This window comes from Rattus norvegicus, chromosome 20, assembly GCF_021556685.1.
Source record: "Rattus norvegicus strain SHRSP/BbbUtx chromosome 20, alternate assembly SHRSP_T2T, whole genome shotgun sequence".
NCBI lineage: Eukaryota > Metazoa > Chordata > Mammalia > Rodentia > Muridae > Rattus > Rattus norvegicus.
Genome location: NC_141553.1, coordinates 12,852,205 through 12,993,597, shown reverse-complemented (window position 1 = coordinate 12,993,597; position 141,393 = coordinate 12,852,205). Strand labels below are relative to the sequence as shown.

The following is a 141,393-nucleotide window of genomic DNA, read 5'->3' as shown; positions in this document are numbered from 1 at the left end:
GGCGGTGCTGAGGCTCTGGTAGACTTTCCGAATCGGCTGCTCACACTCCTGGGTGTTTTCGGGGCTCATAAAGAAGCTCTCACACACGTGACTGCTGATTTCGCACACTGACGATGTCTCTGCCCCTTCTGGCAAGGTTCTGTCTATGTCTAGTAGACCCTCGTCGGGCCACATTTCGCCAAGGGCTGCAGCTACAAGGCAAACACACACAGACACCCACACCTTCATTCAGTGAGCTCACTACCTGGGCCGACCTGGGACCAGCGTGTGGGGTGGGGGTGGGGTGGGAAAGACACACATGATTCACCTCCTTAGCACACTAGGAACCAACCTCACACTCAGGTCGTTCTACCTAGGCCTGATCCTTGCTCTCCGGAGTATGGGAACCAATGGGGAACAAAGATCCCGAGGGCATTTGGGGTCCCCTTCCTGGGATACAGAGGTAACAGGCAACACCCATCCTGGTGGGTGTCTGTACCTGCTAACTGGGCACCGCTTGTATCTACAGCATCTTCATGGTCCAGGAGGAGCCCCGCACGCTCACTGATCCGGCTCTTTAGGGTCACAGCTGCCTTCAGCGTTTCCCCAAACAGATCAAGAAGTCTCCTCAGGGCATCTCGGAGGGCTTTCCTAAGATAGGGAAAAAAAAAATCTATCATCAGAGCTGTTCTTGCTCCTTCACAAAATGCTAACCACATGTCTGCAAATGCTTTCATTTGGGGGGCGGTCGGGAGAGGGTAGCCATGATTACAGGACTTAATACAATAGATTTGGCTGCTCTTTGGTAAACTGTGAGGGGCTGTGATCGCGTCCGGGTATGCAGGTAGTTAACGTTGAATCGTTAGGACTGGAGAACAGCATGGCTGGTGTCTCTAAGCCCCGGTGACAATATGTTCAGAAGCCCAACAACAAGCACAGCGGGCCGGGAGCGGCCATGCAGGATGGAGGCACTGACCCTTCGCTCTGAGCCAGGTCCACGTCAGCCCTGAGCATGCAGATCAGAGTGGCGCCCTCCTGGTTCTCCCGCTCGCGCCTCTGCTGCAGCTGCTCCAGCTCCCCTCGGCACTCCTCTAACTCCCGGCTCAGCAAGAAGACCTGGTCCCTCACCTGTTGAGAAAAAGGGGCAGACCGCTGTCAAAACAGCTTGGGCTAACACAAGTGACTGCTGGGAAATCCTGTCACGATTTTTAAATTATATTAAATAAAAACATGGCTGGCGATGAGCGCGAGAGTGAGTAAAGGTCAAAGCACTGTTCTTCATCGTTTATTACTTCCTGAAGTATATATATTCCCTGATACATGAGAAATGAAAGGGCAGATTCATATTGCAAATAATCATTCAAAATAAAAATCCCCGGGCCTCGTCGCTCACCATGAAATTAGTCAACATGCAGACACGGGTCCTTCATACATGTTTCTCTTCAAAAACAGAGGCAAGCCTGGAGCGGTGGCTCATACCTTCTCTCCCAATACTCAGGAGGCAAAGGCAGGAGGATCTGAGTCTGAGGCTAGCCTGGTCTACATACTGAGTTTCAGGACAGCCAGGGTTATGTAAGAGGCACTGACTCCAAAACAAAACAGGCAGACAAAACAAGGGCTCAGAGTCTCAGCCTCCGGTCAGGACAGGTAGCAGGTAGACCTGTTCTGTTGCTGGCCACTCGGGCTTCCCTTGATGTCCTAAGCAGAAGCTTGGCATACAAGGGAAAAATACCACAGCAGCATTAATCCAAGTCTCTTTGGCCTGGGCCAGCTGTGAGTGACAGAGAATTTTGGCATTTTCCAAATGAAAGAGAAAAGTACAATTACCACACAGGCCCGTGGAGGCACCAGGCAGAACAAAGCAGCCATCTTCCTCTGGTCAAACAGAGGCACACTTCCACCACCCCCCCGCCCCAACACACATCCACATCTGTACCAGAGCCCGGATCAGCTGAAGTACCGACACGCTCCAGGTCAGAGGAGAAAAAGACAAGGAGCCTAAGACCAGTGGCCTCCAAGCAGAGGCGCTGTACGCTGCACAGCACTAAGTGGTGAGCGCACCTACCCATGACTATGACAAGAAAGAACTATACAGTGGGACACAGATGGGCCAGCGGCCCATGAGAAGTCAGTGGCCTAGAAAGCACAAAAATTAAACAGGATATGCTAGAGAGACGGCTCCGTAGTTAAGAGAAGTGGGAAGCCATGAGGACTGCAGCTCAGAAATCAGCATCCACATAGCAACCCAGGCATCCTGAACAACACGTCCTAAACCCAGCTCCGAGAGGGTTAGAGGCAGGAGGATCACAGGGACTGGTTGGCTTCCAGTCAAAAAACACAAACTGACTATAAACACATGAGCTGACAGACGAAAATCTTCTTAGTAATAAGGAAATGCAGATTGTGACACGTGACGTCATATCGTAGCCACAAAACCAGCAGGGTGAGAAGGGTGGAAGAGAGGAGGAGGTGCCAATTGCAGGCGCTTTCAGTAGAGAGAGTCCAGAGATCAAAGCATCCTGGATGTGTGCAGAATGCTCTGAGCTCTGGTGTGAGAAGATTCACAAAACAAAGCTCACAGGAGCAAACCTGACGAAGGTGGGAAAATGGAAAAAGCCAACAGCCAGCACTACTTTGGTTCACATCTCAGAAGGAAGCCCAGCAATGAAAAGGGACCAATTATCTTTCACAGACCATGCCGATCCTCTGTTACCATGGAGGCAATTAAGTCAGCAAAATGGCTCAGCAAATAAAGACTCTTGCCGCCAAGCCTGAGGACCTGAGTTCAAAGCCTGACTCCCACATGGCAGAGAGACCTGACTTCAGCAAGTTGTTCTCTGACCTCCGCATGCATGATGACACACACACATATGCACATGCACACACTCGCACACACACACACACACCCACACAGCAGTAAATAAGTAGAGTAGGGATAGTCAAAATTTCAAAAACAAAGTTACGCAGTGTATTGTTCAGAGGTGCATTAAGAAAAAAAGAAATGTATTAGTGGGGTTGGGGATTTAGCTCAGTGGTAGAGTGCTTGCCTAGCAAGCGCAAGGTCCTGGGTTCGGTCCTCAGCTCCAGGGGGTTAAAAATAAGAAAAAGAAAAGCATTAGTAAGTGTACAAGGAACCTAAAAGCAGAGGATGGAAGGGAAGGGGTATGAGCTCACGGAGGAAAGCTGCTAAGGCATGAGCTACTTTGGTAGCATGGACATAATCACACGATGTTATTTTCTCAATGTTACTTCAACTGAACACATAGAGTTCTAAAGATGCTAGTAAGACTATGTCACGATGAAGACAGAATTTTTTGGAGTGTGGTCTGCCTAAAGGAACGTTTGCCCTTCTCTTAGCTGGAGTTACCACTGAGCTTCACAGGCAACTCCCGTGCAAGTGGTAATGTGGTAGCTTACACTTAAGTTTCCCTTGCTGTGCACAGGCACGGCCATACGCACCACCAGAACAACAGATGCACCTGCCTGGGGCCACTGACTGCACTGGCTCTCAGGCAACTGCAGGTCCCTCTGTGCCTTTCTCACACACACCCAACGAAGTATGAGCCTCAATTCCCCCGGGTGGCCACTGCATCACCTTTATGATTTCCTTATCAGTGTGATTTCTAACTCTGCTAACTGCCTCCCCTCTGCTTTTTTGAGAGAGGACGTCAACATGCAGCCTAGGCTGGCCCTGAACTTGGGATCCTCCTGTCTCAACGTCTTACATGTATGCAGTTTCTTTTTACTGAGTTTGCATGAGCATACGCGCAGATCTTAAGTGGCCTTCGCTATTTTTGAGAATTTCTGACATGTAAATCATGCCTTTGCAGAATACTTTGAAGGCTACGCCCCCTCATGTAACCTCACCCCACACATTTGGATCCAACTGTCCCCAAAGCCTCACCTCACCTAGGCTTTGCTTGCCCTGTTAGCCACTCACCTTCCTGTGCAGTCACCACCATGTCAGTCCACCTCTCAGCACAGGCAAGGTCTCTGTAGTTGGGACTAAGCCCCGCTGAGCTGTACTGCCATCAGACAACTGCCCTGATCCCATCAAACACGAACAGAACGCTTACTGCAGATGGTGGTGCTAGCATTTAATAGCCACCTGATTTTGAAAATCACAGAATTCCCACTGACTTCTTTGTCAGAGTTTTACTGCTTTGAACAGACACCATACCAAGGCAACTCTTCTAAGGACATTTCATTGGGGCTGGCTTACAGGTTCAGAGGTTCAGTCCATTATCACCAAGGTGGGAGCATGGCAGCATCCAGGTAGGCATGGTGCGGGAGGAGCTGAGAGTTCTACACCTTCATCTGAAGGCTGCTAGAGGAAGACTGGCTTCCAGATAGCTAAGATTAGAGTATCAAAGCCCACACCCACAGTGACACACCCACTCCAACAAAGCCACATCTCCAAACAGTGCCCCTCCCTGGGCTGAGCATATGCAAGCCATCACCTTTCACTCCCAGGCCCCAACAGTCTTGTTCAATGGGGGCCACACCTAAAAGTAGCATTTCAAAAAAAGTACATTTTAGTTCAATTTCCAAAGTCCGCAGAGACTATAGCAGTCCCAACAAAGTTAAAAGTCCAAATTTCAAAGTTTCTTCCGAGATTCACCCAATCACTTAACTGTAACCCCAAAAGCAAGACGGGAAAGCAGCCAGGCAAACTCCAAACATCTCCATGTCTGATGTCAAAGTGTTCTCCAGATCTCTGCTCCCTTTTTAACTTTGTAGAATGCAACGAACTTTTCCCCTGGGCTGGGTTCACTCCCTGTTAGCAGATTGCCTTGGCGGACATCCCACAGCTCTGGCCTCTCTAACATCTCGGGGTCTCCAAGGCAACTTCCACCTTCACGGCTTCTTGTTCCAACGTCTGGGATCCACACATGCTCTTCTGGGCTCCTCCAGAGGGCTTGGGTCCCTTCTCCAGCTCTGCCCTCTGTAGCGCTCTAGGCTCTGGCTGACCCCACTCCACTGCTGTGCTGTTCTTGGTGATCATCTATGGTACTGGCAACTCCAGTACTCTGGACTCTTCTGCTGTAACTAGGCTTCACTAATGGCCTCTCCTAGGCCCTCTTCATGGTGCCAAGCCTCAACTCCTTTGCCTGACCCCATCAGTCCTGGGCCATCTACTAGAACCGAGGCTGCACCTTCACCAATGGCCTCTCACAGTGCCAAACCTCAGCTGCTCTTCATGACCTGTCATGGCTTCCTGTGTGACTCTTACACATTACCAAGTACAGGTGCAGCACGAGGCACAACCTTGGCTCTCTCTGGAACACAGCTTCTTTGTGCTCTCAGAAAACACTTCCCAGATTTCACCTCACTGACGCTGGTCTCATTACCACTAAAATTTCTTAGCTCCAGTTAACCATCATCATTTGTCCCAGCAGTCCCTTCTATTCTGGACTCTGAAGCCAGAGCCACATGGCCAAAGCTGCCCAGCTCTGCTCCTTGCAGGAGCTTGAACATGGCCTCCTCGTTCTATTATGTTATCACCAGCTCTCTGTTTTCCAGCTCCTTCACTGCCTAAGCTTGGCTGTCCTGGATCTTGCTCTGTAGATTGGCCTTGAACTCAGAGATCTACACACACATCTCCTGGGATTAAAGGTGTACACTACCACACCAGGACTCAAGCCTTTCTTCACCTAGAACTTGCTCCTCTGTCTCAGTTGGCCTTGAACTCAGTGACCTGTTTGGCCTTATCTCTTGGTTTCCATGTATGGGATCTTGCCCCAAGTCCTATTCTCTTCATCTGCTGCCTCCTAGAACACAGGACTCAGCTCCAGTTCACCTCTTGGTGCCCCCTTAGTACTCAAACCATAGACTTTATAGTTTTCCTTTCTAAACTTACCATGCTTGTTCAGAATGCTCTTCATTAGGCCTAACCAGAGAACAAAGTCTCTGCTGGGCGTATCTGAGACTTTGTCAGTGCAATTGACATAAATCTCTTCACCTTAGCCTCAGGTAGACACTTCAGACCAGGGCAAAAAGCAACCACATTCACCAAAATTCCACAAAATTCCACATACTGAAATGCTTCTCCCTTGAAACCTCTTGGGCCAGGTCTGCACAGTTCAAATTGCTCTCAATAACAAAGTCTTCATATTCCTAGTAGGATGGGTCATTAAGGCCCACTGATAGCATTCCACTGCTTTCCAAATCTAAAGCCCCAAAATCCACATTCTTCTGAACCAAAGCATGGTCAGGCCTATCATAGCAATACCTCAGTCCCTGGTATCAACTTCGGTCTTAGGGTTTTACTCCTTTGAACAGACACCATGACCAAGGCAACTCTTCTAAGGACAACATTTAATTGGGGCTGGCTTACAGGTTCAGAGGTTTGTCCATCATCATCAAGGTGGGAGCATGGCAGCATCCAGGTAGACATGGTTCAAGAGGAGCTGAGAGTTCTACATCTTCATCTGAAGACTGCTGGAATACGGACTCCCAGGCAGCTAGGATGAAGGTCTTAAAGCCCACACCCACAGTGATACACCTACTCCAACAAGGCCACGCCCACTACAACAAGGCCACACCTCCAAATAGTGCCACTCCCTGGCCCAAGCATATACAAACCATCACAGTCCCAGTGCCCAGTGTTTAGCACACAAGCAAGAGACACAAAATTGAGAATGGGCTGTTAAGGTCCTGTTACCCTGTCGTATCAGCAGCCAGAAGACAGTAGTGATGCACTGAAGCACTAAAGACCAACTGTATGGAAAGGCATTCATATACATTAGGATGCCATCAATTACAATGTTGAGATGGCTTAGCAGATAAAGGTAAGTGTGTGTGTGTGTGTGTGTGTGTGTGTAACATTATACAGACTAAACAGGTTGTATTTACATACATATATATATGTATAGATATAGTGTGAATAAAAATAAATCTTCAAAAGGGAAAACAAATGATACTTTTTCAGTTATTTTTTGATTTCTTCTGCAGTAGAACAGGAGAGACTACCAGACTGGTCACCTGTACTGGGCGGTGGCTCTCTGTGACCTCAGTGACCATGAGCAGAGAAAACAGTGGTCTCCTGTAGGATCCCACTAGGAAAGGCTAGCAAAGAAGCAGGGAGTCCCCTGAACTCAGCTAAACAGGCTGACACTGGGCCCTCTGCCTTAAAGCAGAGCTGCAGGACCCGTGGCTGGAGGCACAGCTCTGCAGTCTTCACTCTCCCTCTGTTGGAGGAAGGACTTGAAGGCAGTTGACAGAAACATATAATAAAGTATGTATCTATAAGGACGTATGTATTCCATGGGAAGCAAGCAGAAAGCAGGCAGCCCGACCTCCCACCAGACGGCCGAACCATCAGGCAGAACACCCTGGTCTGTCCTAGGGAAGCCTGCAGCAGGATAGACCCAGAGCATACATGTTCAGGAGTGGGTGAGGCACTTCCGCAGGTCTGTGACCGGAATCTTACAAGGTTTCACGACAGTCACAAAGCTAATGTGATTAGGTATGGCCAATATAAAAAATGGCATTCTAGGGGCAGGAGAGATGGCTCAGCAGTTAAGAGATACTTGCTGAATTTCCAGAGGTCCTAAGTTTGGTTCCCAGCATCCATCAAGCACCCATCGCCCAGTTCCTGAGGATCCAACACCCTCTTCTGGTATCACACACACCATACACACACACACACACACACACACACACACACACACACACACACACACACACACACATACACACAAACTTTTTTTTTTCTTTTTTTCGGAGCTGGGGACTGAACCCAGGGCCTTGCGCTTGCCTAACGCTCTACCGCTGAGCTAAATCCCCAACCCCTTTCAAGAACTTTTTTAAAAGAACATACTTTTAGATTTCTCCAAACATTCATGTATTTTCATACATGAAAGCATTACATGTGGTTAAGTGGTTAGCGAACAAACAGACCAAACATGCCCGGGAAAGTGTCAGGGAGAGCCGGTGCACAGAGAACACTACTTAGAGCGAAGGTAAACACTGTAGTAAGGCACAGACATTCAAACGACATAAAACTGACTGACTCAGTTCTCTTACCACGTCCAAGGGTTATTAGCCTGCGAACAGGTCTGGGTTTTATACAAGAACATATGGAACAGCCCTGGACAGTGAGCACTGGCCCCTCTGTAGCTACTTCTGGACCACGCTTCTTGCTTAGGGTCAATGGCCAGGGAGACTTCTTCACGGGACACGCCCTTCTATCTGAAGAAGACCCAGCTTACGTTTTCAGAGCATGATTTTCCCAAACTGCAAATGGCGGTAATCCGGAAAATACCTCGCCCAACCGTGAGTGTTCTGCTGAGAAGAGGCTTGGCTCTGCAGACAGGTGCAAGATATTTGTGGCTCGCCAGAGCCTGCGAGGCAGTAAGGACAGCGCGTCCCTGCTATTTTGGGATGCCAGCCCTGGCATCCTGGGGAGCACTCTGAGAAGACACTGGAGGAAATGTCTCAAAGCCAAGCAAGTCTGATCATGCGACAAGACTGACTGTGCTTACTGACCTGCCCGCACGAATCCAGGGCAAAGGGTAAAAGGCTGACTGTCGCAAGAACGAAAATTAAAACACTCAGTACCCACCCAGCCCTGTCCAGACCCCAACTCACACAAGCACGGTCAGAAAGAGGCAGAAGTATAAGCCAGAAATGGGATGACATGAAGGTGACCCGCTGCTACCACGGCGGTGGGGGTCAACCAGACACGGCTCTTTCCAGCCCCAGAAGACTGTGAAACAAGTCTTTCTGATCTAAGAAAACCCAGGCGGGCGAGCCTGAGCGGTCCTCAGGTGACTCTAGGGAGTTGGGGTGGGGTGTGGTTCTAGCCTACAGGTACAGAATGGAGTTCTATGTATATGTGTATATGTGCTGTGTAGACACGTCTATGTACATGGATCTATAGGAGGATTGGACTTGCCAGGGTCAGGGCCTCTTAGCATATTACATACTGGGAGATCAAGGCAACGAACAATATTTTGCCCAGATGTAGAAAGGGGTCTCATCCAGGTCCCTCCGAAAGCTTCACAAGCTGAAGGGTTCCCATTGCTTTGTTAGACTCATCTCAAAATCGCCCTGTGATACGACAGGTCATAAAGATGCATTCTGAAGAAGCAGCCATACTGTGTGTACAGACTTCTAAGTGTGTCCAGTTGTACTGTGTCCATCGCCGCCTCCACTCTTCCCATGTGGAACCAGCAGGTTCACCTGATGCCCACTGTTGTCATTGTGAGCAGGCACTTAGTAAACCCTGCTTTGAGACAGGGGAGATGGCTCCATGGGTGCTGAGCTCCCTTGCGAGATGTGTAAGGACACAAGAGTTCAAAACCCCAGGATCACATTTTTTTTTTTTTTTGGTTCTTTTTTTCGGAGCTGGGGTCCGAACCCAGGGCCTTACGCTTCCTAGGCAAGCGCTCTACCACTGAGCTAAATCCCCAGCCCCTCCAGGATCACATTCTTATACAAGAGGGTTTACCCATAATCCCTGCATGCAGGAGGCAGAAATGAAACCTCAGGGCACCAGAGCCATCTAGACTGGCTGAAACAGTGAGCTTTAGATTCAAGTGAGAGAACCAAGTTCAATAGTAAGACGGGGTAATCTGGCCCACAGAACCAACCAAGCAGGGCTCACAGGGGCTTGCAGAGAACAAAGCGGCCAACACAGACCTTGTATGGGGCTGAGCTGGGTCCTCTGCATATACCTTATGGCTGCATAGCTTGGTGTTCTTGTGGGACTCCCCACAAGAACCTGCTGCTCGGGACCCTTTACCTCCTGCCAGGTTGCTTTGCCCAGCCTTGCTGTGAGAGTTTGTGCCCAGGCTTAAGGTAACTTGTTAGGCCATGGATCTCCCGGGGAGACCTGCTCTTTTTTTTTTTTTTTTTTAAGGGGGAAACAGAGGAAAAGTGAGAGGAGGAACTGGGAGGAGTGGAGAGAGGGAAAACTGTGGTCCGGATGTAAGTTATGAGAGAAGAGTAAAAGAAAAGATGGTGTGAGCTCAAGCGGAGACCTCAGTACCCTCCACCAGCGGCTTTGCTGTGCTCCTCGACTGCTTGCCCTAGGGAGCGCGGCGTCACCCAAAGTGCTGCCCTGAGGGACTGACTGACTGTTCAGGGCAATGCTTACCTGCGCACCCTGGTCCTGCGATGCCTGCAACTCCTGAGGTTTGGCCAACTCTGTTTGTGACGTCTGCATTTCAACTGTGTGTGGGCCTTCCCGCTCCCGAGGCTCAGCGTGGTGCTGCAGGTCCTCGGTGTCCGCACCACCCAAGGCTGCATCCCCATCCTCCTCCAGCTGGTGCCCTTCATTGTGCAGAGCCATGGCCGGGGCCTTCTGCTGAGAGAGTTTCCACAGGGCTCAAGGAAGGGCAAACCCCAGATTTCCCCACCCCAAGGAGTATAACACATGCAAGAAGTGGCCAAGATTCCAAACGCTTCCTGTAATTAAACTCTGCCGCCAATGAAACTCAGCCATGGTTTAAAACAAGTATTTGCATGTGATCTGCATGCTTCTGCTTTTAGAATATTATCTTAACATTTTATTTTATTTTAAGATATATTTCTTGTTCTTGTTCTTGTTGTTGCTGCTTTGCTTTGTTTGGAGGGATTTCTGTGTAGCTCTTGCTGTTCTGAACTCGCTATGTAGACCAGGCTGGCCTAGAACTCACAGATCAGCCTGCCTCTGCTTCCTGAGTGCTGGGATTAAAGGTGTGAGCCACCAAGCCTGGTTATTTTTATTTTTATTAGTTTTAATTATGTATGGTATGTGTTGTCGGCATGTGGGTACGGGTACATGACGACAGCTGTCCCCAGGAGCCAGAGGTGGACAGAGATGTCCACAGGCCCCTAGACCTGGGGTTACGGGCTGAGCTTCGAGTCATGAATGCTGGGAACCGAACTTGGATCCTCTGGAAGAGCAGAAAGTGTGGAGACATCCATCACTGCAGCCCAGAACTTGGTTTTCTTTCGAACAAATGAATCAAGATGGCCTACAGGTCTGGGGACTGGGAACAGGGTCCAGTTCCTTAACTGTACTGGTTTGTGGTAAGTGCGAACAGAAGTCTACTAAGACCAAGGTTGCAGCTCCAGGACCGGACTGAGGGAAAACCTCTCAGCAGCATCAAACTGTTCTCCCGGCTCCAAGCTCTGGGCCTAGACACGAGGAGGACGGATGCACCCGCTTGCACTAAGTGTCCCCAGCTGCTCTGGGTATTGTTATGTGCATCCGCCATCTAAGGTCACAGCAGGTACACAGCACACTAGATGGTTTTAAGTTAGCTATGGCTTAGTCGTGACCGCACTTAGTCGTGACCACAGGCTCCTGAGTCCTGTGAGCAGACACAGGGCACCTGCGAGTTTGCCAGAAATTCCCTCTTCATATATAAAAGTTAATTTCAAAAAGTAACAATAGGAAGAGAACCGAGGCTTTGCACATAACAACAGGAAACATCAGATCCTTCTACTGAGGTCTCAGAACTAAGACTGACGAGAGGGCTTAGGTCAGCTTCGTGGAGCTCCTGAAGCTTCTCAATGCCATCAGTGCAAATGTGACCTGAACCCCGACTGTGACCAACCCTGACTGTTACCGTATCATCTACCACCACCACTATCAACCAACCATCTGTGAGGCTCAGACACACACACACACACGGACAGAGACACACTAGCACACACACAGACACACAAATACACACACATATGTGCCAACACAGAGATGTACACGTATACACAGAGGCACACACAGACACACAAATACACACACATATGTGCCAACACAGTGATGTACACGTAACACAGAGGCACACACAGGCACAAGAGACACGGGTACATGAGCACACATTCCGATGTGGAGCCAAGACATGCAGATGCATATCCACAAATGCCCAGACACACAGAACACATGGCCAATGCAGCAGGCGCAGCGCGTGGCCCTGGCATCTCACCTGGTGTGCTCCTTGCAAGTCAGCGGCCGGGCCTTTCCCGCTCTCTGTGTGCTGGGCACTCATTTTGACTCTCAGACTATTCCTTACGGACTGAAGCTCCTCCGCGTGTTTGAGTTTCAGCTTTTCCAACTCCTGCGTCAAAATCTCTCTGTGACAAGAATCCTTTTTCTGTAGCTGTTCCTCCAGCTCCGCTCGCAAGAGCTCCAACGCCTTTTTGTGCTCATCCCGAATGGTCTGAATGTCGGCCACGTAACAGGATTCTAACTCATCCAGGTTTGACAGGTGTCTCTTCTCCAAAGCGCTAATCTCGGCATCGTGTTTTACCTGCATTTCGGCCACGTGAGTCTCCAGGAGCGCCTGCTGCTTGCTCTCCAAGGAGGCGAGCTGCTCAGTGAGCTCAGAGTGGTGCTTGGTTTCAAGCTCCATCCGCAGAGCCAGAAGCTGCTGCTGGTGTCCCTGCTGGAGGAGCTGCAGCTCGTGGCTGTGCTTCTCCTGGGTGTCTAGGAGGAAGGCATCTTGCTCCTTGGCAAACTTCTCCATGATCTCTTTCCGCTCTTCCAAAAACCTGAGACAACACTCAAGGAGAACACAGGCAGTAAGGCACGGGCCCTCAACCAAACTTAGCCCCTCTGAGCCATGAGATACACTGCCCACAGGGAGCTGCCTCAACCCTGGATTTGAACCTGCCCTAGGAAAAACTTGGGGGCCACAGGAAGCCTGAGGAACTCCAGGACAAGTAACTCTAAGAGCCACAGAGCCACCAGTGGGGAAGCTGTACACACACCCCTACAGGAAGGACCTCAAATGGCAGCCTCACCAGCTAAGTTGTGACACCATTTTATCCCAATGAAGGACATGTCCACATAAGACCTTGTAGGGGACATTCAAGATTGCTACTGAATGCCGGGCATGGTGGCACATGCCTTTAATCCAAGGTCTTGGAAGGCAGAGGTGGGAGGATTTCTATGGGATCAAGGCCAGCCTGTTTTAGATAGTGAGTTCCAAGACATCTAGGACTACAGAGACACCTTGTCTAAAAAAAAAAAAAAAAAAAAAAAAAAAAAAAAAAAAAAAACCCTGCCACTGAGTGTGAGGAGATGTTGAGAGGTTAGACAGACATGGGCTGCTCTTCCAGGTCAGGGGCTCCCTGAACAAGGAAGGCTCACAATGCTCTGTAACTCCAGTTCCTGGGGAGCCGATGCCCTCTTCTGGCCCTCAGAGGTAACAGGCAGGCATGCAGGGCATAGAGGTACATACAAACACCCCCACACCTAAAGTAATTTAAATTTGAAGAACTTAAATACATCAAAACAATAAGATAAAGAATAAAAAAATTAAATTAAATTAATCATTAAAAGACAGGAGTTAAGAGACTAGCCTGGGCTATACACAGAGAGGCCATCAAAACCTATAGAGAAGGTTCTGTGTCAGAACAAAAGTTAGATGTACCTACGGTTAGTTACAGCACTGAGGAGGCTGAGGAGGGGACTGTAGTGTACCTTAAGTCAGCTTAGTGACAGAAGGGACCTCTTCTCAAAATCAAGCAAGCACGAATGGAGGTGCACAGGCCGAATGTACACTTAGCTTTATACAAGGGACTCAAGCTCCCCCGGGGATGGGGCTATGCTTCTCCCAGCAAGCCCATCACAGAGCACAGGGCTGTACAAATATCACAGCTTCTTCTACCCGCTTTGAGAATTTCTCCACAGCCAAGCTCTAGCCTCTGCCGGCACTTTGGACAGGGGGCTCCACTCCAAACCCACCGTCCCACAGCTTCACCCACCTATTCTGGGCCGTTAGCAGCTGGAGGGCACAGTCTTCCTTCTCTCGGAGGAGGATGGCACTCTTCTCATCCTGGGCCACAGAGGGCTCCTTGCCGCACTGGCCACACAGCAGAACTTCGTCTCTGGTGAGTTCCTGCTCCAGCTGCCTCAGGTGACCCTGCTGCTCCCTCAGAGATCTCTCCAGGTCCGAGATCTGAGCAGCCTGCTGATCCTGCAGGTGTCTCATGCTGGACTCCCGCAGCTCAAACCTGTTTATTATGGACAGCTTCTCAGACTCGGCCTTTTCCCTCAGCTCGAGAAACATGGAGGCTAGTTTCTCTTCAGCATCTCTCTTTAGGTCCTCACGCGAAAGTTCCCACTCTGCTTCCTTCTTTTGGAACTCTTGCTTCATCAGCTCAATCTTCTCCTCAGCGTTGCTGAGTTTCTCCTGATAGTCTTCAATCAGACTGCCCTGAGCCTGTAGGGTGGCATGGTTTCATTTAAGAGGAAGAGGCATTCTCTTGATCTGGATGAAATGACGCTAGCACACCCCTACCACGAAGGCTTCTACAACTTACTTCAAAATACAGCAGTGGGAATACAGCTTGGGTTGATGGGAATGGGAAGACTCTAAAATTAAAAATAAAACTACACTTTGCTCTACAAAAGCAACACCGGGAACCGTGCACACAGCAGGCAGGCACACGCTCACGTGCCCCTGGAGCAAAGACGGACCCATGGGTCTGTTTCAGGGGAGACCTCACCCAACAGCAGCAAGAGAAGAAACCCAACAGACAGTTCCAGTCACCTGATCTATTTAATAAACCAAGGGATTCTAAAGGTCCCTTGAACAGGGAGACAGATGAAAAGGGTAAGAATGGACAGATACCTAAAGTTTTAAGACAGAAAAAAGGACAGAATAAACTCTCGTCAGTAAGAGGCAAATCAGCACTGAAAACAGTAGTGGGGGAGCGAGTGCCATCCTCTGGTAAACAAATCTAAGCCGACCGACTCTCCCTGGCATGAAACCTCTAGGCTGAGTAAACATCAGACATGGCCCAAATTCCGACTGACCCCGAATTAACGCAGATGTAGGACGGGCCCCAAAAAGCAGGCTGGCTAAAGCTAAAAGAACTGAACGAAACACTCGCCGCCCCAAAGGTGCAGAGATGGACCAAGCGGTCTGAATTCATCAAGGTTTCTGCCCAGTAGAGCCAAATTTCAATGCGCTGCGGAAGTCGCTCTCAAAAGATATCCCTACAATATCCAGATTAACATAGAGCTAGAGAATAGAAAACAAACAAAGCAAAACAAAAACAAACAAACGGAACTGTGACCCACGCTAACATTACACGGATAGAACAATCCATTTAACAATCCCAAGGCGGCACAGATGAGGAAGTCATCAAACCAGGGTCTGAATGATGGCCATAAATGGCACATTGCTGCAGCAAGGGCACTAAGAAGATGGGATGAGGCCTACGCAATCATGGTGGATGACGGTTTAGTGTGTTCCTCAAGTCGGTTTGTGAGCATTCTATTGAGTGCTTTGTTTTTGTTTTTGTTTTGTTTTTTTAAGATCTATTTATTATATATGAGTACACTGTAGCTGTCTTCAGACACACCAGAAGAGGCCATCAGATCCCATTACAGATGGTTGTAAGCCACCATGTAGTTGGTGGGATTTGAACTCAGGACCTCTGGAAGAGCAGTTAGTGCTCTAACTACTGAGCACTCTGCTCCAGCCCTCTATTGAGTGTTTTTACATCAGGGAAATCGGTCTGGAGCTCTCTCTTTGTTGAGTCTTTGGTTTAGGTGTCAGGACGACTGTGGCCTCAGAATAACTTGGGCAGTGTTCCTTCTCTTTCTATATTGTGAACTAGTTTGAGGAGTATTGGTGTTAGTGCTTCTTTGAAAGTCTAGTAGAATTCTGCACTAAAACCCTCTGGCCCTGAGCTTTTCTGGGGGGATGGAGTTAGCAGGGGGGTGAGAGACTTTCAATGACCACTTCTACTTCCTTAGGGGTTGGTTATAGGGTAAATGGTATCTTTTTTATAATAAATTGAATTTTATTTTTCCATTCTTCATTTAATTGTCTTCATGTATTTAAATTCTTAAATTACTGTATGTGTGTGGGTGTTTGCCTGTATGTACATCTATGCCCTACATGCCTGCCTGTTACCTCTGAGGGCCAGAGGAGGGCATCAGCTCCCCAGGCACTGGAGTTACAGAGCACAGTGAGTCACCTTGTGGGCGTCGGGGACCCCTTGACCTCAGCGCCTCTCCATGATCTCAACCACAGGATCTCTGTTTGGACCCAGACCCCCCACATATTCATCACGGATCTGCTTGGTCGTCATGTAAGTCCCCTGACAATGGGGTGGAGGCTGTCTTGGTCTCTGCTCCTGCCACTGGCTTCCCTTCCCCTCACTTGGACTGCCTGGTTGGGTCTCAGTGGGAGAGAGATGTGCCTAGACCTATTGGAACCAGATATTCCAGGTTGGGATAGTACCCAAGTTGGGGGAGGGGGGTCCCCTTCTCTGAGGAAAAGGGGAGAGGGACCTGTAAGGGTGGAACTGGGAAAAGGAAAGAGGAGGGGGCCTCTGATCAGGATATAAAGTGAATAAAAAATTTTAATTAAAAGAAAAACACGGGGGCTGGAGAGATGGCTCAGCGGTTAAGAGCACCCGACTGCTCTTCCAGAGGTCATGAGTTCAATTCCCAGCAACCACATGGTGGCTCACAACCATCTGTAAAGAGATCTGATGCCCTCTTCTGGTGTATCTGAAGACAGCTACAGTGTACTTATATATAATAAATAAATAAATCTTAAAAAAAAAGAAAAAAAAGAAAAAAAAAGAAAAACACAAAAGAATAAAGATGGAAAATACTTTAAATAAAGAAAACTTGTGTGAAAGAGTCACACAATAATAAAATGATAAAACGCTGAAGAAAATTCTGAAAATACGGAGAAACCATGCACGCGTGAACTTGTACCCTCGGGAGGGATGAAGGTCAAGACTATCATTCCCCTTCATTTCTTTCACTTCTTTTTGAATTTTTTGAGGGGATTTTGTTGCTGTTCTCTTTTTATTTTTTTATTTGGGATAGGGTCTCATAATACAAGCCAGGCCAGCCTTGAACTTACTACATGGTCGATAATGGCTTTGAACTCCTGATGGAGGGCGGCCCTCAGCCTCTGGAGCACTTGGAATACTGAGTTAGGGGTTCACGCCACATACTCAGCTCCCTTCTCGCCTCTCACAAATGGGACTTGAGAGCAAACCTTACAACACTGCTGTTGCCATGACAACGACACACATGGGCGGGACACGAGGAAAGTGCAGCAGGAAAGGCAGAGAAATAGAACAGAGGAACATGCCGAAAATTATTAAAAAGATGGCAGACCTCAAATCTAACCGCATCAATAAAGGCTTGAAACAGTCACAGGCTTCGCACTGTAACTAAAGGGCAAACCGTATCGAAATAAGTTAATAAATTTAACAAGGCCATTTACCTGACACACTTCACCTCCTCCACTAGCTTGAAGACTTCAGGATTTAAGATTTTAAGGCAAAGAGTAGCAGGAGATGTTTTATTAATAATAAAAAGATAAATTCTCCAGGAGGATATAATCACAAACTTGTTAAGTGTAAAACCCAACTTCAAAATGCTTAAAGCAACTGAACAAAATTTAACAAAATTACTATAAGAGAATTACATAGTCTTCGTTATTCTGTTGTTGTTGTTGTTGTTTGGTTTGGGCTTTTTTGGAGACAGGGTTAATCTGTGTAGCTCTGGCTGTCCCGGAATCTTCTATGTAGGCCAGACTGGTCTTGAACTCAAAGATTTGCCTGCCTCTGACTTCCAAGAACTAGGATTAAAGGCGTGTGCACCATGCCTGGCCACATTCCTTTCTTGAACTGGATCTCCAGATAGACATGTGGCCTGGGAAACAAGCATCTACTATTTAGGAAACTGCTTTGTCCACAGTGTGTGGACAGATCGCAGGTCACAGACTGCAGACTGCCCACATACATGCCCGCACACACAGCTGCTGGTTTGGGGAAGCTGGCTCAATAGGTTTCCCACAGGCTCTGTTCTATCTTACGCCCAGACATTATCGGTTCCTTAATTCTAAAGACAACTTGGTGATCAAACCTGCGGGCAAAAAAGAAATCCTTCTAAAGCTCTCTTCTGATGAAGGAGGATGAAAATCCCAAAGCCACTCACGAAGAACAAAGCATAGATGCAGAAGGCATGAAAATCATGGTACCAGACATGGTCGTACGCATGACGAGGAGACCATGGTTTAGTTAACATAAAAGCAGCAAAAGACAGGAACCAGTTCACAGCCCTCGAACTGCACTGGCTGCATCATGAAGCCCTTTTGTAACTTTGAAGAACCTGACATTTTTCCAGCTGTCCACGCCCATGATGGAGAGGCCACAACTTTCAAGCTCACAAAATGTCTGAATTTTCTACCATAGTTGAACAGTCACCATGAATGAAGATTGTGAAGAATCAGGACATAGTTGAAGACAGAGGCATGAAGATCAGAAAGTTGTCAGAGACTCTCCTGGGAGCCCCTGAAGATGTCTGAGATTTCCAAAACCCAATTATGAGGCGCACAGGAGTGACAGGTGACAGAAAACCCACAGGCCAACGAACAGTACAACCAGAAGGAAAACACATGAAGGGAGAGCCTGGGAAGCAAGGGCCTCACCTTGCAGGTAGGGTGAAAAAGGGTGTGGGGTCCTCATACCCCAGAGCATCAAGAATGCAGCCATACCAAGGGGTATAAGATAGGACACAGGGAAACTCTGTCCCACTGACCACAGCAGGGAAACAGGTATTCAGAGACATGGGCAAAAAAAGATTTCAAGGGCTGGAAAAAAATCTCATCATGTATTGAGCTGTGATCTGCTCACAAGTTCAAACACTATGGCCCTAATCGCTAGGACTCAGGACAGGCCTGTTTAAGACAGGGCGTACAAAGTGCAAATGAGGACATCAAGCAGGCCACAATCCATGCTGACGACATCTTTATATGGAGATGACATCAACGGCCTGGGACAGAACAACGCAGTTGACAGGATCCTGAGTGCTTATCTAACATACACAAGTCCTGGGTTTGGTCCCTGGCACTGCAGAAAACCAAATGTGATGGTGCACACCTATAGTCCCAGCCCTTGGGACATGACGGCCAGAAGTCAAAAGGCCAAAGTCACCCTCAACTACACAGCAGGTTCAAGGCCAGCCTTGGCTACCTGAGACCTTATCTTTTAAAAAAAGGATGGAAAGGATAGAATCCATACGCATACACGCAACACACACACACACACACACACACACACACACACAACACCCACAGAAAAAGAACTTCGCTTGCAAGTCAAGAAGAAGCATCCCACAAAAGACTGAGCTGACCTTGGATATTATCTGTTCTCTTAATTCCTCGGTCCATGATTCCTCATGGCAGCCTCGAGCCAACACACACAATGTCATGAGGAGCAACCACTCAGCCACTCACAGCAGAAGCTGGTGCTCAGACAGGGCAGGGGACTCCTGCCGCCAGGACACACGCACACTCACACTCACACTCACACATGCACACTGAATAGACAGAAGTTTTAAATAAAGCCTGGCTTCACACCCGCCAGAGCGCCAAAGTCGAGGCTGACGGGTGTGCAGGGCGGCAGAGGATGCCCCAGTGACACCTGGGTAACGAGCAGGACAGCAAGCAAGCGGGACTAGGGGAAGGGAGGACGCAACAGCCTCTGACTCGGTCCTGACTCCTTAGACAAGCCCAGAGGCACACGTGAGGTCAGAGAGGCGCCTGAGCGACGAGGCAAACAAGGACAGAACGGACTCTAGGACATGAAAGACGGACAGCCAAGTGCTAACTTAAAGACGAGTGACTCTCAACCTTCTCAGAGTAAAACCACACAGCCTGTCACCTTCGGCTGCTCAAGCTGAAGATCAAGTGGGTCGGGTGGCTCCTTCCTTTCTCTGCCAGATGTCTCCTCTGGAAACATACAGGATGAACTAGAGAGAGAAGACATGTATAAAAGCTTTAGTGTGCTGGCCGTGGGGGTGCACACCTTCAATTCCAGCACTCAAGAGGCACAGGCAGAAGAATCTGTGAGTTCAAGGCCAGCCTGGTCTACACAGTGAGCTCCAAGACAGCCAGAGCCACAGGGTGACACCCTTTCTCAAAAACAAAAACAAAAATAAATACAATAAAAACAAAACCTGCGGCTGAAGAGATGGTTCAGGGGCTAAAAGCACTGGTTGCTCTTGCAAAGGACCTGAGTTCAATTCCCAGTATACAAATGGTGGCTCACGACCATGATACCTTCTTCTGACTTCAAGGGCATGTGATACACAAACATATATGCAGGCAAAACATTGATTCACAAATAAATAAATAAATAAATAAATAAATAAATAAATAAATAAATAAGCCTTAGATGTTTTTCAATAAAGTAAAAGCTTTAGTGCACACACTCTTTCCCTGGCCCAACCACACAGAGGGAAAGTAGCCATGTTAAGGACCAGATGATGCTAGGTCTCCGTGCTGTTTAGCCGTAACACAGGAAAAGGAGATTTGACCACAGGGCCACATGCTGGTAAGGCTGCATCACACAAGGTTCTAGGGCCAGCCAGGAAGTACTGATATAGTGATTCACACCTTTATTTCCAGGATTAGGAAGGTAGAGAGGCAGTTGGACCTCTGTAAGTTCCAGGCGAGCCAAGACAACAACATCAGAAAAGAAAAAAAGAAAAAAAAAAAAAAAAAAAAAAAACCAGCTCTATCTTACGCCATTAGTGTGAGGTCACAAACAAAAGTGCACACTTAGCTCAGAAATTCACTGAACCGGAAGAACGTTTCTACTACCTGATTTCTGCAGACTCCAGGGACTCCTCCCTTGCCTCCTGCAGCCGTTGTTGGAACACAGTCAGGTCTTCTTGGTATGTCTTCTCAGCATCGTTCAACTTCTTCTCAAAATAGACCCGCAGGTGCTCCAGCTCGGACTCGTGCTGGGCTCTCTCCTGCTGCTGCTGCTGAGCGAAGTCTGACCTGAGGTGCTGCAGCTCTTCCAGATGAGATGCCTGGGCCAGCAGTGGCTCCCATGACCCTTTAGCAGGAAGAAGCACGTCGTCACCCCAGAGGGGAGCACACAAAGCAAGAGAGCAAGGTCACCAGGAGGACTCTGACAAGGGCCTGCCCTTAGTAAAGACAGAGTAGGTGAGGGCCTCCTGCCTCGTGGCTCGATCGACATCTCAGGAGTCTCTTAAAAAGCTACAGCAGGGCTTGAAAGGTGGCTCTGCGGTTAAGAGCACTGGCCGTTCTTCCAGAGGCTCTGAGTTCAATTCCCTGGCTCACAATCATCTGTAAAGGGAACTGATGCCCTCTTCTGGTGTTTCTGAAGATAGCAACAGTGTACTCATATAATAATTAAATCTTAAAACCGAAAAGAAAAAGCTACAGCAATTTGGAGTCAGAGCGACTGGCTGCAGCAAGGAAATGGTCCTTAGCAGCAAAGAACTCTACACTATCACAGTCTCAGTTACTCTAAAAATGTGTTTGGACCAAAGCACAGCCTCTGACACCCAGATGTGAGCTGTGGGAGTTATTGGGCAGAGGGATACGACATCCCAAACGTTCTTTGAGCTCCAATTTCGAGGCTATCAAAGTGATAATGTTCTACACAGCACCGCAGACCACATGTAAGCTCGAGACCCAGCAAATGCTGCCAACTGGTCTATCGCAACCACTAACAATGTGGACCGAGCAGGTACATCCCCAAAGGTTTACGTCAAACTTCCCTGCAGGGTGAGTGAAATCCAATAGAAGAGCGTGCAATCTTATCAAGTCACCTCTTCTCCAGTCTCCAGTGACAGAAGGGCCCTAAGGGAGCAACAAACTGACAAGCTGGCCGCCATATCTGGTCATGAACAGAGCTCCAGGCTAGAAGGTAGAGGCCAGGCCCCACTCCCCACCCACCATGTAACAAGGTAATTTGCCAAATGTCCCTGATTCTGGTTCTTTGAAATAACTAACTGTCCCTTGCTCCAAAGCACATTTACCCTCCAGGGCAATCAGCAGGCTTAAAGGCTCTGCTTACAGATGAACCTAGGAAGAGGATGCTAATTGGGATGAGGCTGATATGACCCTGGATGCTGGGGGCCTGAATAGGACCTAGCTGGACACTAGTGACTCTGTCTGCTCTCTGAGTGGCCATGTCCACCTGGCTATATGGCCACTTTGCTGCCACAGAAGGAGAGAGTGGAGTCGGAGGGTCGGCTCGATTCAAGGCAGGATAAGACTGGAGTTGCCTCCAACCAGAGCAGCCACAGTTGCTGGGCCCTGGCGACTCAATGGTTAATTGCCTCACGAATCTAGAGCTATAGTTACAGGCATCTGACAGCAGCTTCCCTGGGGAAGCTCACAGGATCTACCTTAGTGAGCAGAAAGACCTCATTTTAGAGCCCCGGTCCTGGCTAAGGCTCACCCGGCTTTGGCACCGAAAAGCATTGCCAGGTGAAGCCTACACATGAAGGACACTTTACACCAGAAGAGCCTGTACCAGCAGGGACGCAGCCATGTGACTACACTCAGCTGATATGCTGAGGGACAAAGAAGAAAAAGGAGGAGGAAACCTTTCTCTATATACAAATTTCCCTTCCTTGTTTAAGGATTCATTTGAGTATGAATGTTTGCCTGCATACGTGTATGTGCATGCAGTACCCACAAAGGCCAGAAGAGGGCATCTGATTGCCAGAACTGGAGTTACACGTGGTTGTGAACTGCCATGAAGGTGCTAGGAACCAGGCATGGGTCCTCCATAAGAGAAGCAACCACACTCTCATATCAAAATCTCCATCTGTATATCAAAGTCAATATCCTCCCTCCCTTCCACCCTTCCCCTCCCTCCCCCAACTAGTAAACTCTACGGTTCAAGTATCAAAAGTCAGAGTTTCAGGCTGGGCCTTGATCAATGGTACAGCCCTTGCTAAGAATGTATAAAGTCAGGCTGGAGAGATGGCTCAGCGGTTAAGAGCACTCACTGCTCTTCCAGAGGTCCTGAGTTCAATTCCCAGCAACCACATGGTGGCTCACAACCATCTGTAATGGGATCAGATGCCCTCTTCTGGTGTGTCTGAAGACAGCTACAGTGAACTCATATAAAAATAAATAAATCTTTAAAAAAAAAGAAAGAATGTACAAGGACACCTTATTAGTGGTGTTGTTCTTCTACCAGTCAGGGGCGAGGAGAGGGCAGTTCTTTGATGCCTGGCTCGGTGGCCAAAGCTGTCTTATACCTGAGACTCATAAAAATCAAGTCACATCAAATCCAGAAGAGGGCACCAGATCCCCATTACAGATGGTTGTGAGCTACCATGTGGGTGCTGGGAGTTGAACTCAGGACCTCTGGAAGAACGTGTGTGTGTGTGTGTGTGTGTGTGTGTGTGTGTGTGTGTGTGTGCGTGTGCGTGTGCACGCGCTCACATGTGTTTTATTTTGTGGGGGAGGTTGCAAGGGCGAACGGTAGATACGAGAGGAGGTTGGGGAGGTGAGCGGAACTGAGGTACATGATATAAAACTCACGACTAAACAATTTAAAAGTTAAAAGAAAAAAAAAAACGTACAAAGCCCTAAGTTCCAGCATGCCACCTCAAAAACAACAAACAAATAAAAATCTGCACAGCTTAGCTCTGAAGGATCTAAACGTCCCACAAAAGTCCTCACCATTCTGTTCCTCTCTGTTGGTTTTCATAGACTCGAGCTGGGACCACAGGTGTCTGATTTCTTCCTGGGACTGAGCCTTGAGGTCTTCATAGGATGCCTGAAGTGTCTCTAACTGCAAAGAAAAAAAAAAAATGTTCACGTTAGAACCAAAGGAGATGTGCGGACGGCCCGTGTGTGGCTCTATACTGAGTGCCACCCGAGGGATCCACGTCTCAAAAGGAATCATGAAACACAGAGAGAAAAAGCTCAGATCCTGAGCTTGCAGCTCAAAGAGCAGCAACACTACAACCAAAACCAAGCAGTTTGATCAGCCTCAACCAGACAGGACCAAGGCGACTTCAAAAACAACAGTGCTTTACACGTTGTTGTCCAGCTGTTAAGAGTGTACGGCAGAAAAATCTCCTGAGCGCAGCCCTCTGGGGCCAGCCTGGCCAACATACCAGTACTCTTTCAAAAATAAGCATTAAAAAAATAAAAAATAAAGTAACTTTGTTCACAGTGCAGCTTCAACCGTGGCCATGGCTGGGAGCAGTGTGCCTCCGGCCTGTCTACTGACCTGAACTATAGATGTCTATTTCTATACCCTCTGCACCATGTATGCTCACTGTGAAACCATGGGTGCCCACATAGAACAGGACATGGTCACTTTGAAACTACTTATGGAGTTCCAGGTCAAACACTACAGGGGGTTCCACTCCATGTTTGTCTGGAGGACTCTCAGAAAACAGCATGAACCACAATAACTGTCATTCACAAAATAAGGAATCTCCCGCATTTCACATCAAGGAAGTAGGTTCCCTCTAACCTTTTGATACAGTGGAACACCCCATTGCAAAGCGTTCACACAACTACAGGCAACAACATAGGGAAGAAATCTTCAGGTGTTGGGAACAAAGAAGTCGTCGCCAGGACCAAGGCTGAGGTAAAGCCCTGGCTGATAGGCACCTCTAGTTTCCACACAACGGCCTCCGGGACCAGCTGACCACATCCAGTAGGAGCCTAAGTGGCCACTTCAGGCATCCTCAGCACTGAGGCCCTGACAACACACCAATGAAAGAGAGTCATGATTTAGACTGCTGTCTGGCACCGTGGGCCTCAGACCCAGCACCTAGAAGATGCTGGGTCTGACCTGAAGGTCCCTTCCTGAGACCAGCTCTCCTAGTTCCAGAGGATTCCACACAAGCTGCCCAAGAGGGGAGGCCATCAACAGTCCACGCAGCTGTGACACCTGGGGACCACAACGATAAACAGTTCAGCAAGGCACCCCTAGGTACATTAGCAGCCCTCATACCTTGGCGGGAACCAGCAGCTCCCTAAGTGAACAGAGGGCCGTCTCGGCAGCAGGGGAACATGCCTGCTACTAAAGGCCTAGTCAGCTACCTGGGGCTGGGGAGGCCATGGATGTTAGAGGACAATCTACTACTCCGTAATTAGACCAGCATAATCCCCGATTTAGACTGCATCTAAATGCTCATCCTTATATGCACAGCTAAGTGTAGCTCTCATCCCCACAATCAAAACAGCTTCTCCTTGTAGCAAGTATCATCACAGAAAACCACGAGCAGTGAAGATACGGATGACCAACGTTTGCGGTGCCCAGCACTAATCCATCCATCTACAGCACATCTCTTCCACCTAAGGCTCAGAGAACACGGCAGAAGGGGCAGAAAGATCATCAGAGCCAGCAAAACCAGGACGTCGGCTGTGAAACTCTGTCTTAGAAACGACAGGGAAGCTTCGCTTACAATGGCTCAGTAACAAGGGTTGCCAGTCTGTGAGACCCCAACAGCAACTCTGACAGGCAGGGATGGGGAAACCTCCAAGGGCCACACTACTAGACAAAGAACCACAGACAACTAAGGATGACTGAGAGCCTTAGAATTAGCCCTCCCCAACCATGAGCCCTAATTAGTTACTCAACATCAAACACACATGATACACACATAAGCAACACTAAACAGATCCAGTAGGGGGCAGTTTTATATTTGTGCATATATAACACATAGACGTGGGCTGGAGAGATGGCGCAGAGCACTGGCCGCTCTTCCTGACGTCCTGAGTTCAATTCCCAGCACCCACATAGTAGCTCACGACCATCTATAAAGGGATGTGATGCTCTCTTCTGGCATGCAGGTGTACATGCAGCAGAGCGCTCGCATACTTTAAACAAATAAATAAATGAACAAAATCAATATGCATTTGCACAACAATAGTAATCAGAGGAACGGAGACCATAAATTTGAGGAGTGTGGGCTTTGAGGACATGGGAGGGCTTAGAGGGAGAAAAGGGAAGGGCAAAAATGATGATATACTTCAATTAAAACTTTCAAAATAAACTTTCATTTATTTTTTAAATGAGTATTGCCTGCATGCAGTCTAGTTTTTGGCCTTCTTTTCAGGAACCTGGGCTCCAGCTCCTTCTCAGGCCAATTTCTTTTCTCTTTCTCTCTCTCTCTCTCTCTCTCTCTCTCTCTCTCTCTCTCTCTCTCTCTCTCTCTGAGCAAGGATACACACTGCCAATGACCAGTGGGGAGGTCCCAGCCCTGGGCTATACACCTGGTCAGGAATGCTGGGCTGAAGGACCGCCCTCATGGGCATCTCCTTGTGGGCCCCGGCCTGGGATCAAACATGGAGAGACAAGGCCTCTGTGGGCTCCGGTTTACAGCATGAGTAGAGGTGACTGCGAACTGAGCCTGCCCTGCTCACAGGCACAGGAACAGAAGGTACACAAAGCCGTTTTTTTGTGGAGAACCTAAAACGACGTGAGGTCAGGACGGGTTCGACACAAGACCGACCTCTGCGTGAGGAGGGTACAAGCCCTTGAGTTCCAAAAGGCCAGGTAGGCCTCCGGTAGATCTTAGGACTCAACACTTCCTCTGCTCAGGTCTGCAGCTCTGCACACAGCCATAATAACTCCTGCTTCTGACTTATTTTTCCCTAATTATTTTTTTAAGATTTATTTAAAAGAAAAGAAATCTTTAAAAAAAAAAATTGAACATTACTTCGTGGGGTTGGCCTGGAAGCTCTATGCCTATTGTATCAAGAACTCAGTCTCTTTGAATTCAGCACTTAAGTTTCAGCAGACATTGAAATATGAAGTGGCCCACCTCCAAACTGCTCCAGAACTTCTCTAATAAACCATGTAACTGGCTGTTGGGAAGTGGCTTGGGATATAAACGGCCTGCTACCAAGCACGCGAGAACCTGAGCTCAGATCGACAGCATTGTGTAACAGGCAGGGTGTAATGGGAGGACCGTGACGGCCACCAGCACTGGGGTAACAGGCTCCGAGGGGTGCCAGTCAGCCTAGACGACCTGTGAGCTCACGGGTCAGTAAGAGAGCCTGTCTCAAGAAATAAGATGGCGTGCAACAGAGGAAGACACGGACACCAACCATGAACCGACACGTGAATCCACACGTATCCTGCCCACATCAGAAACGCAGACACGCATACCCCATCCCCACACACAATCAAATGACTCGAAACGCTCGGGCTTACCTCCAACTCTTTTGCTTTTTCCTTCTCTCTGAATCTCAGCTCTAAATCCTGCAAATACTGGCAATGCTCTGACCGCAGGTCTTCTTGCAACTTCCTGATGGCTGCCTGGTGCTGAGCCTCCAGGTTCTTCAGGGAAACTAGAAAGCAGCACAGAGGTCACCGATGACCTAGTGACAAGAGGACGCTTCCGTCTTCGGTAGCAGTGACTGATGGCATTTCACGACGAACCCACAGTTTACACGCACACTACTATGTCTACCATGTTTCGATCCTGAACGCCCAGGATTGCCTGACACGGGGATGTACCGAGGGCACAAACAAGGGGGCTCCATTCGAGCACCACCTCAGGAGCCAGCTTGTTCTTCCCACGGAGGGAAAGAGCCGCACGGACACAGACAAGAGCACATGTCTCTCACGAGAACCTCCATATTACAGAACATCCGGAGTATCGAAAGTGACCAGCCACCATACTCCTGCTTCGGGAGGAACAGTAACTGAAGATGTTAGAGGGCCCTATGAAACACCCGTGCCCTTGTATGTGTGTCCCCAGCAGCTCGCACTGGAAACAAAGACGGGAAAAGGCAAGTCCACTGCAGACAGTGCTCTCCCTAGCAGGCACTCAGCCCCTCACCGACACCCCCCATTACGCTCACTCTGAAGCAGGGCCTCACCTTCAGCCTCATGTTTGGCTTGAAAAATCTTCTCCAATTCAGCCTTCTGTTCCGAGAGCTCTTTCTGAAACTGGTTTTGCAAACCCTCCATTTCCGACTGATGCTTTGCAGACAACTCTTTGCGGAGAGTTTCCAAACATAACTCTCTTTCAGATTCCCAATCCTGCTTCAGGGTCTAATTTAATAGAAAAAGCAGGTTGTGGCACAACCCAATCTCTGAGGAACGAGGTCAACAAAGAATTGACCTCCTACCAGCACATTCCAGCTCCCTTGACTGACTTTTCTGCCTTATGATGGGGGAGGTCAGTGGAATGTGAAGGTAAAACGGAATACGCACAGAACTATAGTCCCAACCAATCACACACCTCCATCATCTGAACGGTCTTCTCCATTTCTGAACGGAACTTTTCCTTAAGCTCAGCTGCAAGACAAAATGTTCACAAGTTGTTCAGACCACAGGATCTCAACTTTCTCCACAATCTCCTTACCCAGGAGATAATGGGGCTCAAGCTCCCACTGTCCACTCCATTGCACACAGGATGACAAGACATCCAGGTGATGGTTCGTTTAAGTATAAGACTTACTCACATCAAAAGAAAGAACGCTGAGGTTCCCAGGCTCTCAGGTTCTCCTAAGAGTACAGCTGAAGATCAGCTGCTGGGGTCCCATCCCCAGCCCCTCCAAACCCGTGTGAACCTTCAGACAAGAGAACTGCGGGGCACTGTAGTTCATGTGCCCACTCCAGGGCCAAGGTAAGCTACTGGAGAGTAAGACATGAGGAACTGTCCTACCACCCAAGAGCTCCCAACTCAAGCAGAGAGAAGCGCAAGAAGATAGAGTCCAGGAAGACGTCCCCGGATGGAAAGGTGCACAGAGGGTAGGCCTGAAGAAGACAAACAGGGCAGGGGGCAGGGGGCAGGGGGCAGGGGGCAGGGGGCAGGGGCAGGGGGCAGGGGGCAGGGGGCAGGGGGGTAGGGGGTAGGAGGCAGGGGGCAGGGGGTAGGAGGCAGGGGGCAGGGAGTAGGAGGCAGGGGGCAGGGGGCAGTACAAGGCAGCAGCAGACAAGTCTAAAGCTGACTGAAGTCTGGAGTCCATCATTGCTGGGTAAAGTACTACTTCCCAGGGTACCAGGGAGCCCTTTGCCTTCCTTCCCTAGGGCTGCAGGCCTAACCAAGGGACCCCAAGGACGACGGCCTCGGCAACTGGGATGGAAAGTGGAAAAGGCTAAAAAGAGAGAGCTTCTATTGGAAAAGAGAATGAAACAAAAACACGTATGTATTTTGTTTCAAAGTGCCAAAAGACACGTGGAAAGCTTGGGAAAAGAAAACTGGTCTTTCCCACTGAGGAGAGCCAGGCAAGGGAGAAGGTTCTCCCCGGCACAGCCACGCTACTCAGCTAGAAAGAAAAATGTTTGTCGCAGGGATGCTGGAAAGGCAAGTAGAAAAGTAAGCCCTCTCTCCAGGTAATGGACTTCCTCACCCTTAGCTATGGAGACACCTACGGAACCTACGTAGATACAGCAATGGCTACCGAAGTGTGCTCCTTTACACAGAGTCTGTGTGACAAGGGAGTTATTTCTCAATAAAGCTGATACTTAGTTATATTTAAAAAAGACGTGGGGCTAAAGAGATAGCTCACAACAGTTAAATGGCTCAAGAACTTCTATATGACCTGGGTACATATCCCAGGACCACACAGTAGCTCGGAACCATCTGTAACTGCAATGCTAGAGGAACAATGTCCTCTTCTGACCGCCACAGGCACTAGACATACATGTGGACCACAGACATAGGTGCAGGCCAAACATCTATACACACAAACTACCACTAACTAAATAACCAACTAAAGAGAAGGGCACCCCGGGCTGCTCTATGGGCAGATGGCAGCAGACAGAGTGTATCTGACCCAGCACACAGACCTGCAATACGACCATATCTAAGATGAATAGCCAACCCAAGCACGCCCAGTCGAGTTTGCCTGTGTTTGCAGGGGGCCTAGCTGGAACGCAATCAAGGACTGGCCGACAGAGAGAACCCACTGGATGGCTTCCCTCCCTCACAGAAGACCCACTGAATGGCTTATCTCCCTCGGAGGAACAGAAAAACAAAAAACAAAACAAAAACCAGGAACATGGGCTGGAGAGATGGCTCAGCAGTTAACAGCAGTGACTGCTCTTCAGAGGTCCTGAGTTCAATTCCCAGCAACCACATGGTGGCTCACACCCATCTGTAATGGGATCTGATGCCCTCTTCTGGTGTGTCTGAGGACTGTGGAAGTGTAGTCATATGTATAAAATAAACAATTCTTTTAAGAAAAAAAGAAACAGGGGTTGGGGATTTAGCTCAGTGGTAGAGCGCTTACCTAGGAAGCGCAAGGCCCTGGGTTCGGTCCCCAGCTCCGAAAAAAAGAACCAAAAAAAAAAAAAAAAAAGAAACAGGAACGTGTAACGTGTACTTAAGTAAAAGTGATTTGGAAAATCAGCAGGCTGCTTCAAGCGTGTGTGTGTGTGTGTGTGTGTGTGTGTGTGTGTGTGTGAGAGAGAGAGAGAGAGAGAGAGAGAGAGAGAGAGAGAGAGAGAATGAGAATATGGATGTGTGAGAAGGGGTGAGAGGTCTGGAAAGAGGACTCCGCTATAACCAGAAAAAGACAAGCGGTACACATGCGCAGTACCTGTCTCCTGCTCGTTGCGGAGCGCCATCTCTTCCTTCTCTCGGGCGTGCTGCTCTCGCATCAGCTCCAGCTCACACTGCTGCCTGCTCTGCAGCAGCGCCAGCTCCTGTGCCCGCCGGCCATTGAGCATTTCCCGCAGCTCCGTCAGCGCGGTCTCTTTCTCCTTCTGCAGGTTGGCCTGAGTCAGCTCCAGCTGTGCTGTATGCATGTTGTTCAGGCTCAAGCGTAGAGCTTCTAGTTCAAGGCTATGGGCTGTCTGCGGGCAGAGGAGCCAGGCCTCATGAGACCCAGGTCAGAAACCCAGATGGCCAGGGGAACGCCAAGCAGAGATTGCAAAAGAACATGGGAGGGAAAGGAGCAACTAACTTGAGGGCGCTGCCCTGTCTCTATGCTGGCATGTGATTGAGAGCAAGAGGGTGCCGCCCCACTCTATGCTGCTGTGTGATGGACAGCCAGAGGGTGCCGCCCCAGCTCTACGCTGCTGTGTGATTGACAGCAAGAGGGTGCCGCCCCAGTCTATGCTGCTGTGTGATGGACAGCAAGAGGGTGCCGCCCCAGCTCTATGCTAGCATGTGACCAACAGCAAACACACATCATAGCCATGGCAGACTCCAAACCGCAGGTGTCCACACGGGACCCTCCATTTGTCTGGGGGAATGGACTTACAGAGAGAAGGCGGAAATAACAAGACAAAAGAGGAGATGGCAAGCCACCGCCCCCACCTGTCTACTTTAGACTAAGTCTCTCCCACCTGCCCACCAGCAACCGGGACTCACTGTGCCCTGGTAACACTGGCAGAGCACAGGTTAAGACCCTGTGAAGCTGAGCGCTGTGCCCATCACCTGGGGTGGCTGTGGCTGCTGCTGTGGCTGCTGCTGTCCCTGCAGGTCAGTCACACCCAGTTCACAGTCTTGTTGTTCCTAGAAGGAAAGCAAAGGATGTAGCCTAGAGAATTCCCAAATACTTCATTCAACATTTGGTCCAATGTGTTGACATGAAAATACTAACACTTAATACAATACAGGCAAACGGTGAAAACATGCTACACGAAAGACAGAAATCCAGGGAAAGACAGCATGATCCTGAGTTCAAGGCCACCCTGGGCTACACAGTTTGGACTGGGATAGGCTAGATAGCTAGACTCCATCTTTAAATTAAAAAGGAGGCTGAACACAGGGGGCACACCTATAATCCTACCACTCTAGAGGCTGAGGCAGGAAACTTGTAAACTCAAGGTCACAGGTTCAAAGCTAGCTTGGGTAAAAGCAACACCTGGACTCAGTATTAAAGTAAAAGTGGATGGAGGAGAGCCAGCACCACTGACAGCTTGGTACTTGCCCCAGGAACCTCTGTGAAAAGCCAGAGGTAGCAGCTCACGTCTGCAATCCCAACACCTACCCGCAAGGCAGGAGGCAGAGACTAGGGAATCTGCTGGAAGCTCAGGCCTGCAGCATCGCCGCAGAAATAAGAGACCATCTCACAAGGACGGTGGAAGGACAGAAGTGACACCTGAAAAGTTGACCTCTGACCTTCACACTCTGGGCCATGGCACAAACGCGCCCCCCCCATGCTACCCCCTTTTGCTTGTTTTTGTTGTTGGTAGTGGTGGCTTTTTGTTTGGTTTGTTTTGTTTGTGAGGCAGGGTTTTGCAGTGTAGCCCCGGCTGTCCTTGGCACTCATTCTGTAGATCACCAGTTCCCAACATGTGGGCGGTGCCCCCTTTGGGGATCAAACAATGCTTTCACAGGAGTCACACATCAGATATCCTACATATCAGATATTTACAGTACAATTCGTAACAGTAGCAAAATTACAGTTATGAAGTAGCATTGAAAATAATTTTATGGTGGGCGTCACCACAACACGAGGAATTGTATTAAAGGATCCCAGCTTTAGGAAGGTTGAGGACCCCTGTTGTTTACCAAGCTGACCTTGAACTTAAAGAGATCCTCCTGCCTACGCCTTTGGAGTAGTGGCATTAATGATGAGTGCCACCACCGCCTGGCATAGAAAAAACTTAACTAGTACTGAGAAAGAATTACCTCAAACAAGATGTTTTTAAAAAGCCAACTAGGAAGGAACCAGAAATTTCACAACCCAAATGAGAAATTCAGCAGAGACAAGAGATTGTGGCTTAGGAAGAGAGAGACATGGGGTAGGAATTGAGGACAGAGAGCCACAATGAAAAGCACAATAAATCAAGTTACAAATAGTGACCAGAGGGGGCTGGAGAGATGGCTCAGTGGTTAAGAGCACCGACTGTTCTTCCCGAGGTCCTGAGTTCAAATCCCAGCAACCACATGGTGGCTCACAACCATCTGTAATGAGATCTGATGCCCTCTTCTGGTGTGTCTGAAGACAGCTACAATGTACTCATATATAATAAATAAATAAAATATTAAAAAAAAAATAGTGACCAGATAGCAGCCCAGCAGTTAAGAGCACTGGTTTGTTTGTTTGTTTTCATATTTTTGCTTTTCCAGGACAAGATTTCTCCGTGTAGCTCTGGCTGTCCTGGAACTCACTGTGTAGACCAGCCTGCCTCTGCCTCCCAAGCACTGGGATTAAAGGCGTGTGTCACCACCGCCCAACCAACAGCACCATTGTTTTGCTCCTCACATTTAATCCCCAGGACCCACACAGTGGCTCACAGCCACATTCCAGGGAATGAAACCGCCCATGACACACAAAATGATACAACAAAATTTCTTTTTACATGGTGGCAGATGGGTGTAGAGGCAGGTTCCCAGTCCTGGGAACACTCTCGCCGGGAACTGAACTGAGCCATGAGGACAGATGCAAACAGACATTTCATATCAGGCTAGCCTGGAACTCACAGAGATCCACCTGTCTCTACCTCCTGAGTGCTGGGATTAAATGCATATGCCATTACCTCTGGCTCTAATTTTCTTTAATTTCTCTGTTTAAAGGTTGTTACTTTTTTTAATTTTTAGATTTCTTTATGTTTATGTATGTAAGCATTTCCCCTGCGTGTATGTATGCACACCATGTATGTGTCGGGTGCCCTCGGAGATTAGAAGAGGATACTGTATTTCCTAGAACTGTAGTTAAAAATGGTTGAGTCACCACGTGCTGGGATCTGGTGTCCTACAAGAGTAGCAAGTATTCCAAACCGCTGAGCCATCTCTCCAGTCCTAATTTACACATTTTGGTCTTTTATTATTTTGTCCAGCCCTCTTTCCTTCTATCCGTCTCCATCCCCTCACTCCTTCCCTTTCGATCCACCAACACTAGGTAGGAGAGAAGGAAGGCTGATTGGGGGTGTCATGTTGCTTGGGGCAAGTCTGAGCCTAGCTGTCACAACTACTTAACAAATCATAACCAAGGGCAACCAACCTACAACCAGTCACCCCCTATTGGGGTCCAAGCATTTATATACCCTCTGAAAAGTCCCCAGAACTCCAAATGCTACACACTCACAAAAATTACCTGCAGCTGGCCAAGTCACGCCCCTGCTAGAGCACGAGGCAAATCACAGTCAGCTGCTGAGCACAGTCTGAAGCAGCCACACATCCCCTACCTGGGATTAAGATGAAAACATTCTTTTTTCTTTTTCTTTTTTCTATTTTTCGGAGCTGGGGACTGAACCCAGGGCCCTGCGTTTGCTAGGCAAGCTCTCTACCACTGAGCTAAATCCCCAACCCGAAAACATTCTTATCATATGTCTGTCTTTATAAAGAAACCAAAATTCTCATTCCACATTATGAGCTTCTCCTGAGAGGACCTGAAGGGAGCCACACAAAGCAGCAGCACAGCTAGCTAAGCAGAGGCCAGTTGGCATGGCTTCTAGCTTCTCCACCGCCGAGAGAAGCTAAGGGAAACTACAGTGAATGGCAGCTAATGGCCAACCCTGGCGCACAGTACACAGAGTGCAGAGAAGGTAAGCCCAGCACAAGCATGCATTCCTAGAGAGCTCCAGCTCGCCAGAGCACAAGGGGACACCAAAGTAAGGAGTCTCAAAAGAAACAAAATCTCGACTCTGCAGGTAGATCTCACATCTGATATACTGACAACGATTTTTCCTCAGATAGGGCAGTCAAGACATGTCACTGCTTTCAGTGAAATTTTACCCCTTGAAATTCTATTCTGGTTAAGAAAAAAACCTGAGTTTCCCAGCCAGCCAGAGCCTCACGTTATCAAGGGCCCTCAAGACTTCAAGGCCTCATTTACAATCTGCACTCACAAGAGTTCCAAGGAAAGAGTAGTCTGCAGGGGGGTTGGGGATTTAGCTCAGTGGTAGAGCGCTTGCCTAGCAAGCACAAGGCCCTGGGTTCAGTCCCCAGCTCCAAAAAATAAATAAATAAATAAATAAATAAATAAAGAAAGAAAGAAAGAAAGAAAGAAAGAAAGAAGGAAAGAGTAGTCTGCAGAGCCAGGGAGGTGAGAAAGTCTTGAAGGGGAGGGGTGTGCCCCCCACTATCGATAGAACCAGACAGCCAGAAGCCAGCTCTTTTGGCCACATACCATTTCTGCCGCCCCTCCTCCCTTCCCCTATCCTAAGGTCAGAAAGTGGATAAAGAGACAAAGACGCTGGTGCATTCAAAAGCAGACGAAGGAATGTCACACAGAACCGCACCCACAACCACACCCACAGCGCCCTCACCTGTAAAGTTCCCTTACCATAGCACCAAACTGACATTCCTCCCGAAACTCCTCAAAACTCATATTAAAGACAATTCGCTGGGTTCGGTCCCCAGCTCCGAAAAAAAGAACCAAAAAAAAAAAAAAAAAAAAAAAAAAGACAATTCGCCTGGCTTGTGGGTAAAGCCGTTGCCACACAAACCAAGCAACCGAGGTTCAATTAACAACCAGAAGTCGCATAACAGTGGAAGGAGAGGACTTAATCCAGAGTCATCCTTGGCGGGAGTGACCGAACACACGCAGCAAGAAACGAGTCATTTATTATGACGAGTAACCCTACCTGAGCTGCAAATGCCCCTCCGGTCCCCTCCAGGGTATTGCCGCAGGACTCCCTTTCAGAGACAGCCGCTCCTTGGGGGAGCTCACTGTTTGGCGGGGCTACCGAACCCTCCTCCTGGACAGACGCATGGACAGCCGAACCCTTCCTCTTCGCCGTCTTTTTCTTCGAATTCGGACCGTCACCTTTTGTTTTTCTCTGTCGGAAGTTAGCAAGCTGCGGAAGAATTTGGAGATGTAGTAGAAGCAGAGGTAAACGAGGAAAAAGTAACAAATCCACAAAGTCACCACACTTGTGGGGAGCATGAGGTGCCAGCCAGCTCTGACCACTCAGCCACACCCGGCCGAGCGACCACGTTCCCAGAAAACACCGCCTTCACTGACATCTATGACCTAGGCAGTAAGCTCAAGATTACACCGAGTCTTCAAATGGCTATTATGCCTACAAGCAGGCAAAAGAAAACAGTATGGCTGGTTGGTAGATTAGCTGTTCTAAGCCTTGATGGTTTAGAGCAAATTAAAAAACGCATCTATTTAACACACTGAGAGCTTAATTAAGGCACATTCAAGTCTGAAAACTATTATATGAAGCTAGATCATCCCCTTCTTGCCCCCATTCTTCCCTAATCGAAGACATATATCGCCCAGCCAAAACTTCTTAGCCATAGACTCTGAGACAAGGTACAGAAATAGCAAAAACTTAATTAAGCCAGGTCAATCTAGCTAGCATCTGCCTTTACGGAATCTGATGTTCTACTTCTCCTGACACAGTGCAGCAAAGCACTGGGGACCGTCGCAGAATGCTGCCTGCCAGTCGGAGGCACAGCCTAGCTCCTTTCTGTCCCTCAGATACAAGATTTTTCGACTGCACCCGTGCACCGTCTCCCTTCTCATAACCCATTCAAAAAGACAGGCGCTGAAGCACCAGAACTTCACGGGGGAACATCTATTCCCACGAATCACAGCCAAGGCCATGCGAGCAAATGGGCCCCTGTCGATGAAAACAGAAAGGCACAGTTTCATTGGTGGAGGAAATTAGCAAGGCCACTTATCTGTGTGAAGAGAAATTGGAAGGGCACTGCCTACAGTACCAACTCTGTTCTAATCTCTTGCCTTCCTCCACTGAATGCAAATGTCTTCTACAGAACTCCCCTTCTGCAACATGGACTTGGTCTCCAGCCATGGACTCTTGGTTCTTCTCATTAGCCCCAATCTCCCTTAAGGACATCTACTGGGGGTTCACAGATCACCCAAGTGCAGACACCAGTTTCCCTGGTGAAGCACAAGACTTCACACTCCCTCGCTCCTCAGTGTCTATCTACATGCGTCCTGCTTCTGCCCTATCAGAGGGTTAAAGACCACAATGGCTTCTGGCTGGCACCTGCATAGTTTGTATGTTTTTATGGGGCGGGGGCAGGGTGGTGGTGGTGGGGTTGTTGTCTCAAATGAAGAATTGCTGCTACTAGGCGAACCATGAAATCAACACAGTTCTTTCCTGGGGGCTATTCCTAGCTAGTCCTGACAGTACAGGGTGGGGAACCATCCTCTTGTTCCACAGCCATGATTGGTGGCCAGGGATCCACTTCCAAAATGTCCGTACCTCCTCTGGGTCCCCATCACCTTTCAAACAACTATCGTAACAGACACAAGTGCTCCCAGCGTAGAGTATCAAACAAATTCGAAATCGGAGGCAGAGGGAAGTGAGAAGAGGACCCTCGGAAGTATCGCAGTTGCGGGCCCCGCCAGAGAGCAAACAACAAAACATAACACGATGACACCATTCGGGAGCAGAAGCTCATAGTTCCCTGGAAAATGAAAGTCTGAAGACGGTCTTTTAAAAGCCTTGAACAGTTGGGTCCCAGGGAAGTGCCTGAGCACCGGAAGCACAACAACTAAGAATGCTAGGTGACCAAAACCCGCCCACGGCGCTCGGCCCCGCCTACGAGGAGGCGTGGGTCTCAGACGCTGATTGGCTGAGGCTGCGATAGGGCGGGGCGAGACCCAGGGCGCTGGATTCAAGATGGCGGCGCCTAGGAAGTGAATTCCGCAGAAGCGGCGGGAAGGACAAGCGCCCGGCAACTTCCATTGCTCCACCGCCACCGCTTTTGTCAAGCGGCAGTATGAGCACCGGAACCTCCTTAAGATTTCTCCCCACAGCGAAGCGGAGAGAAGGATGCTACGGTCTAACCTTGGCTCTCCCAGCCTCCACCTTCCTGCGCCGCTGCTCCTGCTCGTCTTCCATCTCCGTCTGGGCTCCTCGAGAATTGCTCAGAGGCGACAGGACGGCCTTGAAACCAACTTCGCTCTATTTACACTCCCTCCCTTCACCCACTCGCCTCCCCACCCCCATACACACAACTGTCAGCGCCGCCCCGCCAATCCGGAGCCCCGTGTGGCCCTGCGCACGCGCGCTCCAGTGACGCTCCAAGGGCGGAGAGCCATCTCTCTTGCCCCCAATTGGTACGCTGACGCTCCCCACCCTCTTCAGCAACACCAATGAGCGAGACGCGGCGTTCCCGGGGCTCGCGGTCGTTCGTCGACTGTGCGGCGGGAAGGTTTGTGCAAACCGTTTCCCCGCGGCGGTGCTGCCGAGCGCCCTCTCCCGACAGGAGGAGGGCTTACACGCGAGCCGCTGTCCGCGCCTCCGGGGCGCTCCGTCCACTCTTCTCCTGCGGGACTTGGCAGAAGTCGGTTTTCTGTCGCGATGTGTTTCTGCGAACCCTGGGAGATCCTCTTGTCGCCTTAGGCCCCATAGTCCCTCATCCTTGGTAGGATGCTGGCCTCCTCTTTAGTCCTTCTAGACAGGATGCTGTGATTCTTGTTTGGTTCACAGGTGCACTCAACCTGTAGAATCACTTGGATTCCTCTTGCCTCCCCGCTTTGAATACTTCTTCCCTCCTAAACACTGACCCCTGTCTTCAGCCCGGATCCAAAGTACAGAGTATAGCCGGAGTTATTCATTGAATGGCACCTAAAACTTAGACCGCTGTCCCCTAAATGGACCCCGGAGTTGGCACCGAAGCCTATTCTGCCTTCATGCACAGCTTCCATGTACAGTCACTGTGTTTTCAGGCTCCTGACTCTCACTCCAGCACCTCTACCAGAAAACAGTCTTTTCTGCTGTAAGGAAATAAACTATAGTCCATTTTAGTAGTAAGAGGCGCGTTTAGAGCTCATCAGGGAAATTACAGATAATTAGGAAGTATCTGGCCCCTGTCTACCCCAGCTGGTTCTTGCTAGCCTAGGCACTTATTAATTTATGAAAAGTTATAGACTATTACGTGACTAACATAAAAGGAGCGGATCTTGAGCTCCAGGATATATGTCAGACAGAGCTTTGCATCCTGCACTGATAGTGTAGGGAATCTGGAGAGAGGGTAACTCCTGTAAGATTGGATCTTCCTGAAAAACTCGGTAGTGAGGAATTTGGGAACGGGAAAATGCGGTAAGGGCTATCTATCAAAACTACTGTTTTATACCAAATCTGCAGCCGTTTTTCCCTTCTCCCCAGGCTGACACCTGACTTTACAAGATCAGAAAAATAAATCGTTTCACTTTCTTTAGTCAAGAGGCTCCAGGACTCTTAGGATGTGTTCCTGGCACTGATGAAAACACCGTTGGGGAGGGGGGGCATGGGGGGTGGGCGGCTCTGAGCTGACCTATCCTCCACGATATGTTGGCCTCAATCTTTTAGCAATGCAATATCTAAGAAATGTCTTGGGGGGAGGGTCATATTTTACATATCAAAAATTAGAGGACTAGAGAGAAGAGCAGTTAAAAGCACTAGCTGCTCTTAGAGAGGACCCCGGTTTGATTCTCAGCACCCAGTGGTGGCTCACAACTGTAACTCGTTCAGAAGATCTGATGCACTCTTCTGACTTCTGAAGGCACTAAGCACTCAATGCGGTGCATATACTTACACATAGGCAAAACATTCATACCCATAAAATAATTTTTTAAATATAAATAAATACCTAATAATATTTATTTTCTTAAACTATGAGTATGTGTCTTTGTGTGGAACTGGCTGATACCTTTAGAAGCAGGAAGAGAGTGTTAGATGCCCTAAAGCTGGAGTTATAGGCAGTTGTGTGTCACCAGATGTGGGTTCTAGGATCTAAAGTATCCCATCACTAAGGAAATCCCCGTTGTGTATAGTGTCACATGTCTTTAATCCCAGCACTGGGGAGGTGAAGGTAAGTGGGTCCAGGCAGGGCTATAAAGAGAGAGCCTGTCTAAAAAAAAGATAAAAAGACTTGCCTGCTTAAAGCCCAATCTTATGAAGACATTTTCTCCAGTGAGGTTCCCTTCCCTTAGAACCAGATGTGGGTTCTGGAATCTAAATCCTCTTAGATGACTGTAGCTTGTCCCAAGCTGACATAAAACTAGCAGCCAGCACCGAGTGCATACTGCTCTCGAAAAGGACCAGAGTATGGTTCCCAGAAACCGTGCCAGCCAGACAGCTCACAGCTGCCAGCTCCAGAGGCAATTAGATGCCTCTGACCTTGTCAGGACCAACAATCACATGCATACACATAATTAAAATAATTGTTAAATTTTTAAAATATAATTAAAAATCGGGAGTTGGGGATTTAGCTCAGTGGTAGAGCGCTTGCCTAGCAAGCGCAAGGCCCTGGGTTCGGTCCCCAGCTCCAGAAAAAAAAGAAAAAGAAAAAAATAAAATAAAATCGGGGGTACTAGAGCAATGCCTTGGGGTTTAAGGGCTCTTGAGGAATGTTATAAGGGTCTGGAGTAAGGGGTGGACATCAAGGAGTACCACCCAATTCAATCCACAGGCTGGACAAGGAGCGGATGTCCTGGGAAGAAGACCAATGTGGAGACAAGGAAAGCATCAGGCTTGAGAAATGGGATGCCCTCAGAAGCTGGGAAAGTGAGAGTAACAGAGAAAAGGAAGGCTGGGGACTTGGGGGACAGGAAGTGGCTAGCTTCTTCCAACCGGCCTTGGGGAGGTGGGGAGTAACCCTAGCAGCAAGAAACAGCTGCTCTTTGTCTTGTCTGGCATTCTTTTATTCTGTATACAAAGCTTTTAAGCACACAGTAACTAACTATCCTATCAGAACAAGGCATTCTGTCTCCCCCTCCCTGCACCCCGCCCCACCCCCGCAGCCCCTCAAACAGGTTTTGGGAAAGCTTTGTGTAGCACTCCCTGGGCTATTCAAAACTGAAGGCTTCAGTGTTGTTCTGAAGAAGGATACGTACAAACAATTCAAAACAGGCGTTGCATTAAAGTGACAATGAGAGCAGAAAGGCTGGTGGAGTAATTGGATGTGTCTTACTTGTGTTCTTGTGTTATTGTTCTTAGCAATAATAAGAGTGCTATGGTCTTTTTTTTTTTAAGATTTTATTTTATGTATGTGACTACACTGTCGCTGTCCTCAGACACACCAGAAGAGGGCATCAGATCCCATCACAGATGGTTGTGAGGCACCATGAGGTTGCTGGGAGTTGAACTCAGATCCTCTGGAAGAGCAGTCAGTGCTCCTAACCGCTGAGCCATCTCTCCAGCCCAGTGACAGTAATCTTTACAAGTAACCTTTGCTACACATCATAGGAGACCCCCACCTCCACATTGTTCTTACTATCAGTACCCTTTCTCAGCATGGAAGGAGGATCCTTGTGGTGTTGGAAAACCCTTAATCAAGGGAAATGAGAAGCCATTTTGTTTATTGGCAAAGAGGGAAGGGGATATGGGGCCAGGACATTCTTAAGCTATTCTGGTGCCTCTGATGGTTTCCCCATGTGGAGAAGAGTAAACACAAAACTCAACCGTGCTTGCAGCTCTGTCTGGTGACGCCAGTGGGGATAGCACAACCCTCTCCCTATTTGTCTGTAGCTAGGAGATGATTTGGGAAGAAAGACAGAGGCAAAAGAGGACAGGCCCGGGCATTTTCTTCTAATCTTTCTTCAGATAAACCCCATTATCTGAATGTGCTGCATGCCTTCTTGACACTACTGTCAAGTGAGCTCTGGCAGCCCTTTGTTCCTTACGCCTACCCCCACACCTCCAGTTGAACATGGCTTGTTGCTGGGAGCTAGGGGTGGGTGGGGCATATGCTGGGCTTAGCTCCCTCTCAGAGCAAAAAACAATAACAACTCCTTCCCTTAACTCACAGGAGTAACACTTTAGCAAAGGACTTTTCAGGCAGCCTCAGGATAAGCCATGCCGCTAAGTGACTACAACACAAACAAAGACTTCAGGAGGTTTTGGATGCCCCAAACAAGCATCCCACCATGGGCCAGATCAGGAGACTTCTTGATTCCTGGACACAGAATTGGGTGTTTTGTGCAAATGAGAGAGGGGGCTGGGCTCGTTAGATTGAGGGGCCAGAAAGATAGCAAGGTCAGACTTCCCAAGAACAACCAGAGCCGGGAGTCATACCTGAGCCTCGAGTTTTATGTATTTCAATTTTTTTACAACTGGCATGTGCCCAGCTCGCCTGGGCCAACATCCTCAGAAAGTCCTTGGCATAGAAACTCCAGAGAAACTCTGCAAGTGTAGTTCTTGGATCTTATTTCAATTTATTTTTAGTACTAAAAGCCATCGAAGTCAGGAAGACGGATGTTCTCGCAGTGGGCATGGCTCCCTACCCTGTAAACATTTACTGTGCCTAGCAACGGCCTACCAAAGAGGAGAGTATGGAGAGAGGATGATCGGAATTTCGCAGCCGGTTAGCTGCGTCTAGGCCAGGGAGCCAGGGCCAGCATGGCAGCGGTAAGTTGTGTCGATCCATACTACCCCCACGTGATACCACGTGATACCACGTGATACCACGTGATAAGAAAAGCACTAATTCCCAGGAAGCCATCGATGTCCCAGTTGGGCACAGTGTCCCCTTTGCCTTATTGGCCCTGTTTAGATGCCCACTACCATGCTTTGCTTGCTCTCATAGCAATGCCTTCTGGGAACAAGTAGCCACCATCTCAGGGAGGCCTCATTTGCTTTCCTTGTCTACATGTGTCCCTCTTGTTAGCATTCTGTCTAGGCTCCACCCCCACAGTTACCTGGCAATAGTCAGGTAAGCTCCGCCCCACAGTTATCTAGCAACAGCCAGGTATGCTCTGCCCCACAGTTACCTGGCAACAGCCAGGTATACTTGACAGTCTAAAAGGGGCTGTTTGCCCCCTCCTCACTCTCTTGTTCTCTCTTGCTCTTGCTCTCTTACCTCCTTGTCCCTTCTCTCTCCATTCCCTTCCCGGCTCTGCTCTCTACATGCTCATGGCCCACCTCTACTCCTCTACTCCTCTCCTCTTCTACTCCTACTTCTCTACTTCTCTCTCTGCCCCTACTAACCTCTTAACTCCCTCCCCATGCCCTGAATAAACTCTGGGCTGGGGAGGTGACTCAGTGGTTAAGAGCACTGACTGCCCTTCCAGAGGTCCTGAGTTCAAATCCCAGCATATACATTAAATAAATAAATATTAAAAAAAATAAACTCTATTCTATACCATACCGTCGTGTGACTGGTCCCTCAGAGGGAAGGGGTGTCTCAGCATGGACATCTATGGGTCTTTCCCTAGACCTCCATAGAATATAACCCCCCCTTCTCTTTATCCTTTTATAACATAATACCTCTCACTCTCATTCAATCTTACACAGTCTCCAGGGTTACCTAGGTTCCTGGGGGCATTGTCACTACCCTGGTTGTTTCTTAGGTTCATAAGGTGATTGACTTACATCCCAACTGGTTTAGAACCTCAACCCCCATGTATGACCCCCCTTTTCTTTATGCCTGTGTGTGTTTTCTATGACAGCACACCCTCTGGCCCAGGGTCCCCTCAGGGGCTGCCCTTGACCCCTCTCTGGCCAAAATCTCTACCACGAAAAGTCTCCAGAAATCCTCAAGACGCTCCTGTCAGATGGCCCTCCTGGGTATCCAGCCACGCTGCCTTTTTATTTCGAGGGTTCCAAGGAAGGACAAGAGTATCCCAGAGGCAGCAACAATTGACCAGAGTGGTGTGGGGTGAGTCTAGGGGCAATGGGGAGTCTTCCACAATTCCTCTATGCTCATTCCCTGGGCAAGCAGCATCTGGAGGAATGTGAAATATGTCTCTCTGACCTTTTACCTCCCCACTCAGCTGTGCCTGGCAACACCCGTGAGTCAGTGTTTATAGGTAACCCATTTGGAGACACAGAGCTGAGGAAGGACTCTCAGAGGTGTCATGGCAACCCAGGACCTCCCTTCCTCACAGGCTAGCACATCACAGACTCCAGGGAAGGCTCTGGCATTGTGGTCTAGAGAGGGATCTGACAATCTCCCATTTACATGTCTTGAGGCACCATGACCCCTAAGAGGGCTCTTTGCTGCACATAACTAAGGACCAGGGCAGAGTGAGGACTCTAGTCTCCTACTTCTCTGCAGGCTCCTTTTCAGTCAGTAGTCATGACGTTGGACTCCTCAATGGCGGATCAGATGACCCGGCTGAGGTTAAGACTCCTGGAACAGGTAAGACACAGTCTTTCCACTGCTGTGCTTAATCTGTCGCTCCACTCAAATCTCCCACCTCTGCGAACTGCCAGGAGAAGTCCCAGCTCCCAGAGCAAACCTTTTCCCTGTGTCTGACTTCCTAACGAACAGCTATGGTTTCTTGTTTTGCTGTGCTGTACAGAAACCCATTAGGTTCTGGCAGTTTCCAAAGTCAGGCGGCAGGCTGTGCCTACCAGCAAGTGTACTTCTAGGGCACTCTCCTCCAGAGCTCCTGCACCTTCAGACTCCAGTGTTTGAAGGGATACTCCTTACTATGGAGACTGAGCCTAACTTCCCCAGGGAAAAGCCTGGTCACGTCCAGTCTTCCCCTTTGCAACCACGTATGAAATTTGGAGTGACCCATGACCAGCATACCTGCCTATGCACACCACTAAAGCATAGCTCCCATGGGCAACGTCTCTGTATGCTCTGCTTGTATCGCTCCTCTTCCAGTTGCTGTCTATTACCAACACTGGAATCCCTAGTTCAGGGCCAAGGTGACCCTGGGTAGACCCTGAGGGTAGTCTCTCAATCTGCCTGGAGCATCTCTCTCAGAACCTTCAGGGTAACCCTTGGGACCCGTGAAGGAGCCCTCTTGGGAACCATCAAATCATCTATCTTGATTCCCATCAACGTGTCCCCAATGGGCTCCAGTAGGCAACACTTTGAGACCCATCAGGATACTCCCCGTGTTGTGCATCAGGATGCCCTACCTGTTCCTCAGCAGAGCATCGCCTTGGGTCTCCTCAGGGTATCATCATCCCCTCTGGGCTTAGGATGGAGAGCTTGCATTATGTTTGAGAACATTACCAAAACGTAATGGGGGACCGTTGCCCCCCACCCACTCACTTTTCCAAGTGCTTCTTGCCTTTCATACTTCCTTTTGGGTGCTGACCACTCCCAGAGCTCTTGGCCTATCAGCAACATAGGAGGTGGGCAGCACAGATTCCATTCACCAACCTGGAGCCAAGTCACTGTCATAGCTTCTTCCTCTTAGATGCTGGAGCAGGAACGAGAGAGCATGGACAGAGCAGGTAAGAGCTGAAAGCTGATTGGGCACATCCAGGGAGGAAGGGGAACAGACAAGAAGAGGAGCAGGCAAAGCAGGCCCTGGATTTGTTTTCACCTGTAAAACAACACATGCACATACATGCACATATGCATGCATGCATGCACGCACGCACACACACACTGGCACTGCACCACTAGCCCGAATCCTAGAGGGAAAGCATCTTGTAGATGAGGTCAGGTGACCTAGCTCAGGTTGTTCAGTGCAGAAACTTGTGCCTGTTAATTCAGACTCACATTGCTCCGATTGCAAGGGTAGTCAGGGGCTCACTCTTATCCTTCTCAGTACCTGGGACCAGAATCTAGGTCCGTGGACAGCTGAGTGAGGATCTGAGGCCAGAAGAGTATGTCTAGTTCTTTTTTTTCTTAAAACGATGTATTCATTTATTATATATAAGTACACTGTAGCTGTCTTCAGATACACCAGAAGAGGGCATCAGATCTCTTTACAGATGGTTGTGAGCCACCATGTGGTTGCTGGGAATTGAACTCATGACCTCTGGAAGAGTAGTCGGGTGCTCTTAACCGCTGAGCCATCTCTTCAGCCTGTATGTCTAGTTCTTTAGAACATGGAGTATCCACAGCTATGGGTAACTCTGGGAACCCTGAGGGCAGCTGGACAAACCTGCGTGCCTCAAATCTAGATCGAAAATGGCTCACTAGGCCACATGACCCAGGGGACCTACACCGCATCCAGTGGCCACATATGTGCCAGAGGTTATCCCAGGGAACGCTTCCAAAGAAGCCTAGGCAGGCATCATCAAAATCTCAGCTCCAATAGGATGTCAGGACAAGCAGACCCCTTCCTGAGCTTTCTCTCGAGTAAGACCTTCTCCTTCCAGTTGGCGAACATGCCTGTCCTTCCCTTGGCATTGGAGCCAGGGCTATGGAGGTATGACTGGGCCTGTGGAGGATCCTTCAGTACAGGAGTGCTAGGAGTCAAGAGAGATCTGTTCTACTGACTTCCAGTGCCTTACAGGACCAAGAAAAGCCACTAGCCCGACTCTAACCAAGTCCTTCCCTCTCTACCGTAGCCCCTGTTCTCCCTGCCCCAACCTTGGACCCTATTTCTTTAGGGTGGATGTCCATGAGACACCTGAGCTCAGGAGCTCAAAAGCTCCAGGCTACTCTGAACCCTAGAGTGCAGGGAAATTGGGGCACTCTGTGTGAGCCACCAGCCAGGTTTGTAGACCCCATTGATGTGTGCCTTCTTTATGCAGGACAACAGGAAAAGCCAGACCCTGCCCTCCAGAGTGCTTTGATGAGAAGGAAGGACCTTCTACAGAGGCTCTGGGTAGGCCTGCACCTTCTGCCAAACTCGTGCCTAACTACGGACGCTGTATTCATGGGGGGGGGGGTCATTTAGCTAATGTTTGCAAATTGAGGATGGCTAACTGAACTGCGAGGGTTTAAGAGAAGAATACTCCCACCCCATCACTTCCCTGAGGAAACTAGACAAATTAAAGCATCAGGTGTAGGCAGTACTTAAGCTTAGAGAATGCTTAGGTAGCTGGCAACAGGGAAGGCAATAAGTCAAGGCCCATTCCCACAGGAAGAGCTCACCTAAGCTAAACTGGCCACCAGCAATAAGTAGCCATGCCTAGAAGCATTGACTTGGGTGTTATCCCAACACGGCTGTGGGACAGGAGGTTTGCTCTTTCTACAGTGAGGCGGATGCTGAAACGCACGAAAAACCACAATAGTTGGCCGAGAAGCAATAAGGACAAACCAAAAACTCAACAAGTAACTGGAATGCGTTTAGAGAAGAGGATTTCCCAGTGTTTACCAAGGAGCACTATTGAACTTGGGGTCACAACCTGTGCCCCAAGTCCTGCCTGGCCACCCATTCGCAATAAGCCAATTAAAAGTCAACAGTTGAAAGCAGAAAAGGGTGTTTATTGAATACAGTCAAGTCAGGAAGAGAGACAGAGATCCCTAGTTCCAGGGACTCCACACTGAACATTTGGGTGCTATATTCCCTGGCGGGGTGAGGCATGGTAAAACCATGCTGGTGAGGGTCCGTTCACCCAGTGAGGTTCACAGGTTGAGTCAGAACCCTCTGCCGATGGCTCTCCCGCCAACTAGCTCTCCCTTTTCAGGAGCAGCAGCTGATGGACGAACACTCCCCGACCTGGAGGACACATGGAAAAGCCATAGCGCCAACCCTGAACCCAGAGGTCCCTCCCATGGATGTCTTCCCTGCTGCCTCCCCATCTTTGCCCCAACCCCCAGAGCCACTAAGGATCATCCAGCAACCGGTAGGGAGGACTCTTGGGTGACCGCAACTTGTGGTGGGGTAGGAGAGGTCTCAACAATGCAGAACGGCACAGTGTGGCCAGCAGGCCATCCAATCAGAGAGACTAGAGACATCTCTCTCCCCTCCTACCTTCCAGGGAGGCCAAAGGCTCTCTCTTTCCCAGGAGTCGGCAGCAGGATGCCAGTGCTCTGGAGAGGTTCATTCTGCTAACAGACAACAGATACTCCATTTGCTGTCCATGACCCCTTGGGTCCTCTGTGGGAATTACATAAAGGACTGGGTTGGAGGTGGTCAACTCTCAGGACAGACTCACCTCCCAGTAGACCAACCTAACAGCTACAATGAAAGAATTAGGGGAGTTTAGCACCAGTGGGCCTTGAATTCGGAGAAGCACCGCCCTTTAATACTTCACAGTGAGCAGGGATGATTAAGGCTCCGACTTAACTACAGAGCTACAACAGCAGAGTATACCATTCTGAGAACGTTCCCTGGTGTAGCCTACACATAGCACCCTGAATCACGAGCAGCAGAAAGCAATGGATTTCTCGAGCAAACAATATACATGCTTTAAATTGTATGTACTAGTAGTGTGCGCATGTCTTAGGGCTTCCATTGTCGTGAACAAACACTATGACCAAGGCAACTCTTCTAAGGACAGCATTTAACTGGGGCTGCCTTACAGTTCATTATCATCCTGCCACGGCAGGCTCCAGGCAGACGTGGGGCTGGAGGATCCAGAAGGTCTACATCTTGATCCAAAGACAGAAAGAAGGCTGGCTTCCAGGCAGATAGTAGGGTCTCTCCCCACCCCCCCCAACAGGGCGGAGCTTGAGCACCAGAAGACCTCAAAGCCTGTCTACATAGTGACATACTTCCTCCAAGGCCACACCCCCTCACAGTGCCATTTCCCATGAGTCACACTTAGTAAAACCACCACAGTGCGTGAGATACACATATGTGGGATGCACGCCACAGTGCAAACGTGGAAGTCAGAGACCCGTACTGTGGAGTGACTGTCATCTCTCCACTCTTATGTGTGTTCTGGGTATCAGGTTGCCAGCCCTCCTGGAAAACACTTATTTGCTAAGTCATTTCATTGGTTCAAAAAAAAAAAGTTCTAAAGCAGGGGAGGTAGGAGGCCCAGGTGAGGTCTCTATTTGGTACTCAGTGTGAGGGAAGACAGGAAGTTGAAGGGAATAGGCACAGGGGGATCTGTCCTTTGGGCAGAGGGAATGGATCTTCCCTCTGCTGGTGAGCTAGCTGAACCCAGTTTCAGGTACTCCAGCTGCTGTTCCTTCCTGTTTTAAGGACCATTGTATTTATTATTATTATTATTATTATTATTATTATTATTATTATTATTATTATTATTATATGTACCTTGGTGCTTTGCCTAAAGCGGGTATGTCTGTGTGATGGCTTCAGATCTCTTGGAAATGGAGTCACAGACCATCGTGCGCTGCCTTCTGGAGGCTGGGACTAGAACCCGGGTCCTCTGGAAGAACAGCCAGTGTTCTTAACCACTGAGCCATCTCGTCAGCCCCCCCACTATGTTTGCTTTTAGGATCTGGTTGGTCTCACTATGTAGCCCTGGCTGGCCTGGAACCCACTAATACAGACCAGGCTGACCTCAAACAAAACTTCCCATGTACTGAGATCGGACCCACGCTCCACAATACCTGGAGGCTGGTTTCTTGTTCTTAAATGCTTGCTGAAAAAGTAGAGGAACCACACCTGGAAATACAGGAAGACGCGCATCTTGATTGTCATGAACTAGTTACTTATAGGGACGCTGTTCCCATCTGTTGGTAGCTGTTCTTATTTTCAACAGCAGAGCAGACACTCAGCCGAGCCCGTGTGCCCTGTGAGTCCAAACAACTCACTACTTGTACTCTATAGAGAAAGCTCACAGGTCCCGTCTAGGCCACCAACTCCATGAATAGAAAGAAAGAATGAGGACCATATGTGCCCCCTCATATATGGTAGAGTTGCAGTAATTAATAAAGCTGGTAATGGCGCTACAGCAGCCAAGTCACTGTAAAGAACTGTGAACGCCTGACCTTCGAAAGCAAGTGTCTACCCCTAGACTTCCTACACCATGAAATCCCACTCTACTTCTGTTAAAATGCATTACAGCTAAATATTAAAGCAAAATCAAAAAAAAAAGCAAAATCAAACAGGTATTAACTACCCTCCCGAAGGAAGGAATTACGAGGAACCTTAAAAAATATCATGCAGTTGCCAGACGTGTTGGCATGTACCTAAGTCCCGTACTCTGGAGTCAGAGGCAGAAGGACTGCCACCAGCTCAAGGCCAGGTAGAGCTACCCAGGGAGAGCTTGCCTCACAAACATAACAAAACCATGTCCCAAGGATAGCCGGATGTAAATAGTTTTCTCTCCCGTTATCTATGCTAACTTACAGGGTTAACTGTTAACCTTCTCTTCAGCTGGATGCTGGATGGAGAGATGGGTAGATGGGTAGACAGATAGATGGACAGGATGTGTGGATGGATAAATGACTGTGTAGATGGACAGATGGATGGATGGTTGGTCAAGTGTGCAGGCAGATGGGTGGGGGCTAGCTGCAAAGACGGTGCGTTTAGACAGCTAACCAACCGGTCTTTCTCAGGTCCCACAGTCTCCTGCAACCATAATACAGCAGTTACCCCAGCAGCCACTGATCGCACAGATTCCTCCTCCTCAGGCCTTTCCCGCTCAAAGATCAGGAAGTATTAAGGAAGGTAGGTGTGCGTTCTATATTGATATTGCTTTCATTTTGTGAAATGAGTACCGAAAGGGAAAGTATTTTCTAAGTAGATGTCTTGGAGTTTTACTGCTTTGAACAGATGCCATGACCAAGGCAAGTCTTATAAAGGAGAACATTTAATTGGGGCTGGCTCACAGGTTCAGAGGTTCAGTCCGTTATCATCAAGGCGGGAGCATGGCAGCATCCAGGCAGGCCTGGTGCAGGAGGGGCTGAGAGTTCTACATCTTCACTTGAAGGTTCCTAGGAGAAGACTGACTTCCAGGCAGCTGGGAGGAGGTCTCAAAGCCCACCCCAATTTCCACCAACAAGACCACGCCCACTCCGACAAGGCCACACCTCCAAATAGTGCCACTCCTTGGGCTACGCAAATTCAAACAATGACTGTAGGTGTTTTCCCAGTGAGATGCAACGTAAACATCTCTCCACCCTAGACAATCAGTAACAGACAAAAGTAACAGTACCACCAAAGGCCAAGCCTGGTGAACTAACGAGTTTATTGAGGTTACTTTGAGAAAGGCTCCTGGATCAAGTCCCACCCCAGGGTGGGTACCGAGCCACGAAGCCGGAACCACAGAGCTCTCTGCAAATCATGAGGTCAAAGTCTCTTCCATGCATCTTGGCTGCTCTGAACCCTTCAGCAGCCATTACTGCTTATTTAACTCTAGAGAAGGAGGAACTTTGGTTATCTGGTTAGTAGGTTTCAGAGACTTCCTGAGACTTGTGAGTTGGTTGCTTTCTGCTACCTTGGGGCTTTGATCTGTTGGAGGTTTTTTTGAAGTTAACAGAACTTAATGCCCTTTCCAGAGACTGGGGGTTGAAGGAAGAGATAACAGGTTATCCTGGCAAACACAAACCTACTTCTCAAGGTTTCTGAGGAGTGCTGTTTAGTATCCTGGATCAAAGTCCAGCCTAAGCTGAGCCCAGATTGTCCTTTTCTTGGGGAGGGGGAATCTGACATTTCTTGAGCAATTTTAAAAAAGGATTTTTGTGGGGTTGGGGATTTAGCTCAGTGGTAGAGCGCTTGCCTAGCAAGCACAAGGCCCTGGGTTCGGTCCCCAGCTCTGAAAAAAAGAAAAAAAAAAGGATTTTTGTTTTGTGTCTGAGTGTGTATTGCTCTCAGAGGCCAGCTGAGGACACCAGATCCACTTGAACTGGAGTTATAGAGGGCTGTGAGCTGCCGCAGGTGCTGAATCTAAACAAATCATCAGCCAGTGCTCCTAACCACAGAACCATCTCTCCAGCCCCATATTTTATTTTTAATTACATTTAATTAGCCATGGGACAGGGTGTGTGTGTGTGTGTACACAGCACAATGTAATCCAAAGGACAAGCCAGGTAGCCCCTGGTGATAACAGACTCAAAAATAATCTGCCAAACAATGTCCTTTACACTCTGGAAATAGAGGGTATATGAACAAGCAAACTGGAGAGATGGCTCAGTGGTTAAGAGCACTGACTGCTCTACCAGAGGTCCTGAGTTCAAATCCCAGCAACCACATGGTGGCTCACAGCCATCTGTAATGGGATCCTATGCCCTCTTCTGGTGTGTGAAGACAATTACAGTGTACTCATATAAATAAATAAATAAATAAATAAATAAATAAATAAATAAATGTTTTTTTAAAAGTTGAGTTTAAAAAGAGAAAAGGGAAAAGCAAATAAAACATATGGTCTCCAAAAGACCGTAATTCCTTCATAATCAAATCCAAAGATAAACAGTTAAAGTTCTAGAAGAGAATTCAGAAGTCTAGTTTGAGCCATTAGTTTCTCCCCAGCATCATATAACCCAGCTGTGGTGACACACCTGCAATCCCAATACTTGGGAATCCAGAGGCAAGAGATCCAAAAGTTCAGGGACACCCTTGGCTATGTGAGACCTCGTCTCAGAAAACAGAAAAAGCAAAACATCGAAACCGACAAAACAACTCGGCTAAGCAGCACACACCTTTGATTCCAGGGCTGGGGAGGCAGAGGTAGGCTGAGCTCTAGGAGTTCCAGGGCAGCCAGGGCGATGTGGAAAGACCCTGTCCAAAACAAAATACAGGACACCCGAAATATATATTAATGCTCATTGCGATGGTGTGGTAAATGACACTGTTGTATTATGAAGTCCTTTTTAAAAACATTAGTTTTTTTTATTCTTATGTGCAGGCGTGTTTTGCATGTATATATGTATGTTCACTATGTTCACGCTTGGGGCCTGGGGGGATAGAAGAGGGCATCAGATCCTCTGGAACTGGAGTTGTGAGGTCCTATTTGAACCTCTTCCAGGATCTTTTCAATGAGACTCACAGAGGCGGTGATCGATGCAAAAGCAAGAGGAATTTAATTCCCACATGTCGGGGTCCTCCCACTTCAAGGGGAGACGACCCTGAACAGACTCTAACAGGGAGTTATATCCCTTGCAAACAACTGGGGCCGAATCCAAACAATGGTAACGAGGCAGGGTGCTACTGATGGGCGAAGTGACTTCCAAGCTGACTCATGGTCAGTGCACTGACCATTCTGGACTTTCCGGAGGGACAGTTGGGAGTCATAGGCAGCTTTGTTTGACAGTTTGGCTTGTAGCTGTTCCAGGAACGGTTCTAAACTAACTCTGCTCCTACTGGAAGGGAGGGGTCTTTCTGTGCTGGGAGGTTTGTGGTGGAATTCTCCCACTGGCCTCAGACTGACCCCAACTCTGGCTCTTTCAGAGTTACAAATGTTCGTGAGCGACCATGCGTGTGCTGGAACCAAAGCAGGTCTCTTTTTTTTTTTTGGTTCTTTTTTTTGGAGCTGGGGACCGAACCCAGGGCCTTGCACTTCCTAGGCAAGCGCTCTACCACTGAGCTAAATCCCCAACCCCAAAGCAGGTCTCCTCTGCATGATAACCACTGAGCCATCTTTCCAGCCCTACAAAGTATTTCCAATACCTGATCATACGGCTTTTAAAATATTCCGTACCTTGAAAGTGTCCACCCACAGTCCCTGTAACCATGATTTTTTTCTTCTTTCTGATTTTGACATTGAGTATGTAACTGGAGTCATGTGATTTCTGTCTGTCTGTGACTGTCTTGGTTTGGTTAATATATTGTACCTAGGGCCCATCCACACTGTAGCCAGGGACAGATCGAATGAGACTGCAGAGTATGGGTGACCACATTTGGCTTCATACCTAGTTGTCCAATATTGGAAGAAAGTCCAAAAGCTTGACTTAGGAGAACCTCCCTTTTGGAGCACCTGCCACTCCAGCTGCTGGCTGGAGCCTCCTCCAAAGCTCCTTGAGTCTTTGTTCCGACTGGTACTGTCACTTGGCCTCTTGACTCTGTTTCGCAAGGGAGTTACCGCAAAGGTCTGACTTCCTACCTTGCTCCTACGGCCTGGCCTGTGCCCACCAGTTCCTGGTGCTTCTGTGTGAGCCTCTCTGCTATGCTGGGCTTAGTTGTTTGACTGAGAACTGAGGTGGCCCTGGGGGATGTTCCTTTAAGGGAAGCTGACAAGAATCCCGGCACTGGTTTGCAGAGTTTAGCTGCTGTGGGGGGAAAACTGACGTTTGTCCATTCCATTGTCAAGAATTGGAATGTTGACAGGTACCTGTGTGGGTGAGTGATAAAACACACTGGACCTATGGCAACACAGCCCCAACGCTGGGTGGCTAAAGCCATCTGGAAATCCAGGGTTGGGCAGGGCTCCCCTCCCTGGGATAGTTAAAGTCTCTTCTGTTTCGTCCTATTCCCTCTGGTCTTCCTCGTCTTCCCTCATCGCTGATCTTCTCTTTGCTCTTTAATAAAAGCAAACACATTTGCCGAGATGCTCTCTCTGCTCTCAGACTCCACTCCTGTTTTGTTTTTTTTTTTTGTTTTTGTTTTAGTGGCCTGAGTACACTGTCACTGTCTTCAGACACACCAGAATAGGGCACCAGATCCCATCACAGATGGTTGTGAGCCACCATGTGGTTGCTGGGAATTGAACTCAGGACCTCTGGAAGAGCAGTCGGTGCTCTAACCACTGAGCCATCTCTCCAGCCCTCCGTTAGTGTTTTTTTTAAGGACTATAACGAGCGGCTAACGCATAAGTCTCCTACTCTCCTTTTAGACATGGTGGAGATGATGTTGATGCAGAACGCACAGATGCACCAGATCCTCATGCAGAACATGATGCTTAAAGCCCTGCCCCCTGGGCCCACGGGGCCACGTGCTACTACCCTGCAGGTAGGTTTGGGTGCTGAAATGTAGCCAGTGGCTGGGGGAGGGCGTTGCTCCAGAGGACCCGTGCGAGGATTTCTCTGGTTTCCGGTGAAGGCAATGTTTGCCAGTCTTCTGCCCGAGGAACTCGGGTAATGGGGCTGGGACCCAGAGAGCTCTAAGCCCAGGTAGGGCCTCCAACACATTCTGCTGCCTTTCCTACCACTTTGGGCCCGGACCCAGGGAAAGGATGGTGAAGTCCTGATCCGGCTGTGTACTCTGCCAGGACCAACGATGGGTGCACCACGGGGTCCCGAGAGCTGAAAAGCAGAAGCCATCTCCGGTTCACCACCACCACCACTATGCGCCCACCACCCAGCTGCAGGCCGCCTCCGCAGCTGGCGCCCCTTCCGGTTATGCCGGGTGGCCTCCAGTGGTTGCAGCCACTGCGCTCCCACATGCAGCCAGCTTCTTGCCCACTGTGAGCCACCTGACCGAGCCATCGACCTCCCATCCTAGCTACCCTTAGCACGCCCAGTGTGGAGGGAGAAAGCTAGTGTCTTGCTGCAGGTAAGCCCCAGTCGCCAGGCCACGTGTCTCTGTCCCCCTCTGGAACAGTTATGTGTTAGGTTTTCTGAGAGCCCAGCAGGGTTGGTCTCATAGGCTGTCCGTCTCCAAGAGCTGAGCTGCACTGAAAAATACGTGCTGCTTTTCCGGGTGTGTCAGACCATTCCCGGATCTCAGCAAGCATCCTAGCATTGCTTGTCAACCTCCACTACTCTCCTGGGCCCTCTGGGAACCCTAGGGGAATGAATGCCTCACCCAGGCGGAATACAAACATTTTATTATGAAAGACTAAAGACGGGCTGTAGAGATGGCTCAGCGGTTGAGAGCGCTGACTGCTCTTCCAGAGGCCCTGAGTTCAAGTCCCGGCAACTACATGGTGGCTCACAGCCATCTGTGGTGGGATCCAATGTCCTCTTCTGGTGTGTCTGAAGATAGCTACAGTGTACTCATATAATAGATAAATAAATCTTTAAGACTAAAGACAAAACGACTGGAGATTAGAATAGGTCGTTACAGCTACATACACGTTTTGACACTCTTCTGGAAGGCTGGAATAAGAGTCGGATTGAGACTGGAGATAGGGCTCAGACAGTCTGTTGAACACGGGTGAGGCTCTGCGTTATACCCTCGATGGGCCACGCACGCCCACACATGAAGCAAGGGGCAGCCCAATTCCGTAGCTGAGGAAGACATGTTTGTTGGCCGTATCCGGAGTGACCACTTCATTTTAATGTGAAAGAAGCAAGCTGAAGAATTCGTGAGGTGACTTCAGTTAAAATAGACAGGGCCAACGGATGGTTCGGCAGATAAAGGTGCTTGCTGTGAAGTCTGGTAACTGAGTTTTATCCTCATGACACGGGGTCACTGGTGGGGATGGGGTGGCCAACTTCTGTAGGTTGCCCTCTGACCTCCAGTTTTGCATGGCGGGCACCTGGAACCCAGCCCCCGTGACCAGTTAAATGTAATTAAGGCTAAAATAAAGAGCTGGACGTAGTTGCGTGTATCTTTAGTCCCAGCGCTCAGGAGGCAGAGGCTGGCAGGCCTCTAGTTCAAGGCCAGCCTGGTCTACATGGTTAGTTCCAGGCCAGCTAGAGTTGCACAGAGAAACCCTGTCTGTAAAAACAAACAAGCAAACAAGAAAGGGCTGGAGAGGTGGCTGGGTGGCTACGAGTTAGGGGCACTTGTTCTTACAAGCCAGGTTCGAGTCCCAGCACCACCTGGCAATTCGCAACTATCTGGAAGTCAAGCTCCAGCCTATTCAGTGTCCTCTTCTGACCTCCAAGGACATCATGCACGCACAGGACACACATAAACACATATAGGCAAGACACTCATACATATAACATTTTATAATCTTAACAATAACAAGACCCAGGCTGGAGAGATGGTTCAGCGGTTAAGGGCACTGACTGCTCTTCCAGAGGTCCTGAGTTCAAATCCCAGCCACCACATGGTGGCTCACAGCCATCTGTAATGGGATCTGGTGCCCTCTTCTGGTGTGTCTGAAGACAACTACAGTGTACTTATATATAATAAATAAATCTTAAAATAAATAATAACAAGACCCAGGTGTGAGGTATGCACGCACGCACACACATGTGCCCTGCAGGCTGTGTAAGTATGGGTGAATGCACATGCCATGTAGAAAGCATTGTTTGCTCCGGGAGGGTTGGATGATCGCTTTCTCAGTTCCATCCCCACCGTGGCCCATCAGGTAGAGAGGAAGTCATATCCATGTGCGTGCTTCCTGTACTTTTTGGTGCCTCTTTTTGTTGCATTGGAAAAGCTAATTTCCTTTTTGGTTTTATTGCTTTTGAGCCCAGGCTGACAACAGACTACAGTCCTAGCTTGCCTGCTGCTAGGATTAGACTTGTGCAATCATGTCTGACTCCTTTTTTGTTTGTTTGAGATGGGGGTCTTACTCTGTAGCCCTGATTGGTCATGTACTATGCAGACCTGGCTGACCTTGAACTCATCCTCTGAGCTCCACCTGCCTCTGATCACTTCCAACTTCGGATAGCTGGCCTAGGGCTTGCCTAACCAAGCCTAGTTTCTTTGTTATTTTAATGGTTTTGTTTGTTATTGTTTTTTGAGGCAGGTCTCTCTTCCGTGTTGTCCCTTGTCCGGAAAGTCTCTGTGTAGACCAGGCAGGCCTCGTAGACCAGGCAGGCCTCACACTAAGAGATCCATCTGCCTCTGCCTCCTGAGCGCTGGAAGTGCACAGCTACGTCTGGCTTAATCTTTTATTTGGAAAGATTTATGATTTTTGTGGTATGGGGTTGAACCCAGGCTTTCAAGCACATTAGCCAAGTGCTTTTCCATTAAGTTAACAGCCACGGACCTCTTACCACTTTGAGACAGCACCTCACTGAGTTGCTAAGGCTGGCCTCAAACTGGTAATTCTCCTGCCTCAGTCTCCCTACTAGATGGGATCACTGGAGTGATACATGGTAAGTTATTTTTCCGCTGGTGAAATGAGACAACAGGTGTATTGTGCAGGCGAGATCACTGGCCCCAAGGAAGGAGGCCAAGGAAGCTGCTATGGGAACGGAGAGAGGGGAGAAAGAAGAGAAAGAGCATGCGCGGAGAGGAGGAGGAAGAGGAGGAAGAAGAGGAGGAGTAGGAGGAAGAAGAGGAGGAAGAAGAAGAAGAGGAGGAGGAGGAGGAGGAGAAGAAGAAGAGGAGCAAGGAGATCACAATGTCTGGGTTAGAGAGGAGCCTCTGGGGGAAGGGCAGCCCAGACCATGGGCTAGAAAAGTCCAGGTTTGGGGACGAGGTATACAAGGTAGGGACTGAGGGATGCTGGGAGAACCTGGAGACCAGGTCTTTTTTGCTATGCAAATATGCACCTCAGCCCCTTGTCCCGGGCCTGAAACCAAATACTACAATCCACCTGCTTTTATAGATTGTTTTTTTCTTCTGAGAATTATAGTAAGTTTTCATTTGCCTAAGGTGAAGTTTTTCATTTGCTAAGCTCCTCACCAAAAACCTGGTGTCTGTTTTAGAATCCCTGAGAAACTTGTTTTTGTTACAAGCACCAGTTAAAGAGCTCCCACAAAGGGACTGGAGGGATGGTTCAGCGGTTAAGAGCACTGACTGTTCTTCCTGAGGTCCTGAGTTCAAGTCCCAGCAACCACATGGTGGCTCACAACCATCTGTAATGGGATCTGATGCCCTCTTCTGGTATGTCTGAAGACAGCGACAGTGTACTCATATACATAATATATAAATAATAAATTCTTTAAAAATATTTTTAAAAAAGAGCACACAATTTCCCTTTTCATATGATTTAATTATTAATCTGATGGAGGCAGATGTTTGGCAGATGTTTGTCAGCATGGCCTGACAATGCCGGGCTAACAAGGAGGAAGCATGCTAGCACCTGGGCGCACCCTGGCTGTATGACCACCGGGGAGTGCTCATGGACCACCGCCACACTCAGTCTTCCTAGTTCCTTTCGAGCCTGCTGTTTGGCTGGAGAGTTTGAGCAGGCCCTGTAGAGGGCTTAGGGGTCCCCCGTGACTGGGGTAAAAGCTCCTGGCCACGCCCCTTAACAGCGGCCGATAGGGACTGAGAGCCTTTTTGAACACCTGTATTCTGAGAAGATGCACAGCGCGCCCCAGGGATTTTAAAGATGGCCCAAGTATGTGAGCAGCCAATCCACAGAGTCTGTGTAACTTTCATCGAGATGATAGGCCCTTCAAGGAAGCGAGGGATTGAACCTAGAATAAACAGAAACTGAGGAAGCAGTGAGGATCACCATGCCTCCTGGAACAGGACAGAACCCGCCCCCACAGGCCTGGAGTCATGACAGTGTGGCCGCACTCAGATACAGCTGCTGGCCAAACCACAGATTTAGGGCAGCAGAGCGACAGGCCCGGAACGTGGTAAAGGACTTACCGAGCACGACAAGGCCCTGGATTCCATCCCTGGTGCTGCAAAACCAAACCAAACCAAAAAACACCCACCAGACCAAACCAGAAATGCCAAGAAGAGAAGAAGGGAAACAGATAAGTAAGTGACTCAGAAGCAATCATTTCCCAAGGATGCTCAAAAACGAACCAGATAGGTGGCCGAGAAGGGAACAGGCCGCATAAGCGTATATGGGGGGTACACCCAGCAGAGGGGTCAGGAAACCCTATCTAGGTCCAAGATCACTGGCTACTCGCTGGGAAGATGAATGATCCAGATTTGAGTAGGTGTTCAGCATGGACAGTAAAGGACTTCAGGTCAACCGGAATTCCATGTTCTGGGACTTGAGCAGAATGATCATGCCTCTAACGGCCAGTAGGGGGAGCCCCAGTGACGGGACCACAGTGGCCCACAGGATGTCAGTGGATGGTAAGGCTGATATCCTGAGTTCCATCTCTGGGACGCTCATCATAGCAGAGAGCCATCTCCCGCCAGCTGTCTGACTTCCCCACGCATGCAGTGAGAAATGTGCACCCACACGTGTACACACACACACACCAAATAAACATAATCTGAAACAATTTAAAACAGCAACACAGGTGGGGAACACACCTGAATCTCTGGCCCCAGGAGACAAGATCTGTAGGTCAGTGGGCTGTCTTATGGTGTCTACAGCCAACAGCTTAAAAAAGGCGGGGGCACAAGGTGGCTCTTGGGAATGGAGAAAGCAGGTCACAGAGTTCCTGAGGGTAGGGGTGGGAACCTTGTCCTTTTGAGCCTGCTTGTCTGCAGGCGCCTGAGAATAGATTTCAGTGTTCTGGCATGTTCCTTCTACTTCAGGAAGACAGGGCAGGGCAGTCCATCCAGACTCTACACTAGAAACCCAAACAGCGTCTATGTTTCTTGTCTTGGAACGTCCTATTCTGCTCACAACAGTCCACCCAGCCTTCTAATCAGAGTGAGGGCCGGCAGGCACTTCCTTGGTACTTTCTGAAGCCAATGCCCACTCACAGAACGAAGCTGTAGTATGGGCTGATGCCCTCCAGGTCAGCATGACCCACAAAGATCCACCGTGGAGGGACAGGACTCTGTCCATCGTGTCCTCTGTCTCAGAGCTTTGCGGCATCAGTAGAGACCCCTGCTCAGAGGCTGGAGCCTAGCTCCGGTGTGGCGGCTCAGTTCCTCCAGCACCAGCTTCTCCTGGTTGTACATCTGGAACACAGCAGCATATAAGCTGATAGGAGGCGACTTGGGGACCCTTATCCCGAGTCAGAGTCCTCGCAAGGTTCACCTCCTTCGGAAACTTCCCCCCTTCGTCCTTCCCATCCCCCCTTCCGTCCCCCAGGCTCTGCACAAGTCTATCAGGCAGCACCTGAATAGAGATTCAGAGAGCCGTGGGAGGACGGGAGATGCAAAGGAATAGGACAGCAGGGAGTGGGCGCCCAAAGGATCAGGGAGAAGCTGGGGTACACACGGGGTCCAGGGAAGTGTGGGGCAGGGAGGGAGAGGGCATAGAAAGGGCTGGGCGGTAGCAGAGCCAGATGGGGATCTACTTTTTTCCCTTTTTTTTTTTTAAATAAAAGATTTATTTATTATATATAAGTACACTGTAGCTGTCTTCAGACACACCAGAAGAGGGCATCAGATCTCATTACAGATGGCTATGAGCCACCATGTGGTTGCTGAGATTTGAACTCAGGACCATCTGGAAGAGCAGTCAGTGCTCTTAACCGATGAGCCTTCTCTCCAGCCCCCTGGGGGATCTACTTTTAATTGGGAAAAAAAAGTTCATTTACAGGTGCTGGAGAGACGGCTCAGCAGTTGAGCGCACTCACGTTTTACGGATCCCATGGGTCGGATTTCCCACACCCACATAGGAAGCTCACAACCACTGGAAGTTCCAGTTTCGGGGGATCGAGCCCTCCTCTGGCCTCTCTTGATAACCAGCACACACACACAGTGCCCATAAGCTCATGAAGGTTCGCACTCATAGACAGAAAACCTTAAAAAGAAAAACGTTCATTCCGAGCAATAGACTAACAGATCTAACCCAAGCCTATTGGACAACTCAGTGGGCTTTATAAATGTGGTACCCATCAGCCGTTAAGAGGAAACAAACCACTCCCTCCTTAACATTACTCATTGCCAACTGATGGGTAAGGTTTTTTGTTTTTTTGTTTTTTTGTATGTTTTTCTGACCATTAAGTATCCCTTGACCCCCATCAATAATAGCTCGCATTTAGGGAATTTAACTTTTATTTTTTTCTCTTTTTTCGGAGCTGGGGATCGAACCCAGGGCCTTGTGCTTGCTAGGCAAGCGCTCTACCACTGAGCTAAATCCCCAACCCCCGAGGAATTTAACTTTTAATATGTCTGTCCCGGTGTGAAGAATTATGAGGAGCCAGAACCTTTAAAACGAGACTTCACCTTTCCAGGCAGGATAGATGGAGGCTGAGGTTCCCGCCTCTTGCCAAGGGGTGTGCATGGGGAAGGGGTGCTGGGCAGCAGCTTAGGGGTTAGGGTTGTATCTGGGGGTAGCACACAGCTCCTTGCACAGGTACTGCTCTTACCTTTTGCCACTCAGCCTCGGAGCTGTGGGTGAAGCCCAGCAGGTGACAGAGTCCATGCGTGGCTGTCACCTGTTGGAGTAATTGAGAAGTCAGCTCAGGGGATGATCTACCAGAAAGCTGGCCCTTCAGAGCCTTGGAAGACTGCGCTGTCCTATGCCAGGGGCAGGACCCTGGGGCAGGATACACAGTTGCTGCACTGGACAAGAGCACCTCAGCTGTCTCCTGTCTAGGCAAGTGCTACCAGTGGGGCCACACCCCAACCTAGGTCACCTCCTATCTTAAACAGAACAATTCACCCAAGGCAGTATTGGGGAATCCAATTAGAATTAAGCAGGGGTAGCTCACGGTTGTAGTCTCAGAGATCTAGAAGGCTGCACTGAAGTACTGATTGAACCAAAGAGTGTGAGACCTGGGTGGTATAGTGAGTCTAAATCTCTTCATTTATTTACTCTGCCTTCAGACAATCAGAAGAGGGCATCAGATCCCATCCCAGATGGTTGTGAGCGACCATGTGGTTGCTGGGATTTGAACTCAGGATCTCAGGAAGGGCAGTCAGCGCTCTTAACCACTGAGCCACCTCTCCAGCCCTACGAGTTTTAAATTGTGCTATGTGTCTGTGTATGCGCACATGAGTACAGACATCCCTGAGGCCAGAAGAAGAGTTGTTTAACACCTGACATAGGTGCTGGGAAGAGAACTCGGGTTCTCTGGAAGAACAGTGGCTCCTATTAACCACTGAGCCATCCCTCTAGCCTGAGCCTGTATCGCTAAAAAAAAAAAAAAAAAAAGTTAAGCAGCAAGAGAGTCTAAACACAAGAAAAGGAAAGCTGGGAGCAGGGCTGACTCTAAGAGAGAAGGAAAAGAGCCAAGGATGTGTGCTTAACCCTGGAGAGTGAAGCGCTTGCGACTGTGGCATAAAACGAGGTCAGGGCATCTGTGCCGAGTGGGCATAGTGATCGGGGAGAGACAGGATGGGATTTGAGGTGGGTGGAGGCAGAGGCTGGATGGGGGAATCAGTGTGGCCTGCTTCTAAAGGACTGGGCTTAGCCCACAGAAGAGGGGGTAGAACAGAGTCCAGCCCAAGGGACCGAAGGTCTATACCAAGTCTGAAGAGGCCACAGCTAACAAAGAGCCTGCATGCTGTCTAGCTTTGGTCGACCAGAACACTAAGATTTATAGAGAGGACTACTGCAAACCAAGCTAAAGTTACCTCAGGCGATCTCTAGCCCCTTCTAATAACCATTTACTACCAACCTTGCTATCTGTCCTAATATCCTCATGTCGAGCAGACAACCTCTTGGGAAGGATAGTTAGTCTGACACACTTCTAGCCTCCGCCATCCCTAAAGCCAGGGACACCTGGGTCACGTGGGAAACCTGCAGAATTGCCACCACCGCCCGGCATCCTGTCTACCTGGTGTCTGCACTGAAGTCACCAGGGACTGCACGGACTTGTGTGCCTCTCTTTCGTTCCAGGACTATGCAAGTTCACATAACCCCTTCCACGTTGTAACATACCATTCTCAGAAATCCAGATCTGTTCTTTGGCCTCATTTGGCTCAGAACAAACTAGTTTCTTATTTCCTTTAAAGCAGAGCTGTGTTCGGTCAACAGGCAGTGAAGAGGCTGGCTCTGGGCCACTGCCTTCACAACAGAGCATTACAACTTATAGCACAGGCTCGATTACCCTAGATCAAGGGCACAGTCAAGGCCAAGGCCCAGCTCCTAACTCTGGGTCACCTCCAGGGCCTGCTTTGGGTCACTCTTAAATTCTAGGAGGCTCACAGACAGCAAGGCTGTGGCTGCTCTGTCAAAGTGGAGTGCTTCTATTGAGCAACGTGCCATTGTTTCTCTTGTCAGGGCTTTCCCTTCCCCTCTCGAACTCTGAAATGAAGCTCCTGTTCTATGTTGGGTAGTGTAATAAGAAGCCAATCCGGCAAATTTCAATTAGGGAAACATGGTCTCATTTCCAGAGAGAAAAGCCGAAAAGGTCCCTGTGAACTCTCAGTGCATCCTCCTTCTCTCAAGCCTGGAGATTCCTGTTCGCCGCTTTTAAGTTCTCCTCATCGATACAAATGGTACACGTGGATGCTCACGTGCACACAGGGGTTGCCTCCTCAACCTTCTCCAGGGTTGAAGTTTGTTCATAAGTGGATGTGGCTTTGCCCCACCCCCTTACCGTCAGGACATCATAGTAATCCTCGTTTCCTTTGCAATACTGGAAGATATATTCCACTCCTAGGAAAACGTCTCCCAGATTATAGTCATCCGGTGAGCGTGGCTGAGGAAATTCACCTGCTTTCAGATTCTGCAAAGGAGAAAGCAAACTGGGAGGCCTTGGCGAACAGTGGCCGGATTACAAGGACTCGACCCACTTGTTTGGAAGAGGACACAGGACTTCTGACCACAGGATGTTCAAGCCATGTAACAGAAGCTAAGGGCCATCGAGGAGTCGGAGGGGGTGGAATGCAATTATTACACACAGTGGCCCTCACATGCTTCAATTTCATTAAATTATCTACTTCCCCTAGTCACATTCAACATCCTTGAATTGGCATACGGACACAATCAGACTCTTCCCCACTTGCCTGCCTGCCATGTTTTCCTGTTAAGCAATAAGGCGAGTGCTTGGACACACTCTTACACTGTACCTTTGTCACGGTTTGCATTTATTTTTCTAGGCATAACACCCATAGATGGTGGCACTCGCACATTTCACAGCCTTTTCAGCCTTTTGAAGCACTGTTTACTATCTATCAAAAGTCGCTCCCCAGGAGGATTGCTCCAATAACAATGGGTTAGACAATGTGGTTACTTGTAGCTGTTGCAAGGGAGTTGAAAATGCTTACCACTTTTAAACTTTTCTGTCCACGTATTCACTACTGAGATACCCTTACAACTGGAGAGGCCCAGGCTCAGCGGTTAAGAGCACTGACTGCTCTCTTCCCAGAGGTCCTGAGTTCAATTCCCAGCAACCACATGGTGGCTCACAACCATCTGGGATGGGATCTGATGCCCTCTTCTGATGTGTCTGAAGACAGCTACAGTATAGTTACATATATAAAGTTAATAAATCTTTAAAAATAAATAAATAAACTGTGCAGAGGTCCCTTCTTTGAATTCTCTGATAGCATTGAGTGAGGGTGGTCCCTGCATAAAGGAATTGTGATGTTTAAGGATAAACATACTTAATGGATATAGGTCAGATCTGGGTGGCTTTAAACTTAGTGATCTGCCAGCCTCTGCCTCCCAAGCACTAGCACTAAAGGTGTGTGCCACCACCACCGACACCTGGCTGAGATAACGGCTTCTTAATGTGGCCCTTGTCTGGCCTTGAACTAACTAGACAGACCAAGGGTGGCTTTGAACTCACAAACATTAGATTGCCTCTGCCTCTTGAATAGGTGGGATTAAAGGCACGCACAGTTACACCAGGCTAGACTCCAATGCATTTCGAAAATCAAAGATAACCATATCTGTAAAATAATTAACAGGTACTGTTCTGGGAGGAAAGTAGGCCATACGAGAAGAACAATTTTTTTTTACCTCATGAAATGGGAAAGAAAGCACATCAGTTGGAACATTTTTATTCCTGTAGATCCTATTAATGTTCTGAATATTCTTGTTGTCAACACAGATGATCCCCAGGTCAAATTTCTTCACTCCTAAAATACTCCTGACTAAATCCATCTTCCTGCGAAGTGGCATTCTTCTGATGGGGACCACCCGCTGAAGATTTTTAATCACCAAACTCATTTCAGGAAAAACACCCAGCCAGCCCTTTAAAAAACGGTTGGAATGAACCTGTGGTTAAAGTTCGAGAAAAAAAAAAAACCCATAAGAATTAGAAAGTGATAAATTATGTAAAAATACACGCGCGCTCACAATAAAACAACTTTATTTGGTGGCAATTCTAAGGGAAATTACATTCACCGTAGGAAACAAACAGGGTAGGCTGGGCACAATGTGCAGAATAAGGTAGGTAGTTTGGGAAGGTTGCAATGGTGTAGGACCAGGTGAGAATGAGTGTGGGTGAGAAAATGAGGTCGCTGTGGGTCCAGCGTCTCTCGGGCACTCAGGTGGGAGGATCCACGCACGAACTAGGCGCTCCCACGCCGCGCAAGGACGAGTCGCCGCGCACTTACCGAAGTAAACGGTAAAGAAGGCCGGGAGCCCGGCAGTCCGCCTGCCGGAAGCTCAACAGCAGCACACCGGAAGCCGGATGCAGAAGACCGGAAGTTGGTCCTACGAATTTGACGTCCGTAACACACAACTAAGAGCCCGCCCCTGCGGCCGAGGTGTTATGGTGCGGTGAGCCGGCTAGCGGCCGAATGCAGACTCTGGGCGAGCATAAGCGCTTGCGACAGTGGCGATATCTGGCGGACCGGCTCCTTCCGCGGCCTCTGCTTTTCTTTGTGTTCTGGCCGAGTTGCTGAAGGCCTGGCTTCACCATCTTCGCTCGAAGGCATCTGATAGCTAGCGACCGGTTTCCCGTGTGTTGCGAGCATAGGAAAAAAAAAAGGCTGTTCGTTCTAGACCAGAGCATCTCAAGTTCGAGTTAATGAGATGGTAGGAAGTCAAAGCAGTAACATTTTAACAGTATTGAGTTGTAGTTCTTTGGCGTTGGAGATCGCAAGAATCTGGTGGTAAGTGATGTTTTCCCGTCTTATTACTGAGATTTTTTTCCTTCGAGAAGTTACCAGTTGAATAAAATGACTTGCATTTTTATTTTAATCTTAACGGAATAGGCTTCACCTAAACCTGATAGAGCACACCTGTGATCCCGGCAGTAAGGAGGCTGAGACAGGAGAAAGACTGTTGTAAGTTTGAGGCAAGCCTGGGCTAAGTGAGAAAGCTTGTCTTTAAAGAAAAAGAAAAAAAAACCTTTAAACCTCTCTTACGCCATAATTTATTTTTCATACCCTGTGTCCAAAACCCGTGGGTTCTGTGAGTGGTTGGCGGCCCATGGTGCCCCTGCCTTTTAAATAATCGTCCTTAGAATATCTGTGGTTTAAGAGCCGCAGCAAAATAGGCTGTGATGTTCTAACGTTTGTCTTTCAGGTTATCCTAAGATGAAGGAGAGCTTCCCCAAGCAACAGATAGTTTAAGGAAGAGAGCTTGTTGTGTATAGACCGTATTTATTGCCTTCAAGTAATTGGGTTGAAGATGAACCCGGTGAACCCCTTCAGTGGGCAGCAGCCCGGCGCCTTTGCGGTGTCTTCTAGTGCCACGGGAACATTTCAGACTAAGTCACCATTCCGATTTGGCCAGCCTTCCCTTTTTGGACAGAACAACCAAGCCAGCAAGAGCCTGGGATTTTCACAGGTACCGAGCTTTGCAACACCCTCTGGTGGAAGCCATTCTTCCTCTTTGCCAGCCTTTGGACTTACCCAAACCTCAAGTGTGGGACTTTTCTCTGGTCTGGAATCCACACCTTCTTTTGCAGCTACTTCTGGGCCTTCAAGTTCATCTGTGCCCGGAAATACAGCATTCAGCTTCAAGTCAGCCTCCAGTGTTGGGGTTTTCCCGAGTGGCCCTACTTTCGGGCCAGAAACTGGAGACGTAGCAGGTTCTGGTTTTAGGAAGACGGAGTTCAAGTTTAAACCTCTGGAAAATGCAGTCTTCAAACCCATACTGGGGGCCGAGTCAGAGCCGGAGAAAACCCAGAGCCAGATTGCTTCTGGGTTTTTCACATTTTCTCACCCTGTTAGTAGTGGGTCTGGGGGCCTCACCCCCTTTTCCTTCCCGCAGGTGACAAACAGCTCAGCAACTAGTTCAAGTTTTATCTTTTCGAAACCAGTTACTAGTAATACGTCTGCCTTCGCCCCTGCTTTGTCTAACCAAAATATAGAGGAAGAGAAGAGGGGACCCAAGTCAGTGTTTGGGGGCTTGAATAGTAGCTTCAGTACTTTCCCCATGGCGTCACCTGGATCTTTGGGGGAGCCCTTCCCGACCAACAAAACAAGCATCCGCCAAGGAGGTGAGGAAGCCATCTCCCAGGTGGAGTCACATCCTGCCCTCATGAAGGGATTAAAGAGGAAAGAGGACCAGGATCGCTCCCCAAGAAGACATTGCCACGAGGCAGCAGAAGACTCGGACCCCCTGTCCAGGGGTGACCATCCCCCAGATAAACGGCCAGTCCGCCTGAATAGACCCCGGGGAGGCACTCTGTTTGGTCGGACGATACAAGAGGTCTTCAAAAGCAATAAAGAAGCAGGCCGTCTGGGCAGCAAGGAATCCAAAAAGGACAGTGGCTTTGCGGAATCTGGGGAAAGTGACCACGTGGCCATCCCAGGAGGGAGTCAGTCCACCCTGGTAACTTCCCGGCTTCCAGCTGTGAATAAAGAGGAAGAAACAGAAGGTAGAGATGAAAAAGAAGGTGGGTCCTAAAAGTGTGTGTGACCTCGCTTCAGAGCTCTCGTATGTTTCCTCGTGGTCACCTGATTTAAGTCCCATGCATGAACTTTGTTTTTTATACTGTAGTGGCTCCTTTTGCTTGGAAGTATTGTGTCTGATGGACTTGTGTGTCTGCTTTCTGAACTCCAGATTCTCTCCGGGGAACGTCTGTGCGGCAAAGTAAAAGAAGCGAGAGCACAGACAGCCTGGGGGGCATGTCGTCTTTAGAGCTCACGGCCATCCAGTGCAAGAACATCCCTGACTACCTCAACGACAGAGCCATCCTGGAGAAACACTTCAGCAAGATCGCTAAGGTTCAGCGGGTCTTCACCAGACGCAGCAAGAAGCTCGCCGTGATTCATTTTTTTGATCATGTGAGTACTTGCAACTTGCCTATAGCTCATCCTAGGTTTAGAATTATATATGTGTATAAACATTTGTGTGTATATGTGTGTGGGCAGGTATGGATCACGATAGAGATGGGGTCATGAAAGAGTATAAGGTATAATGATACACAGGTGTGTATGAAATGCCATCTGAAACCCATTCCTAGGCATGCTTGCTGAAGTCATTTTTTTTAAGAGAGTAGAGGAGAAACTCTACTTAGGGATTACAAAATGTCTGCTTGGGATGATGAGAACATTCTGGAAACAGATAGTGCTACGATCACCAGGCATGGTTGTCACACCTTTAAGCAGACCACTCAGGAAAAAGACAAAAAAGGCCAACTGTCCCAGGTTGGATCTCTTGGTGCTAGAATGATAGGTGGTTGTGAGGCGTCTGGTAATGGTATTGGCGACTCAGCTTGGGTCCTCCAGAAGAGCAGAGCAGCAAGTCCTCTTTCTCTCTAGTCCTTAGATTTGTACTTTCATTTTCATTCTGTGTGTTTGTGCACATGCGTGCATGTGTCTGTGCCTCTGTGTGTGTGTGTGTGTGTGTGTGTGTGTGTGTGTGTCTGGAGGTCAGAGAACAACTTTTGGAGGTCCATTCTATCTACTCTGTGGGTGCAGGAGATTGAACTCGGTCTGGCAGGTGCCAGGTACCCAGTTCAGCTGTCTTGCTGGCCCTCCTCTTATTTCTGAGTAGCCTGTTCCATTTTTCAGCACTCTGGTTACATTGTGGTCTCTCTGTGTCCTCATACTTTGTGGTTGTGAACTGTTTTTCAGGCATCTGCAGCCCTGGCTCGGAAGAAAGGAAAAGGTCTGCATAAGGACATGGCTATCTTTTGGCACAAGAAGAAAATAAGTGAGTTTTCCACTATTGTGCTCTCAGTCTGATGTTCTGTGCAGGGTTCTGACATGCGAATGTGGGTTCTTTCCCTAAAGCCAGCGGTTCGACTGGCTAGCTCCAGCTGCATCCTGTATCTCACAGCCGTTTCTTTGCATTTTACAAACCTCGTTCTGACCCTTGTGTCTTCAGGTCCCAGCAAAAAACCCTTTTCCCTGAAGGAGAAGCAGCTTGGTGAAGGTGAAGCCAGCCAAGGCATAGAGGACTCTCCCTTTCAGCACTCCCCTCTCGGCAAGCCCATCGTGAGGCCTGCCACCGGCAGCCTCCTGAACAAAAGGTGGGTTCATCTTCCCGGGAACTGTTCAGAAGAAGGGCAGGCTCGAGCTATGGGGCAGGTGCAAAGAGCTGCTGCTTTTGAATCCCTGCCCTCACATGGGTGAGTCTCAGACAGCTGGACTCAGTCAGGCAATCCTGTGTCAGCCTTCGGGGTTATTGGAGCAACATCTCCTTTATTTATTTAGGCTTTGTGTTTTTTGGTTTTTTGTTTTATTTGGGGAGAGGGAAGTTGAGACAGGGTCTTATCATGTATCTCTGACTGTCCTAAAACTCATTATGTAGACCAGGCTGCCATCAAACTCATAGAAACCCACCCGTTTCTGCCTCTCTAGTGCTGGGATTAATAAAGTCATGTGTCACAATGCCTGGCTGGCTTCTATGGTTTTAATGCTGTATTTTCTTAGCTTTAGAGGACCAAAAGGTCTTGAACGATTAGGAAGTGGAAGTGGTCCAAAGGCCCCAAATGTTTGTTTCCTTCGTAGCTCTCCAGTGAAGAAGCCCGGTCTTCTGAAGATCCACCAGTTCGAGGCAGATCCTTTTGACTCTGGATCTGAGGGCTCCGAGGGCCTTGGTTCTTGTGTGTCATCTCTTAGCACCCTGATCGGGACCGTGGCTGACACATCTGAAGAGAAGTACCGCCTTCTGGATCAGAGAGACCGCATCATGCGGCAAGGTATGACGCACAGAGACACGTTCCAGATTCCCTGCAGGGTTGTGTTGAAGCAGCTTCTGGGGAGCCACAGGGCTCCACCGCCACTGACTCTTGGGATTTCTGATAAGCTGTGCCTGGTCTTACTGTGCGCTGGTCTCTGGAGATGAGAGCTGTGTGTACTAATGTGTGATGACCGTGTCTGTCTGTGTGTGTGGGAGGATGTAGGGAATTACACTGATTATTGGTAGAGAGGAACAGGTGTCTGAAAGGCAGAAGTGAGAGGGGATTCTCCGTTTCAGGCATTGTTCCCCTTCGGAATGTTAGACTGAATGTACTACTCTCAAAGAATGTTAAAATAGCATTACACGTGCACAGTACCCCATATGAAAACCCATGGATTCTTTACAGTTTTTTTTTTAATTTATGTTTATTTTACTTGCAGTGGTGTTCTGCCTGCATGTCTGTCTGTGTGAGGGCATCAGATCTCTGGAACTGGAGTTCAGAGAGCTGTGAGCATCCATGTGGGTGCTGGGAATTGAACCTGGGTTTTCGAAGGAGCATCTTGTACTCTAACCTCTAAGCCACCTTTCCAGCCCCTACGGTTTTTTCTTAATTTTCAGCTGTGTGAGATTTCTTTACAGCTCTTAAACGCATGCTAGCTTTGAACCTAACGATTCTCCTCTCTCAGCTTCCTGGGATTACACATATCTGTCCCACCTGGCAGGATTTATAGACTTGGCGATTTATGCATTTCCAATAAATTTATTGCCTTAGGGTTTCTATTGCTGCCATGAAACACCGTGACCAAAACCAAGTTGGGGAGGAAAGGGTTTGTTAGCGTGCGTCACCACGTCATAGTCCAGCATCGAGGAAGTCAGGGCAGGAACCTGGAGGCAGGAGCTGATGCCGAGGGCATGTAGAAATGGCACTGTTGGATTGCTTCCAGTGGCTTGCTTATTCTGCTTATAGAACCCAGGACCACCAGCCTAGGGATGGCACCCCCCATGGGCTGGGTCCTTCCATGTCAGTCACGAGTGAAGAGGATGAACTAACTGTAGGCCTTCAGCTGGATCTCACGGAGGCGTTTTGTTTATTGCGTTTCCCTCCTCTCAGATGACTTTAGTTTGTGTCAAGTTGACATTAGAATATCCAGGATTCTTATGGCAAGGAAACCTGGCTCAGTCACACGTATCCCCAGTCCCAGAGCCTGGCCAGCTGTAGCCGAGAGCTCTATAGAGGCAGGACAGTCTGCTGTACCCAGTGAGCTCCAAGGTAGCCTGAGCTAAGTAGTCGAAAAAGCAAAACCAAACCCAAAACATTCAAATGAGCTTAAACTAAGGACTAAAATATGTATATGCTGTTTTGAAAAGTTTTGCTTAAAACCTTTCATTCTGTGAGTAAAGAGAATGGCACTCACTGAGGTAACCGGCGTTCTCATCCAGGTAACTTCATTAAGCAGTTCTGAATGCTAAGACAGAGTCCAGGATACTAGGATATTTCAACCCCTCCATACCCTCTCCCCTGCCCCGCAGGGTTTCTCTGTGTAGCCCTGGCTGTTGTAGAACTCACTGTAGACCAGACTGGCCTTGAGCTCACAGAGATCTGCCTGCCTCTGCATCCTAAGTGTTGGGATTAAAAGCATGGGCCACCATGCCCAGAATATTTGTCTTTAACAAATTTGGGGGGAGGGGGAGGGAGGACAGACAAGACAGACAGACAGACACAATCTTACTAAGTACTGGCCTCAGACTCCAAGATCTGCCTGCCTCTGCCTCCCAAGTGCTGAGATTAAAGTTGTGTGCTACTGGCATCCAGCCTGCAGATTTAATTTTTGATTACATTCCTGCATTATTACGTAACCCCCTGAGGCCATGATGAGAAATACGGAACACTGGCAGAGCACACTTTTAAGTGCTCTGTCTTCTAACATTTTTAAATGTTCTATTTTACGTGTGTGAGGTTCTCTCTATACTTGTCTATGTACTATTTGTATGCCTGTTGCCAAGGAAGGCCAGACCCCAGTGGACCGACTCACATACAGTCGTGAGCTGCCATGTGGGTGCTGGGAATTAAGCCCAGGGCCTCTAGAAGAGCAGCTAACGTTCGTAATCGCTGAGCTGTCTCTGTAGTTCCCATCTTCCATCCTAAGTCTGTGGTGAGTGTGTTTGACTATTGGAGAGGGAGAGATGTAGCTGTGGCTAGGGGCTTTCGTGAGACAAAGATACCGATCATCTGGCAGGGTGGGCCATGAGGTCTATTGCAGAGGCCCAAGCTTAAGAGACATTTCTTTTTGTGCTGACCGTTGAGGGGCAGTGCCCAGATGAAGCAGAATCTCCGTGTTCTAGACTGGCCTGAACTCATTACGTGGCCCAGGCTGGCCACAGATTTAGGATCCCCTTGCCTCAGTCTCCTGAGTGCAGGGATTACAGGCAGATTTCTCCGTGCTTTATGAAAGTACACTTCCTGTGGTACATACACCCTTACCTCTGGCTTGGTGTCACTCAGCTCGGGTGAAGAGGACAGACCTGGACAAAGCAAGGGCGTTCGTGGGGACGTGCCCTGACATGTGTCCTGAGAAGGAGCGGTACCTGCGGGAGACCCGGAGCCAGCTGAGCGTGTTTGAAGTTGTCCCAGGGACTGACCAGGTAGGGCCCCATGTGTCATAATGGCTTCTGCTTTTCTCCTGCTGTTTGGATTTTGATTTTTTAAAAATATATTTGTTTACTCTGTAAGTGCAAACGTGTATGTGCGTGTGCACATGTGTCACAGTGAATGTAAGAGTTGCTCCTTCTACTGTGTTCTGAAGACTGGACTCGGGTTGTCAGGCCTGGCATCCGGTGCCCTCCCCTACACTGAGCTATCTCAATGGCCCTAGTGTTTTCTTTGTGTCTGGTTTTGGATTTTTGAGACAGGGTCCGTCTGTATAACCCTGGCTGGCCTAGAACTCACTCTGACGAGGCTGGCCTCACACTCAGATCTGCCACCTCTGCTTCTGCCTCCGCCCAGCACTGTTTTTGTTTGTAAATTGGTTCTGTTTTCCTGGATCCTGACTGTTACATGTGTGTGCCGAAGGGCGTCGCCTTCCCTGCACTTGAGCTGTTTCCCATTCTAAGTTGTTTGAAAGAGTTTGCACAGTCTGCATTCTGTGCCCTTCAGTTTTGCTTGGCCCAGGGTCTCCAGCCTGGCAACATGTGTCATCGTAGACCCAGGGCTTCTGCTCCACAGACAGCCAGGGCCCGCGTCTCCACCACTGCACACGCCTGTTGTCTTCTGCAGATGGGAGGTGGAGCTACAGCCCCTCGTGGGAAGTTTGTACCTCCTCCATCAGGCCTGCACCTCCTCCATTAGACCTTGACCCACGGGACCCTGCCCTAACCCTTTCTGGTCCTCACTCCCATCTCCAATTTATTTATGGTGTGTTGGTCTAACTTGACACTTGAACACAGCTGAGATCCGTCCTGCTGCTTGAAGCCGGTCTACCTGTTACAGCTGTGCTTGGGCGGGCTGTCTGTCTTCATGCACATTCCTATCCCTCTCACACCCTCTTGATGCCTTGTTGTATTTGCCTGACTCAAGTTTCTTAGCTTTTATTGTCCTTGAAATGTCTCATGTTTAATGGAACATTTTCATTTAACAATTACATTCTCAAGCATTGATGTCATGTAGATGTGTGTCTTAGGATTTTACTGCTGTGAGCAGACACCGTGACCAAGGCAACTCTTAGAAGGACAACTTTTAATTGGGACTGGCTCACAGGTTCAGATGTTCAGTCCAGTATCATCATGGCAGGGAGCAGGAGCATGACAGCGTCTAGGCAGGCATGGTGATGGAGAAGGAGCGGAGAGTTCTATATCTTGAGAGTTTATCTGATCAGAGGGCAGCCAGGGGACTCCCTCCGTAGGAGGCCAGGAGGCGGCTCTCTTCCACCCTGGGTGCAGCCTGAGCAGAGGAGACCTCAAAGCCCACTTAGGCAGTGACACACTCCTCCAACAAGGGCCTGCCTCCTCCAGTAAGGCCACACCTCCTGATGGTGCCATTCCGTATGCCATTCAAACCACCACAATGTGTACGTGATTTCCTCCTGAGTTTAAGGTCCGGAAAACTGCCATAAAGCAGTTTGTCCCTATTTCTTGCCCCCAGGTGGACCATGCAGCAGCCGTGAAGGAGTACAGCCGGTCCTCTGCGGATCAGGAGGAGCCCCTGCCACATGAGCTGAGACCCTCAGCAGTTCTCAGCAGGACCATGGACTACCTAGTGACCCAGATCATGGATCAAAAGGAAGGCAGCCTTCGGGACTGGTATGACTTCGTGTGGAACCGCACACGGGGTATACGGAAGGTATCTGCTCCCTCCAGTCAGATAACTAGGAAATGCCGTGTATATTCACAAAGTGAACATCTAACTTTCATTTTACACAGATATTTTTATCTGAAACAAAAATAGAATTTTCTTTGAGCCCTCATAAAACTATTTGATTGTTTCATTGGGTTAGTTTCAAGTTCAAATGTAATTCAACTCATAAGCATAATTTTTTTTCTCAAAGTTGGTTCTTCATGGATCTTGTGTGTTTGTGGCTTCTGTGTGAGCAGTCAGTGCACGTGTGAGTGTGTAATCCTCCTCTAACCTTGAACAGGACATCACACAGCAGCACCTCTGCGATCCCCTGACGGTGTCTCTGATCGAGAAGTGTACCCGATTTCACATCCATTGTGCCCACTTTATGTGTGAGGAACCTATGTCCTCCTTCGATGCCAAGATCAACAACGAGAATATGACCAAATGTCTACAGAGTCTGAAGGAGATGTACCAGGACCTGAGGAACAAGGGGGTTTTTTGTGCCAGCGAAGCAGAGTTCCAGGGCTACAATGTCCTGCTCAATCTTAACAAAGGTGACATTTTGAGGTATGGTTTCTGATTCAGAAGTTGGGCCTTGATGTGTAGAAGTTCCTTAGTGCAGTTGGCAGACCGGGTCAGGAAAAGCACTGGGAGCAGCACTGGGACCAGCATGTGCCGTCCCTCGGGGAGTCCTGTCAGTGGGTAGCAGTTCAGCTTTCAGAATGTTTGCTCAATGGCGTGTGCTAAAAGGAAGAGTTAAATGACATCAGAGAAGGTCGGTTGCTGAAGCAAATGAAGCTGAAATGCTGGCTTGGCATTTCAGTAGACCTTTAGGAGGGGAAACAGGGAAACCAACATGGAGGGCAGTGCAGGACAACGCCAGACACCCTTGGTCTCCTGTGTACATGTGTGGGTGCCTGTAAATACACATGCGGGTGCCTGTAAACACACATGCGGGCACCTGTAAACACACATGCGGGCGCTTGTAAATACACATGTGGGTGCCTGTAAACACACATGTGGGCGCCTGTAAACACACCTGTGGGCGCCTGTAAATACACATGCAGGTGCCTGTAAATACACATGCAGGTGCCTGTGAATATACATGTAGGCGCCTGTGGATACACATGTGGGCGCCTGTAAACACACATGTGGGTACCTGTAAACACACATGCGGGTGCCTGTAAACACACATGCGGGTGCCTGTGAATACACATGTGGGCGCCTGTGAATACACATGCGGGTGCCTGTAAACACACATGTGGGCGCCTGTAAATACACATGCGGGTGCCTGTAAATACACATGCGGGTGCCTGTGAATACACATGCGGGCGCCTATGAATACACATGCGGGTGCCTGTAAATACACATGTGGGTGCCTGTAAATACACATGTGGGTGCCTGTAAATACACATGTGGGTGCCTGAATACACACTGGTTATATTTTCTGTTAGGCTGTTTTGTTAAGCAGGTGTCAATCAGTTGGCATTAGTTTGAAATAATTTTTTGATGACTGATGGCTAAATTATTTCTTAAACTTTTAGGAAATCCTTTTAAGTTATTATGTATTATTTACTTATTTATTTTGTTTTTTTGAGACAGGGTTTCTTTGTGTAGCCTTAGCTGTTCTTGAACTCATTCTGTGGCTCAGGCTGGCCTGAAACTCAGAGATCCTTCCACCTCCACCTCTGAGTGCTGGGACTAAAGGCACATGCCACCATGCCCAGCTGTTTATCATCCGTTTCAGATTTTTATTTAGTATTGTTTTTTAATTGTGTGTAGTATGTGTCTGTGAGTCGACCTGTGCATGTGAATGCAGGGTCCCATCAAAGCTGAAGAGTGTGTCAACTGTCCTGGAACTGAAGTTGTAAGCTGGTGTGTGAGGCACCTGACATCGGTGCTGGGAACCTATCTTGGGCCCTTTGCAAGAAAAGCAAGTGCTTTGAACCTTTGAGCCATGCTTCCAGCCCCACAGTTTATTATCTTTTTAAAGAGACGCTTTAAAACCACACATGTGATCCTATTAGAAGCTCAAAGCCATGTTTGTCTACATAGTGAGCTTGGCTCTCACCTAGGATACAGAAGATTCTGTCTCAAGTGGATGGGTGGGTGGATGGATGGATGGATGGATGGGTGGATGGATGGACGGATGGATGGGTGGATGGACGGATGGATGGGTGGATGGATGGACGGATGGATGGGTGGATGGATAGATGGATGGGTGGATGGATGGGTGGATAGATGGGTGGATGGGTGGGTGGATGGGTGGATGAGATAGATGGAGGAGGGGTGGATGGAGACCATAGTGTACCAGCTGAGTGTGAGAACGGCAGCTGATTATGGGACTTGGATTTCAGTGGTCTGTGTTACCATTCAGACTTGCTGTCTCAGTATTGCTGAAATGTAGTTAGTTATCCGATTGACTGAGATCAACATCCTGACCTTTACCTCCCTGACCTGCAGAGAGGTGCAGCAGTTCCACCCTGATGTTAGGAACTCCCCGGAGGTGGACTTCGCTGTCCAGGCTTTTGCTGCATTGAACAGCAATAATTTCGTGAGATTCTTCAAACTGGTGCAGTCAGCTTCTTACCTTAATGCGTGCCTGTTGCACTGTTACTTTAACCAGGTGAGTAGAGCGCCTGCTGCTGCCAGAGTAAGAACAGGAGCAGTAACTATGCAGTGTGTGCTTCTCTGTCCTGCACTCTGCCAGGAGGGCAGCCAGCTGTCTCCTCAGGGCCTGTCACAGCCCAGCAAGGGGCTTCTGCTTTAGTCTTGTATGACGGGATACCCGGTCTCCACCAAGAGAGACCATGGAGTGTAGTGCAAACATGGTTCTGTGGCTCACAGAAATCTTAGGAATGACAGGGTGAGTTCCTGAAAACAAACCGCAAAGCACAAATCCTGTATTGTACAAAATCCTTTACATTGAAATTATTAATATTAATAAAAATTTTGAGAGAACAGTAGTGTAGAAAGACTCTGGATAAACGATTTTGAGAGTGAGGCTGCTGCTGATAAATTCATTTCACTCAGTACCTGAGTTGTGCTTTTCCACTCGGCCCTGTCTGTGGCTTGGGGTTACAGAGGCCTTCAGAAGACCGCTTACTCCTCTGGAGTGAGAGATGCCCAGGAAGGAGCATCACGCTTCCTTCTCAGAGCATGCCCTTCTGTGAACATGCCGCTAACAGGAGAGGACGGTCTGGAAGGTACTAAGCCTGCCGTTCTGCACTCCCAGCTTTCTTCTCTTGGATCACACCAAGTCCTGGAAATGCACAGTCATATTCTAGGCAAAGAATTCATTTTCAAAAGTGGTATTTCTTTTTTTAACTTTATTTTTTTGAGATTATAATACAGTTACGTCATCTCTCCTCTCCCTCCCTTCCCTCTAAACGCCCATGCTCCAGTCCTTACTCTTTCAAGTTCATGGCTTATTTCTTCATAAATTGGTGTCTATATATGTGTGCATCTGTCTGCCTGTCTACACACACACCCCTAAATATAAGGACACCATGCTCAGTCTTTTTGAGACGGACCATTTGGTGTGCTCTTCCTGCTCTCAGCCTCCTTTAGTTACCTGTTGTTCTGTGCGAGGGTTGAGGCCTCCTGGACTTCCCGTCTGCATCAGTGTGCCTGTTGTTGCTGTCCTTGTCCAGCTCATGCTTAGCCGTGCTGGGGAGTCTTCATGAATGTCGCTTCTGATTTCTGACACATCTCATGACGAACCTCTTGATCCTCTGGCTTTCCCAGCCTCTGCTTCCCGCCTCCCATACTGTCCCCGAGCCTTAGGTGTGGGAGTGGGATTGGAGCTGTGCCCTTGGCATTGGGTCCAACAACTCTGCACTTTGGCTGGTTGTGGTTTTCTAGAATTGTTTCCACCTGAGGTGTGCGGACTACACAGGACAGATATTTAAGGAAATGGCAGTTAGAGGAAGATCGGTGGCTTCACCAGCCCTGCGTAGGTGGCCAGGTTTCCTTACCAGGCACAGTTGCCTTCTCTCTGAGCGGGCCTTAAGTCTAGCGGGAGAGCTGTTGGTCACTACCAGGCTGTGTGTTACCAACACACCCAGAAACTAGAAGGTTTCTGCCAGGGAGTTCTGCATCCACTTCTCGATGTTCCTGCAGTTTGTGTCCTCTCCTTACAGATTTGCAGTGTTACAGCAGATAGTTAGGGGGGATTTTCTCACTCTCCAGCAGCAGGCCTGCCCTTCACAGCCCCAACCCCTCCAAGCTCCTGCTTTCCTCGTGGTCACTTCTGTTTCCTGTCTCTCAAGTCTCTTCTTTACACATAATCCAGAGAATCTTAAGTCAAGCCAAAGTCAGTTGTCTTTCCACTGCCGAATGTTTTCAATCCAGATGTCACCTGCTGGTGTTTGTACATGGTGGCTAGCTTTTCCCAAACTTCTCTCTTCTACACTGCTGCCTTTTCAGGTTGACGCCCGAAGCAGATGGTTAGTCATGGACTCCCAGGTCCAGAGCAGGAAGTTTGATGGTGGCTGTCCTCAGCAGCCAAGGAGGGAGAGAGTAGTTACTACTTTTTACATGAGTGGCATTACTATATGATATTGGCTACCATAGGTAACTTCAAATAAGGAAAATCTGGATTTTTTTTAGAGTTTTACATATACATATTTAAAGATTTATTTGTTTCTGTTATGTACACTGTTGTCTCCTCAGACACACCAGAAGAGGGCATCAGATCTCATTACAGATGGCTGTGAGCCACCATGTGATTGCTGGGAATTGAACTCAGGACCTCTGGAAGAGCAGTCAGTGCTCTAACCACTGGGCCGTCTCTCCAGCCCAAACCTGGATTTTTTTTAAAGGAAACCTTTCCACTGACAGCGGCCTCTGTGGTCCTGAATCTTAAGCCCTTTCTTGGTCCTTCAGCCCAGTTCCAGCTGCCACAGTGCCTTCCTGTTTCCTTACTCAGCAGAGCTCACCCTGATCTCTCAGTGCTCACATTGCCTCAGACTGCCTTTCCTCTTTGGTATACGTGATCTCTGTTAAATGTTCTTACACATTTACCATCTTCACTCTGGTGTCTTCCTAGCTTTCCGGTGGTGTGGGGATGGGGACTTTGATGCTGTTGTTTGCACTGTACTCTGAGCACTAAGAATACACCAGACACTGTGCTCTCTCCAGGAGAATTGCTGGCAATTAGTGACCCCTGGGAGGAGACAGACAGCATAGGCCCCCAGAGGCCCTGACACCTAAACAGGCTTTCCTTCGGATTTTCATGATTTTCTTTGTTGTCTTGTTATGTATTTGTTACACTGCTATGAACCAGTTTTGTTTTTATAATTTAATGGCTTGCATTTTCTCCCACATCCCATAGATTTCCATGGTTTCATTACCTGGGCTACTTTTGGTTCAGGGGATGCTGGACACTTTGTTTTCATCCCCCTCCTCGAGGGATACATTCTGGTTTTTCTTATAAGTAAACAGCCCCATACCATCTTTCTTTGGGACTGTTTGGCAGTTTTCATTCCTGAGTATCTGAGTATCCGTAAGCCCAGCTCCCTAATTGGTTGATTGCTTGCACAGGAACTGAGCTGTAGCAGGAGCTCATGGTTATATGGCTGGCTTTCTATGTTTTTTCTGATCTTGTATTGACGTGGCTTCTTTCAGATCCGTAAGGATGCCCTCCGGGCACTCAATGTGGCATACACTGTAAGCACACAGCGCTCTACCGTCTTCCCCCTGGATGGTGTCGTCCGCATGCTGCTGTTCCGAGATTGTGAAGAGGCGACCAGCTTCCTCAATTACCATGGCCTCACTGTGGCTGATGGGTAAGAGCTAAGACTGAACCTGTGGCCTTCCGTCTTCTCTGCCCCCTCCCTTTCCTTTTCCCTTCTCTTTCTGACATAGTCTGCTTTCGGGGCTCTTGTGGGTGCTGCTTTCCTGCTGTGAAACTAGGGATTCCCAATGAACATTTGGGGCCACACCAAGCTCACCCTTTGTTTGAGATAGGGTCTTATGTGTAGTCCTGGCTGGCTTGGACCTGGCATGTAGACCAGGCTGGTCTCACTGAGACACACGGAGATCCACCTGCCACTGTGTCCTAAAGTAGAGTAAAAGGTGTTCACACCCAGGCGAATAAAAAGAACCAGACCCAGTTCTTTCTTATCCCCAAATCATTGTTCTTCGTCAGTTACCAGACAACCTGAAGATGAAGGTAAGCCTTCTCCATTCTGTTCACTGAGGACTGCCTTTGCTCACCCATGTCTGCCCCCTGCACACCTGATAGACGACCTGGGGATTCTAGGAGGCCCTGCCGAGGTGTTCTGCCCCTGTAGTCAGGGAGCCACTGGCGATGCTCACAGGCTGTTCTCCTAACAGATGGCACCATTACAACCGACACCTATGCTTGTGTTTCCTCAGCCTACGGCAGCTCTTCCTTCTAGCTCTATCCTCAGGGGGTGGGCCGCCATCTTTGAAAAAGGACCACAGTAGTTTGTGTCATTCCGTGCATGGCTGGAAATGCCCTGGGTCATGATTCCCCGAGACGAAGCCTTCTCGTGTCACACCTGTCCAGTCTTGCTTTGATAGGGGATCCAGTAGTTGGGTGTGGGGAGACATAGCCGTATTCTTTTCCTGCCGACTCCTCTCTGCACTCTTTGTGGTCTGGGTAGCTGTGTTGAGCTGAACCGGTCGGCATTCTTGGAACCCGAGGGACTATACAAGGCCAGGAAGTCAGTGTTTATTGGCCGGAAGCTGACAGTGTCAGTTGGAGAAGTTGTGAATGGAGGGCCACTGCCTCCTGTTCCTCGACACACACCTGTGTGCAGCTTTAACTCCCAGAATAAGTATGTCGGCGAGAGCCTGGCTACAGAGCTGCCCATCAGCGCTCAGAGATCTGGTGGCGACTCAGCAGGTAAGTCAGTCGCGTGGTAGTACGTTTTCCCTCTTGGAAGCCTCCCTGTCACCTGAAGGTTCTGTCTCGGCCAGATGCTTAAATATCTCTCACTTCACCTAGATTTGGAGTTGTGAAGCCCTGGTTGGGCTTGTGGTACTATGGTGCGGTTTCCACACAAAGCATCTGTTACCCTATGCCGTGTCCCTTGAGCTGTTGTCAGGAGGGCAGTCTGTTCCTCGTGTTACCGGTAGCCCTGTGTCCTTCATAGACTTAGTTTTGTAGTTCTGGAAAAGTGTCTTCAGCACCCGTGTGTTTCTTTCTAGGTGGTGGGAGAGGAGAGGAGGTTGAGGCGGAAGTGGATGTGCCACCACTGGCTGTCCTCCCACAGCTGCCTCCTGCGCCCTCAGCCACACCAGTGCCTCATGTCCAGCCACTGACCCAAGCTGTGACTCCTAGCCTTTTCCAGGCCTCCACGCAGCCTGAGGTGCTGCTGCCAAAGCCCGTGCCTGTGTACTCTGATTCGGTGAGGATCTTGCATATTGAAGCTTCATGGAGTCTGGAAATATTCTGTGCAAGGGCACTGTGTGCCTTGGTCTCCTTAGATAGGAGGGTGAGGGAGAGAGGATGGAGCTACTCAGAGTCACAGCCTTAGGTGGCTGAGCTAGGGCCACTGCCTTCAGTACCTACAGGGGCCCATCTTCATCACAGCAGTCAGAGCTATACTTGAATGGGTCCCTCCCATAATACCCAGCTGAACCCTGCGTGTCTGTTCTTACTCATTCACCTGCTCCTGTGTGACATACCCAGCAATAGACTGACCAGGTCTGTGGGTCACAACACTGCTTTGTACCTGTTGACAGACAGTGGCTTCCGTTTTGAGCAGATCTTGTTTGTTGAACAAGTGAGAACTTAATTGTGTCTCACTGACCTCTCAGATGCTGGGCACTGTCCCTACTGGAGGCCAAGCGAGCTTAGAGGCGAAGCCTGAAGGTCACAGAAATTGAGGACTTCGATGTGCATAAGAAATGACGGATAAAGGTGCTGCTGGGCCACCTACAGGGCAGTCCTCAGCAGGCTTGCCCTAAGCCCGTGGAAGGAAGGCCCCTTTCTGTGGTTCAGAGGTCCTTCTTGGAGAACTGCACCGACCCTGCACTGAGGTCCCTGTGCTTTGCTGGGACCTTCACAAACGTCACTAAGAGTCTTCACCTGAGATGTCTACCTTGGCACACTGCCTGGTCTGACCCCATGCTGCTCTCTCCCTAGGACCTAGTACAGGTGGTGGACGAGCTCATCCAGGAGGCTCTGCAGGTAGACTGTGAGGAAGTCAGCTCCGCTGGGGCAGCCTACGTAGCCGCAGCTCTGGGGTGAGTGAGGGGCACCTAACATGTCAGCCCGTCTTGCTTGGCCTTCCTTATAAGGCTGTTCTTTCTCCCTTATCCGCAACCCAGTTCTGTGTGGTTAAGACCCACGTTACTGTTCCATTTACAAAAATAAGATGATTTATGATATGAAATAAGTACACTGTGGCTGTCTTCAGACACACCAGAAGAGGGCATTGGATCCCATTACAGATGGTTGGGAGCCACCACGTGGTTGCTGGGATTTGAACTCAGGATCTCGGGAAGAGCAGTCAGTGCTCTTAACCACTGAGCCATCTCTCCAGCCCCCACTTCTTTGTATAGGAACATTCGTTGTATGTGTTACTAATTACCATGATTATCCAGGTTAGCATACTAGCACGGCATGGCAGCCTTTACTGCTGAGCCCCCTTGCCCGCCTGTGATTGGTTTTCACGTGCTGAACTGTTCCAGAACCCAGTCTCACATGGCAAGAGGGAATGGTGCTCACTGGTTTCTGCTCTGTTTTGTTAAGAGTCTCCAATGCTGCTGTGGAGGATCTGATAACAGCTGCCACCACAGGCATTCTGAGGCACGTTGCAGCTGAAGAAGTATCCATGGAAAGGCAGAGGGTAGAGGAAGAAAAGCGTCGGGCTGAAGAGGAAAGGTGAGTATGTCTTGTTCCCATAGATAGATGGGCATGGAGGTCAGATTGCACCAGCCCTGACCCCTGACCTCTGACCTCTGATTCCCCTCCTGCCATCTGACCCTGTTAGGCCATTCACCACCCTCATGATTTGAGATTTGACTAAGGGTGTGTGTGTATGTGTGTGTGTGTGTGTGTGGTGTGTGTGTGTGTGTGTGTGTGGTGTGTGTGTGTGTGTGTTGTGTCGTGTCTATGTCTGTGTGTGTTGGCGGGTGGATGGCATATTAATGTGAGTGCAGGTTCCTGTGGAGGCCAGAAGAGGGCGTTAGGTCCCTGGAGCTGCAGTTATAGGCAATTGTGAGCAGTGTCATGTGGGTGCTGGGACCTGAACCTGTAAGAACACTATACATTCTTTTTTTTTTTTTTTTTTTTTTTTTTTGGTTCTTTTTTTCGGAGCTGGGGACTGAACCCAGGGCCTTGCGCTTCCTAGGCAAGCGCTCCACCACTGAGCTAAATCCCCAACCCCAACACTATACATTCTTAACCACTGGACCATCTCTCCCGTCCACATCTATTTTTATTAATTTTTTTACCTCCCCGCCCACCCCCTTTCTTTATTATTCCTAAGTATTATCTTTGCGCTTTTTTTCTCTTTACTTCTAGGTTGAAGCAAGAGAGAGAACTGATGTTAACTCAGCTGAGCAAGGGCCTGGCCGCAGAGCTGACAGAACTCACGGTGACAGAGTGTGTGTGGGAAACCTGCTCCCAGGAGTTAAAGTGAGTGGAGTACTGTGTCCTGAATGTCACTGTGGTAGGAGGAAGGAGGGACTGTGGCCAAGCTGGTTGTAATGTATGTATGTATGTATGTATGTATGTATGTATGTATGTATGTAAGTAAGTAAGTAAGTAATCAGGGTCTCCATAGCCCTGGCTGTCTGTACACAAGCTGGCCTTGACCAAGCTCAGACATGCAGGCCTGGCTTCCCAAGTGCTGGCATTAACGGCTTGTAGACAGCCAAGAGTAGCACGCTGTTCTGATAGAGAGGCCCTCTGCCTCAGTGTCCTTGTCAGGAGGCGTGAGATGTGTCTGTTGGCAGATTTCCTAGAGAGCCTTTCTGTAGCGGGCCACATGCCATTGTTCTTCAGGTAAGGGAGCCTTTCTAAAACTCGTGTGTTAGGCTTCCTCAGCCTTTTCACTGAGAGCTTTAATCGTTTCGCTGTTGCGCTTCAGGAAAGAAAGCCTACTGGTCGTGGAGGAAGTCTGCCATTGTGTTTATGTCTACTGAGAGCAGGTGAAGCTGGCGGGCCACAGTGCACAGCACAGTCCACCACACAGAGGCAGAGCCTTTTCAGTCGATGGTTCCTCCTATTCCTGTCAGGAGGGAGCCTGCTTCCCTTTGCTCTGAGGAGGAGCTCTCACAAAATGATGGCAAATGTCTGTTCTCTGCGGCAGGGCACACTTGTAGCTCAGAATGGCCTAACACTATGTAGTTCCTGTTGGGCTTGAACTTGGGTTATTCTTTTATGCCAGCCTCCCATGTACCAGATTAACTCAGTATATAGTTTGTTGTGTTTTGTTTTCTAAGACAAGATCTCACTATATAGTCCTGGCTGGCCCTGAACTCACTTTTTCAGGCCAGAGTAGTCTCAAACTCAGAGAAAGCCACCTACTTGCCCCTGCCTCCCGGGTGCTGTAATTAAAGGTGTGTGTCACCATGCCAAGCTAGTGAATTTATTTTTAAAAAATAAAAACCCAGGGCTTGATGACATGCGAGATAAGTGCCTGCAGGTCTAGGTATTGTAGAGTTTGCTCTCTGTACCTCAAGGCTGAGTTACTGGGAATGAATCTCCCCTGTTTATGGTTACTTCCATTTCAACTTGATAGTTTTTCTGCTGCTGCCTTGTTTAATAGAATTCTTTTATTTAAAAGTTTCTTTTCCAAGGTCAGAGAGATGGCTCAGTGATTAAGAGCGCTTGCTGTTCTCCCAGAGGTCCTGAGTTTAGCTCCTAGTATCTACAGTGGGTGCTCACATAACCCCACCTCCAGAGACTCTGAAGCCCTTTTCCGGTCTCTGCAGGCTCCCAGCACAGGAAGCATACACACCTGCATCACGTGACATTGTTTCTCTTTGTATCTGGGTACAGCCATACATGCCTGTCATCTGGATACTTGTGAGGCTGAAGGAGAGGAACAGGTTTTAGCCACCTCAGGCTACAAAGCAAATTCTGGGCCAGCTGAGCCGTCAGCTGTCTTTGAAAAAGAGAAAAGTCTGAGATACTGATTTATCTGAGGGCAACCATGATCTGACCAGAGGAAGCCATTCCTAGTAGCCACTCGTGTTTATCGTGTGTGGATTGTAGATAACACATACTGCTGGTGAGACTTTGGAGTGGGCTAAGTAGTCATTTAAAAATAAGAGTTCAGGGGTTGGGGATTTAGCTCAGTGGTAGAGCGCTTGCTTAGCAAGTGCAAGGCCCTGGGTTCGGTCCCCAGCTCCGGAAAAAAAAAGAAAAGAAAAAAAAAAAAAAGTTCAAAGGCCCTATTGCCAAGCTTAATGGCCTGGATCCCGTCTCCAGAACCCACCTAGTGGACATTGTCTGTAACCTCCACCTGTACCCATGGTGGGTGCATTGGAGGTAACACTCCCCCCCCAACCCCCACCCTGCACCCACCTAACAGAGTAAAGTTTATGTGTGGAGGCTCCGAGTGTGGGCTCTTGTTAGGTTCAACTGCTGTGCTCAAGTGGTGCTCTCACCTCAGGTTCCTGGGTATTAGGAACAATTGTGAGTTACAGCTTTATTTCTGGATTGTTACAGCGGCCTGTTTGGACTTGAACTGGCACCCCATATGACATTTTTCTGTTCTCTTCCCAGGTTTCTGCTTTTAAGTAAAAATAAGTCTTGAACTTTCTCTTACAGTGGAAATGTTATATGTTATTACATTTCCACATGCCATCAGACTCCAGCTTTTTCTAGGGGGGTGCAGCAGTCAACACCAGACCTTACACATGCTTGGCAGATACTGTCGTGGTTTGGTTTTCATGGCTGTGATAAAGGCCATGACTGAGAAGCCTTACACTGCTCTGTCACAGCTCATCACTGAAGGAAGTCAGGACAGGGACTCAAGGCAGGAGCTGGAACAGAAGCCATGGAGCGCTGCCTGTTGGCTAGTTTCTCGTTTGATTAGCTTCCTTTCCTATATACCCCAGGACTGCTTGCACAGTAGTCCACCAGCCCAATTGGGCTGGGCCCTCTCACATCAATCATTAGTCAAGAAGATGCCTTACAGACTTCCCTATCTCGGCAGTCGGATGGAGATGTTTTCTCCATCGAGGTTTCTCCTCCCATAGAACTCTAGCTGTGTCGAGTTGGTATACCAGATTCCCGGCCCAGACTCGCTCTTTTAAAGCAGCTGCTTAAGTGTCCGTAACCTTTGGTGTAGCTGTTTCTGTGGTCATCGCCCTCTATTCTAGGAGTGCAGTAGAGACAGACCAGAAGGTCCGCGTAGCCCGCTGTTGTGAAGCCGTCTGTACACACTTGGTGGATTTGTTTCTTGCTGAGGAAATTTTCCAGACTGCAAAAGAGACACTCCAGGAACTCCAGTGCTTCTGCAAGTATCTACAAAGGTTAGTCCCGTGTTCTTACGGAGAGAGTCCACCTACACACAAGTCTTTTAGCAGGTTCTTTCTACGGGAGCTATGAGTTCATTAGCCAAAGAGGAAAGGCTCACAGATTCATAAGGACGACTATCTGAAGGAGACGTGGAATGTCCTGTATTTGAACAGTTATTTATAGAGTGCTTGATTGTTATCTATTGTGTTTTACTGCCTATATTAGACACAGGGAAATGTCTTTGAATATGTTAAATAATTCATGATGGCTTCACTAACATGAATGGTTCTCTCAAACTGGTATTCTCTTATAAAAAACTGATACTGCCTTTAAAAAAACAAAAACTCAAAACCATTTCTCTTTTAGATTTATTTTACTATCTGTCTTGTATATGGTGTTTTGTCTGCTTGTTTGTATAAGAACCTCATGCATGCCTGGAGACCAAGGATGTGAGAAGAGGTGTCACATCCATTGGAGCTCGACTTAGAGACAGTCGTGAGCTGCCACCGTGGTAGGAATTGAACCTGGGTCCTCTGCAAGAGCAATGAGTACTCTTGACCACAGCACTAACTGCTAATCATGATTCTTTATGATGGCGTTACCTCGTGGTAACTCACTGTGAGCTGAAAATGCATTTACTACCCCTGCCCTCCCCGTACCACAGCTCAGCCACAGGATGCACTCAGCAGCAGGGGGATTGCTTTCTTGGCTGCCTGGGTAGTAGGTGTAGAAGGTTTTCTCATGATATTGAGAAAGAATTGTATAGCATATCACAGGTCTAGGACAAACCTTCTTAATGTGGGGTTCTGTAACTGACTCTGAGGGTTGCAGAAAAATAAAATGACAGCACTATTCAAGGTTTCTGAATGTGCAGTGACTAACGGTCAGTTCACAATCAAACGTGTGAGGAACCTGAGATCACGTTTGGTATCGCTCGCTCCTCTGCCTGTGACACTTCACTGTGGCTGTACATAGCCTGTGGATTCTCCACCGCTGTGCCATCATACCAGTGAGTGAACATTGTCTGTGACTCAAGACTGGTCTTTCTATGGAGGACCTGAAGTCCCTTACTATTCAGACAAAGCTTTATGCTATAGGAATAAACTAGTTTAGTTAGGGAAAACACAGAATCTTGACTATTTCCTTAAGGATTAATCTATTATTTTGCATGTGTCGGTGTTCTTCCCGTATGTGTGTCTGTGTGCCATGCGTACGCAATGCACAGATAGCTAGGAAAGGTCAGAGGAAGACTCTGATTTCCTAAGACCCGAGTCATAGACTGTGGGAGCTGGGAATTGAACCCTGGTCCTCTGGAAGAGCAGCCAGTGTTGTTAACCGCTGGGCCGTCTCTCTGGCCCCTGAGAAGCTCCAGAGCCATAATATTTTAGTATCCTTACCCCTCAGCGGCTGTCAAAGTGCTACAACTGGGTCACATTGTGTTAGACAAGACAAGCATATCTATGTCCTTAGTATGCAAATTATATTCATATTCAATATGTGATAGTTATATATTCACCAAAGTAAACCTCTTCATAATTTATTATCAGTAAATGTTTGATTTCTATATCTTTTTTATATACTTTTATACCAGGGATTATATACAGATTTCTTGGGTAAAAAAGTGAATGTGAATAGAAAGCAATTTAAAAAATCTTAAGCCAGGAAATTAAATTTGAAGTCCATTTTTTTATGAATTCATATCACTTTGGTAATGTCATAAAGTTACAAAAAAAAAAGTCCAGGTATTAAGTTTGAGTTTCTCTCTCCATAGTAGAAAACGATCAATTTATGAAGAAATACAAACAGTGTGGGTTCAACTAAACAGCGTAGGCCGCTCTAGGTCGGGTAATGGCGAGCGTAGTCTGAGCATGGTGGGAGCACAGAGGTGGTTGTGTGTAGCTGTGGCTTAGCACCCGGTGCGTCACTTCAGCTCACCGTTCAGGCGTTAAGTGTGCCGTAGGGTGATTTGTTTTAAACTGAAATTTAAAGCAGCAACAGTATAAAAAGGAGCACATCCAGGAGAAAATTTTCTAGGACAGACCATCGTCCATTCTTCAGAAGTAGCAGCTACTGCTGCCCTTCTAGAAACTTTACCCAATAGGAGGTGGAGGCTCGCCCTCTGTAGCATGGTGTCAGGTTCTCCTGTTACTGTTAGCTCGGTGTTGCAGTATGCTGTTGGGAATGTCTGTGCCTTAAGGGACTGACCCTCTAGTGACTCACATGGCTTTGACAGTGCCTTAGTGACCTCATTTGTATTAACATGTTACATCTCTGTTCACATGCATGTTGTTGGGACCTACATGCCTGTTTGCTGGTCTAAGGGGTCACTGTATAGTAAATTTGTGTCCAGACTGCTTTTCAGAGATAATTCAGTGTTAGTACTGTTATGTCTGGCAGCTTGGAGCTCACTGCTCTTGTTTTTACTGTGCTCACATTTTGATTGAGATTAATTTTCATTTTAAGCACTCTTGCTGAGAAAAAACTTAAATCGATTGTCAAAACCACACTCCAGGCTGGAGAGATAGCTTAGTGGTTAAGAACATTTGCCATCCCTACAGTAGACCTGTTCCCAGAACCCTCATGGTGGTTACAACCATCCATAGTCATGTACAAGGTACACATATATGTCCACAGGCAAAACACTCACATACATGAAAATAAAATAATCTAAAACATGATAACAAACCTCATTTCCAAATTTGTATACTGGACTTTGTGTTTTTTCCCTAGTGGATGAGCCTTAAACACACTATCCCATAATGCTTTGCTATCTGTCCTCTAGGTGGAGGGAAGAGCCTTAAACACACGGTCCCATAACGCTAAGCTGTCTGTCTTCTAGGTGGAGGGGAGCTGTCGCAGCCCGAAAGAAACTCCGGCGTCAGATGCGGGCCTTCCCTGCAGCACCGTGCTGTGTGGATGTGAATGACCGGCTGCAGGCATTAGTGCCCAGTGCAGAGTGTCCCATTACTGAGGAGAACCTGGCCAAGGGCCTTTTGGACCTGGGCCATGCCGGGAAAGTGGGCATCTCCTGTACCAGGTCAGTCCCAGTGGCTTGTCCCCAGGGCTCCATGCCTGGGTGGTTATAGCCTAGGTTAGACTGATGACTTTGTGGATGAAGACGGGTAGAGCCGGCAAGTACAGACACACATAGGAATGCATCTGGAAGGTTGTTTCCTACAGTTCTGAACGTGGACTTGGCCACCACTAAGGGGACAGACTCCGGTTTGTGACCTTGAAGAGCTAGGTTCTGTTGAGACTGAACGATGATCCTCAGCCTGCCCTGACTCTGCTTCCCACTGTGCTTCCTTCAGATCCACCCCCATCTGCTCTGGCGGCACCCCTTCTTCCTGTGTCCCCCCCAGCCAGGCCCTCCCTGCTGCTCCTTCCAGTCTCCCTGTGTAGTCCCGTTCCCGAGGCCCAAACTGTCCAGTCCTAGCCCTCGGAGTCCTTGCTGTTTCTGTCAGCTCAGTATCAGTGTGGTTTGTAGTTTGTTTGGTTTTGGTTTGTCAAGGGGCTTTCACAGCCCTGGTGGGCAGGCCTTAGGAGACACTGAAGGCGCCGGGCTTACGCCGATGGGTACGACTCTTCCTCTGGTCAGCACAGGAGCTTCTCCCTGAGCATTTTCTCCTGAGGTTTGTCTGGTCCATTAGGTCCCATCTAATGTCATCTTGGTGCCGTATGTAAAGAGGGATGGTAGTCAGGCCCATACTCTGAAGTCAGGGATCCATGGCTGTTGGGACAGGCTGACTTCCTGTTTTGTTTTGTTTTGTTTTGTTTTTTTAAGATTTATTCATTTATTATTATATATAAGTCCACTGTAGCTGTCTTCAGACACACCAGAAGAGGGCATCGGATCTCTTTACAGATGGTTGTGAGCCACCATGTGGTTGCTGGGAATTGAACTCAAGACCTCTGGAAGAGTAGTTGGGTGCTCTTAACCTCTGAGCCATCTCTCCAGCCCTGACTTCCTATTTTTTTGAGACAGGGTTTCTCCGTGCAGCCTTGGCGGCTGGGCCAGCCTTCAACTCAGATCACCTGCCTCTGCCTCTCAAGTGCTAGGATCAAAGATGAGCGCCACCATACCTGGTGTATAGGCACGTTCCGCGAACCACTCTAGCCACCACGGGAGTTCTTCTCACAGAGGCCCCTCTCCTATGAGGGCATGTTCTGGGAAAGCAGGGATTTTGTCTGTTTCTCTTAGCCGGCCCACAGTGAATAGTGCAGCAGGTACTTGATGGGGTTGGAAGACTCGTTATCTTATCAGAGTCTAAACATTCTCCCCCCAAGGAAACACTGAGCCATTACTTTTCACCCAGAAACACCAGGAAATACTGTTTCTTATTTATTTTAAGTTTTGGTTTTTTTTTTTGTTCTTTTTTTCAGAGCTGAGGACCGAACCCAGGGCCTTGTGCTTGCTAGGCAAGCGCTCTACCACTGAGCTAAATCCCCAACCCCTATTTTAAGTTTTTCATACAGTATATTTTGATTGTATTCCTTGCTCTCCCCTAACTCCTCCCAGATTCCTCACCTACTCGTGTTCTTTCTCTCTTACAAGTGAAAGATAACGATAACAAAACAAAGTCCATGGGGTCTGTTTCGTGTTGGCCAACTACTGCTGAGTGTGAGCGTGCGTGGTCTGTAACCCACTGCTGTATAGGGAAGGGGATACAACCAATCTCTCTCTGTGTTTGGGAGTCACCTCTTGTAATCCTTGTGTCTTTGTCATTATCCGTAGGTTGAGGCGGCTTAGGAACAAGACGGCTCACCAGATGAAGGTCCAGCACTTCCACCAGCAGCTGCTGAGGTCAGTCAGTCAGTCTCACTGTTTAAATTGTTCTTACCTGGGTACTGGTCGTTGGCTCACCCCTGGCGATCTGTCCCTTCCAGTAATGCTGCCTGGGCACCTCTGGACCTGCCATCCTTTGTGGCCGAGCACCTCCCTGTGAAGCAGAAGCGAATATTTTGGAAACTGGTGCTGGTGCTGCCTGATGGAGAAGAGCAGACTCCAGAGAGTCCTGGCAGGTCAGAAGTTTCCCATGTGGGGGGATGGATACCGTTCTGGAGCAGGACTTCTCTATTGAGAGTTGCAGGCCGGCAGGATTTTTGTGGGGTGTTTGTCTCGTGTATGTGTGGACATTAAAGGTTTAATTCATGTCTCAGTGTATTTTGCTCATGGTATTTATTAGATCTTATCGTTTTCCCATATACTTGGTGTTATTCCATAGAAGTCCAGAACCTATGGCGTGGTATCCTCAGTAGTATCTGGCCAGCGTGTGTATTTATGCACCTTGTGCTTACACTGCCACAGAGGCCAGAAGAAGGCATCAGGTCCCGTTACAGATGGTTGTGAGCCACCATGTGGTTGCTGGGAATTGAACTCAGAGCCTCTGGAAGAGCAGTCAGTGCTCTAACCACTGAGCCATCTCTCCAGCCCTGGTTCACAGTTTTAAATCTCATTAGAATGAGCCAGTTCCGTGACTGTCCTTTCCACTTACTGAGATAAATAACTGGAAGAGGTCCAAACTCCATCTTAAAATAATAACCTGTTTTGTGCAGGTGAACTTCACAATAAGATCTGGTGTCTGGGACCCATATGGTATTTCTCTTGTTTTCCTGAAGATTTCTGTAAGTCATTTTAAAATTAGACATTCCCTCAAATGTTACTTCTTTCTTCTACAGAATACTAGAAAATTGGTTAAAGGTCAAGTTCACAGGAGATGGCAGCCTGGTGGATGACACACGAGATAATGCTGGTGACATCCAGACCCTCTCAGTCTTTAATACACTCAGCAGTAAAGGGGATCAAACAGTTTCTGTCAACGTGTGTATAAAGGTGAGTGACAGTCACTTCGTGTTATCTCTCATCCGATGTCACTGAAATTATAAAGGTATTTTTTACAATACCTTTTCTTGGTTTAGTCCCTTGCCTGACATATGCCCTCTGGATGGTTCTGAAGAAAGGACATATGGGGGGGGGGGGGCAGGATTTCTGATTCCCTTCTCTCCAAAAGTATACTTAACTTATCCCCCTGCCCCCACTCTCTGTCTGTCTGTCTGTCTCTGTCTCTCTGTCTCTCTCTGCTTTTTTTTTTAAGATTTATTTATTTTATATGCATACACTGTCGTTGTCTTCAGACACACCAGAAGAGGGCATCTGTGAGCAGCCACCATGTGGTTGCTGGGAATTGAACTCAGGACCTCTGGAAGAGTGGGGCCATCTCTCCAGCCCCTCTCTGCTTTTCTTGTTTTGTTTTTGTTGGCTTTCTCTTTGTATCCCACACTGCCCACTGTCCTAGACTCACTCTGTAGACCAGGCTGCCCTTGAACTCAGAGATCCACCTACCTCTGCCTCCTGAGTGCTGGGGGAATGGTATGAGCCACCATGCCTTGCTCAGCGTGGTGAATGGAACCCCGGAGCTGTCCTGGCTGAGGCAGACTGTCTGCTCTGCCTTGTCCTCTGGTACAGTCACTCTGACATCTTCGATTTGCTGCAGGTGGCTCGTGGCACCCTCAGTGACAGCGCCCTCGATGCCGTGGAGACACGGAAGGACCTGTTGGGAGCCAGTGGGCTCATGCTGCTGCTTCCCCCCAAAGTGAAGAGTGAGGATGTAGCAGAGGAGGATCTGTACTGGCTGTCGGCTTTACTGCAGCTCAAGCAGCTTCTCCAGGCCAAGCCCTTCCAGCCTGCCCTGCCACTGGTGGTCCTCGTGCCCAGCTCCAGAGGAGACTCCACGGGGAAGGGAGTAGAGGACGGTGTGTGAGGGAAGCCTCATTGCTGACCCAGCACCTTTAAGAAGTGGGTGGGGCTTGGGCATGATGGCTGGCAGAACAGTGTGGGGGACTTTGGGGACTAGAGCCTTATTTGTTCTGTCTACAGCGTAGAGGGCCAACGACCAGCTTGGGATGTGTCACATGTGCAAATGAGTATTATTACATGGGCCTTCCTGTTTCTCTTAAAGGTCTGATGTTACAAGATTTGATTTCAGCCAAGCTGATTTCAGATTACATCGTTGTTGAGATTCCTGATTTTGTTAACGATTTACACGGCACAGTGAAGGTAACGTTTCATCCTTTTAGAGGTCTATCAAGGCCCTTTGTGTTTTCTTGAATTTTATGTAAGTGGTTGTTATTGTTTGGATCTCAAGCTTGCTAGGCAATCAGGGTCACCTAGAAGTGAAGCTGCCTCTCCCTCTCTGTTGGGAATATAGGCACGTGCCGCCCTCTCTAGCTCAGATTAGTGATTGCCATTTTATATATATCTTTAGAAAGATACCGGCAGGAATAAATAAGTTTTTTGGCTTTGCTTTTATGAATTTAAAATGACCATATCTTACATCTGAATGTCAGATTTACCTAGTTATTTTTTTAGAATTGTCGCTTTTACAAAACACAAAGAAATAACATTACCGAGATTTCCTGAAAAGGTTGCTGAAAGTGGTTTAGGAGAGGAAGTGTAGGGATTCTATCTGTCCCAAGGCTGTAGCTCAGGGGTACACACCCTTGACATTAGAAAGGTCCTGGCTTGTATCTCCAGCACTAGATGAGACCAGACCAAAGCCGCACAGGAAGAGGTAAGGCAGGGCGTGAAGAAGCTTCCTGGTGTTCAGTGAAGCTGCTCCTTCTAAGGTGGTGTGGCTCTGCTGCCGTGGGTGGCGAGGAAGACCTCTTGAGGTCCTTGGTCCTTCTAGGAGCCCTCTGCAGGCTCCACTTAGTGGTTAGATGAGACTCATGGGACACCCTTGGGTGCTTCTGTGAGGCACGTCTGCAAGGCTCTAGAAACCCAGATGGAGGGCTTGTGCCTGAGAGTTCGTTCTTGGGCATTTTCCTATACAACAAAGGGCAGAGTGCTAGTTTTAAGCCCCTTTAGAAAACTACATTTTTTTTTTTTTTCGGAGCTGGGGACCGAACCCAGGGCCTTGCGCTTCCTAGGTAAGCGCTCTACCACTGAGCTAAATCCCCAGCCCCGAAAACTACATTTTAAAATGAGTGTGAATTGTTTGTGCAGACCTCTCCTGATTGTCTTGTTCCCTCAGGTTTCTGGAGCAGTCCAGTGGCTGATCTCCCGGTGCCCTCAAGCCCTAGACCTTTGCTGCCAAACCCTTATTCAGTATGTTGAGGATGGGATCAGCCGTGAGTTCAGTGGTCGGTTTTTCCACGACAGGAGAGAGAGACGCCTGGGCAGTCTGGCCTCCCAGGAGCCTAGCGCCATTATTGAGTTGTTCAACAGTGTGCTACAGTTCCTGGCCTCTGTGGTGTCCTCTGAGCAGCTGGGTGACATCTCCTGGCCTGTCACGGAATTTGCTGAGGTGGGAGGCAGCCAGCTACTTCCTCACTTGCACTGGAACTCACCAGAGCATCTAGCTTGGCTGAAGCAAGCTGTGCTTGGGTTCCAGCTTCCACAGATGGATCTTCCACCCCCAGCGGGTACGTAGCTCTCTGAGGAGGGAGTAAAGGGCTAGCCTCCTGTTGTCTTGTTTTAGAGACACTGTACAGGGAGGGGTGTGTCCCAGTGTGAAGTCTACAGTTCACTTCTACTGTGCACCTGTCTGCATCAACTGTCAACCTTTGGGTTTCTGGGTTGGGATAAAACAGGATTTTCTGGAGTTGGAACAGTTGTCCTTTTCCCCAGGACAGTCCTGAGACAACTCCCACAGGTCCCACTTACCAGAAGAGATAGGCAGAGCATGAGGCTTCTGTGACTGTCTGAGCTGCTGAGTCTGCTGGTCCACAGCACTTATGTTAGTGTGTGTCAGTGTCCTTTAAAGCCTCACTGCTTACCGTGTGGAGAGAGGCCTGTTGTGCAGACTCCACAGGTAGCCAAGGCTGACCCAAACCTGATGCTGCAGTGCCGCTCTTTCCTCTCTGTGGCACTGGGAGGGAGGGAGCCTGCTCAGTAGCTGGCAGAGCTTGTGGCCTTACACACTGAGGAAGCAGAGCCTTGATCACAGTTCGCGCTCACTGATTGTTGGTCAAACCTGTAACTTCCCTGCAGCCCCCTGGCTCCCTGTGTGTTCCATGGTGATCCAGTACACGTCCCAGATTCCCAGCTCGTGCAGGACACAGCCTGTCCTGCGGTCCCAGGTGGAGAGCCTGCTGTGCAGAACATACCAGAAGTGGAAGAGCAAGAGCCTCTGTCCAGGCCAGCAGTCGGGGCCTTCTGTTGCCGAGATCCCGTGGGATGACATCATCACCTTATGCATCAATCACAAGCTAAGGGACTGGACGCCCCCCCGGCTCCCCGTCACATTAGGTGGTTGTCTTCAGTGTTTGGGGGCCGGGCCCTCAGGAGACGTCTCCTAGGCTAATTTTACCAGAAGAGGAGGTGGGGCTTTAGTAAGTTAGGTCGGTAGGTTATTTGTTTTAAATGGGGTCTCATTGTGCAGCTCTGGCAAGCCAAACAGGCAAAGCCATCTCTGTTCTTTTGTTAAAATTAGACCAGGAAAGTCTTAGAAACTTTGTGAAGCACTAAAGCTTGACTGGGCATGGTGGTCCATGTCTTATCCTTTCACAGGATGATCTCTGTGAATTTGAGGCCAGCCTGGTCTATATAGAGAGACCCTGTTTCAAAACACACAAACAAAGCCAGGTATGAGGTACCTTTACTCCCAGCACGAAGGATGCGGAGGCAGGCAGATCTCTGAGTTTTGAGGCCAGTGTGATTTATGGAGCAAGTTCTAGGATAGCCAGGGATACACAGAGAAACCCTGTCTCAGAAAACCAAACAAATAAACAACAAAAAAAAAAAAAGCAAAACAATCCAAAAAAGGTGCTAGGAGAAAAGAGCACCGACTCCCTTCCCTGGAATCGGCCTCCTGTGAGCCCCTCCACAGTCTGCATGGAGGCAGGTCCCATTCTCGCACAGCAGTTACATTAGTGAGGTTTGCCCTTAAATAGGTGGGTTTAAGTGAATGTCAAGTGGTCATCTGTTACACTTTAAATGTATGATTTCTAAAAATCCGTTCTTGTACTGTTTCCTCAGATGCACTGAGTGAAGATGGTCAAATATGTGTATATTTTTTCAAAAATCGTCTAAGGAAATACACTGTTCCCTTGTCATGGGAGCAGGCCAGAATGCAGACCCAGAGGGAACTTCAGCTGAGTCAAGGATGGTGAGGCCCATGTGGAGTGTGTTTTCTGTCTCTGTTCTAAACTGTGCTGGCCACGTCTAGACTACTACACCTGTCCTGTCAGACAAACTGACAACCCTGCAAAGCACGGTCGCTCCCCCAGCATAGACACTTACTTGAGCAGCCACCTCTCTCCATTCACCAGATGAGCTCAGGTCAACCCTAACTGGAGAAGGCAGGTAAAAGGCTGGTATCTCATCTCATAAACCTAGTTCACAGTTACTCAGTGCCACACCTGTATGCATTCCCAGAAGCCTTTCTCCCAGAAGAAACAGTAGCAGCAGGAGAACTCTATATATAATTTGCCACTACAATAGAAGAAAGAGTAGGTGACTATTTCAGTAAGTGTTGGAATAATTTAAAATGTTTATGTATTTTATATATATGGTCGTTTTGCCTACATGTATGTCAGTGCACTACTTGTGGGCCACCATTGTATATCTTCAGACACACCAGAAGAGGGCATCGGGTCTCCTTACAGATGGTTGTGAGCCACCATGTGGTTGCTGGGAATTGAACTCAGGACCTCTGGAAGAGCAGTCGGGTGCTCTTAACCGCTGAGCCATCTCTCCAGCCCACCATCGTATATCTTAAAATACACACTTGGGTTGGGGATTTAGCTCAGTGGTAGAGCACTTGCCTAGCAAGCACAAGGCCCTGGGTTCGATCCCCAGCTCCGGGGGGAAAAAAAAAAAAAAAAAAAAAGAAAATACACACTTGACAGACAGAGTCAGACTAGTATAAGAAACAAAGGCCTGGATTAAAGCACTTCTGAGAGCCCAGTGTCTCTAGAAAGTGAATGTTGGGAAGCAATAGCTGTCCTCTGTGTCTGTCCATCTCCCTCTCCATCCTCTCCCCCCACTTCCCCCCTTCCCTCCGTCCCTTCCTCCCTTTGATGTTTTGTATCCCTGGCTGGCCTGGAACTCACTATGTAGGTGCGGCTGGCTTTGAACTTCCAGAGTGTTGGAATTAAAGGCACATGCCACCAGGCCGGATCAACAGTGTCTCGATGTGTGAGAGAATCACTGTATTAGCACAGTACGACAGCTGCCCTCTCGTTGCCATATTCCCTGACTTGAGGGATGTGGAGGCAGGCCCAGGGCTGACATGAGTGTAAACCGCCCAACAGAGCACATGGGTCGTGAGGCTTTGCTCATGGTGAACACGTGCCCAGGCCCGTCTGCGCTCTGCACAGTATTTTCATCTACTTCCCATCTAGACTGTAAGAACTTGACCCTTGTGTTTACAGTTCGGGGATAAAGTCTTTTCATCCTACAAGCAGTTTTCCTACCCCACTGCTTCATGGACGCCATAAAGGGAAGAAGAAGGAGGACGGTGGCCGAGAGGGGAGCCTCAGTACAGAGGATCTGCTGCGAGGGGCCTCTGCAGAAGAGCTCCTGGCGCAGTGTCTGAACAACAGTCTGCTGGAAGAGAGAGAAGAGAACAAGAGGTTCGTCTGTCCCCATCCATGTACTCATTCATTCCCTCCACTCCTGCAGGAGACTGACCATGGCTCTGTTAAGTCAACACAGCCAGTGCTCGGAAGGGGCAGCTGGGCTGGCAAGGGTTAAAGTGATGAGACTTCATCTAAAAAGAAAAGAAGTGGGGGGCTGGAGAGATGGCTCAGCGGTTAGAGCACTGACTGCTCTTCCAGAGGTCCTGAGTTCAAATCCCAGCAACCACATGGTGGCTCACAACCATCTGTAATGGGATCCGATGCCCTCTTCTGGTGTGTCTGAAGATGGCTGCAGTGTACTCATATGAATAAAATAAATAATTAAAAAAGAAAAGAAGGAAGGGAAAGAAGAGAGAAAAAAGGAAAGGAAGTCAAACATTTCTAGAGTATAAGCATGGGCTGGAGCGATGGCTCAGAGTTTAAGAGCACATGCAGGAGGTTGGGGATTTAGCTCAGTGGTAGAGCGCTTGCCTAGGAAGCATAAGGCCCTGGGTTCGGTCCCCAGCTCCGAAAAAAAGAACCAAAAAAAAAAAAAAAAAAAAAAGAGCACATGCACACTTCCCAGAATACCTCTTTTTGGTACCCACAGCAGGTGGCTCCACCGATCTCACCCCTCTGGCCTGTGTGAGCAAGCGCTCATGTGCACACACTCAGATGTGTACATACACACACCTATACTAAAAAGAATTGTTAAAAATTATAAGCTCTTAAGAGACAGACTAGAATATTCTAGAAAGAATATTCTATGTTTTGTCATTTGAAATTGGCTTCATTGCTTATTATTTTAAAAATTTGTCAAATGTTCTAGAGGAGGGAAAATGTGTAGCTAAGTCTACCTAGCCTGGTCTGCATTGGCTGACCACTGCCTCTGGGCCCTTGGGAAGCCTGGAGCTTCAGTGGATATCTCTTCCTAGGTGGGCAGGAGCTAGTGCAGAGCCTCCTCTGCTTACTGACTTCCCTTCCTCTGTACCTTCCTCTTCTGGGCATTCACCATGAGAAACGAGCTGGGAAGACAGAACTTGGTCAAGCTTGTCTTCCTTCCCATCACCCTGCCTTGCCCCGCCACACTTTCCAGCACTAAGTACTTAAGCTGCCCTGGCGCGCCCCTCCCTCCTGTTGCTAGAGAGGACCATTGCATTCTGTAGTTGAGGGCGGCTCTCCCCGTGGGTTGCAGTTTGACCTCCAGCAGCGCTCCACCCTCAGGGCTCTCTGGGCACTGCTCTTCCCTCTCCTAGGCCGTGCACACAAACCCGCTGACCACAGGCTCTCGGTACCGGAAGTGAGTGCTGGTTAGGCTCTTAGAGCTAGCTCTGTGTTCCTCACTTGGGGATCTCCTCTGTCTCAGGTTTGAAGATCAACTTCAGCAATGGCTATCACGAGACTCACAGGCCTTCACCGAGTCAGCCCGCCTTCCTCTCTACCTCCCTCAGACATTAGTGTCTTATCCTGATGCCATCAAAACTCAGACCAAGGTGAAGACATCCACAAGTCCTCAGGTGAGAGCAAGTCCCCTTGACATTTCCAGAGTTAAAGGCAGAATGCACCAGCCTCAGTAGACCACACCTTTAATCCCAGCACTCCATGAGTTCGAGGCCAGCCTGGTCTACAGAGTGAGTACCAGGGCAGCCAGGGCTACACAGAGAAACCCTGTCCTGAAAAATGAAGGAGAAAAAAGAAAAAACAAACCCAAAGCCATTTTAAAATCTTTAAAAGTTCTGTCTTTTTAAAAAAAAAAAATCCAAAAGTTCACTCTTTCTCTGTCCTTTCCTTCTCTCTGGCCTCTCCCTCCTTTCCTTCCTCCCCCCCTCCATGCCCTCCCTCCCCCCATTCTCCCGGCTAGCCTCTTCCCTTCTTTCTGCTCTCTCCTTCTGTTCTTCACCTTTCTTTCTATGCCCACGCTCCCTTCTCATTCCGCTTCTCATGCCCCAAATAAACACCATTTTATACTTTAAAAAAATCCAAGAGTTCTCTAAAATATCCAGAACCTCTATAAATATCCAAAGTCTCTAAAATTCCAATGTCTTTTTGAAAGTTAAACATCTCTGAACTATAGCACTTGTAAAATAAGAATTAGTTACGTAGGTTCTTATTCTAAGAAGGAAAATATGAGCACAGTCACAGCCCAGAGAACCCCAGTCCAGTCTGACATTCGCTCTCATCTCCTGGGCTTCTTCAAAATGCCTGGGCGCTGGCTGCCCCTTCAGCTTGTCTTCCATGCTCAGGCTGGCTGCACGCCACAGCTGCTGCGACCCCTGGTGGTCAGGTCACCTCAGGTACAGTCGTCTCCAGTGCTTTTGAGTCCCCATTGCAGCTCCTGCAAGAATAACGCCTCTCGGGCTTTCTTCAGGGTTCTCTGCTCCTGCCACGCGAGGCAAGCGTTACCTCACCACGACCCTTTCAATCCTGAGCCTTCTACTGCCCCTCTATGCCCTCAAAACCAGTACGACCTGGCAGAGTCTTACACTCCCAAGTTCAGATGCCAACATGAGATGCAGCCTCAGTTTCCTCTGGGCCATGAGCCTCTGTGTGCTCATCCTGAGTAAACACTTCAGATTATTTCACCTCAGTACTCCCAGTTTCTTACTTGTGGCTGATTCTGCAGGTCTCAGCAAAGCAAAGGTCTCACTGTACTATGCAAATAACCATAGAGTACTTGAGGGACTCAAGACTCCCCTCTCAAACACCGCAGGCCAGGCCTCCACCATCTGACTGCTCATCGTTTTCTATGTTCCCACACAGTTCCTTAAACTCTGAACACTCAAGGGCTTTTCTAGTCCAGAGTTCCAGATCCATGCACAATCCTCCAAAATGCTTGCTCAGGTTGTCCCAGTGGTGCCTCAAGGCCCAGTAGCGAATTTCTTAATCAGAGTTTCTCTTGCTGTCCTAGAACACCATGACCATAGCAGCTGAAAGAAAGGGTTTAGAGTTCATCCAAGGAAGTCAGAGCAGGAACTCCTGGAGGCGGGAGCCGATGCACAGGCCACGGAGGGTGTTGCTTACTGGCTTGCTTCCATGCCTGCTCAGCCTGCTTTCCTATAGAACACAGACAAACTAATCTTAGGGTGGCCCCACCCACAATAAGGCCCTCCCACATTAATCAAGAAAAAGGGGGCATTTTCTTGATTGAGATTTTTCTTTTCCATAACAATACCTAGCTTGAAACCAACCAGCACAGCTAGGAAGTGGGGGCACACACCTTTAATCCCAGCACTTGGAAGGCACAGGCAGGCAGATCTGTTGAATTTGAGGCTAGCCTTGTCTACAAAGCAAGTTCCAGGACAGCCAGGGCTACACAAACTGTCTCAGAAAATAAAACAAAATAAACAGGACCAAACCAGCACATACAAGAACGCTAGCTCTTCTGTGGGGCCCTAGAACTGTGTGAACCTTAACACTGACCAGACTCAGTTCTGGGATTAACTTTCCCTGAGGAAAATTAATAAGTGACAAAGGTGAGCTCACAGAAGTAAATTTCACAGCCAGATCTTCCAGGCCCCAAAGCCTCTCCATGTTTTTCTTGGCGGGTGAGGAGGCAGGAACAGTTTAACTGAGGGAACACACCGGGGAGCAGGTGAGAAAGCCTCGCCGAAGGAAGGAAAGTAAGAGTACACTGTTTGCCTTTACGGGTTTGGTCTTCTCTTGGGCTGGAGAGATGGCTCAGTGATTAAGGGCACCCGATTACTCTTCCAGAGGTCCTGAGTTCAATTCCCAGCAACCACATGGTGGCTCACAACCATCTGTAATGGGATCAGATGCCCTCTTCTGGTGTGTCTGAAAGCAGCTACAGTGTACTTATATATAATAAATGAATAAATCTTTTTTTTTTTTTTTTGGTTCTTTTTTTCGGAGCTGGGGACCGAACCCAGGGCCTTGCGCTTCCTAGGTAAGCGCTCTACCACTGAGCTAAATCCCCAGCCCCAAATGAATAAATCTTTAAAAAAAAAATACTCTTTGCGCTTGCCTAGGAAGCGCAAGGCCCTGGGTTCGGTCCCCAGCTCCGAAAAAAAGAACCAAAAAAAAAAAAAAAATACTCTTCTCTTTGACTTACCATGAGGCATGGTGGTGTACACTCGTACCAGCACTTGGAGATGGATGGACGTGGGCAGCTCAGGAGTTCAAGGCTAGCCTCTACTATGTAGCAAGTTTGAGGCTATCCCAAACTATATTCCACCCTTTCTCAACTCCACTCAACCCCCTCCCCAAATTTATACTCTGACTAATTCTCTCTGAAGACGTTGCCAGCTAGTTACAAAGTGGACTGTACAAGTCTTCGCAGTGGAATTGATTATATGTAGAATTAATAGATGACCCAAGGTGGGAGCTCGGCTAAGCCCCCATAGAGTACTGGCTGTGTGTGTAGTAGAGGAGGCTGGCAGGTGGAAGAGACACCAGGCGAGGCCTCTGTTGAGCCTGAGAGGCTCTAAGGGATGTGAGCATGAATCGGATGCGATGCCTCCACACATCACCACTTTTGGCCTCTGTTTTATTCCATTAGAATGCAGGGACAGGAGACCACGTGCGGTTCTCAGAGGCATCAGACACATCTCTGACTGAAAAGCTGAAGCACCTGGAAAGGCTAATCCAAAGTTCAAGGGCAGAAGAAGCGGCCTCTGAGCTACATCTCTCTGCACTGCTGGACATGGTGGACATATGAGCTGTCTGACGAGAGAGAGTTTTCTTCATAATGGCTTGTCTGTATTCAATTGTGTTGTAAATGCTGTTGGAAATGTGACTATTAATTATGCAAATAAACTTCTTGAATCATTCAAGAGCCCTAGTTTCATGTATAAAAGACTATGTGATATTTTTAATAGTATTTGTTTTGTGCTCTTAGACTTCTCTCACACACAACAGAAAATACTCTGAGGGAGTGTTTGTAACTTTCTGGTTTTCTTTCATTTTTTTAGAGATTTATTTATTTTATGTATATGAATACAGTGCAGCTATCTTCAGACACACCAGAAGAGGGCATCAGATCCCATTACAGATGGCTGTGAGCCACCATGTGGTTGCTGGGATTTGAACTCAGGACCTCTGGAAGAGCAGTCAGTGTCTTAACCGCTAAGCCATCTCCCCAGCCCCAACTTTCTGGTTTTCTATACATACATATTTTGAGAATTTCATGTATGAGCATACTGTATTTACATCATTTCTGCTCCTCCCTCTCCCCCTCTACACTCTGGGATTCATGACCTGCTCTTCTGTAATTCTTACATATACATACATCTACTGAGTCTATTTAATGCTGCTTGTATGCTTATGTATTTAGGGCTGACCATATAGGATTGGAGAACCCAACAGATCTGCTACCTGGAAAAAAACCAATTCTCCCTCCCTTGGTAATCCATTGACAGCTTATACTGTTTGTAATAGATGATTAATTCTCTTAGTAAAGTCACTGTCCCCAATGTCCTAGATATCAGAAATGCAGGGACAAGTAAGACACAGGGCTCTCACTGCAAGGTCAGCTTTGCTCATCAAGAGAGCCAAAAGACATACACGTACGTACGTACGTACATACATACATACATACATTTCAAGACTATATGGGTGGGGTTGGGGATTTAGCTCAGTGGTAGAGCGCTTGCCTAGCAAGCGCAAGGCCCTGGGTTCGGTCCCCAGCTCCGAAAAAAAGAAAAAAAAAGACTATATGGGTACACATTCAATTTTGAGAATGTATAGTATCCATGAGAGGCCACCAGGAAAGCATAGAGGCATGAGTTGGTGGTGCAGCCAAATGAAAGGAACAGGCCAGCAGGCTCACACTACACTCCAAGGGCCATAGGGGATTAGTTGTGGAAAAACATTAGAAGTGACCTGATCCCATTTTCTCTTAAAAAATAACACGTGGGAGAGGTTGGAGGGATGGCTGTCACTTCACAGTTGTTCTTGCAGAAGGACCGACGGTGGTTTCCAGAAGATTTCGCATCCCTCTTTGACCCAGGCAGGCACACCTGCACGGGGTGCACTACATGAGTGCAGACTACACGGACACATAAATATGTCAAATGGCATGTTGCAAGGAGTGGGAGACGTATTAATAAACATAGTGATGACCACTTCTCTTAAATTGGGCACTAAGCCTTTCCAGACTCTCAGCCCTCAGATTCTAGTCAAGAAGAGCATTCGGTCCTCTGATTTCCACACATAGACTCACAGAAACTTTCAGGAGTCAGTTCTCTCCTTCCACCATATGCATCTGGGGATTGAACTCGGATCATTTGGCTTGGAGGCAAGCACCTTTACCCACCGAGCCATCTCGCTGGCACAAATATCTCCCTCTCCCCTTTCTCTGGGTATGCACGTGTGCATGTGTGGTTTGTGTGCATGTGTGTGTTGTGCACTTGTGCATCCACGAAGGGCTCAAAGAACGACTCTTAGGAGTCACTTTTCACTTTCCATCCATGTCTTGAGTTTCACTTTCCATGTCTTGAGTTAGGGTCTCTCATTTACGGGGCTGTACGGTATACCTCAGGCTAGCTGACCCTTGAGCTCCCAGCCAGTTCTTTCTTATGTGTATGAGTAATTTGCATGTATACCTGTATACCATGTGTATACCTAGTGCCCATAGAGGCAGAAGAGGGTGTCAGATTCCCTGGAACTGGAGTTACATATGGAGTATTGGGACTCCAACCCAGGTTCTCTAGGAGAGCAGCTAGTGCTCATAACCACTGAGCCATGTCTCCGGCCCCTTCCAACACCAGTTCTTGTCTCCATTTTCGTAATAGGAGTGCCAGGCTTACAGATGCACACCACTGCTTCTGTGTGTTTGCGGGGTCACACGTAGGCTATTAGCTATGTAGCTCGTGCTTTTACCTGCTGAGCCTTCTCCCCAAAATTTTCCCCTCCTCAGTGGCTCACTGTTAATCAAGAAACATTTGATGTTATTTTAAGCATTTATTTATTGTGTGTGTGTTACTTTTCTGTGGCTGTAATAAGACACCGTGGTACATGCATTTACTGGGGGTGTTTAGAGAGTATTTAGGGTGTTTAGGGGTACACTGGGCAGTAGGAAAGCAGGCAGGCTACTGGAGCAGTAGCCAAGGGTTTCGTCTTCATTCACAGGCAGGGAACAGAGCCAACTGGAAGTGGCCTAGGCTTTTGAAAACTCACTCCACCCACCCCAGTGACACACCTCCTCCAACAAGGCCACACCTCTGAATCCTTCCTAAATAGTTTTACCAACAGAGATCAAGTACTCGAATGCAGAAGTCAGGGGAAACTTGCATTATTTTTTCCTACTATGTAGGTTCTGAATCAACCTAAGGATTTTATGATTGGGGCAAGCACTTCTGTCTGCTGAGTCATCCTGTAGGCTCCTGAATGTTTACTCCTTAACCTTGGATTTTAATAGTGACATTATTTTCCTGCAATAAAAGTACTATCTGCCCTACAATGTATATCACACATATCTATATACCTACGTTTCCCCTGCTACTTGTCTTCTTAATCAGTTTACTGTTGGCTGAATTCGAAGTTCAGTCTAGCTTTACGTTTACTGTTAGTGGCCGAATTTATTACCAAATTATGACTTTATTTCATTCAGGTACAATTTTGGCTGTTCCTGTTTTGTTTTTGTTCTATGTTCTCGACACGACTTCACCCAAAACTCTCAGGCCATCTAACACAGTCACGTCTCTAAGGTAAAGTTCTAGTTCCATTTTCTCTTGCTGACCCTGGAACTTTCCTGAGTTCTGATTCTTCTTCCTCTACACTAGGGTGCTTTTTATTTTATGAAGCTCACGCTATAGTACCCTCTGAGCTTTCGAATGTAGAATGTTTCTATTCCTATCCTTATATTTGATTCAGCATTCAGTGAGAATAAGGTTTTAGATGGGCAATTACTACCTTTTAGTCTTCTTGTTTCTTGAAAAGAAGTTTAAAGATATTTAAAGTTGTTCTTCGGGGCTGGGGATTTAGCTCAGTGGTAGAGCGCTTGCCTAGGAAGCGCAAGGCCCTGGGTTCGGTCCCCAGCTCCGAAAAAAAGAACCAAAAAAAAAATAAAAAATAAAAAATAAAAAATAAAGTTGTTCTTCGAGCGTGTGCGTGTGTGTGTGTGTGTGTGTGTGTGTGTTGTACACGTGGATGGTGTGTGTTGGATGGGGCATGCATGCCACCAAGTGTACATGGAGAGCAGAGGACAACTTTGTGTAGTCGGTTCCTCTACCCAGACTTGTACATCAAGCGCCTTTACCCACGCCCATGAAGCCATCTTGCAGGCCCTTGAAATTTCTAAGGTCACTTCTGAGGGTGGAGGGTGGACTTCCAGAAGTTGGGCCATAGAGTGAGGATGAATATGATTAAAATACATCAGATACATTTGTGAAACTAAAATTTAAAATACCGTAGTACACCACTTCTGTCTATGGCACTCTCAAATGTCTCAACTCTCTGCCTTTTATTAGTCTCCCCTACCCCAATTCATATTACCATTAAACAAACTTATTCTAAATGTAATAGCTTAAAAATGAGGACTCATGGGCTGGAGAGATGGCTCAGCGGTTAAGAGCACTGACTGGTCTTCCAGAGGTCCTGAGTTCAATTCCCAGCAACCACATGGTGGCTTACAACCATCTGCAAAGGGATCCGATGCCCTCTTCTGGTGTGTCTGAAGACAGATACAATGTACTTATATATAATAAATAAATAAATAATTTTTTTTTAAGTAACAGAATTTTAAAGAAATGAGGATTCGTCTGGGCAGCTTTTTCTTGGCGCTTCTTTTGTAGTTCAGTGAGGTAATGTGGAGGTGCAAGTTTTTTTTTTTTTAATAAATCTTTTTTTTTTTTTGTTCTTTTTTTCGGAGCTGGGGACCGAACCCAGGACCTTACTTTTTTTTATTTTTTTAAAGATTTTATTTACTTTATGTATGTGAGCACACTGTAGCTGTCTTCACGCACACCAGAAGAGGGCATCAGATCCCATTACAGATGGTTGTGAGCCACCATGTGGTTGCTGGGAATTGAATTCAGGACCTCTGGAAGAGCAGTCAGTGCTCTAACCACTGAGCCATTGCTCCAGCCCCTGAGGTGCAGGTTTCTGCTGGCCCTGTTGGGCTTCATGTCCACATGCAGTGGGCTTCTTGCTCAGTTTCCCTCTACTGTTTGCTCATGCCTGCTGACTGGATGGTTGTGAGCCACCCTGTGATTGCTGGGAATTGAACTCAGGACCTCTGGAAGAGCGGTCTATGTTCTTCCCTACTGAGTCATTCTCCAACTCCCCCTCCGTTCATTTCTGTCTTTTATACTTTTCCTCTGTCTTTAAAATCTTTTCTAAAATCTAGAACTTCATACATGCATATAATGTGTTTTGATCGGATCCACCCGTCATTCCCTCCCTTCTGGCTTCTCCTAGCTCCCCAGTCTGTTCCTTTTCACCATTGTTGTTGGTTTTTATGTCTTTGTCTTTGGCCTAGGATGTGGACAGGAAACAGAAGTCAACATCAATGTCCATCCTGATGAGTTTTTTTAAAAATTATTTATTTTATGTTTATGAGTACACTGTGGCTGTCTTCAGACACACCAGAAGAGGGCGTCGGATCCCATTACAGATGGTTGTGAGCCACCATGTGGTTGCTGGGAATTGAACTCAGGACCTCTGGAGGAGCAGACAATGCTCTTAACCACTGAGCCATCGCTCCAACCCCAGCCTGGAACTTTTAACTAGAAATATCTTCTGTCATCTCTGTTTCCTAAGGCTCCTCAGTCAGTAATTATTTCCCCATGTCCAGTCAGCAATTACCATCAAGTCTATTTTATAATCCCTTCAGAGCTTGTAATAATTTCCCTCACAGGGAATGAGCAATTACCATCAACCCCATTTTATTTTATTTTTTTTTTTATTATCCCAAAACTTTGTTCTTTAGACAACCTTTATTTTTTATTTTTTTTTCAACCCCATTTTATAACCCCCCAGCCATTAATTAATCATTTCCCCCCACATCTAATCAGCAGTTACCATCAACTCCATTTTGTAATCCCTTCAGAGCTTCTGTCAGACGAAGTCTTCACCCGCTCTCCTTGACTCTCTTCCCTTAGTTTTTCCTCATCGACGGACTGGGAAACTAGAACTTCTCTGTTCAGCTTCTTGTCGATCTTATCGAATCTCATGATTTCAAATGCTGTCCAGTGACTCTCACATTCCTCTGTCCAGCCTTCTCTCTTTTCTGCTTAAAACTTCCCCTCGGATGTCTGATATTTGTCAAACCATATCCTCAGTGAAATTTCCTAGCTCCTCTGATCTTTCCCAACTTCCACACACAGTTAAGGCCTTCCTCCTTAGTCTGTCTTGAAACCCTCAGGCTCCAACGTCTTTGTCAGCCGAGGGTTTCCCAATCTTCATATAAATCAGGTGGAAGCTCATTCTATACCCAGTTGTCCAGGTCCCAAACCTTAGACTCTTCTGCATTTGGTTTCTAGAATAAGCTAAACACGGTACAAGTTGTGACAAACATTTCTTATGGTTGTCTCTAGTAATTTATCTATGTGAATTTGCAGATGGATTTCATATTTTTCTTTCCCAGCATATCACTTTACTCATAAGATGTTTAGCCCAGTAAAATATCAACCTAACTTCTTTTTTTTTTTTCTTTTCTTTTCTTTTTTTTTCGGAGCTGGGGACCGAACCCAGGGCCTTGCGCTTGCTAGGCAAGCCCTCTACCACTGAGCTAAATCCCCAACCCCTCAACCTAACTTCTTTTGCAGCTAATATCGTTGCCATCTCTCTAGCTTTGCTGTTCTTCAAGTCTGACAGACCAGAATTCATTCTTCCGGTTTTTCATGGTTTAACACAAAAGGACTTCCCTGGAAAAAGCTCCAGCTTCTTTCTCCAGGGAAACCAAGTGACTCGTTTAGTGAATTTGGGAGAACAAACAGGGTCTATTGTGCTAGGCTTCCCTGGGCAACCTTTTTCGAGTCTTACATGTGTGCTTACATGTACTTGGTGGGTCAGCTTCCCAAAGACTTCAGTTGTTCGCCTGGGTCAAAAGCTGAGACATGTGTAGGGGAAAGGCAGTCATTATGAACCAGTTAGCTAGCCCCGTTGATTACCTTCAAACCAACTTCTTTATTGGAATTTTAAAAATTTAAATTATGTGTTTGTTTTACTGACATGTATGTATGTATGTATATCCCATGCATGCCTGGTGACTGAGGAGATCAGAAAGTGGCATTAGATTCCTTGGGCCTGGAGTTACAGATGGCTGTGAGTCACCTTATGGGTGTGCTGGAAGCCAATTCCAGGTCCTCTGATAGGGCAGCAAGTGCTCTTAAGAACTGGACTTAAGGTTGGACGCCAGTTCTCAAATCAGTAGTCTGAGGTAAGGCTCAGTTAAAATGCCTACTTGTCTTAGATCTTTCTAAGTTTCTAAGCTGGGCTAGGAAGAGATTAATGTTCCTGACTAGCCATCTAAAATTCCAATATTCCATCTAGGGAAGGTGTGCGGGTGTTTTTTGCCTCCTCCTCCTCCTTCTTCTTCTGATTTGTGGTCCATGGCCGCTTGACAGCGTTTTGAGGGCTGGGTGCAGGGAGGCTATCTCGTTTGGGTAGTAGTTGTAACAAGGTCAGAGCTCTGCAGGACAGATGAAGACACACCCAAGCCGCTGTGAGTTCTTGGAACTACATTTTTCAGATCTCTGGTTGTCATCCCTGCGGGCCATCAATGCTTTTCAAGTATTTTCCGTCTCTTCAAATGTTCTCCAAAGAACCTCACTATTTGATTCTGTCGATATATCTCAGACTTCCCTCTCTACTTTAAAACACAATCAAGACCTTTCCCCCTTTAACTTGTAGGACCCCCATGTTCCAGGTATCCCGAGAGTAGTTCTGTGGCCAGGGAGGTGGAGCTCTACCTTCTGTTGGGAGTCAGGACACAGCCTTACCCACACTCCTCAGCTAGTCCCTATGAGAAGCCTGTGTGGGCTTCAAGCACACTACTCTGCTCTTCCCAACCACGTGTCATCATAGTTTCTTTCTTCACCCGGGTCAAGGCCCCTGCCCCATGACGGTCCATCCTGGCATCTCATCTTCCTTTCGCCTTAGGACATTCTAGCCTCCTCTAAAGCAGTACTTCTGAAGCAGTCTTGGTTTCCGCGGCCTCTTTTCTGCAGATCTTCACCAACCCTGGAGGCTTCCCATCTCAGAACATCCAAGGCTGTCTATCAAAACTGTTCTGGAGGGCCGGCCCCGCCCCGCCCCGCCCCGCCCCGCCCCATCCCGCCCCGCCCCGCCCCATCCCGTCCCGCCCCGCCTCTCCCACAGGCCTGCCTCTCCCATAGGCCCTTCTGGCCCACAGGACCGCCCCTCTCGTAGGCCCAGCCTCCAAAGCGCTTTCTGCCCCGCAGACCCCGCCTCCTGGTGCCCTCGCGGCGTCGGGAGGCCCTGAGCCCAACCACTGCGGTCGCGGTGCGTCTTTTGTGCCCACCTGGTGATGCTCTGATTGGCCGCGCTCGCATCGGCCCACCCAGTTGTTCCGGTCGGCCGAGGTCTGCGCCTGCGCAGTGCGCTAGGCTGTCAGTCAGGTAAAGGGCTGGCCGGCCGGTGGTCCAGAGCTGTGCTGTCATGACCGAGGGCACGTGAGTCGCGGACCCTGGGCCTCCGGCGGGTGTTGCGAGGGACGCGGCAGGGCGGTGGCAGGGAAGGTGCTTGGACAGCAGGGTGGCATGGCTGGTGTCTCTGCGTGCCTGGATTGCTGGCACCCAACCTGGGCGGAGCCTAACGAAGGCTGCTTCCTCTCGCTGGTCCCCTCAGGTGTCTGCGGCGTCGTGGGGGACCCTATAAAACTGAGCCCGCCACCGATCTCACCCGCTGGCGGCTCCATAATGAGTTGGGTCGGCAGAGATGGACTTATTATCAAGCGGAGGAGGACCCTGGTCGAGAACAGACGGGGCTAGAGGCCCACTCTTTGGGACTGGACACAGTAAGTGATGTGATTCTAAAGGCACCATTTCATCCCAAGTCTGGAAGCCACCACTGACCAGCCTTCACCATGCCTTCCTGTAAACCAATGTGTGTGTGGGTGTTGTGTGACGTGAAGAAAAGCTGACTGTAAGGTGATCAGGAGAGTTCCCGAGTTACGAAAGAAGACCGTGAAGCTAGCTGTTTTTCTAGTTCTAATTCTGTCACGGGGTTTGTGGTTTGGGCGATGGAATTCTTGCATAAAATTTATTGGGTACTGAAAGTAAAATTTTATGGAAAGTTTCACAGACTCCCTTTTCAAACGCCAAGGACATTAAGTTGAATAGATTTTGTGTCTGGTTAATTTTGGTGTGTGATGTTTTTATTCATTTGCAGTGTTTTTTTTTTTTTTTAATAACAAGGCTTATCATTTAAAACAAACAAACAAACAAACAAACAAACAAACAAGTGTGACTGGCATTTAATCCCGGCACCCAGGAGGCAGAGGCAGGCAGATCTTTGTGAGTTCGAGGGCAGCCTGGTCTAAAGAGCAAGTTCTAAGCCAGACAGGTCTATGTCGTGAGACCCTTTCTCAAAACAATAACAAATAAGACAAAAAGAGGGGCTGATGATGTAGGTCAGTGTGTGTAATGTTTGCCTCAGTTCAATCTAACCCAACAAAAAGTGTGGTGTCTCCTTCTAGAGACAAGAATTGAAGCGCCCCCATTATTTAAGTCCCTCCACCTCAGAGACCTATGGAAGAAGTTGCCCTAATTTGGTTTTATTTTGAGCACTCTACTTTGCTATATAACTTTTGATTTGTAAGAGAATTACAAAGATGGGTGTTGATTTATTTGGATCCAAAAGATGAAAATACCTTTGGCCTGATTTTCTGGTTGTGTGCATCCGTGCATGGGTGAAGTACAGATAGCCATGGAGTAGTTAGTTAGCTAACAGGCTTCCTGTGAGGCTTGGCCATCCTCTGGGGAAGATCTCTGAGCAACCACCATGCTATTATGTGGGCCCTCTCTGAAAGGGAAGAGTCCCAGTACCAGTCGGGCATCAGTACCCTGGCCTGTGTTCTATGCTGGGTTTAGTTAAGATGTCTTGAAGTTTTGAAGAGATTTGTAGATCACTAGCTGGAAGGTAAATTGTGACAACACGGAATTGCCTTTTTATTGAACATGGGCTGTCTTAGTTAGGGTGTTACTACTGTGAACAGACACCATGACCAAAGCAACTCTTATACAAGACAACATTTCATTGGGGCTGGCTTACAGGTTCAGAGGTTCAGTTCATTATCATCAAGGTGGGATCATGGCAGCATCCAGGCAGGCCTGGTGCAGGAGGAGCTGAGAGTTCTACATCTTCACCTGAAGGTTCCTAGGAGAAGACTGGCTTCCAGGCCGCTAGGATGAGGGTCTTATAACCCACACACCCACAGTGACACACCTATTTCAGCAGAATCACACTTTCTAATAGTGCTACTGCCTGGGCTGAGCATATACAAACCATGACACGGGCTGAAATTGTCATCATTCCGTCTTGTTTTAAGTCAAAACAGTTGAAAAATTTGAAGTAATTTAGATTGACTATTTTGACTTGGGTTGTGAATGACAAGGGTTCCTTGGGGCAGCAGGCACCTTCAACCCTCATCTCTCCCCTCCCTTCACAGACAAGTTATTTCAAGAACTTACCTAAAGCTCAAACAGCCCATGAGGGGGCCCTGAACGGAGTAACCTTTTATGCCAAGCTGCAGGCTGAGGATGGACACTGGGCTGGTGATTATGGTGGTCCACTCTTCCTCTTGCCAGGTAGGAGGAAAGCACTACCTCAGTTCAAGGGAAAGGCTGTTTTAGATTGTCAGGGCATGCACACCAGGTGTGTGTGGGAGTGACTGACCTACCCTGGTCAAGCAGGTTAAAATCCAGGAGCTCACTGGAAAAGCTCTGGGGGAGGGCGACCTTGTATCCCACTCATCCTGCTTCCAGGATTAGGGAACAATGGTTGGGTATAGCTAGCCCAGGCTAGATTAGCAATTACTCAAATAATGGAAGTGAATGGTTCTCAAGGAGAAGGGGATGAATGCTCTTGAATCTCAGAACAAGATGGAAAGGTAGAAGGCCCAGCCAGTGCCAGGGTCTTGTCAAGGGGCAAGGTTAAGGATGAGGAGCTGCTGTCCATGTATGTGTCGTTTGAGAACCGTGATATCCCTTGTGGACTTATTGTCAAAGGATGGCTGAGAGAGTTCTGGCCGGGAAACCACAGGTCCAGGTTGGTGAATGCTAGAAGGATTGTATTTGAACACCAGTCTTGGATCTAGTTTGGTTGGGTAAGGCTCTTTGTATCCTGGATTGCCTGGTTTCTAAGCATCAGGACCCTTTTCTGCATTGAATTGTAACCCTACTATCTCAGTAGCCTGAATTCTCAGGAGAATATGGGTTTGTTTCTGTGGTAGCTGCCCTATGATGCCCTTTCTGTGCCATGCCAGGGGTGTATGATTAGCAGCTGCCCTGTGGGTCATGAGGGTAGGTATGTGTCCAAAGACCAGCATTGGAATTAAGATTTCTTGTGTAGTATCATCTTTCCCCATATATGCAGAGTAGCACATACATGTAAAAAAGTTTATAAAATACAACAGTACATTCTAAGCAATAACTATTATCTTGGCTGGGTGTGCACACCTTTAATCCCAGAACCTGGGAAGCAGAGGGAGGTGCATCTCTGAGTTCAAGGCCAGCCTGGCCTACAGAGTAAGTTTTAGGACAGCCGAGGCAACACGGAGAAAGCCTGTCTTGAAAACAATCAGTCGATCAATGAAACAAAAGCTGTTCTGTGAGGGGTTGGGGATTTAGCTCAGTGGTAGAGCGCTTGCCTAGCACACGCAAGACCCTGGGTTCGGTCCCCAGCTCTGGGGAAAAAAAAAAAAAAAAGCTGTTCTGTGGCCCGGGATTAGCATCTTAGTACCCCAGTCCCAAGCAGGTGTTACAGCAAGACCTGGTTGCCCGCTATGGACCTGCTGGCTCTTCTCACCCTTCAGGGCACGTGCGGGAGGCTCTGCAAGGCTCGGCACTGTTTCTTTCACCCACACTGTGCCGTTCAGTCCAGGCATAACCACTCGAGCCCTGTGGGCCCTGGCCTGGGTTCTTCTTCTTCTTTTTTTTTTTGGTTCTTTTTTTCGGAGCTGGGGACCGAACCCAGGGCCTTGGGCTTCCTAGGTAAGCGCTCTACCACTGAGCTAAATCCCCAGCCCCCCGGGTTCTTCTTAGTGTTCCCCAAAGCCCTGTTTCCAAAGCCATTGAGTGAGCTTAGGAAGAATGGCCTTCCTGGGCTTGATTGTCTGGGAGGGAAGCCCCAGGGCTGCTGTGTCAGGGAGAAGGTCTTCAAGAGAAGGGCTTGGGTTAGCAGCTGGGTACCTGTCACTATGTGGAGCGTCCTTCTCACCACACAGGTCTCCTGATTACGTGTCACATAGCACACATCCCCCTGCCGGCTGGATACAGAGAGGAAATGGTACGGTACTTGCGCTCAGTGCAGCTTCCCAATGGCGGCTGGGGCTTGTGAGTATGTGTAACAACACACACACACGCCTGTGCTTAACAACACACACACACTCCTGTGCTTAACAACACACACACATGCCTGTGCTTAACAACACATACACACGTGTGTGCTTGTGTGTGTTCCTCGTAGCTCATGCTTGGGTTTTCAGGCAGCTGTGGAGAAATGGGGTGACTGCAACCATGGACCTAGGGTGGGGCGGATGACAGCCTGACTGGAGGAGAGTAGGCTGGTGCCTCTGCGTAGCCTGGCCACAGTTTTACCTTTGCTCTTGTGAATGGGTCTTGGGGTTGGTAGCCTCCTGAGTCTCAGGTGCCAAGATAAAGCCGTCGTGTTTTAAACCTGTGGTGGCAGCAGAGATGGCAGCAAATGCAGGGTCCCACAGACCTATCTCAGTCTGCTTTCCTGATATGGTACACACACTGGGAGCAGATGGGTAGGACAGGCCGTGCCTGGGTGGTTTTGGAACATTCGGTTATCTTCTGCTGGGTGAACCAAACTGCCTGGGCGTCCCTGAAGTGTGCTTTCCATGTCGTCGGGTTGTCGGGAGGTATTACAGCAATCTTTCTAGGTGACGTCCTTGCCAGTGTTGCTTCATTCCTTAGAAGTAGTGACAGGTGACAGAAGCCCTTTCCTCACCAGCCTTACTCTTCCATTAGGCACATTGAGGACAAGTCCACGGTGTTTGGGACTGCCCTGAGCTATGTGTCTCTCAGAATCCTGGGTATTGGACCTGATGATCCTGACCTTGTGCGTGCTCGGAACATTCTTCACAAAAAAGGTTCGTTCTGTATGGCATGCTGGGCTTTCCTCACACCGACATAAGAGCTCTTGTAAATGGGAATTAGTCAGACGTACCTCCAGTTGAAACACTCAGAAAACTACGAGTAGGGTAGAAACTGTTGAGCTGTTTAATACTTACTGTATTATTGCTAATTATTATTAATTATTACGTTTTAACTATTTGAAAGACGTATTTATATTTATGTGTATAGGTGGTTTTGCCTGTGTGCATGTCTCTGTACCACAAGCATGCAGTGTCCATGAAGGCTAGAAGAGCGTGCCAAATTCTCTGGAACTCTAGTTACAAATACTGCTGCCAGCCACCTCATGGGTTCTGGGAACTGATCCTCTGTAAGAGCAGTCAGTGCTTTTAACCTCTTGAGCCATCTCTCCAGCCCTAATTTTATTCTCTTTAATGAATTAATTAGTTTGTGTTTATTTTGTGTGATGAGTGTACACTTAGCCTAGCTACAACTTGAATTTTGTTTTGTTTTGTTTTGTTTTTGTTTTTGTTTTTGTTTGTTTTGACACAGGGTCTCACGGAGCCCAGGCTAGCCTTGAACTCACTGTGTAGCCACAGTTGGCCTTGACCTCCTGATCCTTCTTTCTCCGCCTCCTGAGTGCCAGGATTACAGGCATGTGCCACACGCCTGGATTATGTAATGTTGGGGATTGAGCTCAGGCTTGGTGCTTGTGACAGACGCTCTCTACTGATGAGCCTTAGCCTAAAACAATTTGGCAATTTATAGGCTGCTTTCTTTATGGATTGGTAAAGGTTTAAAAGCAACCGCCTGTGGGACGGTCCGTGCAGTCTGCCTTTTGAAGGCAGCTGAGCTCCAGGTTAGCAGCCACACTGAGAGTTCTGCTCATTTCAGTGCGCGAGCCTGAGTGTGATTACTTCTTCCCCTCACCTGTGGGCTTTAAAGTCCCTTCCAGCCCTCAGCAGGCGGCGTGGGCTCCCACTGCTCTTAGGACAGTAAGAGAACATGTGCTCTGCTCTTGTACTGCTATTCTGCAACACCTCCTGTGGTCCTGTACTCTGCCCCTCTAAGGCCTGTGCTCCTATCTCGCTCTTCGCTACGAGCTCCAGGCCTCCTTTCATTTTGTGAAAGTGGTTCCGTGCCTCAGGGCTCCCATGCACTGTATCCCCTCACCCTGCTTTCCACCTTTGGCCTTGCTGTCTTGGAAACTCCTCCTTGCATTTTACAGTGTGTCTTAGATTTCACCCCTTCAGGATTTCTTTCTGACTTTCCAGGCTAGGTGAAGTGTTCTGTATGCATTATGAACTTCTGCAATCCTCTTTCAAGTCTCTGCCCCTGTGGTGCTTAAGTAAGTCATCGTCAGCCTCTGACGTTACTGATCATGTACTCTGGGGTTACCTTCTGCTCTCCTGTTCCTCTCTTGTCCAGTGCTTGCCCAGAGGAGGAATGTGCTTGCATCATGCTTTAATAGTGGCTTTCTCTGCCCTTTGACTATGACACACTTGGATTTAGGATGGGATTCATAAAATGTGTATAAATCAGTGTCGCCCTGTGCTGCACAGAAGACTCACTGTTGCTTGGTAGGGCCAGGGAAGGCTCAAATGTGGGGCTGCATGTGACTGTTCTGGAGTCACTTCGTGCTAGGCTACCTGCTGAACACAGATGTGCAGTCTGGTCTTGGTTGGAGAAAAAGCAGCCAAGCAACCTCCCCTCTTCCCTCTTTTTCAGGGCTTATGCCATGTGTGTATCTGGGCCCCCGTCTCTCTGAGCTACCTGCACAAGTAGCTGCCTCCCTGTGCTCCTGCTGAGAACAGGGGTATAAACAGCGCTTTGCAGGTTGGACACTCTTGTTCCTGGCTGCTGTTTCTACTTAGTGGCTGTGGTGTCTTGGGCAGCTGTGGAATATGTCTTCTCATCTGGGAGTTACAGGACCCATGGAAGGCTGACCTTTAGTTCATGCAAAGAGACATAAGAGAAAGCTACAAGCAGTATTCATTGTAATGGTAGCTGATTGTTCCTTCTCTCTTTCCAGGTGGTGCAGTGGCCATCCCTTCCTGGGGGAAGTTCTGGCTGGCTGTCCTGAATGTTTACAGCTGGGAAGGAATCAATACCCTCTTCCCTGAGATGTGGTATGCCTGCCCTCTGCCTGTTACACCTCCTTCGAGTAGCTTGATGAGACCTAAATGGGGGGGATTAGTATCCCACTGGAGGCCCTTCTGTGTTTGTAGATATTTAGAAAGGGGACTGTTTTAGGCATAGTAAGGCAGCAGACCACCCAGCTCTATAGCAGGCTGTGGGACCCTGTAGGGTAATTACAGAACCCATTGTGTGGCTTGGGCTTTGTGGGAATAGACAACAGATCATACCTGGCAATTACAAAAACTTGGAGTATATTTAGGAGTAAAAGAAAGCCCCCCCCCCATCTCTTTTTCTGAACTAATTTATGGTAAATGTTTGGAAAGTCTAGATATTGTTTCACCAATGAGCACTTACATGTGCATCCTTAAAATTTGTTTTTATGTATTTACCCAGCAGAGTCAATGCCTATCCCTTACTAACTGAAACCTATGCTCAGTGTCTTTTTCTATTATATCTTATATGTCTTATAAAAGCATTGGCGCCCTATGTAATGCATATGTAATTTACTCCCAGATTACACATATAGGCGGTAAGATCCCAAGAACTATACAGAGTTCATGCAGAGCCTGCTATCCTCTTGAAGACAGAGTTGAGGGTTCCTGAGGTATAACTTTCACGTGTGGAAAGACAGGACGTGAGGGGCCACTTGGGAAAGGACAGCAGGGTCCTAAAACAAGAGTCGAAAGGCTTTGCTCCACAGCCTGGTTGAGTGGGGATGACTGACTGTGTGGCAAATGTCAGGCCCAGGGAGAGGTGTGGGGAGAGTATCCACGTGTGGGGCAGGGTGGGTGTACTGTTACTTGAAGTAAGGAGATATACTAGACTTGTGCTAACATCCAGTGGTCTGCCATTGGCAGCTCTCCTACTAGGGGCTAGACTTGCTGGGGAGGTGTAGGCAGAAGAAAGCCTTGTCAGGGTGGAGTGAGGTGTGAAAGCCTGGGCCTTCTGGTCCATGTCCCCAGGCTGTAGGGCTCCTCATATGACTCCACATATGTGGAACGGTAGCTACAGTCACTTGGCTTGGACTGTAGGTGCAAGTGTGTACAAGGATGAGTGTGTGTGGAAGGGGCCCAAGGCCTCAGGGCTGCTAACAGTGTATGCAGGCTTCTGCTCCTCTGTCCTTCGGACACAGCTGTCTCTTCCAGGCTGCTTCCTGAATGGTTTCCTGCACATCCCTCCACTCTGTGGTGTCACTGCCGGCAGGTCTATCTGCCCATGAGCTACTGCTACGCCACTCGGCTAAGTGCCTCAGAGGACCCACTGGTTCAGAGCCTCCGCCAGGTAAGCCTTGTGATCTCTCGGGACCTTGCGAGGAAATGGCACACAGCCTTTGGGGTCTTGGGCCTTGAGAGCTTAACTGCTTCTCAGTACTGTGGGGGTCCTGAGGAGTCTCTGCCTTCTCTCCAATAACAAACGTAAACTGCTCAGAGGGACCTGTGCTGTGGCAAGGGTGTCTGCCATTGCGCAGTGTTCCAGTGGGACTCGGAGAGTTCAGAAGCTGCAGGCCTAGCCTTTGCTGGCAGTGACTGTTCTGGGGAATAGCCCCGAGATGGACTTTGAGAACAGGGTTTGCACTTAGGGCTGGGACAGCTCCTCAGATTAGCCCTGGTGTAAGTGAACTAGCTGGACACCCTGTTGTGATCACTGGCTGGGTGTCCCTATCCCTCTGAAGGAATATGACCCAGACTCCTGAGAGTGCAACCAGAGACCACTGGTGGCTAGAGTTAGTCTACTCTGTGTCTACTGCTTCTGCTAGGCACTCAGGTATGCCCTGCCCTTTAGGAACTCTATGTGGAGGATTATGCCAGCATCGATTGGCCAGCACAGAAGAACAACGTGTGCCCCGATGACATGTACACGCCACACAGCTGGCTGCTGCACGTGGTATATGGTAGGTGCTTCTGAAGGTTGGGAGAGCCTGGGTAGTGCAGTTAAGATGTTTTTGGCTCTCCATTAATTCATTCACTCTGTCCTGGGCCCTGGAGTGAGAGCTGAAATCACATATTCTTGCTGTGGTTCCCCCACAACGACCAGCTGCTGCTCAGTGATCCCCACTCAGCATGGCCTGAGCAGGGCAGGATGTGGCGGGAGGTATACAGCAGTCCTTCCTAGATGGGAAGGAGGAGGAAGCATGGATGAGGCAGAGCGAGTGGGAGGAGGGATCCCAGGGGAAGAGAGAAGTCCAGTGCTGTGCTGTGGAGGACCCGTTCCCAGCTGAATGACTAGGGCACAGCCTGCCACATATCTCTCCTGTTGCTGGGTGTCCACTAATGCCTTCTCCCCTGCAGGACTCCTCAACCTGTATGAACGTTTCCACAGTACCAGCCTGCGGAAGTGGGCCATCCAGTTGCTGTATGAACATGTCGCAGCTGATGATCGGTTCACGAAATGCATCAGCATTGGCCCGGTCAGTGTCCTCCTCTCTGGTCCTTAGAGCAGCTTTGGTGGTAGTGGGGTCCTCTCAGATGTCCTAGGAGCTAGGCTCTGTTGAGCTAGGAAGAGGCAGGCTTATTTCCCAGATCCCAGCACATCTCCTTTTGGGTCAATTCGTCCATTCTCTAGGCTCAGTGACACTTTTCCTCCCATTGCCCCGCCTGGCTCTTGTCCAAGTCTGAGTACCTCCTTGAAGACTACTTCTTGAGCTTCCTGGCCAATTGGGTGGGGTGTTTCCCCCCTACTCCTCACAAATCCTACCCTAGATAGTCCACCCTCTACCCCTTATAAGTGGCAGGATTATAGGTGCCTGGGGGAATGAGAACAGTGGGATCCTCGTGTCCCACTCTGATCTCTCCCATCTGCTGATGGATACCAGGCGAGTTTCTGATTTTGCTTTGCTTCCTGGGTCTGGCTGACTGTGTACATGCTTAGGGACCTTGAGCAGCACACGCCTGAGGCTGTAGTCAGAGTATACTGGCCAGAGTTACTAGGGACACTAAGGAAGCTGTCCTCATAGATGGGAGACAATCAGGATGTGGGCTGGGATATTGGTTACTACTGTACTATGGTGGGTTCCCTGTAGGTTCTCTGGATAAACACAGCTAGCACTGAGCTACCTCCCCTCTCTCTGTGGAATCTTTGTCCTTCTTTGTCACAGTCTAAGCTCGTCCAGATTCTTACAGCTTCAGATTGAGCTCTTCCCAGAGACATGAATATATAGAGAGTACTTAGGAAACTCCCTTTAGAACAGATGGGGGCCCGCCTCAGGGTAAAGTTGCATGGCTCCTGATGGCCACATATCCTACAGATCTCAAAAACTGTCAACATGCTTATTCGTTGGTCAGTGGACGGACCATCCTCCCCTGCCTTCCAGGAGCACGTCTCGAGGATCAAAGATTATCTTTGGTGAGTGTGGTTAAGTGGTGTCTGGGATGGGTGCAGGGTACTGCCTGTAGACATGCAGCTCTAAAGCTGGGCCCTGTGGGTCATCCTGTCAGGGGCAGACTGTGCAGCCTCTGAGATCGCTTGATGAAATCAGAAGCATTGCCAGCGAGATTGTCTTGGGAAGTAACTCGCTGTAACTATGGCGATTCCCAGAGTCAGAGCCAGGAAGCCTAGGGACACTGCCCAAGGTAGGGACTGTCACAGGGGAAGGAAGCCCTGCACTTACAGAAGCCATCTTCTCTCTGGTGGTGGTGTGAGAGGATAGCTAGGTAGACCGGCTGTAGAAGCCTATGGCACAGGCCAGTGTCCCTGGGTAAGCTGCTGTCTTGTTGCTGCTAGATGTAGCCCCTGTGCTTGTGAGCCCAGCTGGGCAGCACCGAAGTCAGCATTGAGGGAAGTGGGCATGGAAGCTCCTGGGGACTGTATGCTTGTGTGTAGCTCCTCGGGATGCTGGGACTCCAGCTTACACCATCCCTGATCCAATCTCTTCTTATCCCCATAGGCTGGGCCTTGACGGCATGAAAATGCAGGTAAGCGCTGGAGAGCGGAGGCCGCTGACTCTTATGGTAACCATCTCTGGTCATTTATTTTTAATCCGTTTAGATTTATTATGATTCGGAAGTAACAGTCAGCCATGGTGGCACTTACCTATAGGAACACCACTCAGTCGATTAAAGCAGGAGTTTGATACCAGACAGTGCTGTATAGCAAGGCCCTGTTTTAACAGTGGTGGGAGGAGGCGGGGAGCGGGGGGGGGGGGGCAGGAGTGACAAATCATGGAAAAACCAAAGAAGAAAATCCCCCAATACCATTCTTGCAGTAAAAGGGGACTTAGTCACCCTTTAATCCTCATGTGTGTGGGGCTGTGGCACCTCCTGGTCTCTCTCTGTGGCTGCTGTGTGTTCTCACATGTCCCTCTGCTGTCATTCTTCAGAGCGGACTAAACCATGACATCCAGGCTTGGCTCAGACCCTCCAGAAACTCTGTCTATTACTGTGATGGAGCAGTGGCTCTCGTGGTAATGGCCTCTCTACAAGGACATCTGGATGCTCTTCTGGCCAAGCCACTAAGAGCTGTGTATGCTCAGATCGCAGGGTAACCCTAGAGATTACCCTCTTTAGCCACCAGTAGAGGAGGGGCCTCCAGGTCAGAGAGGCAGGCCCAGGCCCAGAAGTTGTCCTTTCTGTGGCAGAAGGAGGGTGTTTGTAGTCGCTCAGGACAAGCAGGAAGTGGTTTGCTGCAGATAGAATGTTGGAGATAGCACGTGATGTATGGTGAGCCTCCCTAGGACTTCTAGGGTTCTAGCCAAAGCGGGGGCAAGGGAGATTTTCTCTCTCTCTTTTTAAAATTTTATTTGGCTCACATTTCACTATTGTTGTTGATGGTGATGGTGATGACGATGATGGTGATGATTATTTTGTATGTGAGTACATTGTAGCTGTCTTTATACACCAGAAGAGGGCATCAGATCCCATTGCAGATGGTTTTGAGCCACCATGTGGTTGCTGGGAATTGAACTCAGGACCTCTGGAAGAGCAGTCAGTGCTCTAACCACTGAGCCATCTCTCCAGCCTGATATGTTTCTTTCTGGTCAGGTATTTAGCTGGGATCTTTGGCCCCTGTGGAGCTATGAAGGAGCTCAGGTCTGATCACCCTATAGGATTGGGAGCTGGGGTTTCTGTCTAATGTTTAGAGATTCCTGAAGAAAACTGACTGTGGACTTGATCATCCATTTCCTACACTGAGACCTAAGGCTGCTGTCCAGAAAACCAGTTTCCAGGGTGGGATTTGAAGGGACCTTCCTTGCTGTTTCAGGGCCACAGTAATATGTCAGCTGGGTCCTTGACACCTTAAGCATGCGTGGAAGTGGAGGGGCTTTCTTTCTAGTTGTCCTGTGATTGGGGTACCATGCTGTCATGGGGTATGGAGGAGTCTGCAAGGGAACGTGCGGTTCTGGATACGTCCTGAGAGAGTGCTGTTCTGCCAGTGGAGCTGTGTTACCCACGGCTGCCTGCAAGAGTCAGTGTTCTGTCATTCCTTTGTCAGCCACTAGGGTGCATGGGGCTCAGAAGCGGGTATAGGGTATTAACTGGGCACTCTCTGGCACCGTTGGGTCCGTGGAGTCAGTGGATGGGGTTGCTCTAACAGTTTGTTCTCTGTGAACAGGGCACCAATGGATCACAGACCTGGGACACTTCATTTGCTGTCCAAGCCCTGCTGGAGGTATGAGACTATTTCTCTGTGTGGCCCCCACGTGATCGTCCTGTGTGTATGAGCTACACAGGCACCCCGAGAGACACGGTACTGCTTACCGTGCCTCTGTGCCTTGAACCTCTCACTTGCCTGTCTCCCAGTCCCCTGGCGGTGATCCCAAGGGAGCACAGACTTTATCTGGCAACCCGGATGCTAAACTAGCGAGCGCTTTGGGAGACGAGCCTAGGGAGTGATGGCAGGTGGCACCTGGGCTGTGTGGGCCTGAGGCTCTTAGAACACTAGCTGCTACCTGAGCTGGAGAGAGCGTTTCTCAGCAAGAGGTGTGAGGTCAGTGAGATCCTGAGGGTGTCCTTGGACGACCCAGAGCCTAGGCCACGACCCAGTGCCTAGGCCACGTTGAGCTGCCAAAAGTAGGGCCTGACAGAACAGTGGGAGTTTGGTATTATCCAGGGTGGTCTCTTCTGTCTGTTCCAATCTTTAGTCTCATTGTCTTTTCTATCTTTAAAGCGGAGAACACTGGGGAACCCTAAAAAAATTCTTTAAGATGTGTCAGTTTCTGGAGGTGGGGGTGGGTGGCAAGATGTCGCCAGGACACTGGAGGACTGGCTCAACTGGGCTACCCTGTTGTCTTCTAGGCAGGTGCACACCGAAGACCTGAGTTTTTGCCCTGCCTGCAGAAGGCTCACGAGTTCCTGCGGCTTTCCCAGGTGAGGCCTGTGCCCTTTCCTCGTCTGCCCTGCCTCCCCACGCTGGCTTTCTTAGCTTCCTTCTGTGTTGCTCTGCCCTAGACCCTGGTGGTAGGCCTAGTCACCCCAAGGAAGCTCCAGCCGTGGCCTGCAATGGCTTGTCACTAGCTGGTGATGTCTGTTCTTCATGCTGGAACGGCTGTGGGTGGAGGGCCAAAGCCAGCCTATGGCACAGTCAGTTGTATCGAGTGACACAGCCTGTTCACATCCTAGCCATCTTTGAGGTGCCTCAGGTCTGTGGGTGCACTCCCTGAGGTCATGTGTAGCCATCCGGCCTGTCTTTATTCCTGCCTTCCAAATCCACCTAGAGCCCCATCATGTGCTGCTTTTTCAGAGGGGCCTTGCATACCCTGCTGCAGACACACTGGGTGTCTTAGGCCTTGATCCCACTGGCTTCTTCCTCTGAGTCCTCATGTTCCTCTTCCCTGTCCTCTGATCCCAGTGGGGTGTAGCTTCCTCCATGCAGCCGATGCCCGTGTTTATCTAGGGTGTTGGGAGTGAGTTAGCCTGCTCCAGGACATAGCACTGAGTGACAGGCCTTTAGAAGCCCATCTCACTGGACCCCACTGCACGTGCAGACCTGTATGCTTGCTCCTTGAACTGAGTCATGCAGCTCAGGAGTACTGAACCCATGACGCTGGGCAGGAGAATAGGTTGGTCAACCCTTTGTGGATGATGTATTACCTAGTAGTGATAAAGCCATAGGGGTCTTATGGGTGTCTTCAGCAGATCTGTCTCCCAGATGGCAGCACAGGGTCCCAGGCCCCAACCCGTTTCTGTTTTTCACACATGCTCCTTCTTGCTCCCCAGGTCCCAGACAACAATCCTGACTACCAGAAGTATTATCGCCATATGCACAAGGTATGTATGGGCAACCCACCCAAGCCCAGAGCTCAACAGTCTTCCACTGGCTTTCCGTTGCTTTTCCAGCTTCTTGTCTTGTAGGATCTGCCTTGTGTCAGGGCTTCACTATCCCCTGAAACAGCCTGTCCCCTGTGGCCCTGCGTCAGGGTTGTTCAGATACCTAGCACACACTTAAGAGCTGAGCAGTGAGCTGAGGTGCTGAACTCAAGGCAGAGGGTGTCAGGGACTCGAGCCAGTATCGGCCTCCTTTCTGTAGGGCCTGCTGATAGAGGCGGGTTGTGGAATGAGATGTGCCATAGCTGCTGTCTCTCCATGGTGGGGTCCCTGGGGTACACGTGCTGCTGTTTAGGACCTGTTTTATTGCTGAGATCTGAGGACTTCAGGATGGGCATGAAGTCCTAGATAGCCCCGTGCTGAAGCTGGTCTGCTGAGCTGTGCCCGGGTCAGGTACCCCTGGGCCGTGCTGGATAAGCCTTGCCCTGACTGTTGCAGCTCTGTAGGAGGACACTGTTACACACACACACTCACTCCCCCCCCCCCCCAGGGTGGTTTCCCCTTCAGCACACTGGACTGTGGCTGGATCGTTGCTGACTGCACGGCCGAGGCTTTGAAGGCTGTGCTGCTCCTGCAGGAGCGGTGTCCCTCAATCACCGAGCATGTCCCCCGAGAGCGACTCTACGATGCTGTGGCTGTGGTGAGTATCTTCCTCCATGTTTGCTTCTGTGGCTGTGCCTTAGTGGACTAAGATTGAGATGTAGGACATCAGTCTAAACCCTGGCATAGATCCTTGGAACTTTGTTGGGTACGAAGCCTCTGCGCTGTAAGAAATGGTGCCTAGCCCATCCCGGAAGTTACAAGGAGGCCGTGTGGTCCCGGAGGCTTCTCTTCTTAGCTTTTGAGGCTCAAGGAGCTGCCCGTATTTGGGATGAGATTTCTGCAGGTCTCACTGGGGAGGTCTGGTGGTCTTTGCTGGGTATCCAAAGGACTGGAAATGTCTGTTCATCTTTGTGCCAAGTCCTTCTAGCCCATCTGCTTTGTGTGTATTTTCCCCTGGAGGTCTGTGTTGGCCTGACGTGGGAGTATGTCTCCAGATATTGGGTAGCTGCACCAGGCACCTACCACACGTGAAAGCTGGCTTCCTGTCCCTCATTGCTGCCCTTTGGCTGTCAGCGGTGCTTTGGCAAAGTCTTACTGTCCTCTGTGCTCAGTTCTCCGTGTTCCCCTCTTGTACCAGTTGTTGAGCATGAGGAATTCCGATGGAGGGTTTGCTACCTATGAGACTAAGCGTGGCGGGTATTTGCTGGAGCTGCTGAACCCCTCAGAGGTCTTTGGTAAGTGTGGTGACTAATAGCATGGTGTGTAGACCAGGTCTGGCATGTTGCTAGGTCTATGTAGAGCTCTCTAGAGCCCCAGAGTATACAGTGCCTGCATTTTTCTGTCTCAGGGCATGGAGACCTTAGGGGTCACATTCCCTGCTTATCCCAGGGCCTTGTGCTGTGTGGGCACTGCCATGTGCCCTGCATACACTCAGTGACTTCCAGCACTTGTAAGGACCTATGTCAAGGGCATGGCCATGACTATTGTCACTGAAGTTCTTCTAGTCTACAGGGCCAGCTCTGTCTCATGGACTCTGGCACCTGCTCTCCCCTTCCCTCATGCCTTCTAATTATCCTATGCTTTCACCTGTCATACATACGGGGTTTGGGGGTCGGGTGGCAGTGGTAATAGCCCCGATGTTTTGTGTGGGCCTCATACATAGGTGTGCAGGTCTCACTGTGCCCATGGTGGCCACATTGCCCAGGTTGACCTTGGGATAATGGCGTTAACACCTTTGCTCACCACATTCTGGCCTGAACCACAGTGGAGCTCAGTTGCCTCCTCCTCTCCCTTCCTAGGAGACATCATGATTGACTACACGTATGTAGAGTGTACCTCCGCAGTGATGCAGGCCCTGAGGCACTTCCGCGAGTACTTCCCAGACCACAGGGCTACAGAGATCAGGTAAGGAAGGTGAGGCAGGACTGAGCAGGGCCACAGTCAACACTGCCTGACAGCAGACTGTGGTTCTTCACCAAGGTGAGGGGAAGCACTGGCTGGGGAAAGTACAGGGACAGCTTCAGGTGCTTACAGATCCTTCGTGTGTGTGTGTGTCTGTCTGTGTGTGTTTCTGTGTGTGTGTGTCTGTGTGTGTGTGTCTGTGTGTGTGTCTGTGTGTGTCTGTGTGTGTCTGTGTATGTCTGTCTGTGTGTGTCTGTGTGTCTGTGTATGTCTGTCTGTGTGTGTGTGTCTGTGTATCTGTGTGTGTCTGTCTGTCTGTGTGTGTGTCTGTGTGCATGTGTGTGTGTGTGTCTGTCTGTGTGTCTCTGTGTGTGTGTGTCTGTGTATCTGTGTGTGTGTGTCTGTGTATCTGTGTGTGTGTGTCTGTCTGTGTGTGTGTCTGTCTGTCTGTGTGTATGTGTGTGTGTGTGTCTGTGTGTCTCTGTGTGTGTGTCTGTGTGTATGTGTCTGTGTGTGTGTCTGTGTGTGTCTGTGTGTCTGTCTGTGTGTCTGTGTGTCTGTCTGTGTATGTCTGTCTGTGTGTGTGTCTGTGTGTGTGTGTCTGTGTGTGTGTCTGTGTATCTGTGTGTGTCTGTCTGTCTGTGTGTGTGTCTGTGTATCTGTGTGTGTCTGTCTGTGTGTGTGTCTGTCTGTCTGTGTGTATGTGTGTGTGTGTGTGTCTGTGTGTTTGTCTGTGTGTATTTGTATGTGTGTGTGTGTCTGTGTGTCTGTGTAACTGTGTGTGTCTGTCTGTGTGTGTCTGTGTATCTGTGTGTGTGTGTGTGTGTCTGTGTATCTGTGTGTGTGTGTGTCTGTCTGTCTGTGTCTGTGTGTCTGTGTGTATAGGTCTGAGGAAGACAGTACAACTGTAACGTAAGAGTGGCTTACTTTTCCTCTCTTCTTGAGCGTGTTTTAAAATGGACATACATACCTTGCTTCACCACCAGTGTCCGGGTACTAAGTGTTCTTTCATGTCGAGAGCCACTGAATGGTCAGAAGCTCTTTGAGATTGTTATCGCCTGATTTACACCCCTTTGTCATTCCCCCGTGAAGGGACTGCCCTTCTGTCTTCTTCGTCGTGCACCGCTATTGCTCTCCTGACCCTGCCCTGGTGGAGTCCCACACTAGTGTGTTAGTTACATGCAAGTGCAGGGAATGGCCACCCCCTCTCTTGGTTCTTGCATTCGTTTGGTCCACCTTGTCTGTGGTATTTCTCGAGTCTTGGAGAGGTTGCATAGCTGTTCATTTTCTCCATCTATGGCAGAATATTGGGACCCAGCAACAGTGACATTGTCTCAGGAGCTTGGCTGTTTGAGAGTCAGTGACGTTGTCTCAGGAGCTTGGCTGTTTGAGAGTCAGTGACGTTGTCTCAGGAGCTTGGCTGTTTGAGAGTCTTTGTGGTACACCTCTCGTGATTAAAGCTTCCATTATGGCTGAGCACAGCTGAGGGCAGCGGTACTGTAAGGCGTAAACACAAACGTTTACAAGGGGCAGCACATCACACCTATGTAATAAAGCAGTAGCAAAGGGCTCCTCACGGGGGCCTGTGATTTTCCTACCATGACCTTTGCCCTACTTACAGGATCACATGAGAGTGTCTTCCTGCAGAGGGGGCCTTACATCACAGCAGAAAGCAGTAAAGTTGCATTTTATTACTGTCGTATTAATGTGTTACTTTTGTATCGATGGGCGTCTCTTCCCTGACGCTTCTACTGTAACAAGCAGGGTCCATAGCTGAGCTGGACTGTTGGACACAGTTCTGCACCGACAGCCTGCGTGCTGTCTCCAGTAATCTGAAAGCCAGCTCTCAAGGAAGTAGTTTCTTCTTTAGTCTTAGCCTAACTTTGCCAAAGCATATGGTGTCTTAACAGTAGGCACTATCTAGTTTTGTTTTGCAACCAAAAAGAGTGGCGGTGGCCTTATGATTTGAGGGGCCAACGTTCACAATAAATAAATAAATAAATAAATAAATAAATAAATAAATAAATAAGATACACATTAAAACACCAACCACAGACACACAGATAAAGCGAGGAGAGATGGTTTAGCTAATAGCATTCCGACGGATCTCGCCCGTCCCCATGAGACATGAGTCCGGTACCACCATCTCAGAGCGTAAGCCCAACTGAACTCTTCTTTGGTAAACCGCTTGGCTGTGGTGTTTCATCCCAGCAACAGAAGAGTAGTACAGAAGCTGGCACCAAGACAGATTGCCACGAGAGACCTAAGCACGTTTCTGGGGAGAACCTGGACGGCTTTGTAACGCTGGACTAGAAAAGTCGTTGAACGCTCTAAGAGGAGGAGGGACCGTCCCAGTAGGAGCTTGGAAGACGGTGCTGAGAACTATGCCACCTACGGAGGCCCAGCTCCACAGGTTCAGGATCGGAGCATTACCAGCCGGGCTAGAGACCATTCTTGTAATGTTTTAGCAAAGAATGTCGCTGTTTTCTGCCCCCCCCCCCCCCCCCCCGAGAACTTGCCCGAGGCTAAACATGGTCATTAGTAATTGCTCTAGGCAGGCGTACAATGAAGAAGGCAAATGGGGCAGAAATACAGATGCAGTTTGAAGAGGGGATTTAACATGGGCGCCAAGGCCTGTGCTGAGAGAGAGCATGTGTTTCCCTGAACTTTGACAGCCTGTGCTCCCTTCAGTGTCCCACAGCTGCTCTCCCCTCTTCGAATGTTTGTTTTGATCTGTTTGAAGGGGATGCCATTCTCCCTTTCCTGAGACCCTTGTGTGGGCAGGATTGGGGAAGGCTCTGTGACTTGGTCTGCAGTGGTCGGCAGGCTAACTGTCTGTGTTGCAGGGAGACCCTCAATCAAGGCCTGGACTTCTGCCGAAAGAAGCAGAGAGCGGATGGCTCGTGGGAGGGGTGAGCAGACCGTAGCTGGGAGGTGGTGTGCATGTGGTGGGGTGGGAGTCTGCCCTTACTGCCTTTGTCCTGGGAGACTCAGGGAGCCGTGACTTCCTGGGAGTCCTGTTCCTTGGCTGATGCTCTCCCACCATGCTGAGCTTGTGTTGACGTGCTCTGTGGCCCTGCTGTACGCATTGGCGGTTCTGTGTGCCTTGGTTGGAGGAGGCTGTGGCTGAGCCACCTTCAGCAGCCGCAGACTCCCGCTGCCTGGGACGTGTGGGAGCACTTCTTTTACCAACTGCCAAAGCCCCTTCCTCCCCTTTCCTCTCCCTTTCCAACCTTCATCCTTTCTCTGTCCCTTACTCGTTGGTTTTGTGAGACAGGGTCTTGCTGTATGTCTCGGGCTGGTTTTAAATAAGCAATCCTCCTGCCTTAGCCCAGTGCTGGGACTATAGACATTTGCCACCGTGCTCCGATCCAGTTCTCTAACTGAGGTTGTCCCAGTACCTGGGTAGAGTACCTGTTCTCTCCCTTTGCGTGAAGACTGAGTCTGACATTCTCGTCTGTCCCCTCTAGCTCCTGGGGGGTTTGCTTCACCTATGGCACCTGGTTTGGCTTGGAAGCATTCGCTTGCATGGGACATATCTACCAAAATAGGTAAGTGTGGCTTTCAGGCTGATGGCAGGTGAGGGCATTGCCATGGTAACCATTCTGTTCTGTTTTCTGTGCTGTGATAAAGCAATGGCCAACAGCCCCTTGGGGAAGAGAGAGTTTACTTTAGACTTAGACTTCCAGGTCCTAATCCATCATTGAGGGACATTAGGACAGGAACTGAAGCAGAAACCATGAAAGAAGTCCCACTCAGCCAACTCTTACCCAGTGGGCTGGACCCTGCCACTTTCTTCCATTGGTCTCTCTTCCCAGGTGACCCCGTGTTGACAGTGAAACTAAACAGGCCAGTAACACTCTGTCATGGTGGTCTTTTTTCTTTGATATTTGATTTTATTTTGTATAATATTTTTTAAACAATGAGATAAGATCACTATTTCAGAAAATGGGAATTCTAAGAACCATACTTTCTTGGCTCATAAGCCTTGTCTAGGCGTTACCTCAGCGTCTTTTAAATCTCTCATCCCGATGAGAAAGGACTAGGGTCTAGGAACTCAGGAAAAGGGGGGTTGGTTAAAACCCTGTCTCTGGCTGCCCTAGCCAGTGCTTTAAATCTAGTGGGTTTGGGGGGGTTAGGATGTTGTTCTGAGGCAGATGCGACCCAAGGATGCCTAGTTCTGTTTCTGTGTATCCACATATCCAGCCTGCCACATGCGTCTGTAGCTGCAGAGTATTTTCCTCGGTGCCAGAAGCTCTGTGAGACATGTGCACCCGCGTCCACTCACCTCTTCAGGCTCCCTGACCGTAAGGCAGCCTGTCAGAGTAGGATCCACACAAGGCATGGTGTTCCAGACCTCTGTTCTCTCTCGCTACAGGACTGCTTGTGCAGAAGTAGCTCAGGCCTGCCACTTCCTCCTGTCGCGGCAGATGGCGGATGGGGGCTGGGGGGAGGACTTTGAGTCCTGTGAGCAGCGGCGGTACGTGCAGAGTGCCGGGTCCCAGGTCCATAGTACGTGCTGGGCCCTGCTGGGTTTGATGGCTGTCAGGTAAGAGCTGTGGGAGCCATCCTTGGGAGTGTGTCCTAGGGACAGTCAGCTTTGGGGAGGTGGCCTAGGGTGTGTACAAATGTGGGAAGACATGAAGGCAGCCACAGAACCGAGCCATTATTCCTCTGTAACTGTGGATGGAGACAGCTTCAGAAACCACACGCCCTGTTCCCAGGCCAAGTGGCAGCCCATCTGGGTGAATGGTACCTACAGAGAGACTCATCTCTTAGAAATGGTCTACTGTCCATTGGTGGCCAGTACTTGTTGGCAGAGCAAGAAAAGCTGGGCCTGAGGGAAAATGAGACAGGCTGTGGTGGGGAAGTAAAGCACTGCCTCAGGACTCAGAGCGCAGGACTGCAGCTGCTTGTGGCTCTCTAGTTTCCATGGTTCGTCCTGAGCCACTTGTGTAGCACTAGTGTACACAGGTCCACATATGTATGCACACACACACACACACACACACACACACGCACGTGCGCATGTGTGTACATGCAATCTTAGCCTGTGTTGCCACAGTACACTTGGAGCCATTTGGAGATCTTCTGAAATCCCCTTAGTCAGTGTGCATAGGGAGCCCGAGGGCAGCAGAGTCATCAGTCTGTCCTACGCAGTCCGCAGCCGGTGTCTTAGTTAGGGTCTTACTGCTGTGAACAGACACCATGACTAAAGCAACTCTTATAAGGACAACATTTAATTGGGGCTGGCTTACAGGGTCAGAGTTTCAGTCTAGTATAATTAAGGTGGGGACATGGCAGCATCCAGGCAGGCGTGTTAGCTAAAAGGTTTACATCATCGTCTGCAGGCCTCTAAGACTCACAGGCAGCTAGGACTAGGGTATTAAAGCCCACACCCACAGTGACACACCCACTCCAACAGGGCCACACCCACTCCAACAGGGCCACACCCACTCCAACAGGGCCACACCTCCTAATAGTGTCACTCCCTAGCCCAAGCACATACAAACCATCACATTCCACTCCCTGGCCCCTGTAGGCTTGTTCAAACACATGAGTCTATGTGGGCCATACCTAAACATAGCATAACACAAAATACACTTAGTCCAACTTCCAAAGCCCCCATAGTCTGTAGTCTTAATGATGTTGAAAGTATAAAGTTCAAAGTCTCTTCTGAGATCCATCCAATCACTGAACTGTAATCCCCAAAGCAAGACGGGAACCCAGCTGGGCAAACCCAAACTCTGCGTCTCCGTGTCTGATGGCAAAGCGGTTTTCACATCTCCAGCTCCTTTTTCATCTTTGCTGACTGCAACAAACACCTTTCTCCTGGGCTGGTTCCCCTCCCTGTTAGCAGCTTTCCACACCAGATATCCCATGGCTCTGGTATCTCAAACATCTTGAGGTCTCCAAGGCAACTTCAATGTTACAGCTTTTTGTTCCAGTGTCTGGGATCCACTGGGCTCCTCCAGAGGGCTTGGGCCACTTCTCCAGCTCTGCCCTCTGTAGCGCTCTAGGCTCTGCTGATCCACTCCACTGCTGTGCTGCTCTTGGTGATCATGCCATGGTACTGGCAGCTCCAATACACTGGGGTCTCTGCTGCAACCAGGCTTCACCAACAGCCTCTCACAAGCTCTCTTCATGGTGCCAAGCCTCAGATCCTTCACATGGCCCCTTCAGTCCTGGGCCATCAACTGCAATTGTGGCCGCACCTTCACCAATGGCCTTCCATGGCCTCTCCCAGTGCCCAGCCTCAGCTGCAGTTCATGACCCCTTCACGCCTTCAAAACGAGTACCACCTGTGACTCTTACACATTACCCAGTACAGCTGCAGCACGAGGCACAACCTTTGCTATCTCTGGAACACAGCTTCTTTGTGCTCTCAGAAAACATCTTCCCAGAAGATTTCACCTCAGTGATGCTGGTCTCTTCTTAATCACCAGTAATCTCTTAGCTCCAGATAATCAGCATCAATTGTCCCAGCAGTCCCTTCTATTCTGGACTCTAAAGCCAGAGCCACATGGCCAAAGCTGCCCAGTTTTTCTGCTTCCTGTGACTGGACATTATCTTATTATTGTTGTTGTAAAAATATAACAAATATTAAACTTACTGTTGTCTTTTACCTCGCTACACATCCCAACTCCGCAGTGGCCCAGTGTCTCCTGCGGCCACACACTTTCCTACACTCAAACTGTCACATAAAAGAACACACAACACAATAATCTTTGACCCAATTGGTAAGATACAATTGCCCACTTAAACATACAAAGCCCGGTACCATCCATCCCTTAAGAACATTGATAACAACCTGTAAATTCACAGAGCGAGATCTTAACGTCAGCCTCCATTGTCCTTCCATGACTTCTCGGCCTCTCCTCCTCTCCTTCTCTCTTTGTTCCAGTCTCCTCCTCTTCTTTCAAACTTTTCTCCTGCCCATCCTTCCTTCTCATCCAATGACAGGCCTCCTTCTATCTTGTACCTGCCTCACCTGTGACATCGTCCCACATATCTTACCAGCTTTCTGTTTTCCAACTCCCTCACTGCCTAAGCTTGGCTGTCCTGGAACATGTCTGTAGATTGGCCTTGAACTCAGAGATCTGCGCCTGTCTCCTGGGATTAAAGGCATGTGCCACCAAACCTGGATTTAAGCTTTCCTTCACCTAGAACTTGCTTTGTCCCAGGTTGGCCTTGAACTCAGAGATCTGCTTGGCTTTGTCACCATGCCTGAACTTAGGTGGGTGGGATCCTGCCCCAAGGCCCCACTCCTTTAATTTGTTACCTCCTACAACAAAGGATTCAACTCTATTCTACTTCCTGGTGCCCGTACTTGAACCATATGTTTTGTATTTTTCCTTTTGCAGCCTGCTGTGTTTGTTCAAAACGCTCGTCATGAGACTTAACCAGAGAACAAAGTCTCTATTGGGCTTTTTTGAGACTTCCATTGTTGATGCAATTAAAATAAATCTCTTTACCTTAGCCTCAGATAGTCTCTTCAGACAAAGGCAAAAAGCAGCCACCCTGTCCACCAAAATATCACAAAAACAGTCTCTTGGTCACATATTAAAGTTTTTCTTCACTGAAACCCCTTGGGCCCACAGGCCTACACAGTTCAAGTGCCCTCAGCACCACTCTTTTCTATAGTCCTACTAGGTTGGCCCATGAAGCCCTACTTAAAACATTCCATGACTTTCCAAATCCAAAGTCCCCAAATCCACATTTTTCTAAACAAAAGCTTGGTCAGGCCTTTCACAGCAATACCCAACTCCTGGTACCAACTTCTATCTTTGGGTTTTACTGCTGTCAACAGACACCATGACCAAGGCAACTTTTTTTTTTTTAAGTGTTTATATATTTAATGTTTATGAGCTATCCTCAGACACACCAGAAGAGGGCACCAGATCCCATTACAGATGGTCGTGAATTGCTGGGAATTGAACTCAGGATCTCTGGAAGAGCAGTCAGTGCTCTTTTTTTTTTTTTTTTGGTTCTTTTTTTCGGAGCTGGGGACCGAACCCAGGACCTTGCGCTTCCTAGGTAAGCGCTCTACCACTGAGCTAAATCCCCAGCCCCGCAGTCAGTGCTCTTAATTGCTGAGCCATCTCTCCAGTTCCCAAGGCAACTCTATCAGGACATTTAATTGGGGCTGGCTTACAGGGTCAGAGGTTCAGTCCGTTATCAAGGTGGGGGCATGGCAGCATCCAGGCAGGCATGGGGCAGGAGGAGCTGAGAGTCCTACATCTTCATCTTCAGGCCTCTAAGAGAAGATTCACTTTCAGGAAGTTAGGACTAGGGTGTTAAAGCCCACGACCACAGTGACACACCTGCTCTAATAAGGCCACACCTCCTAATAGTGCCCTTTCTAGTCCCTTCATATACAAATCATCACAGCAGGGCAAGCATAAGCTTCGTCTCCCTCCCTAGGGCATCTGTCGGCACTGTGTGCCAGCCACGTCGTCATGGCAACCATATTGCCCCCACCTGTGCACCCCCATGCTTATGCATGCTTTGCTCTCAGGGTTCATGGGAAGATCACAGCAGGAGTCTCGGGTGTTCTGCTTGTTAGGGTTTGCCTATTGTCTTAGGATTTCATTGCTGTGAGGGGACACTGACTACGGCAACTCTTATAAAGGAAAACATTTAATTGGGCTGCCTTACAGGTTCAGAGGTTCAGTCCATTATCATGGCATTGTGCAGGTAGACTCTGTGTTGGAGAAGGAGCTGAGAGTTCTACATCTTGATCATCAGGCAGCAGAAGGGGACTGTCACACTGGGCATAACTTGAGCGTATATGTAGCCTCAAAGCCCACCTCCACAGTGACACCCTTCCTCCAGCAAGGCCACACTTTCTCATAGCCATTCCCTATGGCCAAGCATTTAAATACATTCCCATTCAAACCACACCAATCATCGTCATGGTATTTGGAGAGCTTTTGTTCCTCTCCTGGGGTGCATGTTTATACCACATGTTCATGCCTGTCTTTTTACCCCTCAGGCATCCCGACATCTCTGCTCAGGAGAGAGGAATCAGATGTCTGCTAGGGAAACAGCTCCCCAACGGAGACTGGCCTCAGGTGTGTGAGGGATGTGTAGTGTTGTTCCCTCATTGATCTTCAACTAGCCCATTAGCTTTTGCGTACTTTCCTGCACCCACGTTCCTCTGAGGGGCTTTGGAGACCCGGGGTGTGGACACTGTCGAGCAGAGGCTTGTCCTGTTTGTAGAGATGAGAGGTGTTGAGCACACTTTGCTATCTGTAGAAGGAACTGGCTGGGGGAAGGACTGGAATGTTGAAGTTTCCTGCACAACCTCAGCTCTACCGTATGGTCCCTCACTGACAAGACGTGCAGATGGGTCTCCATGTGTCCCTGTGGTTATGGGGATTGTTCGAGACTAATAGTCCAAGGAAGAGTGTTTACCTGAAGCTGTAGTCTCTGAGCTGGAACCAAAGCCAAGCGGAGTGGCGCCAGCCTGTGCTTGCCTGTCTGCTTGCCGGCCTTTGGTTTCATCAGCTTCCCCCAAGCAGACTTGTCCTAGGGCTGGGAAATTCAGTGGTTAGGACCACCATCCAGGACAAGCTCCTTATTGCTCCATCTTCCGTGTCTTTCCAGGAGAACATCTCTGGGGTCTTCAACAAGTCCTGTGCCATCAGCTACACAAATTACAGAAACATCTTCCCCATCTGGGCCCTGGGCCGCTTCTCCAGCCTGTATCCTGACAATACCCTTGCTGGCCACATTTGAGCATGTGTGCGCCTGTGCGGCACCTGGCCAGCGTCAGCACTGTACAGGCCCAGGCAGCCCGGTTTCTCAGCTGGGTGATAAGCGTCCTCCTAGCCCACTTTGGCATGGTTCTCTATTTCTGTAGACATGAGGCTGGGGATAGGGTCAGAGTCGGTGTCTAGACACTGGGCAGCATGCGCTCGGTTCTGACGCTAGCTTCAGTGAGGAAGGGAAGAAGTTGAGCCTGAGATCCAGAGAGGCACAGTGTACTCCGAGGCTCCTGGGTGTCCTCCTTGAGGGAACAAGACTGTAGAGCTTTCATGATCAGTGACTTCCCTGTGAGGGAGCAGCTGGCTTCTTCACTTCCTCCCTTGTTGACTGTGGAGTGGGCCCCGTGGTGCAGGCATGCTCAGAGAAAGGCTCAATGGAGGAGGCAGGCCCCTTGCTCATTGTGTCCTGAGCAGTGTCTGTTGTCCCAGACACTTACCCATGACTGCATCACTGCACGAAATACCAGTTTTCCAGAAAGGAAGTACAAACTCGCTCTGTACTAAAAATGCTACTAAAAGTCGTTTGAATGATCACCAACTCCCTTAATAAACAGACCCTGGGCTGATGGCCCAGTAGTAAAGAAAGTCGGCTGCTCTTTCAGAGGACCTGGGTCTGATTCCCAGCCCCCACCTGGTGGCTAACGACTTGTAATTCCAGTTCTCAGGGAACCCAGTGTCATCTTCTGGCCTCTGGGCACTGCACACACGGTACCTAGACATACATACACTCAACACCTATACATATAAAATAAACCCCGAAAATAAAATATTAAAAAACCAAACAGCCCCCCTTCCTGAGACATTTCATCCTGGAGTATCCTGAGTCTGTGGCAAGGAGCCAGATGTAGCATCCAGTTGTGCCCCTGGGTTCTGAGCTTTTCCACATCGCAATGGTTTCTGGGATATCAGCATCCTGATATCCAAGTGTTTCAGTCTTCTTGTTGAGATAGAGAAGCACACATGGGAAGACATTGGGGTAGATATTGGTTATAGCAGTTCCTGCCATGGGACAGTGCTAGAGCAAGGACTCTGATCTCCACTCACCACTTAGACCCACCGAGCCAGCCAGGAAAATGCCCATGACACCCAAAGCCTTATCAGCCCGTATGCCAGCTGTGCCTTGAGTCCAAGTGAGGGCCATTTCTGAGGCAATCCTTAGGTGTGAACTGATTCTAACTGGCCAGCATGCAGACAGAGTCTAGGGTGGAACTATGTGTCTCCTTGAAGTTACTCCTTTTCTCCTTGATGAGCAGGGTCCAGCTGGATGCCTCCTTAGTCTAATGTTCCACACCCCTAGTGCTTTCTGCCCTGGGAGCTCCAACCTCTTCCTGGCCCATAGTTTTCCCTGGGACAAGCAGAGAGCTGTGTCTGAACCCCTTTCCTCTGTGCAGGACCCTCTAGGGCAGCCATTTGCCATGATACAGGTTCTCTGGGCCTTGAGCCCGCTGCCTCCTGCCCGGCTCCTACATGGACACCTTCTGCTGTGACTCAGGGCTTTCCTGCCTTAGACTGTGGCCTGTGGTGTTCACAGCACTGCCTTCCTAGACCCTGCTAGTAGTAGAACTGATGAGTTAGTTCCCTAGCTCTGCCCCTGGCAGTCGCAGCCATCCCTTGGAATTCCCGGCCGCGGTTTGCAGACAGCTGGTGAAGCATGCGTTAGGCTGTAGTAGATCACACTGCAGAGTTCCCAGCATGTGCTGGAGTACGAGCCCCAGTTTAGGGAGTTCTCTGGACTCTGGGGAGCTGGTGGGGGACACTCACTGGATACCTGTCTAGAACAAGTTCTTAAGTATTCTTAAAATGAGTTTGTGCCAGTGCTTGTCAGGAATAATTTGGAATGGGCTGACGGCTTTTCCTGTGGATTCACAGTGGATTTTCTCTGTTAACTGTGATGTGGACTTCAACACTCTGTTGTGAGGGGTTCTTTAGTGAGGAATGTTGACTCCCCCTGCCCCCGTGAAGCAGTTTTCCTGTGTGGTATTCACCATGACGTGATCTTCACTACTGGTCCAGGATGGCCTCAAGCTTGAGGGCAGTCCTCCTGCTTCCGCCTCCTGAGTGTTGGGATTACAGGCATGTGCTACCATTCCTGCTCAAGGGCTCGATGGCTACGCCTCTCTGACAAAATATTTTTTTCCTTCTAGAATACGACTTATTGCTAAGTAGAATTAAATTTACTAAGATGTTTTTTTTTAAATAAATTTTTGCTATATGCTGTTTTCTCGTTTTCTGTTTTAGCAAATACAACTGTATGGTGATATATAGTTAACTTGATTTATTTTTCATTAATTAATTAAATGGCTTGAGACAGGGTCTCACCGTATACCTCTGGTTATCCTGGAACTTACTATGTAGACCAGGCTAGCTTCCAACACACAGAGGTCCACCCGCCTCTTCCTCCCAAGGGCTAGGATTAAAGGCAGGCACATGACTTCCAATTCGATTTATTTTTATCTATTTTATCTCTATATAGATACTACTATCTATAGCATAAATTACTGTTTTTCTAAAGTAATATTTTCGATATTTTTATTCAAAGGTTTGCAAAAGAAATAAAACAGAAAGAGCTAACAGTGTGATCAAAGGCACAGTTCCAGATTTCTGAGTGAGTCCTAGGAAGGAAACTACAGTTACCCTGACTGGTAGATAAGTCATCGGGCAAGGCCGTAGTACCAGAATGCTAAGAATTAGCTCTCGATCGTGTAGATCACTGTGAAAATCTTTTTTTTTTTTTAAAGATTTATTCATTTATTATATATAAGTACACTGTAGCTGTCCTCAGACACACCAGAAGAGGGCACCGGATCTCCTTACAGATGGTTGTGAGCCACCATGTGGTCGCTGGGAATCGAACTCATGACCTCCGGAAGAGCAGTCGGGTGCTCTCAACCGCTGAGCCATCTCTCCAGCCCGTGAAAATCTTTTTAAAAAAATCTTTAAAAAAAATCTTTACAAAAGGTCTTTATCAATCAATTTTTTAATAATGTAATGGTCGTCTACTATGTGATGTTTAACTGTCTTTTGTTTTATGTATAGAGATTGTATTTCCCAGATCTGACCCAGATGACTATAGTCCTCAGTTCAGACATATCTAACAGCAGATTTTCCCTTCTCCTCCAGATTGAGTTATTCACTTCTTGTCTTTTATCTTTTGTCTTTTTTTTTTTTTTTTTTTTTGAGCTGGGGACCGAACCCAGGGCTTTGCGCTTCCTAGGTAAGCGCTCTACCACTGAGCTAAATCCCCAGCCCCTCACTTCTTGTCTTAACTAGTGGAAAACATATCAAGCAGTGAGAGACCCGGGATGATAAGTGTGCTAGGGTCAGGGATGGAGAGGTGTTCGGTCTGGACTTCCAGAAAGCAGATGTTTCGGATGTGTGGGCTCCATCTGACCAAAGCTTCTTAAAAAGGAAATGAGCAAAACCACATTTCTCTTACACTTCTCAGAGCAGCAAGGGCGTTTGAATCTATGAAATGCCAATGCCATCCATCCTCAAAGGCAAGCAATAAAATCTAAGAACTACAAAATCCTCAAGAGAAATAACTGTTTAGCTCCTGCACTAGGGGGACTGGGTTGACAGAGATAGGGCCAGCAACCTGTCCCAGCACAAAAGGAAAACAGCCTCTGAGGTAGATAACTGATCGTATACAGCCAACTGGACAAGGACACAGTTTTGGAAGACAACATTGCTTTAAAAAAATTGCTTTGGGTCTGAAGACATGGCTGAGTACTTAGGTGCACTGGCTGTTCTATTAAAGGACTCAGGTTCAATTCCCAGCACCCACATGGCAGGTCACAACCGTCTAACTCCAAGTTCCGGGGGATCTGATGTCCTCACACCAATGCACATTAAGTAAGACAGTTAAAAATTATTAAAATTGGGTTGGGGATTTGGCTCAGTGGAAGAGCGCTTGCCTAGTAAGCGCAAGGCCCTGGGTTCGGTCCCCAGCTCCGAAAAAAAGAAAAGAAAAAAAATTATTAAAATTGCCTTAATAAAAAAGTAACGGTGAATTGTCTCCTGTTCTGAAGTAGAAATAACTGAGAGAGCGATGTTATAGTTTCAAAGTTGGTTACACTTGAATACACACATTATGTAGCAATGGCATAAAGTGTGGGTTCAAATCTTCCTTTTTGTAGTTTTTGTCTCTGCGTATCCATAACATCAATTAAAATTGTAAAACTGAATGCAAAGATACGAAAAAGGTGCATACATTCTCCTAACCGCAGAGCGGCCTGGCACAAATTAAGAGCATAGAAGATGCTGCCCCAAGACAAGGTGAACCCGCTGGTGACCTTTAAAAATGTCAAGTCATGCTGATGCTTTCAAAGTTACCTAATAGAGAGCAGAAGTCTGCGAGCCAGCAGCCAAGTAGCACCCTCTATGGTCCTCGCCACACTTACGCTATAGGGTTCCTTGGTCAAAGGTAATACTGTGTGGAATAAACTCCATTGCTTTGGAGTTCCTGCCTTGACTTCCCGCAAGGACAGCCGAACAACACCTTTCCTCTCCTGCTCCTGGTCAAAGTGTTTTTTTATCACATCAACAGAAATCAAACTAGGACAGCCTGCTAAGAACTAATTCTAGTACTGGCATTTGGAAATGGCTTCATCTGAAACCATGGGGACTTAACACATTCAAGTTCTGCATGGTTCATCAGACTGGGGCATGAGAGTCTTCAGAAACGGAAAAGTATGTTCTTCGGCCGTAATGGAGTTCAATGAGAAATGAAGGGATTTGGAAGAGCCCCCAAACTCGGGAGTTAAAACCACACACTTCTAGCTAAATTACAGTTATGAAGGATGAAGACAAGAACAGCGTTAACTGACTTTACTTGTATTAGGGGTGTTTATTTTATGTCCTGACTGCAGTTCCCCCTTCCTCCTGTACTCTCAGTCCTCCCCTCTGTCTCCTCCACTCCTCAGAGAAGGGCAGGCCTCCCATGGATGTCCACCAGCTCTGCAATAACATGCTGCAGTACACCTCCCCTTACAGTGAGGCTAAACAAGGCAACCCAGTAGGAGGAAAGGGTTCCAAAGGCAGGCAACAGAGTCAGGGACATCCGTCCCCGCTGTAGGAGCCTGACCAGGAGACCGAGTTA

General features: G+C 48.7%; 5 protein-coding genes across 63 annotated transcripts in view; 3 read left to right on the top strand and 2 right to left on the bottom strand.

Moving 5' to 3' along the window:
• The window catches only part of Pcnt (pericentrin), an 84,857-nt gene extending 47,268 nt beyond the window's left edge, over positions 1–37,589 (bottom strand). For 23 of the 45 annotated variants that reach the window (XM_087597445.1, XM_087597458.1, XM_087597463.1 and 20 more), the window contains exons 1-16: positions 37,384–37,585; positions 35,200–35,412; positions 31,100–31,177; positions 30,258–30,513; positions 27,953–28,008; positions 27,588–27,762; positions 26,917–27,053; positions 23,418–23,529; positions 20,562–20,802; positions 19,621–19,708; positions 13,681–14,138; positions 11,898–12,462; positions 10,082–10,291; positions 956–1,107; positions 479–630; positions 1–191 (exon numbers count right to left, since the gene is read on the bottom strand). The exon at positions 1–191 is cut by the window's left edge and continues 42 nt beyond it. In XM_087597445.1, the coding sequence (XP_087453571.1) occupies positions 1–191; positions 479–630; positions 956–1,107; positions 10,082–10,291; positions 11,898–12,462; positions 13,681–14,138; positions 19,621–19,708; positions 20,562–20,802; positions 23,418–23,529; positions 26,917–27,053; positions 27,588–27,762; positions 27,953–28,008; positions 30,258–30,513; positions 31,100–31,177; positions 35,200–35,412; positions 37,384–37,437 (3,138 nt within the window). In that variant the 5' untranslated portion in view covers positions 37,438–37,585. 45 annotated transcript variants of the gene reach the window in all.
• A 3,952-nt stretch (positions 37,590–41,541) lies between these two features.
• C20h21orf58 (similar to human chromosome 21 open reading frame 58) lies at positions 41,542–64,759 on the top strand. Of its 9 annotated transcripts, XM_087598127.1 has the most exons (10): positions 41,823–41,928; positions 42,969–43,177; positions 43,577–43,660; positions 44,679–44,715; positions 45,970–46,043; positions 46,849–47,007; positions 49,637–49,748; positions 53,848–53,963; positions 54,223–54,506; positions 62,958–64,063. In XM_087598127.1, the coding sequence occupies exons 3-9, from the start codon at positions 43,598–43,600 to the stop codon at positions 54,463–54,465; spliced, it is 804 nt and encodes a 267-aa protein (XP_087454253.1). In that variant the 5' UTR covers positions 41,823–41,928; positions 42,969–43,177; positions 43,577–43,597; the 3' UTR covers positions 54,466–54,506; positions 62,958–64,063.
• On the bottom strand, positions 54,765–65,204 carry Ybey (ybeY metalloendoribonuclease). 2 transcript variants are annotated; one of them, NM_001434636.1, is given in 5 exon segments: positions 54,765–59,627; positions 60,986–61,054; positions 63,164–63,292; positions 64,531–64,788; positions 65,130–65,204. In NM_001434636.1, coding segments are annotated over 4 exon segments (495 nt in total). In that variant the 5' UTR covers positions 64,741–64,788; positions 65,130–65,204; the 3' UTR covers positions 54,765–59,540.
• Positions 65,205–65,284: 80 nt separating this feature from the next.
• On the top strand, positions 65,285–102,733 carry Mcm3ap (minichromosome maintenance complex component 3 associated protein). Of its 2 annotated transcripts, NM_001434618.1 has the most exon segments (30): positions 65,285–65,630; positions 65,733–65,804; positions 66,046–67,363; positions 67,531–67,754; positions 68,547–68,625; positions 68,800–68,944; positions 69,426–69,616; positions 72,101–72,240; positions 73,736–73,933; positions 74,229–74,497; positions 76,394–76,556; positions 79,559–79,719; positions 80,563–80,804; positions 81,110–81,309; positions 82,050–82,150; positions 82,659–82,790; positions 83,433–83,546; positions 86,243–86,395; positions 89,221–89,418; positions 91,117–91,185; positions 91,269–91,403; positions 92,061–92,214; positions 92,876–93,134; positions 93,341–93,438; positions 94,415–94,805; positions 95,374–95,631; positions 96,361–96,490; positions 97,758–97,958; positions 99,310–99,460; positions 102,460–102,733. In NM_001434618.1, coding segments are annotated over 28 exon segments (5,928 nt in total). In that variant the 5' UTR covers positions 65,285–65,630; positions 65,733–65,804; positions 66,046–66,150; the 3' UTR covers positions 102,619–102,733.
• Positions 102,734–110,443: 7,710 nt separating this feature from the next.
• Positions 110,444–138,512, top strand: Lss (lanosterol synthase). Of its 5 annotated transcripts, none has more exons than XM_087598391.1 (22): positions 110,444–110,482; positions 110,712–110,880; positions 112,534–112,672; positions 114,310–114,418; positions 115,079–115,200; positions 117,216–117,312; positions 118,468–118,603; positions 119,105–119,213; positions 119,611–119,729; positions 120,567–120,664; positions 121,206–121,233; positions 122,870–122,926; positions 123,553–123,624; positions 124,474–124,524; positions 125,072–125,221; positions 125,762–125,858; positions 126,423–126,528; positions 129,372–129,437; positions 129,996–130,076; positions 130,904–131,074; positions 135,521–135,599; positions 136,135–138,512. In XM_087598391.1, exons 4-22 carry the CDS (start codon positions 114,369–114,371, stop codon positions 136,264–136,266), a joined length of 1,821 nt encoding a protein of 606 aa, XP_087454517.1. In that variant the 5' UTR covers positions 110,444–110,482; positions 110,712–110,880; positions 112,534–112,672; positions 114,310–114,368; the 3' UTR covers positions 136,267–138,512.
• Positions 138,513–141,393: the final 2,881 nt, after the last annotated feature.

Bases quoted from the DNA above. Each gene is read 5' to 3' on its own strand.
- Lss (XM_087598391.1), top strand. From the start codon at position 114,369: ATGGTACGGTACTTGCGCTCAGTGCAGCTTCCCAATGGCGGCTGGGGC. The intron at 117,313-118,467 runs GTATGCCTGCCC...TGTCTCTTCCAG, and splicing joins ACCCTCTTCCCTGAGATGTG to GCTGCTTCCTGAATGGTTTC. The intron at 118,604-119,104 runs GTAAGCCTTGTG...CCTGCCCTTTAG, and splicing joins TGGTTCAGAGCCTCCGCCAG to GAACTCTATGTGGAGGATTA.
- C20h21orf58 (XM_087598120.1), top strand. The intron at 44,716-45,969 runs GTAAGAGCTGAA...TTCTTTATGCAG, and splicing joins AGAGAGCATGGACAGAGCAG to GACAACAGGAAAAGCCAGAC. The intron at 46,044-46,848 runs GTAGGCCTGCAC...CTCCCTTTTCAG, and splicing joins ACCTTCTACAGAGGCTCTGG to GAGCAGCAGCTGATGGACGA.